Source organism: Brachionichthys hirsutus, chromosome 15 (genome assembly GCF_040956055.1).
Source record: "Brachionichthys hirsutus isolate HB-005 chromosome 15, CSIRO-AGI_Bhir_v1, whole genome shotgun sequence".
Classification (NCBI taxonomy): domain Eukaryota; kingdom Metazoa; phylum Chordata; class Actinopteri; order Lophiiformes; family Brachionichthyidae; genus Brachionichthys; species Brachionichthys hirsutus.
The window spans coordinates 3,959,305-4,074,584 of record NC_090911.1 but is presented as its reverse complement, the minus strand read 5'-3'; the positions used below and the strand labels follow the sequence as shown (position 1 = coordinate 4,074,584).

The 115,280-nt window shown below is 43.2% G+C and overlaps 6 protein-coding genes and 1 long non-coding RNA gene across 7 annotated transcripts; 3 read left to right on the top strand and 4 right to left on the bottom strand.

Moving 5' to 3' along the window:
• The first annotated feature begins 5,915 nt into the window (after positions 1–5,915).
• On the top strand, positions 5,916–12,025 carry LOC137904851 (uncharacterized). The gene is made up of 3 exons (XR_011105817.1): positions 5,916–5,960; positions 9,337–9,895; positions 9,970–12,025. It is a non-coding gene; the product is annotated as an uncharacterized lncRNA (long non-coding RNA).
• A 531-nt stretch (positions 12,026–12,556) lies between these two features.
• Positions 12,557–15,197, bottom strand: LOC137904314 (transcription factor JunD-like). Its single transcript, XM_068748478.1, has one exon. The coding sequence runs from the start codon at positions 15,195–15,197 to the stop codon at positions 14,289–14,291; it is 909 nt and encodes a 302-aa protein (XP_068604579.1). The 3' UTR covers positions 12,557–14,288.
• Positions 15,198–18,476: 3,279 nt separating this feature from the next.
• On the top strand, positions 18,477–26,246 carry LOC137904818 (homer protein homolog 3-like). Its single transcript, XM_068749023.1, has 10 exons — positions 18,477–18,499; positions 20,403–20,559; positions 21,470–21,601; positions 21,684–21,788; positions 22,752–22,760; positions 23,378–23,511; positions 23,830–23,986; positions 25,666–25,773; positions 25,870–25,950; positions 26,061–26,246. Exons 1-10 carry the CDS (start codon positions 18,477–18,479, stop codon positions 26,244–26,246), a joined length of 1,092 nt encoding a protein of 363 aa, XP_068605124.1.
• Positions 26,247–30,772: 4,526 nt separating this feature from the next.
• LOC137904640 (keratin, type I cytoskeletal 9-like) lies at positions 30,773–35,371 on the bottom strand. The gene is made up of 6 exons (XM_068748843.1): positions 34,973–35,371; positions 34,624–34,655; positions 33,766–34,519; positions 31,958–33,101; positions 31,393–31,450; positions 30,773–31,065 (listed from the first exon to the last, which is right to left on the bottom strand). Exons 1-6 carry the CDS (start codon positions 35,369–35,371, stop codon positions 31,032–31,034), a joined length of 2,421 nt encoding a protein of 806 aa, XP_068604944.1. The 3' UTR covers positions 30,773–31,031.
• A 7,663-nt stretch (positions 35,372–43,034) lies between these two features.
• On the top strand, positions 43,035–47,723 carry nr2f6a (nuclear receptor subfamily 2, group F, member 6a). Its single transcript, XM_068748544.1, has 5 exons — positions 43,035–43,303; positions 44,688–44,782; positions 46,158–46,489; positions 46,601–46,847; positions 47,400–47,723. The coding sequence occupies exons 1-5, from the start codon at positions 43,035–43,037 to the stop codon at positions 47,672–47,674; spliced, it is 1,218 nt and encodes a 405-aa protein (XP_068604645.1). The 3' UTR covers positions 47,675–47,723.
• Positions 47,724–50,721: 2,998 nt separating this feature from the next.
• On the bottom strand, positions 50,722–62,762 carry zgc:154006 (uncharacterized protein LOC563016 homolog). Its single transcript, XM_068748842.1, is given in 13 exon segments — positions 50,722–50,820; positions 52,210–52,251; positions 52,380–52,551; positions 52,977–53,209; positions 53,394–53,582; positions 55,577–55,738; positions 55,824–56,027; positions 56,253–56,800; positions 59,682–59,787; positions 60,008–60,058; positions 60,165–60,336; positions 60,457–60,632; positions 61,635–62,762. Coding segments are annotated over 13 exon segments (3,282 nt in total).
• A 10,936-nt stretch (positions 62,763–73,698) lies between these two features.
• On the bottom strand, positions 73,699–114,543 carry LOC137904475 (small conductance calcium-activated potassium channel protein 2-like). The gene is made up of 11 exons (XM_068748659.1): positions 113,485–114,543; positions 95,184–95,666; positions 92,208–92,303; positions 91,059–91,477; positions 89,222–89,230; positions 81,185–81,326; positions 80,723–80,833; positions 79,209–79,336; positions 78,705–78,713; positions 75,218–75,287; positions 73,699–74,004 (listed from the first exon to the last, which is right to left on the bottom strand). Exons 1-11 carry the CDS (start codon positions 114,541–114,543, stop codon positions 73,699–73,701), a joined length of 2,832 nt encoding a protein of 943 aa, XP_068604760.1.
• Between the last annotated feature and the right edge of the window lie 737 nt (positions 114,544–115,280).

Below are 115,280 nucleotides of genomic sequence, written 5' to 3'. Positions count from 1 at the left end.
TAGATGATTACTCTACCACTGAGCCACCGCTGCCCTCGCGTTGCAACAATCCACGACACAGTCCAAGCGTACGACGGGCGGCCGTAGCAACAGAAGACCTACTATAGCCAGGTGCAATTAAATGATCGTTCTTTATTGTTTAGACTGCTCAAGGCTACGTTGATGCACACTTTGGGATTTTTAATAGCGATTTCCGTCACGCGGCTTGAGGTTGACGTGCAAAATTAGACAGGAAACAAATACACAAGGGAGCATGAATCAGTTTCAGGTACTCTAACAAGTCCTGCAAGAAGAATTTCCCCTTTGTATGTTATCCCCCCGGTCAGTGGAAAACATGAAGAAACTCATTTATTAAGAGCCAATGGCATAAAGTCTTTAATTCCAGTCTCCAAATGGTGACGAGTTCCTTCGTTCCTCTACTGTAGTATATCAGCCCATAATAAAGCATTGTTGGTTTCAGGGCTGTTTGAAGGCGTCACCTTAAGTTCTGGGAACAATAAAAAATAAATAAATAAAAACAGGAAACAAAAGAAATAATCTCATCAATTATGGGTTACTTAATCAAATGGGACAAAAAAAGTAATCCCATAAAAATAAAATGCACTAAAGGAATCCGAAATGTTTTCAGACCTTCACTATTCCTGAATAATTCGAAATTACTGGCAGCTATTTTTTCAAGCACATTCCTGTTGCTCAGCCGAGGCCAGCGAGAGGTCCGCCGTTAGTCAGCAGATGTCAGGCCTGCAGCAGCAGCTGAAAGAGGGAATTAAACCGCCCACAGTGAACACGTCGGTGTAAACGGGGACCTGGATGGAGAGGACTGCAGCAGCGTGGACAGCCTGGGACCAGATCAGAAAACAAACGCCGGAGGGTGTGGCTAATCACAGCGGCATTTGAACTCTTTTCCAGTTTGGCATTGGGAGTCGCTGGATTTCACGAACAGCTCTGAGCTGCATAAACCTCTGCAAGCTGTGCCATTAACCTCGGGCCGTTTCAAGTCCCGATCAAATGATGCCCCCCCCCCCCCCCCCTCCACGGTTTACAAAGACTAAAACTGAGATTAGCTTGACGCTGGATCATGTGCAGTGACCGTTAAACAGGACGGTGATCTCAGAAGCTCAGAGTGGCATCTTTACTCAACGTTTATATGTTAAACCATTTAACAGCTAATTAATAAACATATATATTAAATGTCAAACAATAGTGGAAAAAAAAAAATTCAGTCTCTGTTTCCACACCTCACGTCTTGCCTCAGTGACTAGCAGAAGCCCGCTATGGTAATAACTGAAAGACTAGGTTATTGCGTGGTTATAACACAGGTTACAATGACATTGAAACAGACAAGCAGCTGAGATTTCTGCTGTTTTGAAAGGAAATTTAGAGAATGGCTGACGGTGTCAAAGCAACGATAAACATACTTATTAACTGAGCCCTTAGCTCCAGCGCTAAAGCGTACAATCCTTCTGTCCACGTCACCGAAATCATGTAATAAGCTCAATTCTTCATGTAGCCGTAATATTGCATGACCAAGACAGAGTTGCAATTACAGTCAGCCATTTCTGCTTTTCAGTGTGAATTAGAGACACGAGACGGTGTCTAAGTAATTCCCCTGAAACCTGGATGTGACAAGCCACATGCGAACGAAATATGTTCTGCCCATCAACTTCCGCTGGCTGAAAGAAGTTAGCGAAATTCCATGTTTAGTGTGCTGGAAGAGGCGAAGACGTGGCTGCGCTTATTTATAACCAGGTGCTCCTGCTCTTTAGCTCGCTGCTTCCGACAACAACGACAACCATTTCCCTGCAGTGCTTGGAGCATGCTGGCCCCCACACCATGAGAGCAGTTTGGGGGTTTGAGGCGTGCAGTTGGAGCAGATTAAGAGCACACTCAGTATGGAAACCAGATCTCCAGGCAGACAGGGAGGAAAGAGGCTAAGAATAACACCGAGGCCGACACAGAGTACGTAGCAGCTACCAGTGCAGTGGTCGACGCAACATTATTCCACACCAGCCTTCAGAGCACGGACCCCCCCCCCCCCCCACACACACACACACACATACATACATACAACATGTGGAATATGCATGTGCTTTTCCCATTTCTTAAGTGGCTGCAAGTGTGATGCTACGCAAAAAGGATCTGAACGTCCCACCATGCTTTATTATGCATTGACAGAAATGAAACCATGCTCGCTGCGACAGTAAACAGCCGATGGCGTGATAGTGGGCATGAACGCCACCAGGCTAAATGATGGGAGGGGGGGGGGGGGGGGGGGGCTACCAGCTGCACATCCACTCCCAGACTTTGTCTCCTCCTCCTCCGACTCCCTAATGAGAAGCAGCACAAAGCCAGGCACAAAGCGAAGGCCCGAGACCACAGGAAAGGGACAGGAAGGGCAACGATACCCAGCGTTTCCTTGTTAATACCAATAGTGTTGATACTTGTACATGCTAATGTACAAGCTATCTGAGACCGGCCGTGATGAAAAATTAAATCAACTCAAATTGGGCATAGACCGATAACCAGCCAGGCCATTTAGACAGCCGATAAGAGATCAATGTAAAACTGGCTTATTTTGGCTCCGATGCAGCGACGCCTCTCTGAAATATAACCATTTCAGTTACCGGCATATAGAAATTTGGGAAAACGTTGTTTACTGCTGAAAACATTTGGGAGCTGTTTATTTTTTCATTTAACTTAATTAGACACGCTGCTGGGCCTAAGAGCTCCCTGCACTTTGTTACAATTCTCAAACAAAGTCGTATTGATTATTGTCTAAGATTTAGAAAAACCTGTTCAATAAACATATGCTTAAAAACAAAGCTTCACGATGACAGCGAATGACGCAGCAACGCCTGCAGCTCTCGTGTCTTTTCTCCGGCAGCTGGATAAGGACAAGTTTACAGACAATTTTAAGCTTGTTTGGCTTCACGTAGACGTGCGAGCCAACCTCAACAACCGTTTGGAACAAAGACTTAGTGATTTTACGTCTGCATACCACTGCTCTCAAAGCAGACCCGCCATACGTACCGAGATCTCAGTTTCACTCTTCACACAAGTGCCAGTGGCGTATCCTTCGTCTTATTATCAGAGCGTCATGTCTGTTATCACACAAAGTTGTATTTTTGTTGTTAGATCTTCTATGTTTCTGCGGGATTTTCCAATAACTTGTGTGTCCTGATGGGTTCAGCTCCTAAATGCTTACATTTGGTAACTTCTTTTTTTTTGTTGCCTACAAATGAAAGTATTAAATAACAGAATATTTCTGAGCATCTTTGGATTGTTTTAATATCATCATCGGGGACTGTTGGCCCTCGGACACATTCACAAATCTGACCGTACACACATAACGTTTGGACACCCTTCAGTCAGTGCTTCTCAATTATTTTCTGTTACGACCCCCCCCCCCCCCCCAAAAGAAAACCACTCTTGTATCCTTATTAACATAAAAAGAAATATGAAAAAGAAAGAAATATCGACAAACTTACAACAAAGAATAACTTTATTACCATTTTTGTGTGTCTGCAACAGAAAATATTCCTTTGTTTTATCATCTCCGTCTCTCCTTTACTCCCTGTTAAATATTTATCCGCGCTCTCTTGAGGGTTTGTTTACAACTGCTCTTCTTCTACCAATACCCCCTGCGCGCACTCTGACAATCGGGGCGCCACTGCCAACTACTGGAGTGGATGTACAATTCCACTTTAATCGAGTACGGCAAAAAAAAAGCATGTTCTCCGCGGTAACAGGCGCCCCCCGTGACATCTCACCTTGACCCCCCACCATTTGAATCAGAGCCAAACAATCGGAACTTAAAAATAAAAAACATTTGATTCCTTCCCTAAAATATCAATGCATTCTTTATTTTCCCCACCATTCATTCATAAAAAAGGGAAGCTTCGAGGCTTATTAATAATTAAAACCCCTACAGCATTGGAATAATACAGCCCAGGCTGTATTATTCCAATGCTTCCTTTCTGCCCTGTCATTCTGAATGGGTTAACTTATCACAGCAACATCAGCCATCGTGCGCAGTACTACACAACACACAAAAGAAAAACAACTCAGTTGTTGGCAGAAGTTAATACTAGGGTTGCAAAATTCCTGGAATTTTAACATTGAAAATTGATATAAATATAGATGACCAACTAGACGAAGAACAAAGACTGATTCCACCACCCATCTGCCATACAACACTAAATGTAATCACAAATTACAAACATTTTTTTTGGCTAGATGACTAGACATTTTCTTTAAGATTGTTTGCAATCAAAGAGCCTGTCGCTGAAAATGTCTTCAGTGACCATTTAAATGTTGACTCAAAATAAAATCTAAAAGTAAATAGCGTTGGTTTAGAGCTGATATTTTAGATGTGTACATTATTATTACTGTTATTATTTGTACACATGGCATGCTTCAGCTCAAGATCCCAGCGATAAAGTAATCATTCAGTCGTCAGAGCTTTTAGCTTTTCCTATGTATTGTTGATATGCACATTTTATTCTCGGGTGCGGTTGCTTTGAGATCACAGGTGGCGCACAACAACGGAAAGGCAAACTACAACAACCACAAAGGGAAAATACCTTTCCATGTCGAGATCACAAAATAATTATTTAAATAAACAAGATAGTAATTGAATTATAGAGTCCAGGGCACCTATTCAGACTTTAGATTAGATTAATATCCATTAGCTATTAGGAATAGATGATAGATGAAAACAAATCAGATAAATATCATCTAAAATGTTGGCACTTTTAGGTTATATTTATTTCGCTGTTTCTACTGCATGTGACGTATGAAGATTTGTCTCAGCTCCAATGACGTGAATATAAGACCCAGATCTTTGACTATTTTAAATCTATCGTTGATGTTTTGATGGTTCAGAGCAATCGTTGCACGGACAGCCATCTAAAACAGGCAGCTTTTGTATCAGACCCCCCCCCCCCCCCCCCCAAAGATGTCACAGTCATTTGATAAAGGCGCTGGTTATCCATGCTACGCAAATTCCTTGTCTGAATGAGCGCATGAAAAGCTATTCTGTAGGAGAGCGTGAATCCGTCCCGTCTGCAGCTGAGCTCCGTGACAATAAACGGTGGCATCGGCGAGATGGCTGCAGACACGCCGGATACTAAAAAAACGCCGCAGCCAAGATGGAGAATAGTCAAGTTCACGTTTTTAATGACAATATTCAATACGTAAGCGCAGCCACAGCCAGACAAAAGCCCGCCGCAGCCTCTTCGCTGCCCTCACAACGCCCCCCTCCCTCCGCAGCGCTGTAGCTAGCTAGCAGGCTCGTCTTCGGTCCGTAGCAGGCTAGCAGCCTAGCTGGATGGCTGGCTGAGGCTTAGCAGGCTCGTTTCGTTTCGCACCGACATTTTCCTATCAAAGGCAGCTTGTTATAAACGGGGGGGGGGGGGGGGGGGGGGGGGTCAACAAACAAAGATAAAGTACTCAACGCGTGTCACGCACGTGGCACGCGAAGCCAACATTCCGTTTTCGCACTCGGTTCACTTCTCATTAGCTTCACCTTAGCTTGCTAATTAGCGCTGCTTGCTAGTAACTTAGCCCGTTAGCTACATCAAGAGGTTCTTAATCCTTTTGATCCATCCGAGGCAATTCAATAGCAAACCTTGTGTCAGCGCTTACCTTCACACCGGCTCTCGCGTTCCCACCAGCTCATTGGCGTTTAGCTAGATGAGAATATTACGTAACAATAAACCTGTTATACGCTAAACACCCACCGCGGACTCCGGCTACGTGACGTTCATCGCTGCTTTTGAAAACATCCCAGTCGGTCCGTCCCCTTTTGAGAAAGGCCGAGCAAAACATGCAAGGCGCCGTTCTCATTGGTCGAGAAGTGTCACGTGCTTTCACGTGCGCCACTTATAAGGCGCCCGTCTCTGCTGGAGAGGCTGAGGTGGGAATGTGTGAAAAAGGTTGAACCGATTTGTATCGCTGCTGTAAGTATATTTGAACCATTGTTTAAAAACGAAGGTGTGTATGCGTTCACTTATGTTGGCGAGTATGACGTCAGCCGATGGTTATTGGTGCTTGAATTTGGACAGAAAAGAATGGATAGTAATGGCCACCTGACGTCATCTTTTCCGCTGATGTGTTGCGGTCAGTGGGAACTTTCTTGAAGATCAAGGCTGAGAGAATTAATGGAAAGGCTGCTCTCTTTAATTCTTTGTAAAAATGTGTTTTGGTCATGTTTCGTAAGAAATGCGTTGGGGCTGATTTTCCCCCTTCAGCCCGCAAAACTCATTAACATCCGGCAGCATGGCATCGGTGGCGCAGTGACATTTGCATCGTGGTGCTTTTGCGCATGCGCTATTATGACGCACAACGTCACATGTTGCAGAGCAGGCCTTACGAGTCTGAACAGGAGCCCAAAGTGGGCATTGCAGATTGGCAGCTTAATGAGAAGTCTACACACTTTTGTCTTTTCCTGTGATCTTTGGCCAGGAGTGTGACTTGTCTCTGAAGGCCTTAGCAGTTACAAAGTAACCATCTAAGGCTCCTTTAAAAGAGCCAGAATATCTTTCCTGCTGTGGGAATGTTCTTTCTCTCTATTAAAGTCTGAAAATATGCGTTCCAGTTCTTAAATTTAAGTGGACCCCCACTAAATACTGAGGGTTCTGGTATATGTAGTCTATTGGCTGATATAGCTTCTGCCAAAACCTTTACAAGCTCACCTGCGCTCTCTTGAGTGAAGCTTGGTTCTCTCGGTAGCGGTGAAGACTGAAAACCAGTATTCTTGACCTCTGTTACATCTGCAGGCTTTACACTGATATTCTCATGATTTACTGAAAAGTAATCTCCATCATAAACTTGTAGTTTTGCCTTTGCTGCATTGAGCCTTTTCACATTCTCCATTCTTTTCCTTGCAGCACTTTCCTTTTGTTCTCTCTTTATCATAGTTGCTTTCTCTTGTTCTCTTCGTAACTTGCGCTCAGCTTCCTCCTTTTCCTCTAGTAGGTGTTGTGACATAGCTGCAGCTTCTTGTTCTGCAGTTATGTGTTTGTCTTCTCGGAGCATCTGAACCCTTTCTCTGCGTCTCTCTTGTTCAGTCATTATCTGCAGCACAGCCATTGTAGCTTCATACTCTGCAGCGGCTTCTCGTCTTATGGCAGAGGAAACATTTGTACTGACTTTAGATGGGCTGTAGACTGAGACACTCACAGAGCTTGAGGAGGTAAATATTGAACTAGCATCAGGCCAAACCATAACCTCTTGATCCGCTCCTTTAATGTGAGGTTTAGCATTTTCCAAAACTACATTAGTTGCTGATGTGCGCTTGTCCAACTTGGAACGCATGGCATGAGGCGGTCCATCAACTGCTCTGTACTCATCATAAATATCGTTGAGCTCATAAGCTCTTGAAACATTACTTGATGCTAATCTCTTAATTTGACTTGTGAACTTGGTTGCATTAATTCCCTTCCTACCTTGTTGTGCTGCTGTTTTCAGGCTTCACACGGTTTCTTATCGTTCTTCCCTCCTTCCTTTTCCTTTCCAAACATGAACTTTAATGTCTGGCTTCTGGACGTCTTTGTGAGGAAGCAACTGGTGAACGTGTGTGTCCACCAGGGGGCCGGGAATCATGTAGTTTCAGAGTTCGACGATCACTTCCACCTTCTACTTCTTCTCCGTTCGAAAGTCAATCAAGTTCTTCTTTACTGGTGGCAATAGCGGGTTTTAATGTGGGCTGTAGGGCTTGGCTTGCTTTACAACCACACGACGTCACCATCAAGGCCACCGTCGAACTAAAAGCAACATAAAATATAATAAAGTACAAGCAATTGCATATAAATTAATATATAAATGCAAATAACATACCTCGCTGGCTGACCCTTACTTGGAGGCAGAAATGAGAACTTTAAACTGACCGTAAGTATAGTAGCCAGCCCAATTCTGGGCTACTGTAGTGTTGCCGGTAGTTCTCGGTTAGACGCGCTCCGCGGCTACGTCGTGTTTTGCCTCTCCGTGTCCGAAAAGGGAGAGTCCAGGAGAGGTTTAAGAAGGTAAAAATGCTCCTCATTTATTACAAAATACAACAAAATTACAATCAATGAAGCACAAGCATCTGGGTACAACAATCCCGCCAAAGCGGTCAACACCTGTGCACTGCCTGATTGGCCCTGCCTTATATACATCTTCTGGCCACAGCGCCACACAGTGTACAACATTGGAAACACATTCCATCACGCATTTGGCTCCTACAGTAACATTTATTGCTTACTTTGCTGTAACTTCTTAACTAGCATGCATCGCTAATTAATGCAGGTGCGGAAAACATTTCCTGAACAATAGTTCCGATATCAAATAACTATAAATATGCATAAGGCAAACTAAAATAAACAAATTATGGCAGTAAAAACATCTGAAAAAAACAAACTAAATAAATACCCAAGTGAGCATGATCATTAGTTAGACGTTATCCCAATGAATCCTTGTTTGAATGTTAATTTAGAATTTCAGATTATGGATTTGACCAAACGTTTCTACCTGCAGTACTGTTTACTATCATGAACTCATCTGTTTGCCTTTTAATGGTGAAAATTAAGTAGGGAACTGAGAGTATTTAATGGAGGACCGACAGTAATTGCGTTCTCTTTATGCGTCAATCCCTCTCACCCTTGGGAGCTCGGTCAGTTGCGTAATCAGCTCTTAGCCAATCAGCGCGTTGTTTTTCTGCGCTTTCACGCTTCTGTCACCATTCAATCAATCACGTATTTAAAAATGAGAGGTGCATAGCATTCATTCCGTGCATTTAGTTGTCGTTTCAGAAATACATGGGCACAGAAAGAAATGCATCCTTCTGCCTTAAACTGAAGTGAGTGAGTTTTCACAAGCAATTGCGTCTTGGTGGAAATTGATTTTCCACTGGAGAGGTGAACCTGAAGCTGAACAGCTTCCCTGGATTAGTTAACAATTAATTAATGATTATTAATTTATCGTAGATATGTAAAGATTTTAAACTTTTTCTTCTGCGTCGAGGTAATGTCATTCAGTTGGTTTCAGTACTGTACTGTGCTCTCATTTCAGCGACTTTTTAACTATATAAATGCTATTTTAGCCCAAGTACTGTGTATATTTGCCATAAACGGAAATCGCGTGTGTATATTTCATTAGTTAGATTCACAAGCATAGAGTTCTGAGGTAAAACGACTCCAAAGACCAACTGGAGACAGCGGGAAGCGTTGCAGCAGCAGCAACACGAGAGCAGAGGAGTCGGGCTCCGTTTCAGTGTTTATGCTGCGTCGCCGTTTCACGTGGCGATGAGATGCGGGCTGCATTGCAAAGTTGTCGCCCTTCTTTATCTTTCTTTTCCAGTTTGAACTAATCCGCACGACATGGATCAGAAGAACGAACAAACTGAACGTGTCAGACTCTCAAGCAGGTCAATGAGGGACGTCAGGCCGAGAACACGCAAATGTATGGACGGTCTCCATGAACAGAACCGTGAGGACTTGGGACGCCGAAGTGGCGATAGAGCATTCTTCGTTCAATGTGCAGAAAGTTTACCAACAGAAGAACAAAAAGGCTAAAGAAAAGGAGCCACTTACCGGACCAGCCGTGGAGCGGCAGGATGTCATCGCCATCTGCAGGTCGTTCCACACCTCCGTCAAAGAGCTCTCAGACAGGCGGGATCTTTGCTGAGTGATATTTGAAACGTTTAGAGCAGAGGATGTTTCTGACGTCTTCCTGACACTGTCGGTTGTGCTGCAGAGCTCTCGTTGAACTCGGCCGCCATAATAATGTGACGCCCACATCCTACCTGGATCTGATTGAAACGTTCTGCCAGTTACTCTCTCAGAGAAGAGAGACTATCACCGATGCTCGGCAGAGATATATCGATGGCCTGGAAAAGATCGCCTCCACTGAAGCACAGGTAGATTTTGTGCTTTTAAAGTTGTTTTTTTATTAGTGTCAGAATGTTCAGTATGTGTTTCTGTTTCTATACAGGTTAGAGGGATTGAGAAAACACTTCAGACCAAGAAGCTCGAGCTGGAAGCTTTAAGAAAAGAAAACAGCGAAATAGCAGAGGTGGAAAAAAAAAGTCCATCTTCATCCTGCATCATCAAACCTTGAGGATACCTCTTATCCACAGAAGTGCAGACCCACTGAGCTGGTGGGAGTCCAAGTGTCTACCCACGTCTTATTTATTTATTTGAGTATTTATTTATTTAATTATTTGAAAAAGGATCCCCATTAGTTGATACCGTGGCATCAGCTAGTCTTCCTGGGGGCCGGGATTGCGTGTATCATAACATGAAAGCACTATACCGTACATATACACGATACATATACACACTACACGCGTACATATACACATATACACAGAACATCATATCAGTCTACCTCAACGAACATTACATTCGTGCATTAAGGGGCTCCGTAGTATCTGATATCAAGGGTAAACGGAAAAAAACCAGTGGCTTGAATGCCCGTGGGATTGTATCTGTGATGTGTCCTAACATGACCTCTTGAAACGCTGAACAAAGCCAGAGCGTCTCTCTGCCTCTGTCACCCCTTCTGGTAGGTTTTGAGTACTTTGAAGTAAGCGCGAAATATAACATTAATGTGAAGCAGAGCTTCGAGCGGCTGGTGGACATTATCTGTGAGAGGATGGTAGATAGTCTGGACAACAACGACCGGGCCGTCACAGGGGCCACAACTCACTGAGCAGCCTCAGAGGTCCCGTCAGGATTGTGCTTGTTAAGCATGTCTCACCACAATCAGCCCCGGTCTCACATTATAATACCCACGCGTATCATACACAGAGGATTCCATACAGAGACACACAACCTTACATTCTCTGCCCACATGAGCCGGCTGCCCCAAGAGTCCTGCCGATTCTGCAATATTGCTGTTTAGAGGGTTAAAGAACATTTAGCAGGAGAACAACCACACACACCCAGACCATGTTGTATGTTGGACCGGCCAGTCAAAGCTAAGGATCCAGTTGGGTTTTATTCTGAAAGACTGAGGGAGGGTCATTGTGATCCTCGAGCCTTTGCCTCAGTACTAATTCATTTAACCTCATGGACACAAGTTAGTTATTTTACTTTGTATCCCAATTGAAATATGCTTGTTACCATGGATACAGTTTCTGTTTTTAATATTTTGAGTTGGTGGTGTGTGTGTTTATGTTATGTGAAATTGCAGGTCCTTCCCAATGTTGTTGAACTTTCAACAAATATGGACCAAATAAACATTTAAAATATGAATTGTTTTGGTTTTTTTGTGATAAAGAATATCAGAAGTCATGCACATCAGATTTTTGGCATTATGTTTGTGTCTTTAAGTGGATTCCACTTAGACAATTGATAAATGCCTGTCGGTACATCGATATAGTGGAAGATCAAATTTAGACTCAGAGTCACTTTGTTGTTGTTCATTTCTTTTCTTTTTACTTGTTTCTTACTAATTTATATTTATGCAAACCACAAGCCTGATAAAGGATGTCTTTCACCACCTAGCATAATAATCTTTAAACAATGTTAAAATATATATGAATAAAGAAAATGAATAAATGATTTGGACTATTGAACCAGTGCTTTAGTGGGAAATCCATGTTTGTAATTGATTTGGTTGATTTGTTTCTGCGTTCCGTATGAAGTGCTGATATTTAAACCCATCTGTCCTGCAGTTCACTCACATGTGGCTCCTTCTCGCTGTATTGTCTTTAATTCACTGCATACAACGTGTTACATATACAGTCATTCGGCGTGAGGACATGCACGACCGGTCACAGGTTTGGGGTCACCCAGGTCAGTTTCATAGCTTATCTAACCAGCTGAGCTGTTTTCAGCTGTGCCAACATTAGCATGTTAGCAGGGTTTTCTACTCATTCATTAACCTTCTGACGCAATGAGCAAACACTGGAGAGACGTTTGCTGGAAATGGGCCTCGATGCACCGGCGTAGATGTTGCACCAAAAACAGACAGCTAGAATACCGTTTAGCACATTATCAATGCATAGACATAGAGGGTATTCCTGATTAGTTTAAAGTTATCATTTGAAAAAACTGGTTTTCTTTCAAAAAGGAAAATGGTTTTACTTGGCTAAAATATTGGATGTGATCGTGTTGTTCATTTTTTTAATTGGCTGATCTTTATTACATTCTTTGTTTTGCTGAAGCTATAAACTTTGTTGCACAGGAACATGCATCTGTCCTGTTCACCTCATCCTCCCACCGTGTCATTAACATTTGTAAATGTGATTTTTCTGTTAATCAGGTATTAGTTGTGTTCAATTTGCTGTACTGTACTTTTTTAATGCAAGATTTGCAAACATCACAAATCAATAAACGATAAATAATCTATTATGTCTCAATTATTTCCCAAAATCAGCCTTCTGTGATAAGTGTGCTTGTGTTTATTTGCCCATCAGAGGGAATAATACTGCAATAATGTCTTATTTTCTGTCTTCGGGAGTTTGACCATCTGACGTTTGGTGCAGCTTCTCCAGGGAACTGAGTGCTGCTAATGTTTCTATCATGTTTAGCCAAGAAAGCCGAGCCCAGTAACACACAACACATGAGCAGTTAGTGTATTTAATAAATGGCAGGTACAGACTATAAAATCTGTTACACGCAGATACAATTGAATTTGTAGGCACTTACACAAACAGTCATGGAAGTGGTGTCAGAAGAACTTGACAGCGGTCACCTCAATGAAAGATACACAGAAACAAGAAAAGTGTTGATTTTATAGCAAAAAAACCCAACATTATTATATATATATAAATATAAAGACAATTCAATGTGTAAAATAAGAAATGGTAAATGGAAAATATATCTGTCTTTAAGTGCTTGTAAACAAGTAAGGATTGGATGACGGCACTCGTGACACCCTGAACCGGTTGTTCAAAGGTAACCCGAATGGATTGGGTCAAATCCTAAAAATGGGTTGTTCAAAAGGGAAAGAAGGATTCTGAAATTGGACTGGATCATGTAATCCCAATTCTAGTTTTAATCTGGATCAAACCTTCAGTTTGTGTTGTTCAGAACATTTCAGTAGGATCTGGATAACGTTGATCCAAAAAACAGGATTATCCTGATCCCAACAGGATTTCAGGAAGAAAATGTAGCAAAACTTTGAAATTGGTCAAATAATCAATTTGTGTATATACTTTTATTTTGCACTTGATTTGTTCAAGAGTGAGAGCCATAAAGTAGACATATAAGCTACCAATTAAGCCTTTCAGTAAAAGTAAAAATAACAATCCCCATGAAATAAACCCCCAAACAGAGTTGAGTTGAATAACAAACAAAAAATGATATACAGTATTCAATATTTCTGTCCTTCATCAATGTATTTTTTTTAAAGTAATCATCAGAGATGAACCTGCCAATAATAATTTCTAACAATTGCATCATTTACTACACGTCCAGTCCGTCCCTCATCCTGACAGAACGCCAGAGGTGGGTCTGGTTGTCCAACAGGCTCAGGGACGTCCTAAACATCATCACAGAGAGGGACATTGTAGCGACGCTGTGCAGGACAAAAAATATTATGTGGTTCCAAACTGGTCTCTCCTACTCAGACAAAGAACCCTGAACATTCTTTATTTTCTTAAGTACCGGTATTGGACATTCAGCCTTTTTTTTTTTCTAAAACTTTTTCAAAATATCCACAATGTATTTGTTTATGTATATTTGTTATTTGTATGGCTCAGATGAGTGATCTTTAAAAACAATCATAAATAGAAGTGGATGTTTATGTTATTTTTGTGTTTTATCTAAAAAATTTAACGCACACTTTAAGTGACCCCCCCATGTAGGCTCTTCTACCTGCTGGTAGCCCACATTGTGATGTGTTGTCCAATTTAGAGTCACTCCGGATTTGTTCATCTTGGAAACTGCAGGAATCTGGATCAGGGTGATCCAATCCAATGTTGCTTTGAAAAAAAAGACATAAAAGTAAGACCTGATCCTGGATAGCAAAAATGGGATTTCCAAATCCAGATCATGCATTTTGATCCAGATTACATTCTTTGAACAACTCGCCCCTGGTGTCAGATTGTCCTGACCCACACGGGTAAATGCTACCCTTCACACATGTTCAACAAGGAGAGGCTTGTCCAGTCTGCCCAGCTCTTTCTCGGCCTCCCCATCCCGACGGAGGGCAGGCCAGATATCAGTTTGGTTCCTCGGGGACCGGTTTCACTGAAAGGTGCATTGATTGACGATGGCGTCATATCAAGTCTGGGATAAGATATTTAGGTGACCAAACGTTTTCCATCATCGAGCCCTGGATCCTCTCACCATCACTGGCCTTCAGTAAGCCTGGACCTGATTAGGCAGAAGCTGGCACCCACTGCTGACGTGGTTCATCACCTTCTGCTTCAGCTGGGCCACTTGCTCCCTGAGGCCACTGGCCGTGGACGCCAGCTCCGTGTTCTGCGTCTTCAGACCTTTGACCTTGTCCTCCAGCCGGGAGATCCTCTCCAGCTTCCTCTTGCGGCATTTGGAGGCGGCTATCCTGTTGCGCAGCTTCTTCCGCTCCGCCTTGATGCGCTCCTGGTTGTCCATGTCGATCGGGGACAGAGGCGGGCTGTCCCCGAAGCTCTGCATGTCCGGGACAGTCTGCGGCTCGTCCTTCACCAGCCCGGCTGCGTGGAGCCGAGACAGCGCCTGGTGCTGCGCGCTGACCGGGTGAGACGGAGGCTGCGGGAAAGGGATCGCGTCCGTGGAGTAGTTGATGGCGGCGCCCCCGAACCCGTTCAAAGTGGTGTAAACAGGGAGGTCCGGCGCGTGGAGCGCGGCGTGGCCGCCCCCGTGGGATGATCCGAGCAGCTCCAGCCTGTCCACGGACACGCAGCCCGCCTCGCTCAGCTGGTTCTGCTTGTGAAGGTCTTCCAGCGCCTTGACGAACCCTTCCGCGAACTCCTGCTCGTCACTGGCGGACTTCGGGTAGAGGAACTGGGAGGTCGGGTTGGCGGCGGCGGCGGCGGCCAAACCGTTTGACTGGATGATGAGACGCTCCAAGTCCGGAGAGGTGAGTTTCATGAGTCCCAGATCCGGGGAGCCCAGAAGTCCGTCCGCGTCCCGCAGCGCGTCCCGCAGCGCGTTGGGCTTGAGCTCGGAGTTCTGGTGGACTTCCTTCTTCATCATCGCGCTCTGTGAATAGATGCTGCGGACTTTCGGAGGGTTCGCGGCGGCACCGGAGTAAAGGCTTGCTGCCATTCTACACCCTCACACGAGGGAGGGGGGGGACGGGGTCCATTAACGAGGAAATGTCCTGATCCGTGATGTCTATTCTACTCCTCTCCTCCATTCACGCCTCTGCGCCTGTTCCCGATGGCGCGCCTGCGACGCGCAGCTCCAGACCTCGCTCGCTTTCCAGCCCTAAAAATTCCATTATGTCACTCCAGAGCGCGGAGATTGGCCCAAAATGACGTTGATATCCGGTTAATTTTGAATAAGGGGCCGAGCCTGTCTTTGTCGCCATGGAGACTCAAAGTAAACTACAAACAGTGCAATGCATTGTGGTCTGATGTCAGAGCATAAAAAAGCTCCGGTGGCCAGAAGAGAGCCGAGCCTGGGCGGGGAAGGAGCAGAAAAGCTTCCCTGACGCAAGCTGCTCGAAAAGAAGTCAATAACAGCCTCTGGAGCATCCATGATCTGATTCTGATGAGTATTACAGTAACATACAAGTTATACTGGAGTACGCAGGCATTACTGCAGTTCTTAAGCAGAAGAGAAGAGAATGGAATGGAATAGAATACAATACAGTACAATATACTAGAATAGAGTATAATATACTAGAATAGAGTAGAATACAATACAATACAGTATAATATACTAGAATAGAGTAGAATAGAATACAATACAGTATAATATACTAGAATAGAGTATAATAGAATACATTACAGTATAATATACTAGAATAGAGTAAAATACAATACAATACAGTATAATATACTAGAATCGAGTAGAATAGAATACAATAAAGTACAATATACTAGAATAGAGTAGAGTAGAATAGAATACAACACAATACAATACGATACAATGGAATATACTAGAATAGAATAGAATGGAATAAAATGGACTATAAAACAATATAATATAATGGAATGGAATTGAATTGAATCGAATACAATACAATACAATACAATATAATACAATATAATAGAAGATAATAGAATGGAATGGAATAGAATAGAATAGAATAGAATAGAATAGAATAGAATAGAATACAATGACATTGAATGAAATGAAATACAATAGAATGGAATATACTAGAATAAAATAGAATTCCGTGAGCAAACTAAAGATAATAACTCTTTCCACATTGATCAAGAATTAGTGGCCACATTCACAGAATGGGGTATTTGTGGAACACAAATATATATAACAGGACAGTTATTTAGTATAAGACTAATGTGGAGTAAAATAGAAAGGAACTTCAAAGAATGGAGAAATAGAGGAATTGTAGGGGAAATTATTAAGTAGAACAGAACAAAACACAGCATTCTGGAATCTGGATCTATATTTATATGTATGTGTTTGTGTCTCTATACACAAACAAGTACACAACACACGGGAATACAATTGTATTCCAGTGTGTATTGACTGTAGCAGAAACTAAGGCAGGATTTTATTATTTATCCCAAACACTGTGAGGACGCCAGAGGACTCTTCATCTGAACCATAGAGTGGAGATGGCATCATATGTTTCCATGGCAACGCTGATATAACCAGTGACAAAGGCGAGTCAGAAAGAGACGAATAGGTTGCAGGAGATGCAGGTCAGAGATGGTGAATGTTTGTGAGCGTGCTGTGTTGATGCTGTAACCATAGAGGTGCTAGCATGAATGGGAAAAAGAAAAAGAACCTCTCCACCCTACAGAGAGCATATTATCTTCACTATGCCAGCTTGGAGCCACATAAGGTGCAGTGTTCAGAATGTGTGAGTCATTTCGCAACACATGGGTGTGGACTGCACCGTTGCACCAGGAATGAACAAAAAGAGCTGTTCTTCTGGCTTCAAGACAACAAACAAACAAAAAAAACCCTCTAATCTCAGGTAATGGAGTATGTCAGAGATTGTGTACGGTTCTAATGTCTCCTCCCTCTGTCTGAGAAGCGTACTTTGACATCAGCTTTCCATGGAAAAGCAACACCATGTGTCACGCTAATGTGGTTCCAGTGTCTGCATTCACACCTGGGAGCTGCATCAGAGAAGCCAAATGAAGAGGGCAGCGATTCTCAAAGGCTCAGCCTGGAAGGTCATGTAGAGCAAAAACATGCATACAATGGGGTGACGTACAAGTTAAGCACGAGACGTTGCCTTTATGAGAGGATCCGTGCTCGAGTTTGACGACTCACCCAAAGGGTAATGAAAACCTCTTTAGATTTAATCGTTGTAGATTAGACTGTGTCGATATTTAAATATTTGAAAGCCCACTGATAAATTAAGAGTTCATGTGTTGAGAAATGTGGCCTTAAGTCATTCTTACACAGCGCATGAAGTGTCTATGAAGTTTCTGGAATTTGATTCTATGTTTTACGAGTCTTCATGAAGGCTTTCATTTTCAGGTCTCCAAAATCCACGGTGATATATTTGTTCCTGCCAGTGGAATACGTGTCAAAAAGGCAGTCTGTGTGTATAGGAACTATTTCCATCATAATGATTTACTCCAGAACCCAAATGAGAACCCAAATGTGTCCCTTTTTGCAAATAAATATTTTGTTTGAATGTATTTTATGAACTCTATTTAATATCAGTTCTTGTAACTATAGATGCACCGATTCACGGACATGCTTTAGAGCCCAGTCCTGTTAACCCTTAACAATACTAATCCAGTAGTTTCTGCATGTCTTTTGACTATAATAGCTTTGTGTTGCATTTGGTCCTCTTCTATGCTCCTGCCATGATGATCCTTGGTTGCTTATTGCTGTTTGAAACGCATCCACCTCCACAGATTGTTATTGACGGGTTTATAAATATGACCCCAAAAAGTCTCCTGTTGATCATTTTGATAATAAAGGTCGCTTTCGTTTTGGTCCTTAAACTTGATTTCACTGTTTTATTTCGTTATAATTTTTTATCTTTATGTATAAGGCTTTCAGGATCACACACGTCTGATTTGCATCATTAATATTAGTCCTATTTGGCCAGTAGAATTACTATTAGTACTATTATTAGTACTCGGAAGCCGATTTAGGTCATGACTTGTCCTCCGGGACAATATTTCAGAGAGTGTCTGTATAACAGGCACATGCCGGCTCCTTGGCTGCGAGCAGGGCGACAGAGAATCCCGGATTCAGACGCAGCTGCAGCGGAGCCAGCAGGCGGTTCCATACCGGGAGGCAGCCGGTCTGTGATGGACACACACCGATCCAGGTCTGCTACCCGGGTCAGCGGGCTATGACTGTGAGTTTCCTCCTCACTGTGCGTTAATTTATGAAAACACTGCTTCAATTCTTTTTATAGAAAAGAAGCCTCCATCGGTTGAGATGTTTCCTCACCACAGAGAAAGGTAAGAGCAGCTTTCCTGCATGACATTTAATGCCCTGACTTTATTTATTGCCTAAATCTTCCACGTAGACCGGATTAATGTGGCTGATTCACATCATCTGTTTATTGAATTGCCATTTCACTTGATCACATTAAAAACCTCTTTGGTGATATGAAAGTTATAGCATGAGTTTTCGACCTGTTGTAATGAGACATTTTCATGAGATGATGTCAAACTACTGTATCTTGTTATAACTGAAAAATATCAGATACAATGAATATTTAAAAAACCCGTTCTGGTGCTCTTCTATTAAAGGTCCCATATGATGAAAACCTCACTTTTCCCATGTTTCTACACTATTATGGTGATTTTGGGTCCTTATCAACCCCAAACAGCAAAATAAACCACCAAGTCAATCCTTCGTAGTTTGCGTAGGTCTGGTCCTCCTGAAACACGTCTGGAAGAAATCGCTCCCCTTCTGACGTCAGGAGGGTAAAACGTGCGCATTATACGTTCGTGCGTCCCCGTGTCTGCGTTCTGCCCGTCCACGCTCTATGGGCATTTTCCTTCCATAAAGTTTATTTTTGGTGGTAATGTTCCGGCGAAAATTGGCAAAACTGTTTTAGTGTGTTGTAAACACTTTGAACGAGATGCTTTATGGAGCGGGAGACAGACAGAGATAGACGGCGATAGACGGCGATAGACATCGGCTCTGCGTCCGCGTTACTACCGACGCTAAGCCGATCCGTCGCGGCGAAGAGGGAGCTGAGCTGAAAGGCGAAGCTCTCCATTTACCGGTTCGATCTCCGTTCCTGCCCTCACCTGTGGTGACGAGCTTTGGGTAGCAACCTAAAGAACAAGGTCGCCGGTACAACCGGCTGAAATGAGCTTCCTCTGTAGGGTGACAGTGGGAGACTCCGGAGACGGTGCGAGACGCTCCCTCAGAGTTTCTCCGCTCCTCTTAGGCTGTGGATAACGTTTATTTTTTGTGCTAATATTCCGGCAAAAATTGTCCCCCAAAGATTTGTGTGTGCTAAAAACATCCCTCAAGTCTCTGTACCATGGTAGCGTGCACGTGTGCGTGCTCACTATGAACGTACTTTTGCTTCTGGGTTTAGAGCGTTTCTGACAGGGCAGATTGGGACGCTGTCCTGCAGCATCTGTTTGCTATTTTGACCCAAGACTGTCACAGATATTTCATATACGTTTTTGGGAACTGCATTAAAGGGTAGACTATGTGACCTTTAATATAATGAATGTAAAACCAATCTCTTTATCCAGTTTGGCAGTTTGCCTTAGTTTTGCGCCCAGTTTCTTTTAAGTCTGTCAAGCACTGTATACGTAATTGAGAAAAACGGTAAATAAAAGCTGTATTTTACCAGTGGAAAAGATTCCTGAATCAACCGATACACATCTCGTTAGCTACAGGACCATGGCCCTCTCAGTTATCAACACTGACAGTCTCTAAATACCATTCCTGTATTTGTGTCACTAATGGGGTCAGATATAAATGTATGATGACTGTCCAGAATACAGCCCTACTGGGAGAAGCCGCTGCAGAGAAGTGGCCTGTTTCTTACCTCCGTTTAAATCCTGATTAAACCACAACTCCATAATATATTCCCAATTTAATCTCACTACCTGAACGCTCTTGTACCATTTAGTTTGAAATGTTCAATCTCAGGCTGATGTTGGCAAACATTTTAAACTGACTGGATTTTAAAATAAACAAAGCTAAGGTGTAAGGTGTAACAGTTAAAAAGGTTTTTCCATTTCAAAAAAGCTGATTTTTGATTTTCACATTTTAAAGGTCCAGAGAATACTCCTCCTCAAAGTTTACCTTTCAGTTGATTTTCAACCGTTGTTAGTAGGAAGGGCTGCACAGACACTCATCTTCTCGTGACCTCTGTCCTTCCTCCTCCAGAGAGCAGCCGGTCTTCAGCACCCGTGCCCATGTTTTCCAGATTGATCCCACCACCAAGAGGAACTGGATCCCCGCCAGCAAACATGCTGTCACTGTGTCCTCCTTCTATGATTCCAATCGTAACGTCTACCGCATCATCAGTGTGGGCGGGACCAAGGTGAGGGGGAGGAAAAAGGTAATAATGTAGAGAAAATGCAAAAAGAAAATAGTAAAAAATAATTTAGATAATGAAACAGAATATAAGTCTTGCAGATTTGCTTTCCAGAAGTTAAAAATGAATGATGTTCTTCTCATAATCCAAAATAATTCTTGAGGGAAGTTCTCTTAGGAGTGTGTGGCCTTGACCTCAGGAGAAGAGGAATTAGCTTTCCTTGTCACCAAATGTCCTCTTACCATGACATCTGTAAGGAATTATGAAGAGAACCAAATCACACTGGGCTTCCACAACTCCAGAGCAGGCCTGCTTGTAGGCAGTGGCGGCGTTAGGCCTATTTTAGGGGGGCTTCCTTGAACTGCTTTTACCCAGGAATATACTTGTTCCCAATCACAGTTGTAAGAGCATCTGCGTTTTTTTCCCGTGCCAATGTTGTGAAAAATGTCGAACTGCATGCAGTGAATGGTGACAGGCGGCTGTCAATCATACCGAAAGGACAGAAACGAAACGACTTGGCCCGTCCATTTGCAGCGCGACTGTCTCGGTTGGGTGAAGGAGAGAAAGAGGCCGAGAGTTAAAGGAGAGGAACAGCGAACCCCGCGATTGTGTCGAGCGATGTCTCTATGATTTTAAGTATTAAAATTAAATTTGTGGCGGTAAGATTAAAATGCGCGACACAGCCTCAATTTGCGTGAGGCGAGGTTTGAGATAAAATGCTGTGCAGTCCTGCACAATGCGGGACATCTGATCACCCTGGTGGAATAAGCCTGGTTCATTTCAATTCATGTCATGGCTCATTGCTCTGTTTGTCTTTTGATTTGTCCTCTGCTCTGAATGAACCTTGATCTGCTGCTCAACTCTTTATTAATGAGTATAATCCCACCTGAGCCATCTCGTATTACTGCATTTGTAGGCCATCATCAACTGCACCATTACACCCAGCATGACGTTCACCAAGACGTCCCAGAAGTTTGGCCAGTGGGCAGACAGCCGGGCCAACACTGTGTATGGTCTCGGTTTTGCTACGGAGCAACAACTCCATCAGGTAAAACTAAACGGATCTTAAAGCTCTGCTTACATCACATGCTCAATGCTAAATCAGTTGATCTCTTGCCGTCTTTAAAAAGTTCTCTGAGAACTTTAAGGAAGTCAAAGATGCAGCTCGTTTGGCACGAGAGAAGTCACAAGATAAAGAACTGGCCAACACAGCGCTCACTATTGCTGCTCCTCAGGTGAGCTACCCTGCATTAAAGAACCGTTCAGTGACTGCTTTTCCCTCACTGATCATATTTGTACGATTTATAACTTAATGTACGCTAAACATCTGAGTAATAACTTAACAGAAGCTCTGAATAGCAAAGGTCACCACTTAAGTCTTAAGTGTTCAGTCAGGAGAAACCCTGCTTATGTTTCAGACCCTGTCGGCATGTTTTTTTCAAAATCCCTTCCCAAGGGATTTCTCAAAAAAGGAAAAAGAGTTTTTTGACATATGCTCCGGATCAAACTAAGTTTGATTCCATAAATTGAATTCTAAGTATTCTAAATTGTAATGAGATGTGGGCTAACAGTTTTGGCATTATACCTCCTGCTTTACGTGCTGGGACGAAAAGGAAAGGTGAATGCGAATGTAGAGCGAACCTCCGCAGATATCAGACAACCCTAACTTTGTCGTGATCAGAGAAATGGGCCTGGAGACAAAATAATGATTAATTCTTGATATGTTACACTTAGAGAGACACTGTGATCTAAGGTGTGAGCTAAGGCCAAGGTTAGATGAATGCATCTCTGATACTCTGCAGCTCTTACAGAGGGCTACTGTGATTAGACCAAATGAAGAATGGGGGGGGGGTCTGGGTCACTTGTCTCCGAGGGAAGACAAAGTCAGCTCTGGGCCTGCTTTACGCATCAGTCACATCTGCTTTGTTGTGTAGAATATGCTACTTCTACGGCTAATTCTACGGCTGAGCAGATTCCATCTGATGTGTGTCTCACTTATTGATTTATCGAAATCCAAAGTACCAAGAAGTAACATCAATTTGTGCCTGTTTCATTTGGCGCTTTGCGACATGACTGATCACATGGATAAGCTTGCTTGTGCTTGTGATGTTTTTGAATAGGTCGTTATCTACAAGAAGATATGGTGACGTGTTTGTTTGTTTTTTGTCTATTTTACCCACCTGATGGATTTCCCCTAGTTCTCACAGGTCAGTCTCTTATTTTGACCCGATGCAAGACAGAAAATGTTTCCAGTCCTTGACATCGAAAAGAATATAAGCAAATTCATTTGAAAATCTTTTCTTCCTGTCTGCACCTACATTTTGTAATTTATGTATAACTACTATAACGGTTTGCAATGCTTTAATTCATCAAACCAAAAAAAGACACAGTAATTGCGTCTATAATGCATCTTATCAGTGGAGGAGGACATATCTACATCCTTAGATTAAGTAAAAGTAATTCCATCCTCTCTATGGAATTGAATTATTCTGATTATTTTTTTCCTAAATATTTAGAAAAGATAAGCGACCCCTTCACAATATACATATATATTGCTTAACTGATTGTCCATACCTCAAAAGTATTTAAAAAATATGATAAAAATAAAATATTTTCCAACCATTCTCATCCTTTGAGCTTATATTATGTAGTATAACATATTTTAGAACATTTTCTAAGTGTATATATTATTTTCAAAATACAATATTTGATTAAATATAAAATGTGACTTGTAGCTAAATATGTCAGCCATTGCCAGAGTAATCCTTGTGCTGTGGCGATGATTGTGTGTCATCGTTCGAGTGCATTTACTTGTGTTTCTCAGGACATCTCGGAGGAACTCCAGTCTCCACCCGCGGCGTGTGTGAACGGACCAGAGGACAAACAGTTCCGCAGCCAGAGTGCAGACATCACGCTATCCTCCGAGAAGGAGCGCATTAAAAAGATGCTCTCTGAAGGGTACTTACACACGATAAGCAAAATAAGTCAACTCACTTTAAAGAATTAAAACTGAAAATGACATGGCTAGCAGCCAGGCTTGTTCCAAACATTCAACTAAATGTAAAACGTTCAGCAATTAACATGCTAATATCTGTTATTTGAACGGGAGTGCGCTCTTCATCAACTCGTCATCCACGGCATTCCAAAAACAATCGGCCCTTACGCCTAGTTAGGCGCTTGGGTCTAATAAAGAAAAAACAGATTAGAGTGTGTGTGTGTGTGTTGTAGTTTGAAATCATGGGTTTACAACTTGACTCTTTTTCTTGTGTTCTTCAGGTCCGTTTGCGATATGAACCTGGACGCTGAACTTTTCATCCTGCAGGACAGCAACTCTAAATTGGTGGCAGCCTTGCATGGGGCTAATGCTAATGTGGAGCAGTGGAAGAAACAGCTGGCAGCGTATCAGGAGGAGACAGAGAGACTCAGAGACCAGGTGAGAATCCAGAGTATAGAGCCTGACACGAGATTCTCTGCTTCAATTAGCTTCACCTGAAATATCAACGCACCCACGAAGACCACAAAACTACTCGGAGCTGAATTAACAGGCTCGCTGGCCAAATCTCAGGTTGCAGTTTTGAACATCTTCCACACCCTCATCATACAATTCCATTTCTAAATTAAAATATAATTCAAGCTCCAAGCAGGGTTAATGTCACAGCTTAAAGAGCCTTTTTTTTTTTTTAATGAATTTTGACATTATACATCGGTACATGAAATATTATACTTTGGGTCCTCTTGAAGGAGGGTTCTTTGAACTATACAGGGGTTTGTGGAGCCACACTCACTTTTGAAAACCATATCCGATTGTAATTTCCTACACTTTGATTTTGCCAATCCCAAAAGCATTTTCAGGATTTTCCTGCATGGCAGCACTGATGGTTGAGGTCGCACCTAACCATCAGTGCTGATCTGATCATTGGGGAGCCTGTCCAATCAAGAGCGAGGTGACAATGACTAGACTCAAAAAACTTCTCTGTGTTTGGCTGCAAATAAACTTCAGCGACAGAATCCAGGGTGCCGTCCGGGCTGAACCCTTGCGTTCAGTGAATGTCGCATTTCACCGCCTGTGATTTTGGTGCATCAAGTCTGGATGCAGGTACGGCTGCCCTCCCTCTCCTCGCTCATTAACGAAATATATTTCCATCTTTGCTGGGAGCTTATTCCTCTGGGAACCACCTGGCCCGAGGCTCTCGATTAACACCTCTCAATTATTCATGCTTTAATACCTCCATCCTCTCCTATTATGACCAGTGTTCACGGTATCGATCATCCTGTTTTAATTCTCCTCCTCGTCTGCTGTTTGGTAACAGTCTGAGCCGTTTGGTCCACAGAAAACAAATGCATTCACGCCAGAGAGAACCCATCTTTGTCTCCTTTAGACCAAACTCGTTCCCTCTATCTGAGGAACGGGACCAGGTGGCTGAAAATGGTCCACGTCTCTGGGGAGGTGTGAGACGGAGAGGGGTTTGTAGGACAGCGATATCCTACTTTCAATGCCCCAGTTAGGAAAAAATGCAAAATCACCAGAGGGAGCTGGCATCCTCTTTGCTCAATTTTATTCTTTCCAATGCTCCTCCTCTTCTCAGCCACACAGAATTTAAAATAAACCAAACTGCCACTGTCAGATGTGAGGACAGCTCCGGAGGTGCCCTTCTCTTTCCTTGGATTCAGGCTCCTTCGACAGAGCAGCAGGTTTCGCTCCTCTTTCCCTGATGATGCTAACATGAATAGCTCATTCACCTCTCCATTGAAGTTATTTCATGTTTTACCATCATTCTCACTGTGAATATGAATAAAGTGAAGCTTCTGAACTATTGACCACTGACCGCAGATGTGTAAATATCAAACAGGTAGCATCATTAAAAAATGAGTGATGAAAAACATAGAAAAGTGGTAAATTGCCAGGGGAAAGAAAAATGGAGTGAGACGTTCTGAAAAATGAACAGCAAGAAGTAAATAATTTTAAACTTTACAGGCTACACAAGCGCTCGATCTCCCTTTGTGTCACACACAGCGCTGGAAACATCCAGCAGTTTCTCCACTTTAAAGCTTTTGTGTGAAATCATGCAGAACATAGTTGAATTGTGCTGGTATATGTGTGTGTGTTGCAAGGTGGCTGAATTGGAGGCCCGCGAGGGCCACGGCCCCAGTGACATGCTGAAGGATGAACTGTCCAAGTCCCTGGAGGAGCTGGAGGCCCTACTGAAGGCCAAAGATGAGGTTGGTCCTTTCTTTTCCTGAAAATGATTCATCATTGGGCGCTGATGAAATGTTCATCTACTCAGAACTGGAAGCACACCTTTCATCTCTTTCCAGGAGATTGACATTTTACAAAGCAAGAAGGCAGAGTATCATGAGATGGAACGTGAAAGGGATCAGGCCATCCACAGATTACGGGTAGACATAAGATTATTAAGGCTACGAGATGATGGTAATAACAATAGAAGTACATTTACAGCAGGTTCATCGTTTTTTAATTCCTTCTCCTCTTCTCTTGATCATCCTAGGAGACCGAGATGCATAATTCAGAGTTGGAGCGTCGCATCCAGAACTCAGAGCAGAACCTGAATAACTCTCTGGAGGAACGGGATTGCATGGACTCTGAAATCCAGAGGGCCATTGAAATTCTGGACATCAAGATCTTTGACCTTAATGACCTTCGTCAGAGCCTGGTTAAACTCATCAACAAATAAAAGTGGGTGGAAACAACGCAACGAAAGTGAGGTGAAGATGAAAGGGTTAATTGCCAATGCACCAGGGGAGCTGGTCGCAGGTCCTTCTCAAGCGGACTGAATGTGCTAACCGACGCAGCAGCGACATAAACATGGCTTTGCTTGTCCAATCTTAATGCTTCATGTTGCGTTCAAGAGTAACAGTCATTACGACAAGGTAAGTGCTTTAAAATGGTGCTTCTAGTTTCTCATTAGTCTGAATTTTTGTACAAATAATAGTGATACAGTGTCAACATAAATGAGAGGCCTACGACTGGCCGATGCCTATCATGAATGTTTGTACTGTGCGCCTGGCAGCGACGCACAGCAGAGGAAGCAGCAATCAATATGGCAGCGCAGCATCCCAGCGTTACCGCTGTCATTGCACCAGCAACTCTTCTTTAAATTTACTGTACCTGCACCACTAAGAAAGCCCGAAATATTCAAAGTGATCTCAGCATGTTTATAAAGAGAACAGTTGCTCCAAGTGTGGAAAGATCACACGTTAAGAGTAGGATAATAGATAATTGCCTTTCATCACGTCATCTATAGGCTTGCTTTAAAAAAAACTTTAAATTTAAGATCAAAATTACATTTTAGTAGGTAAGATTAATGCAGTAACTACAGTCAGGGTAATTGTTTTCCTGCTGGTATACGTCAATAATGCTACAGATATTAGCCATCCCAACCAGGATTATCAAAGAAATTAATCGTACAAATCTCAATTTCATATGGAGAAATAAACATCACTACATCAGAAATAGTGACATGATAAAGAACTATGAGGACGGTGGTATAAAAGCAATTGACTTTGAAATAATGAATGGGATTTTAAAGATCAATTGGTATGCCAAATCACCCCCATCATGGCCTGCTCTTAAGAATGAGCTCTCCCTGTTACAGAAGATACTAAAACAAATAAATAATCCCCAGGCAAAGAAAATGAACACATTTATATCAGAATTTAACCTTTCCCATACCCCTTGCTTGTAATTTTATGTTGTATTTTCCTGTATATTTTATTTTTATTTTTATTCTTGTGTTTATTTGTGTGGTTATTTATTTTCCTGCTAATTCTTTCCTTCCTTTTGAACATATTGGTGATTACTGGTGAGTTTTGTTAATAAAGTTTTTTTCTTTAAATGACTGTCCAGGCGCTTTTTGCTTATTTGCTGACTTAAGGTAAGGGACGTACAGATAAACCGGAGACAATTTCTCGTGTTTTGTTATTATTCTTCCGGTTCATCTGTCCGTCCCTTAAAGAGCTCCGGGTTTGGCGGAGCACTTCAACAGGAAGCGCAACTCGGTGTGCGCGCTATTTTTAGCACATAGCACACAGATCTTTTTATTCTATGAAATGTCTTAAAAATGAATGATCTTGTGAAATACTCTACTTTGTTAATTTTATTGAAAGGGTTTAAAAAAATCACTACCAAATATACGATGTTTTTTTGTTTTTGTTTTTTGTTTACAATAAGAGAGTGTTCATGGCAAAAGAGGCTGTGGACATTTTACAGTACCCAAGGTTCGAACCACCAGGAAGAGTTTTTATCTGTCAGTATGAAATTGTGGAAGAGTTTGGATGTTTATCACAAGCAATACCAAAATATTTACAAGTTTAAATTATTTTACAAACGCATGGTCTTGTCTCAGTAAAGCGAGGCCAGGGCTTAATGTGACCATTGTTGGTATGTAATTATTGAAATATGTTCAATATATAATGTTGATTATTAATTAGCTAGTAATGTGTATGATATATCAATGTCCTAATCTGTTTAGTTTTTGTTTGTCACATTATTAGAAGTCTTGTGACTTCTTCACACTCCTTTTCAAGCAATGTATAATGAATTATTTGTGATTACTTGTGTACATGGTACATTAGTGTTTTGTTTTGGACATATTTATATTTATATTTTGTCATATTATGGTTTCTTGTACACATAAAGGTATTTTTATTTCTTCTGCGCGAAAACAAACAATAAACCAACCAACAGATAAACAGATTATTTGCCCAAACAAACTGCAGAGGAGCTGAAACTGTGAGTTCTTGTGCTTTTTATATGACTGCATTGCAGTCATATAAAAAGTTGCTTCTGCAGCATTTTGATACGTTGGTGCCAGATGCAAAACTTCTGGACAACTAACTGCACAACTTACACAGAGACAGACCCCATCCTCTCTCAGCAAACCTGTTTTACCTGCTAATACTCCTGAAAGGGGGTGGCTCGGTGGCGCAGTGGTAAGCGCTGTTGCCTCACAGCGAGATGGTCGCAGGTTCGTCTCCGGCTTGTGGCCATTCTGTGAGGAGTTTGCATGTTCTCCCCGTGTCTGCGTGGGTTCTCACCGGGTTCTCCGGCTTCCTCCCGCCACCAAAAACACGCAGCCTAGGCTGGTTGGTGACACTAAATTGTCCGTAGGTGTGAGTGTGTGTGTGGCTGGTTGTATGTCTCTGTGTTGCCCTGCGATGAACTGGCGGCTTGTCCAGGGTGTCCCCTGCCTCTCGCCCATTGACTGCTGGGATTGGCTCCAGCTTGGCCCGCGACCCGATAACGGAATAAGCGGTTAGAAAATGAAATGAAATGAAATACTCCTGAAAGAAATGTCAAGGTGAATGTCATGAATGCACTGAAGGATGTTATTTCTGGGGTGCATCTTTCCTCCTGTTGTCAGGGTAGCCATGGAGCCAGGAAGGCCAAGTCAGATCGGAAATGCAATAAAAAAAAACCACATTAAATTGAAGCCTTGCACAAAAGGGTCAAAGTCCTTCAACCCCAGGTGGGGAAGGAGGTCGTAATTATGAGCACCCATTCCATTTCCTGCAGCAGGAGGGGTAGGGAAGTGGGGGGGGGCTGCAACACAATGGATGAAACTATGCATCAGAGGTCTTAGAGGCGATGAGTATCCAGATCCCCAAACAGCAGCCAGAGGTCAATAAATAGTCCTGAACCCAAGGGCACAGAGGGCATGGATGAACGAGCAAATGATTAGTCAAACATCATCCAAAGCTCTTTTGAGTGTCGTCTTCATTAAATTACTTTCGAAATAGTGATATAACACAGGTTTAGTTATCTTTAAATCTACAGTAACAAACTTACTCCCCAACATATCTGGGGACATGTTGTCAGTGATAAAATTAACAACAGTGGTAAAACAGACACTTAACCTGCTGCATGGGATTACAAGGTCATATAGTACACCAGATCCTGTTTTTTTTTTTGGGGGGGGGGGGGGTACAATGTGTATAGCTTTATAATAATAATAATAATAGGCTTTATTTATATAGCACTTTTTTAGAAATGAAATTCCCAAAGTGCTTTTACAGATAATAACAAATCAACATGAATCATACAAACAAAAATACATAATAAACAAACATTCATCAATGTAAAACGGGTGTTTAAAAGCAACAGTGGCGTCAGGGCACAAGTGATGAGACGAGTTACCCAGCAATAATCATAAAATAATAAAACAATGTTCAATAAATATAAAAAAAATAATTAATTTTAAAATTTAAATTAAAATAAATGAAAAGTAATTAAAACAGAGGACTCCATCAATTAAAAGCCAGTCTATATAAATACGTTTTTAGAAGTGTTTTAAAAGAAGTTACCGAATCTGCAAGCCGTATATTTTCAGGCAGGTCGTTCCAAAGCCATCGAACCAGTTCGTATCGGCTCTGCAGCTGCACAGCCCACATGCAGAAAAACACTTGATGTTAGAGGATATCCTTTTGATCAGGATGGGGCTGCTTTGGCTCAAGTTCTTAATTGGTGCCAATGTGCTCCTGGTTTGGCAGGATGTTTCTCTGTTCTCAGGACAGTTTGCTTCCTCACTCTATTTAGGCTCCATTTTATGTTGGAAGGAAAATAAATTTGCACTGAAATAAATCCATCATCAGCAACAGTAACATCCTTTTAAACCTGAGTTAGTTCTGTTTTAACACAAAGACGTGTGCCTATATGAAAGGAACCCCAGGAAGAGCAAAGAGGAAGGATACACCTCCTAATATGGGCAGACAAGATAATGCACAAATAGAATAATTTCTGCCTTTTCTTTTTTTGCGTGTGAACCACAGATTGAATAGTGTGTGAATTTGTGTTTGTTTGCTGGGAAAGGCCAGAGTAATCACTGTATACAGTACACAGGAAAAAGTTTAGCTTGTCACCGCTAATGTGTTTTTAATAAGCAATATATTAGGATCTATTTAGCTTATGGACAACACATTGCTTTAACAGCGTGCACATGTTTCCAGGGGTTCCTCCCATCTGCCTCCATTGGCTTCCTGACAGATTGGCAGGTAAACATAAATACACTGGAGGGGTTGCATTGCGCCACCAATAAATCTTGCCTGAAACAGCAAAGGAGGGGCCGAGCGGTAATTTACAGACAATTAAGAACACAATAGGTGACGCACACAGGGACAAACAGTCATTTCCAGGTCTGCTTATGGTATTATCTTAAATGGCTTTGTTTATATGGACGAGACAAGTACAGATGATGCATTAATATTAAAACAATGCCTTTATTCTTTGTATTTACATTATAAGAGTACAACATGTGCTTATTCATGCGTGCTGCTTACACACTGAGTACATTACGTCATTAAAACACAGTTTTCACACTGTACATTTAAAAGTGCAAAATTATTCAAATTACTTTGGTGAATTATAGAAAAAGTACTGTATATACTGTCATATATATATATATATAATGTCATTATTTTGCTGTGCATCAACCCTAATGTTTGGTTTTTCTCACCAAGATGAACTAACCCAATATTCTGGACAGATCTTGTCTTTCCCTAGAGAGAGAGAGAGAGACATAGACATTATGCATTACTCGGACATGCCTGTATGATTGGTTTCATTCTATATTTACATTATTATCCATAATTCCCTTCAATGAAGCAAAAGCCAAAAACAGACAAATCAGACGAACATTATATTGTGTTTTATTTAAGTCAAGCCAGACTGCATACCTGCTGTGCTGAATACTGACAAGAGTACCTGTATTTACTGTGTATCACTCCACGGCTGAAAATAGTCCCCAACAGATTTACATCTGTTTGTGTACTATTCTAAATACTGAAGTACCCTGCTCTTTTAGGCCTAGCTGCCTCCATGCTTACTCTGGGCGCACGGGATTGATGAGGCGTTGCAGATCCTGAAGGTGCTGAGCGACACTGACTGTTGATTAAACATAGGAAAAGAGCGTCTTGTTATTATTTAGACATACCATAATCAATCATGTTTTGCTGTGTTTTTGTGTTGTATGTTTTTACTATTGGGTCTAGAGCCTGTAATAAAGTTTACCTATATAATCAAGCTGCTCCTCAGCTTCAGAGCATCTATAAAATGTGCTTATGAGTGATCATATTGGGGTTTGGAAGTTGAAGTATATGAAATGCTTAATAGTGTGATTTACAGCATCAAATATTTGTTATGTACACATGTAGTGTAGTCATGTCACACGCTAACTGTGGAAGTTGTGATATGCGCTTCTGTGTTTTTCGGGTTGCCAGTCGGGCCTCACTTGCATGTTAGTGATTTATTTCACCTTCACCATGCCTTTGATACCAACAAATGGTTGTGTGTGATGTGCGCTCTCCTGGTTTATGCATGTATCCTGTATTGCACTCCAGTACGTGAGAAATAAACAAAGACATAACAAATAAGAGACAATGAAGTACTTACCTGAGCCTCCTCCCAGCCCACTTGTCCGTCCCCCACCTAATACCGATCCCGTTCCAGTGCTCCCGCCTGACGTTTCTTTTCCTGTCCCACTTCCTGTCTTGCTTTGTCCTGAGCTCCTGCTCCCGAACCCAAGCCAAGAAAATCCAGAGCTACTTTTACTGGTCGATCCAGATGATGATGATGAAGAGGATGAGGAGCTTTTCGTATTTGCTGCAGTCTTACTTGAGCCTGTCTCGCTTGAACTTGACCCAGTTGACCCGATGCTTGATGAGCCTCTCGAGCTAGTTGCTGGCTTATTGTAGCCTGTTCCACTTGGGCTAAGACTTGGTTTTGATCCTGTTGATCCAATGCCTGAGAAAATCCCCCCAGTTGATCCCGGCTTATTATATCCTGAACCTGTGGCGCTACCTGACCCAGATGAAGAAAGGGATGTGCTTGAGGAGCCTGTTCCAGTTGAGAGTGGCTTGTTTAATCCAAATCCAGTACTACTACTTGATCCGGATGAAGAGAGGGATGTGCTCGAAGACCCTGTCCCAGCCGATCCTGGCTTCTTGTATCCGAATCCAGCTGCGCTGCTCGCCCCGGATGAAGAGAGGGATGTGCTCGAAGACCCTGTCCCACCCGATCCTGGCTTCTTGAATCCGAATCCAGTCGCGCTGCTCGCCCCGGATGAAGAGAGGGATGTGCTCGAAGAGCCTGTTCCAGTAGAGAGTGGCTTGTTTAATCCATATCCAGTAGCACTACTTGATCCGGATGAAGAGAGGAATGTGCTCGAAGAGCCTGTTCCAGTAGAGAGTGGCTTGTGTAATCCATATCCAGTAGCACTACTTGATCCGGATGAAGAGAGGGATGTGCTCGAAGAGCCTGTTCCAGTAGAGAGTGGCTTGTTTAATCCATATCCAGTAGCACTACTTGATCCGGATGAAGAGAGGGATGTGCTTGAGGCGCCTGTTCCGGTTGATCCTACCTTATTGAATGTTGACCCGGATGAGCCATAGCTCAAACCTGACCCTATCCTTCCGAACTGACCCAATCCAGAGGAGCCAGATGAGGCACTGGACCCACCAGTGCCGGTCATGGTCCATCCATTCTGGTTGGCGACGGTCCGAGAAGCTGAGCCTCCTGGTAATCCCATGAACCCTGTCTGGGGGGGGGCGGGCAACATTAAAAAGAGCAGCATTAAAAAGGGCAGCATTACCGATCAGACTTCCCTTTTGGATCTCTGATCGGTAAAGACAGATTTCATTTACATTGTATGATGGAACCAAACGATTTAAATGTTTTGCATTTAATTCTAAGTTTAGTTTTCAGATTATTTCCTGTCGTACTGCTGTCCTCTCGTTTATTCTATGTCTGCCTGAAGATTTACAAGCGCTGGAAGAAGAGCTGTGTTTGTAGTTTATGTATTTATATTTATAAAATAAACAAAAACGATGTTACAGGTGAGATTGGTATTGACAAAAAGGCAATCGTATAATAGCTAAAAATTCATTCCTATAATTATTTCATTGTTAAAGACAAAAGTTGTGTAATGTATAGACAACTTTGAAAGTCATATTACGTAACATATCTGCTCCAGATTCTTTTCTCCTACCAACTACCATCAACACTTATAATAAAGATTGCTTATTTTATTTTTGATACTTCAAATTTAAATACATTCAAATTTCAGTTTTAAGTCTTCCAGGTGTAAAAATGAAAATGTAAATATATATAAAATCTATATAAATCCAGTTTGTGGCCCCTGGGGTCCCTGTTAACACCCCTCATGGCTTTATTCCTGGCGTGTGATCGGTCATCCGCCTTACCTTGGACATGCATGTCAGGTTTAGCTGCCTGAGTTGCTGCCTCAGGTGTTCAACCTCTTTATTCTTATATTTGACATTGTTGTCCAGGACTTCTATCTCTCCATTGAGCTTCATCTTGTCAGTCAGGAGGTTCTCTTTGTCCTCATCGTGTTTCAACTGGAGCTTGTCTAAATGTTGTTTGTGCTGCTGGATCATGGCCGTGCGATTCTGGCTGCACCGGCGGTAGTCGTCAGACAGCCGCCAGTTCTCTGCCTTCAAGCGGCTGCTCTCGGCCTGGATGCTCGACACCTGCTCGCCCACGTTGTCCAGGTAACGCTGGAACCTGTCCTCCACCTCTCTGGACAGACTGCTGCAGTTGGTGCGGATCTGCTCGAGATGCTCCCTCTGCTTTGGACAGGTGAGCTGGAAGGCCATGCATGCAGGAACGAGGGAATCGACCTTCTGCAGGAACGCCTTGGTGACATTGGAGATGCCGCTCATGGACTGGGTAAAATCGTCTTTGCATTTCTGCCTGAAGAATTCCAGCTCCTTTTCTTTGGTGAATTTTTCCCTCCTCAGGCTGATAGCCTGCAAATTCAGGTTATCCCGCTCTCTGGCCATCTGGTCCATTTCCCTGCTCATCCTCTGTCTTGTCTGTGTCAAGTTGGATTCCACAAATATGAGCTTGGCATTCAGCTGTTCCAGCAACAGCCCACAGTTGCACGTACCCGGGCCCACTGGAGGGAGATGAAGAAGAACAGAAATGCTGATTTGTCTAAAGAATGAAAGAATGATTAGGGGTGTGTGTGGCCCTTATTTATTTTGGTATAAATGTTGTACTTACTCTGTGGGCATGAGCCAGAAAATACTTCTCTCGACTTGCAGCTGAACAACTCCTCACTGCATTGTTTCTGTTCATATTTAAAGGAAAGAAAAAGCACGGCAAAGTGTTCTAGACCAGTAAGACAATTGATGATTTAAATGTGGGTCAAAGATACAGTGTTTCATAACTATTTGCATAAAACAGTAAAGTACGTGTTTTAATAAAATGACGGATGTATTGTTAAGTAATTTTAATTACACTGAGAGAATAATACTGATACAAACATGCTGTAATTTGTGACATCTGAAGGATTAGCCGCAGAATTCCAGGTAAGACGTAACAATTAAATCACACACGAAACGCCAAACACAAATAAAATGAAAAGGTTCAACTGAAGCTTCTCACCAGTCTGCTGCGGAAATCATCGATGATGAGCATTGAGCGGTTGGAGAGATAGCGCAGCATGGCCAGGTCCCAGTCGTTGCGGGCCTTTTCGATCAGCGTGCCGTTGAGTAAGGAGGTGAGGTTTTTCCTCTGGCGCTTCAGATCGACGTTCTCTATGGAGAGCCGGCTGAAGCTCTCCTCCAGGTCCTGGATGCGTGCCACCGATGCCGAATCCTGCTTTTTACCGTAAATCAGAAAGAGCACCAGGCTGACTATAATCAGGGACTGGATGAGCGACGAGAAGAAGAAGACGATCCGCATGTAGTAGCCGCAGCTCTTGCCCCTTGAACGGTGCTGCTGCATCTTCTTTTGGGGTTGCATAGTGCGCATCGAGACCTGGGAGTAGCCGCTGCTGTACATAAGTAGCAATGACCAAAGAACAGAGTGAGAGAAGCTGTTCAGTCCGAGGCTGGAACGTCTGAATGAGTGACCAGACAAGGTCAAACACGACTCGCTCCTCCTCGCTGTTTCAGAGCAGTCAGCAGGTTTCAGTCTATTTCTTATAAAGCCTTTGTCTAACTAACAAAAGGCCGACACACTACAGACACACACACCAGACGTTTCCTCTACGTGTTGTTGAGAAGATGAGATTTGATGAAAATATATGGGAGGTGTACAAGTGGGGAGGGAATTTATAAACCCCTCTGGGCACACGCGTCCCATGACAGGAAGTTGCACTCAGTCCCCTCCCTGCTTTGACCACTTTCCTGCTCCATTGGCTACATCCTTCCATGTCGCCGTCGACGACACACAGAGCTGTACGTGTGCGTTTACAATATGTGCCACAGGTAAACACAACTGCACATGTGTTAAACACATTAAGCCTAGTTTTCAACGGAAACAAGACCGCAAGGGCTTTTTTGAAATGCTCCTCTTAGACAAGATGTTTGACTGTATTTGTACTGTAATACATGCTACTGTGTGACTGTACTTGTACTCTTAACATTCTATCTAATAAATATATTCATCATCATCAACAACATTGTTCAAACCACTGGGAAAACAAGAATTCCCTTCCTCTGATGTCAGGAGGGTTTTTAGTGTTGCCGGTCACGTCTGTAATGACACCTTCTGTAAAACTAAAGGATATGAAGACCTTACTGGACTGGACAACATCTCCAAAAATGCAGGTTAAATGTTTTTATGGGATCATGAAATGTATTTTAGGTGCAAACTGGACAGGAAGACAAAGGTGTGTGTGTCATCGTCTGACACTCTCTTTCAGCGATTCCTTTATTCTGCAAGTCTCCGTCCAACATGATGACGTGGGTAAGATCCCCTCCGTGCCAAAGGGAAAACAGACACACACGTCAAATACAACAACCTGCCAGTAAAAGCCACAACGACTTCCTGCCAGGCATTGTTGTCATGCCATGCCTCATCTCGACAGGAAGCAGTAATTCATACAGGAACAAACGCAAATAAACTTTTCAGCACGAGATTCCAGATAAAAGGCGCCAACAAATGCAGGATATCAGACACAAATCCAAGATATAAACAGTTTCGATGTTGATTTTATTTTGGTTGAAGGAGGTTTATGTGCACCTCTGAAGACAGGGTATGGATGCTTTTTCTGTGGTTCGGTTCTGAACCCATTCTTGGGAGGTTTTTCGTGTATGGTTTGACTGTTGTACTGACGATCACAATGCCATTCAGTTCAGACTTTTATCGCCATTGCCAATGAGGGTTCGCAGACTAGGAATTTGTTTCGACGCAATCGTACAACATGTAACAGTAACGACAATAATAAAATGCAAACTATGCAATGTCATAGTCAATGTTACAAGCCCACACTCAGTTGGTCCTGAGTGGGATATGGAAAGTGATCAAATACAGTGTTAACCTACTGTAGCCAACAAAAATGATACTCGACCGTGATTTGTTCAGTATCCAGAAAAACATTTCCCGGGAAAGGAATCAGTGAAGATAAGTAGGGATGTTGAACTATTGCGTTAATTGCGATTAATTAATTATAGTCATATTTAACGTCATGTCATGTTTTTTAATTGCGTTAATCACATTTTTAATCTCTAACTGTACTACTTCTGTACAATGAGTTGGGCTTTTTGTATTTGAGTTGTTGCTGGATGGAATGGTCAGTGAAGTGGACACTGATTGGCCGTCATTGCATTTGGGGCATTTAGGCTCCCATTGTAGGTGGGCGGGGCTAGGTGAGTAGCGGCGAGCAGCGTAAATGCAGTAAATTCTGCCCTCGTTTGTGCTCTTTCCCTCCTGTCATCGATGTTGCTCTGCTATTCTGAGGTTGAGCCTCTTTCTCAACACCACTCTTAGTTCTTATAGTGCCTCCCCCCCCCCCCTTTCTACCTGGCTGCCTGTTCTGTGATGCGTTTTAAGAACTTTCAATTCCTTCCCGAATCTTTTTGGGATTTTCGTGGCTCTACTATTTTTATGGATGTTTGATCTGCTTTTCTTCTGTTCCAAATCCTTCTGCTGCGAAAGCCAGAATCCCGTCTGTTGTTGTCTGCAGCCTCTTCTCCACATCACCATTGATTCCAACACCAGGGACCTCATGTACAAAACGCACAGAAACCTGGCGTACGTACATTCTCACGTCGAAGTTCAGAAGCATCAAGAGTGAAATGACCTTGGAAATGTGCGATGCCTCACCCCAAACTCCGTGGTTGGCGTACGCACGTTTCTACAGCTGTTGGCCCTTTGGCGACACAGAAAGGTGATGCTGGGAATCATTCATTCATTCCTTCATTCATTTTCCAACTGCTTTTTTGCACCTACAGGCAATTTAGTGTCACCAATCCACCTAAACTGCATGTTTTTGGTGTTGGGAGGAAGCCGGAGAACCCGGAGAGAACCCACGCAGACACGGGGAGAACATGCAAGCTCCTCACAGAAAGGCCACAAGTCGGATTCGAACCCGTGACCTCCTCGCAACAGCGCTTACCACTGCACCACCGGGCCGCCTTGCTGGGAATCTGTTACATTAAATATAGGTCACATATACAGCAGGGACACATGAACAATTAACGCACCCAGCGGTCTGCAATTACAGGAGTGGAAAGAAAATACTGCTTAAATGAACTTGTGTTCACTTTTGGAGCATCTCCCCATGGCCGTAACGTATGTCGTTTAGAACCTTTATTGATATTAGAAAGCTAATTTTGATTAGCTTTTGATTAGCCAAACAAGATGTATTTAGTGTCCTCTGAATGTAGCAACAGTGATATCATATAAATTCCTGACAACACATTTAATTGTACAGTAGTTAACTAAATTTAAAATGTTATTTTTTAGACATCAATCACAGGACAACAGTTTTAATCCAAACCGTTCATATGTGGGTGTAGCACTGGTCCCTGGAGCCGAGGGGGGGGGGGGGGGGGGGGGGGGCTTGTTGATGTCACAGTTTACAGTCCACAGTGGGTCAGGCAGAAAGGGGAAAAGAGCTCTATTGTGTTAGTAACATCTCGGATATGAAATATTCTTTTCGATTCAAAGCACACTGACGTGTTTCCTGCCAGCTGGAGGAGCTTGTTGACAATGTCCTGGTTTAAGTGCTCTTTGTTTACGACTTTGAAGATATTCCTGTCGGTACCAACAGACTTCTAACATGTGTCTTCATCACAAATCCAGGAATATGATGAAGCCCCATTGAAGGATATAGTCCAGTGTTTTCATTTAATTCCTAAGCCTAACAGGAACATTCTAATAATTATATGTTTGAGAAACACATTCATGATTTTTTAAATTTTATTTATTACAAAACTCAGAAGATGTTATTAACATCTCAGACAATATAAAAAGATGTGGCTGAGAACACGTTTTGAAGAATTCTCAAACTGTCGAGGAACACTGCCACATAGCGGAGAATTAGCGGAACTGCAGGCGAAGAACGCCTCTTCATTTATCGTTGAATGCGAAGCATAAAACCTTTTTGCAGTAGATGGAGGGAGCTGCACCATATTAAAATGTGTTTCTATCTATTTATTATTTTCTACAGATTTGGATTTTGTGCTGCTTCTGAAATCAAAGGCTGTGAGACCATCCGTGCACGTCTGTCACGCACAGCCACAGCTTTGGCTCTATGTCTGGGAGCTTTTTCAGCTGCAATGTTTTTTTTATTTTATTTCTTTATTTAACCAGGCCAGTCAGCCCCTTTACCTTTAAGGGATTTGTAAATGAGCGATAACCATTGTGTCTGTCTATGAGGGCCATTTAAGCAAAGAGTAGACTACAGTGGGGAGTATTGTGTACTTTAAAATACTGAGGAAACAGAGAGCCTGTTCTGGCAGAGCACTGTCCAGAGAGGCAGGAGCTGATTAGATGAGATGTGCAACAGGTGCGTCTGATGATGAATGATGATGAATATATTTATTAGATAGAATGTTAGAGCAGTACAAGTACAGTCAAACAGTAGCATGTATTACAGTACAAGTACAGTCAAGCATCCTGTCTAAGAGGAGAATTTCAAAAAAGCCCTTGCGGTCTTGTTTCCGTTGAAAGTCCTTGGTACATAAATCATCGACATTTAACAATACCAATAAAATAATAATAAATTACTCAAATGATGCAAAATAACAATAAAATAAAAATAAATTACACCACAGATGCAAAATATGTATTAAATGTCGTTCAGTTCAACAAGCTGTGCAGGGGCAGAAATCAACCTGCAGCAAAGGTCACCATAGCAACCCTCACAAACGGGGTTTTCAATGTTAAAATTGAATATTTTATCCTGACCTCATTCTGGATCAGACCCAGAAGACTGTTTGGAATGATCGTATCGGACCCCTTTATGACTGTGATTTTTGGTGAGTGAATTGAATGCATATTTTACAAGATATATATTTTAAAACCTCCATTATAAGTTAATGGGAATATCCAGATAGCAACCATCCGCATTTCGGATCCGATCATGACTGTGTCAAATTCTATAAACATCCGTTGACTGCAATGTTACTGAAAATGTCAAAGTGATCCAGAATCCAGGATCTCTTGTGGATCGTCACCAAAACGTAATCCTGGTAACATTTCCAACATTTCCTAAAACGTTTGTCGAGCTCCGTCCGGAACTTTTGGAGCTATCTTGCTGACAGTCAGACAGGGGGTATCACAATGCCCCGGCGTGTAATACCGTGACACCCCGTGGTTTTCTGCATGTTCCCACCTGACACCTGACACCTCCCCTCCAGAGGTGGCTGACAAGCCCAAGTGAGGAATCCCAGATAATTAATCTCCTCCTGTCTTTAGGCCAGCAGATGTTTTCCCTTTGACCCACACAAAAGGCCTCTGCCCCCCCCCCCAAGTATAGAATTTGACTCGTAAGATGCTTTTAACGTACGTGCGTCAGTGTCGACTGTCTCTGCCCGTCTAATGCGGCATAAATGTCGAGTCAGCAGACCGGCAGATATCTTTTGCAGTCTTGCATTTTCTGAATTCCTCCCTGGTGGCAGCCACATTCCCGACCGCGGGTTCAAAGGTCACATCAATCCTGCTCCTTTCACCAAAGCAGATGCACAAGCTGAAGTGGAAATGATGCAGCGTCTCTTTTTAGCTGGAGTTTAATCCACGTTTTATCCCCCTGTTGAAACGCTGAAATCTAAACTCTGACTGAATGAAGATATTCTTACTCATCATAAAGAATAAATCTGCTTCACTAGCATGAAGGCATCAGTGAAAATGCCCCAAAACATGACTGCAGTTAGAATGAAATAAAATCCGGTCATAAAAAAGTAAATGCATTAATATAATATAATATAATTGATAATAAAGAGAACCACAATCAGCTGAGAACTGACGCAGAGAGGTGAAACGTCTTCGATCAAACTTATACAAGTCCAGCTGAGTCTTTTTTTTTTTTGCTCTTCGTGATTTACGTCGACCCGGGTGACAGAGAAGCTCCACAGACGGGCCAGAAAAATGCTTCACTTGCCACATGCAGGCATTCTGAGCCCCCGGGGAGTAAAGCCGGGCTTAGCTTTAGGAATGCCATGAAAGTGTCCGAGGGAGAGCGAATGCCTTTAAAAGCTCTCCCAAAGAAAACACAACAAGCAATAAATTGCCGTATCTGTTTCTGCAAATCTGCACATTTACAAGCAGATTCATCACTTATCTCTTAAAGCTCTTATCCGGGCTCCTCCTCTCCTTTATCTGCATTTGACCCCGGTTCTTTCAAAGTCTGGTGGGCACAGGAAAGTCAGTTTGACCTCTTGGGCTAACCTCTAACACAAATCACCCCCAGAATAAGGGGGGGGGGGGGGGGGGGGGGCTTGAGCAAAAGAGCAACGACCACGAAGAAATGGTAATTGTTGCCTCCGGAGCAAGAACCTTCTCTTGAGCTCGCTACCCGCTTTGTGTGCAGGATCAAAGTGTGCTGGCTGAAAGGAGGAGATGCACCCCCTCCTTTGAGGAGATGCGCCCCCTCCTTTGAGAAATAGAGCTCACCTTCTGCTGCATTGGGGGGGGGGACAGAAACATTCGGCTTGATTTCTTTATGAGACAAAGAGAGAGCAGCAGACTCAGATTTGTTGTGGCCTCGGGGTCATTCGGGGTCATGCATCTCTGAGGAGAGAGATCCACATCCTTCCTGTGTGCGTGCGTGTGTGTGTGTGTGTGTGTGTGTGTGTGTGCGTGCGCTGCCCCACGCAGCCCACACTCTTTGCTCTTTGACTCCATTGGCCATATAAGGCGGCCGGCACCATGGTAACCGCAGGGCTTGAATAGCAGTGTCAAATCCCTGGAAGCGTGCGCGCACACACAAACATAGACTGCCCCCTCCCCCTCTGCACACACACACTCTCGTTCCCTCCCTCCCTCCCTCTCTCGCTCTCTCTCTCTCTCTCTCTCTCTCTCTCTCTCTCTCTCTCTCTCTCTCTCTCTCTCTCTCTCTCTCCAATCCAAATAGGTTGGAGGCAAACAGACGCGAGGAGAAACGGCTCGAACGCAGAGAAGTCCATCCCGCCTCTGCGCGTAAACACGATCTGATTCGTGGAATCTGGAGCCTGACAGAGAAAGGAGGGGGCAGAGGAGGACCAGTCTCTTCTTCACCCCCCCCCCCCCCCCTCGACCTCTTCTTCTTCGTCTGAGCCACAGCAAAACGGAAAGCAGCACACAGGACTAGGCCGCAAGTCTTGGTGGGAAAGCGCCGACAGAAGACTGGGGGGACGGGAGCTGCGGGGGGGCCGAGCAGACGGACAGACGGACAGACTCCTGCTTGTCTTGATTTTGTTTTGTGGGGGGGGGGCAGGAAGCGGAACACGGTGTATAATCACAACCGGGCACTCGTGCTCCAGCCCACAGGGAAGCCACTGCTGGCGCGTCGCGGCGCGTCGGAGGAAGCCCCCGTCCACGCCGGAGTGCCGCTGAGCAGGGATCCACTCACCAGTGGGTCGGGAATATTCGTTTATTCTTACTGTGGGTCACGATGCTGCCCCCGATGGGCCGAGCAGGGAGGCTTTTATCTGCAGCCCCGCCGGAGGGAAGCAAGATCTAGAGCCGGACCCGGAGGTAAGCGGGGGGGGGGGGGGCTAATGAGAAATAAATGAACCGATCGGGTGGAAGGGTGCTTTAAGAGGGGCGGCCAGAGCCCCCCCCCCCCCCCAGGCATGAGCTTCGCTCCAGCCATTACGCGAACCCACGGAGCTGCGCGCTAGAGCGGTCACGTCACGCGTTCTGCGTGGCTCTGCGTTAAATAGAGATGCAACGCTCGACTCATTGTTTCCTCTCAAAGGCTGAAGCGTGACCGACCGAGCAGGCTCCCGGTTAACCGACTCAGGAGCCGGACCGAAGCATCACGGAGCCTCACGAAGCTTCACGGAGCATCACGAAGCTTCACCCTGCAGGAGGAACGGAAACCCACGCAGGGCGAGACGGAAAGTTGCCACGCTTGAGACTGTTTCCAGGTCAGAGTGGGAGGAGACGGAGCCGCTCATCGACCCCCCCCTGTTTTCCCCTTCTTACCCCAAAATAATCCCGAATTTCTAATCCTAATCTTGATGGTCTCGGCTGCCTGTCGCACTTTGTCCTGCACTGGTTTGGCGACCAAGCGATGGCCATGGTGAGCGGGGGCTGGGGAGATCCCAATGGGGGCACGAACGGGTTGGGGGACAAGGGCTACCTGAGGGGGGAGGAGGACGACGGCTCCCCTCAGGCGGGGGGCAGCGACATGGAGGCCGGAGATGACGACAAGGTCTGCGTGGTGGACTGCGTGGTTTGCGGGGACAAGTCCAGCGGCAAACACTACGGCGTGTTCACGTGCGAGGGCTGCAAGAGCTTCTTCAAGAGGAGCGTGAGACGCAACCTGAGCTACACGTGCAGGTGAGGCGCGCGTCCTGCAGGGTCTTTAATCCGATCAGAGTTCCGAGTAAAACTGTGATCGGACGCACTGTGTTCGTGGACCCTGAAAATATTGATCCGATTAGGACTTGCGTGTTTATGCATCACACTTTCAATCGGAAAAAAAAATTTTTTTTTGGCGTGCGCAATTTCTACCAAATATAGCGGAAATAGTAGAAGAAGAAGCCCGAGCGACTTCCGGTGTAAACAAAACATGGCCCCGCCCTTTTCTGCTTGAAACGTCAGCGGTATTTCGCTCGTTTTCCCCGTTTGCGCTGTTCCTTTCCTCCTTTAATATCTCCGGCAACATGTTTGTCTCAGACATTGACCAGTTCTGTCTTTCGCTCGCTCTACTTCAACGAGCTTCCGGGAATAGCAGAAGCGCGTAAAGATGACGTCACAGACATGCGCAGTAAGGACGGGACGGCTTGTACCGAAACATCACAATTTAAGTGTTTTCACGCGCCCTGATCGGATCATCAATCGGTATAAACCACCCCTCTCGATCGGAATAGACTATTGATCGGATTGAGTTTGATTGGGTCAGACTAATCCGATGTGGGTGTGTACATGAAGCATTTTTATTCCGATCAGGATTTTAATCCAGTTAAATGTCCATGTAAATGTGTGTTGATGAAGTCTCGAACCAACCGTCAGATAATTACCCTGGGAAATATACACATCCTATTATTATTTCATTGATAGTTAAATCTATTCAGTTATTAAAAAACAAAAAAAACAAACCAAGAATCCACTGAGATGAGGTTTGTTTTTTCTGGCATCAGTGTGGCGTCTTGCATCATCAGGCACACAGCTCAAAACAGCATGCCAGGCAGGCTGCCATTGTCTATGTGTGTGATCAAATCGACACGTTAAAGCATAAACATGATATTTTATTTAATATTCTTTTGTAGTTTAAAGTAATCGGTTAAACGGCTCTGTATTCTGTGGGTTTTTAATTATCCTGCCTCATCAAGCTCAACAGATTTCAGAATACTAACAAAGGTACACAAAACCGAGGGTAAGAATAAGAAGCTTGACGTACCTTATGATATTTGGGAATTATATTTTTTATACAAGAAATATTTCAATATAAAAAATAAAAAAAGCAGACATTCTACACGTAGTGTTGGTCATTTGAGCTGAGGAGAATTTGTTTTAAACAGCTTTATGTCTAAGCAGCTTTTTATACAAAATACTTTGAAAGCTAAACATGCGTACAATATAGAAACGACAATTTGCCGTTTCGGTGTACTTGGTTACATTTTACTCATGCAGGTTTGGAGCGTTAGAAACCACTTGTTGAGCCCGCAGCTCTCTTTGTTGTGGTGCGACTCTAACTGCAGCCTCCTGTTTATGCTCGCAGGTCAAACAGAGAGTGTCAGATCGACCAGCACCACAGGAACCAGTGCCAGTACTGTCGGCTGAAGAAGTGTTTCCGTGTTGGCATGCGCAAAGAAGGTATCTGTCTGATCCCAATCCAGAAATGCAACATCTGTCTTGCTCCTTTTCTGTTAGATCTTGATCTTGTTTGTGGCATTTGAATATATTTCATATAATGCAGTTGAATTATATAAAAAAAATGCAAATAAATCCAGAGAAAAGGGATTCCTTTGATTCAGCCGGCTGGTTCTGAAATGGGTTAAATCAAATCCCATTCACATTTCTGAGCTCCACGGTGCAGAGAAAATGCTGCACGCGGCTTTCTCCCTGTGCCCTATCATGGCTAAGCTAGCCACGCGTGTCGGCTCAATGCCACACGCTAAGTGCTTTAATCTAGTGCCTGTGTAAGAGTGACTGAGGGATGCAGTGCTAAGACACCGGCATCCCAGAGCCTTAAGCCCTTCAGGAACCCCCCCCCCCCGGCCCCGTTTGGCTCGGCCGGCACAAGTCAATATGAGGATTCCACCTGAGGCCAAGAGACGTCATGTCAATAGATCTGCAACCGGTAATCAATGCAGCGGACATAGTACACAGGTTTGCGGATGTGAAACCATTCTGAGGAACCCCCCCCCCAAAAAAAAGGAATTACTTCTGCTTGACCGCCTCCACAAAGGGGTCAGAGGTCAGCCCCAGTTACAGATCAGCGTTCTTCAGGCAGGAGAGGATTCGGCGTCGCGTTCAGGGACGCCTGAGGACATGAATTCATGAAGGAGCCCCTGCTCAGTTGTCTGGCCTGTCTGTCCCGGCTTTCTCTCCACTAAGTGATGCTCTCAGTCTCGCAGGATGGGGCTTTGGGGTTTACTGCAATAATGTGTTGTAATTCTGCTCCGTTAATATTGGAGCAGTTTACATTTTTCACGAAGAGTCAGTTTTCTCTAGAAGTTTTATTTCCACAGACGGTCGTCGTTTCTCCTGAGGTGCACAAGACAACCTTCATGATGATGACGATGAATATATTTATTAGATGGAATGTTATAGAAGTACAAGTACTGTAATACATGCTATTGTTTGACTGTACAAGTACAGTCAAACATCCTGTCTAAGAGGAGCGTTTCAGAAAAGCCCTTGCAGTCTTGTTTCCGTTGAAAGTCCTTCGCACATAAATCATCGACATGCAACAATACAAATAAAAAATAAATTACTCCATTAATGCAAAATAACAATGAATAAACAATCACTTTCTTCTTGTCATGCTTGTGACAGTCGGGGTTGTGCTTCATTTCTCATTGTCTTCTTGAATCATTTCCTAATGGGGTCAAGCTGCTGCTACACTTAGGTCAGCTCTCTTTGTCTCCTCTCTATTCTACTTGCTGTCATTTAATCTCTCTTTCATCTCCTCCCCTTCCCCTCCCCTCCCCCCCGCCCTCCCCTTTGTCCCCCAACCAAACTACAGCAGTTCAACGCGGTCGCATCCCACGGCAGCCAAGCCTCAGTCCGTCCATCACAGCCATCGGTGGCTCCGCCGGCCACGGCGGCGACTTCTACAACAGCAACAACGGAGGCGGCGGCGGCGGCGGGCAGCCGGTGTCGGAGCTCATCTCCCAGCTGCTGCGAGCTGAGCCGTACCCCAGCAGTCGATACGGACACCAGTACAACCAGCAGGCCGGGCCCGACAATGCCATGGGGATCGACAACATCTGCGAACTGGCTGCCCGGCTCCTGTTCAGCACCGTGGAGTGGGCCAGAAACATCCCCTACTTCCCTGAACTGCCCGTGTCCGACCAGGTCAGTATATGAGAAACAAAAGAAGAGGTTTAGTGTCTCAGATGAGACACAATGTGAACATTGAGAATAGCAGCGCGGGCTAGCCTGATTAGCTCACTCACTAATCCACAGGTAGCCTTGCTGAGGCTGAGCTGGAGCGAGCTGTTCATCCTCAACGCGGCCCAGTCGGCGCTGCCGCTCCACATGGCTCCGTTACTGGCGGCGGCCGGCTTTCACTCCTCTCCCATGTCTGCGGAGCGCGTGGTGTCCTTCATGGACCAGGTGAGGGTGTTCCAGGATCAGGTGGACAAGCTGACCCGGCTGCAGGTGGACTCGGCTGAGTATAGCTGTCTGAAGGCCATCGCGCTGTTTTCACCAGGTGATTGCTGCCGCCCTTCATCGCCGTCTTCTAATGCAGACGGTTTCACGCATTCAGCCGCACGGCGACTGAACACATTGTAGTTAGCGGCCTCCGAGCGTGAACCGTGAACGGCATCCCCAGGGCTGACTTGACGAAGCTCCTCGGAGCCGCAGAATGCATTCAGATAGCCACAAATAAGAACTGAAGAGGCTCAAACGAAAGGCCCGTTAATGCTATCTCTCGTGTGGCGCCACCTCCTGGCTCATTAAGGAAAAAGCCTTGATGCACTTTCTGCATTGTCTTTTCCAGCACATCTTTATACCCTCCTTTTCTAGGGATTTTTAATTTGACTTAAACAAAACACATTGTTGGGTGAAGACTTCTGGATTTAGGGGCTTAAAATGTTAAGATCTTCGTCTCTTGTAGAACGTGTGAGGTCCCGTTATTGTATGAGCTCCCCCCGGTGGGTATTTATCGCTATCTGGTGGGCTTTCGACGAGCCTCGGGCTCATCACGACTCTTTATGCAACCTGCCCACGCTATTAAGTAACCGCCTCCTCTCCCTCTCAGATGCCTGCGGCCTGACGGACCCCGTCCACGTGGAGTCTCTGCAGGAGAAAGCTCAGGTGGCTCTGACGGAGTACGAGAGGATGCAGTACCCGAGTCAACCTCAGCGTTTTGGGCGCCTGCTCCTGCGCCTCCCCGCCCTGCGTGCGGTCCCCGCCAGCCTCATCTCTCAGCTCTTTTTCATGCGCCTGGTAGGAAAGACACCCATCGAGACGCTGATCCGTGACATGCAGCTTTCCGGAAGCTCAATCAGCTGGCCCTATGTCCCGGGACAGTAGCCCCCTGTTGGACGAGGTCTCCGTGACCACAGGAAACCTCTTGACTCATGGAGATCCATCTGTGTGGTTCTGAATCTGCTGTGCCAGCTGGCTGTCATATGAACTGTACCCCCCCCCCCCCCCTCATGAAGCGAGCCGCCTGTCTCCACACGGACAGGAATCAGCGCCAGGATGGATCCGCCTTGTGGCCGGTCAAGTTGTGCTGATGCCAGGTCTCCGGCCAGAACCAGGCTCCTAATGCTGTGCTCCGATGTGGCCACCGCAGCCAGTCAAGTCGTTGCCAACATGCCATAATGGCTAAAGATTCGTGTAGGGGAGCAGCAGCCCCGCTGCACCTACATCTACATGACGGAACTGTTCTGCCACAGAATGGCGGTTCTGACACCGGCCTCGCGCGCCGCAGCTCACAAACTGTGGCGCAGACCTTTTGGATTCATGCGCCTGCGTCTCGTGATAATGCTGGATCTAATCGAACAGTCTGTAGCATCGTCTTGTACAAAGTCCCGAATTTTACCGCTACCTGAGTTTTACACTGAGCAAGAAGCCAATGAGCTGATCCAATGCAACCGAAAGGACGAATCAAACCAAGGGAGAATCACCAAAGTCGATCACGTCGTCCTCAGAGATGCTTTTTAAAATGGAATAATTCAGACAGAAAGAGACGCGTCAATTCATGCGCCTGCCTGACTGTCAGGCGAACGTTGCATTTACGTCCTTTCACAGGAGAATTACCCGAGACAGACTATAATACCTCAGTCGACGTCAGAATGCTTCAGTCTGATGGTTTCTTAAAACAAGCCGTAAATGTTGTTCACCAGAAAACGCCTTTTTGACAACTGCCTTGTATGAATTTGGGGAATACACAAAAGTCGCACGCATTTGTCTCCTATCTTTTCATTCCGCCCCCCCAAGTATTTGTGTTTTGAATGAGTGTACCAAATATGGTGAGTTCTGCTGTTAAACATTTTTTGTTGCGTCTTTTTTTTCTGGCGATCGGCAGGTTGACGTCCACACAGGTTCTTGTTGAACAATTTAAGACTATAAGAATTAGCGCAAGGACTTAATGCGAGGACTTAATTACTATCCGTGATGTTTCCGAGAGGAATACTTTCCTTGAAAATGTTCCCAATTGTTTCTGTATATATTGAGGCCAACTTTGTCTTTTTGCATGTTCAAATGTTGCTTTGGATCTTTACTAGTTTGAGACTCTTTCATTATTTTAAATACTCTAATTCAAGGTTCTTTTTAAATGTTTAAGTTTTGCCTTCACTTTTCACTCCGAAATGTTTTTGTTTTTTATTTTTATATACATGTATTGACAAAATTCCTCCATCTGTTCAGCAGCTTACCTTCAGGCCTTTGCAGCTGGCGTGACGCGGACGTTCATACTCTTGTCTCGGCTGTAGATGAGGGGAACATTGCCGATGCCAAATCATCACCGTCTGCGATGAGTTAATAGGAAGCAGGCCCTGGTTTCCAAATATCCAAATATTCTGTTAATGTTTTTCATGTGCCTGGTAGGAAAGGCACCCATTTAATTGTGTTACCGAATTTAAAGAATCTAATCCGAATGGCGATGTTAAAATAATGAGATGATGGGTCTTTTGTTTCTTTGAAAGTGTTGTAATTATATCTGTATGAAATATGAGAAATAAACACTGCGACATGTACCATAGCTGTAAGTGTATTAATGAAAGTTATGTAATTAACCGTGGACAACCCACGGGGTTAAATTTGGCTGCTGTTGATTGCTGCTATCCAAAGGGAAAAGGGTTCTCCGGTTCTCCAGGGTTAATTCAGTTTCAACTGCTGATTTACTTTGATAATAATGACAACAGCGCAGAGTGATGGAGAGAATGTGGAAAGGAAGTGAAGAATCGTGTGCAGGCAGGCTGGAAAGGGTGGAGGAAAGTATCAGCGCTGCTCTGTGATAGGAGAGTGTCAGCGAGGATGGAGGGAACGGTCTACAAGACAGTGGTGAGGACAGCCATGATGGACGGCTTAGAGACAGTGTCTCTGAGGAAAAGACGGGAGGCGGAGCTAGAAGTGGAGGAGATGAAGATGCTGAGGTTCTCCTTGGGAGAGACCAGGTTGGATAGGATTAGAAATGAGACAATAAGAGGGACAGTGAAGGTTAGACGTTTTGGAGACAAGGTCAGAGAGACCAGACTTCGATGGGTTGGACATGTCCAGAGGAGAGACAGGGACTATATCAGTAGAAGGATACTGAGGATGGAACTGCCAGGGAACAGGGCTAGAGGTCGACCCAGAAGGAGATACATGGACGTAGTGAGGGAGGACATGAGAGTGGCTGGTGTTAGGGAGGACGATGCAAAGGACAGGGTGAAGTGGAGAATGTTGAGTTGCTGTGGTGACCCCTCAGGGGACAAGAAGACAGTACAGTAGTAATATTCTCCTTTTTATCTTCTTTTAAATAGAAGTGAAAAGATCAAACTCTGGATCATCTTCAAAATTCGTTTAAAATTCAGTTTCATAAAAATCCTGTAGGCATTTAATAAAAATGCTGAAATGTAAAACAAAAAACAAACTAAGAGTACACATGTCTGATCCTGCCCCTTCATTCATACCAAACCCTAAATGTCATGTTTTTCCGTAGCGACATTCCCGAGCCTTCTCTCATGTTTCATCATTTCTGTGTGGTAGTTTGAATTCATGGATTCTTTCTCATCACACGCACAACATTCCCAACAAGTTTCATGCAAATCCACCTTGTAGTTTTTGTGTCCCCTTTTCAGTACAAATATAATATTTCCTTCTTGGTGGCTGTAACTAATTTTTAACTACCATTTTGTCAAGAAGTTTATATTGCATTGCATATTATAATTACTATTTGCATCCATGAAGACAAATCTAGTCCAAAAGTAATGCAGCAACTCGACGTTGGGCTCGGAGTTCAGGCCCAGTGACTCTAAGGCCAGTTTAAGACTCGGACAGGCGAAAATAAATCAGACAATACAACCGTAGAGAGAATGGAGGACGTCTCTTTCTCCATGTCCCACTCTGCGTCCACGCGTTGAGACATACGATCAAAGACCCTGGTCGTAGATTTTCACCAGATGCTTGATGTGGAAAAGTTTCTGCCGAAGTTCTTTGCACCGTTTCTTTTTTCCTTGATAGTCCGGCGTCTGGAAGGACGAGAGATTTGCCCACGTTATCACGATGTTGCTCAGCAGCAGTGGTGACATCAGTAAAACCCACAGATGATCTGCTTCGCTTTCCCTTCCGCTTTACTTCCACAGCAGGAACAGAAAATCTAGCTGGTGCACAGAGAAGGCTTTTGCTTCTTGACCTAGTAAAGCACTCGGAGAGCGCAGACCTCCGCCAAGCAGCCCAGTCCCCTTATATTGTGATGCACGGAAAAGATAATGGCCGTAAATTTATTTTATCTATATTTTTACATTCCTTTAGCAATTGGATTCACAACTAATAATGAATGATATCATTATTAGTTTAGAAGTTATTCACAAACAGCACACTTTCAGTAATGATGGTTTCTTGTGGATCTGGATCCAGAGTTTTAGAAGATGCAACAAATACATTTGTCCACTATTAATTCCACAGTGTCTCAGTAAAGGCCGGCAAAAAGAGAAGCTCCTTTGTGGAGGACAGACGTTATTGAAAGTGTCCAAAAACAAAATGGTTTTGATTTCTACTGGATATGCCTCCTCAGATATTAAAGATAGAACAAATCCGTTGACCTGCTCCCATGTGGAGTTGACTCGGCTACAAGACGACGCTTGTTAGAAATCTCTGTCTCTAATAGTAAATGCACAGGAGGCCGAAACGCAAGTGTACTCCCATTTTTAGAAAAATCTCAATAATATCTGCCATCAGGATCCGATCCGGATGAAATTCCGTGGCAAGATAGAAGCCCCCACCCTACACGATTGAGTCAAGTTCCATAAACATCGGTGATGGGAATATTTCCCTATCATCATGTTAGCAAATTAGCAAATGCACCGGTAATGAAATCACGCAGAGACCTTTTGCTTTTCTCTAGGGACGACACAGACACTCTTGGTCCTACTGCCATCCCGCTTCTCTTTTTTCTCTACCTCCCCCGACCTCTTGAGTCGGGAACTTTATTCAAACTTCAAGCACCGCCCCTTGACTAGTGACATCATAACATCGCTGACCACCAAATGGGGCTGTTCCTTCCAATAACAATTTGGAGCTAGATGGAAATATGTAAATTACCCTATCAATCGGTCAATAATCAACTGAGATATTAAGGAACAAATCTTGAAGCTCCATTTGCTGAAGTGTTAATGAAAATTTCAAAGCGATCCATAATCCAGGATCTCTTCTGGATCAACACCAATCAATGAACCATCTGTTCCTGGTAACATTCCCAAAACATTTACAGAACATTTGATCAAGATCCATCTGTAACATTTTGAGTTATGTTACAAACAGCCAGACAGATAAACGTCAGCAGAAACACAACCTGCTTGTGGAGGTGATAAACCGAATGGAACGGGTCTTTATGAATAGAACTGTTGCTACTCACTCACCCTTTTCAGGCCTTTGAGTCGGTGGTACTCTGCAGCCACACCCTGAAAATGGAAATACGAATGATGTCACTGAAGCCTGGTGACTCAACAGCTATAAATGACAGCCCAGCCGGCTCATACGGGGCAGGGGACTAAGTTGTACTCTTCCCTTCTGTTTGTGTTTCCTCTACCTGGGACCTGATGGAGTCCTCGTCTAACGGGTCCAGTTGTCTCCTCAGCTCACGCATCTGGTCATTGAGTTCATCCATTTCAGCACAGAGGCTCTTGTAGCGAGCCAGATCAGCGTCAAACTCCTTCTTGTACTGGCGGCGCTGCTCATCTGAAAGGATCGCTGGGTAAAACCTGCAGTGAGACATTTTATTGTGAAAATATCATTCCTTTTAAACTATTCTTCAGGCTGTGGTCTAGAAGAGATGGCTTTTTTTCTATTTTATTTCAACTTCAAAAATAAGTCATTAAGTACGTCAGTAACTAAGTAAAGAAAGAAATAAATGAAGACCGCAAAAAATTTTTAGATTAATTGCGGTGAAAATAATTATTCGTTTCTTCACTGGAGACACAGTTCTGAAATTGTCACCTCAAAGTTTTTAAATGTATTTGTATTAATATTAAATATATATTTAGATTCCTTTTCAAAACTTTAAACAGCTTCTAAACATTTTAATTTGTGTTGCAACAGTTTTGGGTATATTTTTGATTGCTTGAATCAATCAATCAATCAATCAATAAATGCTGAACTTGCACTGTGTGTATACAAATACGCTCACCTGTACAGGTAATCTGTGTGCTCCCGGTCCTGCTCATTGCCAGTCTCTCCAGTGGTGTAACCAGTTTCACACTGGGACTCCATCACCTCCAGGGCTGACGTTCCGGGTTTTGGGTCCGTCGTTGATGTTTCATCCACATGACAGGAAGGAGGTTTCCTCAGACTGTGGCTCTTATCTGAGGAGGAGCTGCTGGAGCAAACGGTCCTACGGTTCTGGTACCGGGGCTCAGCACCCTGCTGACTGCTGCAGTCAGGAGCGTGAATGTGGAACGCAAGACACCACTTCATGTCAAAAACAAGTGTATAGTATTCGTTATTGTTAAATAACAGAAGAGTGAGATTGAGTAATTTATCTGTTATTTTGGTCCTTGTCTGGGAAGCAGCCAAACATTTGGGATTATTCGGTGCCCTCGTAAACAGCAAGATTAGAGTTTTTTGAAGTTTGGGACATGTTTGTGCTGAATCCTGCTCTGGAATCATCAGCTGCCACTCACCTGTTGCTGCAGGAGACAGCTCGATGCTCCGCCCTCAGGTGAGGCGCTGCTTTCTCTGATGCAGCAGCGGTAGATGCCTGCTGGGTGCAGCGCCCCTCCCCAACATCGTTCACCTAAGATTATATCAGCAGAGCGCAATCAGCAACCATTTAATATTGTTTATTTGACTATAAAACAGTAATAACAGCATCAGTACAACACAACTATGTTAAAAATATTTATGGCTCAGAAATGGAGAAACAGACTTTATACGGCCTTAGAAAAAAACATGATCAAAAGCAAAACATTGCCAAACTAGAAAAGCACTCAGAGAGCGCAGACCTTTGCCAAGCAGCTCATTCCCCTCCTAATTGGATTTACACCATTATTACACCTGGATCACTATAACTTTCTTTAACATTGCAGTCAATGGAGCTTCAAAATTTGTTCCTCAATATCTCAATTGATTATTGATTGATGTTTATGATATTTGACACATTCATGTAGGGTGGTGACTTCTATCTCACCACTGAATTTAATCCGGATCAGAACGGAATAGCGGATACTGTCGCAATAAAAAAATGGGGGTACAAATTGTGTTTAGCAGGATGAGGAAAAAACTGCTGGACGGATCTTGATGAAAAGTAACGATGGGTCTTGGTCTAATTTAGATCCCGCTCAAATTTTGAGAGCGATCTGGATACAAAAAGATCCGGATTTTCCCCATTTACTTATAATACTGCTTTATCTGGTGAGGCCTTGGCCTAAATCCTGCCTATCACTGCAAAACCTGCAGCGCATAGCTTCATTGGGAGGCATGCCTGTTTCTGGGCTACTCTCGAGTTGCATTGAAGATGCTCAGCTTGCAGGAATGCATATATAATAAATGTCCCATGAATAATGTATAAAAAGGGTTGGGTTTCCTCAGTGCTGCTACGTGAATCTCAACAGAGTGTGGTGTCGCTAAATGATTCAGCATGCAAAGAGTCTGCTACACTCTGCTCCAGATTATGGACTCATTGCAAAGACCTGTCATTTTCTTTTGTGCCGCAATTCTACTAAACAAAACTGGTAAACAATTAAAAAGCATGGTTTAGTTTAGACACAAAATGTCTAATGTTTACAGACGTATGTGGATCGAATATACTGTCCAATGAGTGTGGATCGTCACAGACAGTTCCTCCAAAGATGATCAGAACTGAAACGAATCTTGCGATAAAACAAGTCTGCAGATAATGTCTGCAGAGTACTCCACAAATACTCCGTGAATGAATACAGTATATGAAATACGGAGAGAGAGAGAGAGAGAGCGAGACTACAAGGATGCACCTTTCCCATAATAACTACCACCTGAGGTCCAGTGATTTCATCCCTCTATTACAGGGATCTGCAACCTTTTTCATGACGGTTGCCATTTTATAATATACTCAAGCCCAGACACTACTTTAATAAAATCATTTGTAAATTATCTGTTTTTTTTTTTTTTTTACAGTATTTAAACATGTTCACTTTACTAATAAGTGCCTTAGTTGATTGTTATATGTAATAGTGCACATCCAGTGCTTTTACATGTGTCAATCTAAAAAAAAAGACAATTTTCCACATGCATGCATCGATCAATCCATTTAGTTCTTCCCTCTTGATATAGAGAGCGATGGATCGAATCCCTGCAGCAAACTATTTTTTTCCCGTTAGGTTGCAACAACAATGTTTGTTGAACTTCACCTCTCCAGCAGTTAGCAGGCCACATATACAACCAAAGATCTTTAATATTTTGTTCCAGACCAGCTGGATGGAGTCAGATAGAGCCGGCACCTGAGCTACCTTTCCACGCACGCTTTTGGGTGGACTAGCATGTTTACAGTGGGCGGATTGAACGACTCATGCGCGTTGTAGTTGTACAACTAGTTGTAGTTGGACATAAAGCCCTTCTGCATAAGTATTAAATGTGCCAATCTATGAACGAACCAAACCGACTTGGTTTTATTACATACAGCAGTGTTGCATAGAGATATTATTCTTTTTAAAAAATAATTTCAATGTGTTTTTTTGTGTAAAAATCACAGAATCTTGTTCAAATTTGAATGTAACATTTTGCTGGGAAAAAGAAGCACACTTCATTTCTCACCCAGTCTTGTACATCCTGCCCTTCTGACCGCCTGACCAGAGGCTGATCCCAGTAGATGTTGGCTTTTCCATGGCGCCAAATTTTGCTGCGGGTCTTGTAGGCGTAGTAAGCCGACAGGGACAAGGCCAGCACTACCATCAGACCCAGCACTAGTGCGACCGCCTGAGGGGAAAGATTCAACTGTGAATTTGAACTGACTGACATGGAATAGAAGAGAAGAGAACGGAATAAAAGGAATCCTTCTCACTTCCTCAGGGTCCATGTAGCAGTAGTGATGCAGGTATTGATTGTACATTGGGAGCCCCCCTGGAAACCCAGCCCCCAGGCTACCGCTGAGGCTGGGGCTGCCCTGGATGTTCTGGCACATCATCAGTATGGGGTTGTACAGCATGCTCTGTGAGCTCTGAGACATGGGGTTCACTCCAATCACATAGATGATGTCAATGATGGCCTTAAAGTCAAAGGAGAGCCACAGTCAATGACGGTATTGATTTCAATGTTTTGACTGATGCTGCTAATGTAACGCACTGTTTACGAAAAGAACAAAGACTTATATTCGATAGCCAGGAAATGTCCTTTTGATTAGCTTTTTAAATCTCTTTCTGGACATTCTTTGTCAGTGTGTGATGTGTTTTTTTTTTCCATCTTTAATGTTTTTAAAGATGTTGAGACTCACCTGAAGGACAGCCAGTATGATGTCACAAATAAACACAGTGAGGTAGAACCTGCAACCCCGCATGACCCACGACCGTGAGAAACTCCCAATCAGGAACCCCAGAGAAACCAGGAAGTTAACAGCCGCCATTGAAATCATAGCTGCCTTTGCAGACTGTGGGGTCATGTATGAGCTACTGTAGCCATAGCTGCCTCCATAATATCCCATCTCCGTCCCTGCTGGAACGCCAACGCCGTAGCCCCCGTACCCAAATCCATTCATGTCCCACACAAAAGTTGAAGCCACGCAGGCAAAGATGAGAAAACACATGAGCACCGTAGCTCCATGGAAGGTTTTGACAAATCCAGGAGGAGAAAACCAACGGTAGAAGTACTGAGGCTTCTCCTCCATGTAGTAGGAGTCTGGAGGGACATTAAATGTGTAGGGCGCACACTGGCTCTGGGGGGAGTGAATGTGCGTTGGAGGGTAGAAAGCTTGGGAGGTGGTGCTGTAAGGCGGGCTGTACACTGGGGGGCCACCATCGTAGTATCGAGGCTCATGCATGATTTAGGAGATGTCACTGGAAGAGGGAGGAAATAGAAATGAAACTTAGTCATGGTGAACGCAGCATTCTGGATTGACCCTTGACAAGTTGACCGTATAAAATACATAACTTCACTTCAAATGTTCACATTTGCGCTTTTTCCATTCAGCCCTTCTCCAGTATCGCTTACCCACAAATCATTTCTTAATCAGACCTCATCTTAACCGCTTCAATAATTTAGCAGATAGAAGCCATCTGTTTACTGGGGGGGGGGGGGACCAGCAGTGTGATCTGTGTCCCATTGTTGCTGTGGGACACGCTTAACGGTTTGGTTCATAATCAATTGCTGATTACATTTTTTTAACCTTTTCTGTCATTAAGTAAATAAAACTACCGGAAAAAAAAATAATGCTTCCCTTAATGTGCCGTTCCTTTATTTGCTCTTTTTTACATGACGGAGTAAACAAAACATGTATGTTGTTCTAAACACTTCGTTTTATTTCAGTTAAAACATTGCAAATAAATACTTTTAATTCCGAAATTAATGCCGGGAATTCCTCTTTATACCTACAGCAGGACTGATAACTGATAATATATTGCTTTATACTTTATATTATATTATATATTTCACAACTTACCCAGACACAAGAGAAGGGTTTTCTCCCGTCCAACCGTGTGAGTTTTCTAACAGCCAAATGTCCTCACCAGCGACTGGAAACACTGTCTTTCCCATCCATGCCTGCTCTGCCACGGACAGACAACCATAAAACAAACCTGTGGAATGCCTGTCCGTCTCCGTTCATCCCACGCCGCCGATGCTTCCCATCTGCTCTCTGATGGCCGGTTTACAGGCCAGAGCTGACATCGCTTTAAACATTAATGACTGCATGTCCAGCAGGCAAGTGTGCCGCTCTCCTCTTAGGTCATGTCTTCACGAAACAAACTGTCAAAGAGGATGTCCAAATATCTGTGCAAATAATGACTGGGGATTCGTTTTTGTAATTATAATGATTATGATTTTAATTCAATTAATTAATGAGAAAAGCACTCAGAGAGCGCCGACCTCCGCTCATTCCCCTCGTAATTGGATTTACACCGTCCACATGGTGATCTGAATCATCATCAAAAGGTTATAAATTGTTCAACAAGGTATTTATTGTTCAAAATGATAAACTTTCTTGTTTTTTTCTAAATATATACCATATTTTTCCGACTATAAGCCGCTACTTTTTTGCTGGTTGGACTCGTGAGCCTATTATGACAATTCTGCATATTCAGTCAGATCTGTTCTTTATCCTATTGTGTAGATGAATTACTCTTAATGTGCTAACATACTGTATACCTATCCAGCTGGTGTGTGCTGCATGTAGCGTGCACAACAAACAATCAATCAATCAGCATTTATTGTCATTGTCAAATGAATAACAAGGAAAATGTGTTGGAGCGGCACACACTACTACATAGTCAATCAAAAGTGTACACACGGTATAAACACCCCACCCCATAAACACCCAGTGTAACCATTAGCAACAGCAACATATCCAGTGCAGGCTCAAGACTATTAGCAAGAGTACACAGAACAAGCAGGGACAGCAGTACCATATGGAGATGTGTGTGTGTGCTACATGAAGCACGCACAACAAACTACGTGTGTGTGTGTGTGTGTTGCACGTTAGCATGCACAGCAGGCTGACTGGGTGTGTTGTGTTCTCGGTTGTTGTGTGTGCCACACGTAGTTGAATACTGGTGATTATTAATGTGATTCGTTTTTGATTGTGCAAAATAAATTTCCCAAAGAAGTACGACTTATAGTCCGCTGCGACTTTATTTATGCTTTTTTTCTTCTTTATGACGTATTAATTGACGTATGCAACTTGTACGACGTATAGTCCGGAAAATACGGTTAAAGTAAAAAAGAAAATCTTTCGGCGTAAATATCTTATAGATAGGTGTGGCTTGTATATGTACAGAATATTTTGTCTTTTTTAAAATCTAATGGGTGCGGCTTATAATCAGGTCAGGTGTGCTTAGTAGTAGTTCCACTCCGTATTTAATGTAAGCAACATGTTCTGTTAACAACACTCAGCATGGGTTTAACACTAATTCCAGTCATTTTGTAAGTGGACTGTTTTCCCTGTCTTGCTTGATATGTGACGTCAGTAGCTCAACATCATGAAGCCTCCATGGACCCCTTTGGCCCTCCATAATGTAGCTGGGGGACAGGTCTGGTAGTCTAATATGGCGTTACCACATGACCAAGATATTGTCAGCATAACATCACCTGTCTGGGAGGCTGAAAATGTTACAGTTCTGTAATTGTAAGAAGACGGGACAAGAAGATGGAAAATCCCCTGCAAGTTCATAAAAGGAGCAGTTGTGAACTGGTTTGTTCTGAAAATTACATTAAATGTTTCAATAATCAAAACTAAACAGTGACTAAAATACACCTTGAGTGTTTTTCTGTCGCCTAATTCCTTTCTGGGGTTTTGCAGTAACCAGCAGGAGTTTCTGATCGACACTAACTCTGAGACATCGCTGCGATTCAACACTCTCTCTGTTTAATTCCTAAACCCGTAAATTTAATCCAACTTGTTTTTCTGCAGCTATCTAAAGTTATGGCATCCGATGGTGAAAAGGTCAAACCAACACAGAACCAAGAAAGAGAAAAAAAAGCAAGCAACATTTCAGATGACAACCAGCATTACCTTCATCCATGTAAGAAAAAAAAAACTTGATTTGGCATTCAGAGATGTCATAAAAAAGTCCCTGACTGTACATGTTTTAGGTGGTGGAAGGAAGCCTGAGAACCCGGAGAGAACCCACGCAGACACGTGGAGAATTAATTCATCTCCATGAAATGCATTAGATTCTACAGATAATTCTTTCTGCTACTCTTCATTGTTGACTTTTTGACATGGTTTCCTGTTCAAACGTATGGATTCTGGTTTTGATGTGACGTAACTTAGCTGTCAGATAGTCACAGCGTTCCTTCTTCTCCAGGAGGGATGGATCCTGCAGACAAAAATATCAGTAATTGATTGATTGATGGCTTCATCACTGAGGTCAGACTGGAGTTTTCTCTTCATCTTGCTGAATCAATCTGCTGTACACGCAAATTTACATTGGCACACTTTTCATGATTTTCAGGCACTCAATTTATTTTAAGATTTTTTGTTTAATGCTTCTGGGTGTTTTCACAACAGTAGAAATTCTTACACACTCCATCACTTACGTTCTTCTTCTCCTGATACCTGTTCAAAATGCTTTGAATCCTCTGCTGATCCTAAAACATAACACAATAATCAAAACCAAATAACAGTCACAATTTAATCATATGGAATTGTGTATGGATGAAGTAGCAGAAGTATGAAAGTAAATATCCGTCCCACCTCTTGGGTTTTTCCGTCTCTGAGGAGTCGTACCATCATGGCATCCAGCTCTCTGAATTTATTGAGAGTGGCGCTGATGTCTCTGTGAAGATCTTTGTATTCCTGATACTGATCATAGAAAACAGCTTTGTATTTTTCCTTTTCCTCCATACAACTGATCTCTGGATACTTTCTAGAATGAAGGATGTTAGGGGAGACTAATAAGTTTAACATGCAGTCTAAATTAAATGTGCAGAATTCACATGTCCATATTAAGGAGCACTTTACATGCATAGTTTGAATGTTCACTCACATGATATAGTCGGCGATTATGTGTACTTTTGGGGTGTATTCAGGCGCGATGTGTCTGTTCAGACCAGGAGAGTTCCTCTGAACCTCATGATTTTCACTCGGAGGCTTTTCCATTTTATCCTTGAATGACATACGCTTTGGTTTTTGAGGGATGAGTGGGATGGTCTTCTGAAACTCCTCTTGAGGCTTGAGAAGAAGTTAGAAGAGAAAAGTTATTATTCAGGGTTCAGACCAGGGAAAATTGCAGGCTAAGGAATGCAAAGTTAGAATTAAAAGGAAAAGCTGCGGAATTCTACTGCTTGGAACAAACCGAGCCTCTGATGTTGAATTCCAGCTTTGAGATGGAATTCCATCCTTTCTTATTTGACATCAAACACATTTTCTGACCGTGCTGTTCCTTGCCCGTAGGCGGTCCCTTCGATGCTCGTTAACATGAAGTCTGTTTAGAAGTAGTAATAAGTTGTGCAGCTGAGCCACGGACATTTAGGTAACCTGCTTCTGGGGAAATGACGTACAATAGCCCGTAGCAGAGCGACGATGATATTCATGTCTCCAGCTGTTATTTGCTAATAACTTTACAAACCAAAAAAGAGCTCGCTAGTGCAAGTTCCTTGCAGTCATTGTGTGAAACAATGACAAAATGGGTTGCTCATTCGAGATGGTCTTGAATGACTTTCAGTTTTACTGGATTTGATCTGCAATTTGTGTTTTTGGAGCTGCTGGTGTTTGCCATCATTAATACATTTCTATATTGCAGTCATAAATAAATGGGGTGTCTTACCGACGCACTCATTCAACGACGCCTCGGAGTTACAAAATGTAAAACTACAGGGGGTCGTCGACTTACAGCCTAGACGTGACTCGTTACAAAGTGTTGTTACGACGTGCCGGAAAGCGAGCGAGCGACTTGAGCGTGTGTCAGTTTCTTTTTGCACGGGAGTTTTGTTGAACGACAAAATCGTTTAGCGACGGGGTCTCCGGAACGTAACTCCGTCGTTAAGCGAGGACCACCGGTAATGCTAAAAGGGTGGCGTTAAGCCTAAACCTCACCGAGACTGCCTTTTGTCTCATAATGACAATGTTCAACGGAGCGCAGGTTCAGAAAAAGAGACATTTCCAGGGCCAAAGACAAATACAAATGATTGTTTTCTTTATAGACACTCAACCGTTAAACAGTACCTTGTCCATAAAGCGCTGCCCCTCCCTGCGCGCAGCCTCATGCCTCCACATCTTCAGGCACACAAGGAAGCTTCCTAAATACATCGTCATGTTGATGAAGATGAAAGCGGTTCCCGCCATCTGGCCCCCATCTACACGGCACAGATTGGCCATGATGGGGTTAACGCCTACTGTCATATAGCACAACCCCCCCCGGTTTAAATCGTTCAGGTAGACGATGCCAGCCGCCATGTAGAGCAGGAACATTGCCACATTGAGAAAGGCCTCTGTCAGCGGCCACCAGGGCGAGTCGAGGAGGATGGTGCGATAATACATGGTCATTCCCATCACCAGGAGGATGAGGGTTAGGATCCAGGCGACGGCAGCTACCGCCAGTATAAAGGGAGTCATGGGGCCCCTGTAGCTGTACCCAGACAGGCCGAGCCCATTATTATACGCACCATTATAGAGTCCATAGCTGTTGGACCACTCACTGTCTTTCTGAATGTAGGCGATGATACAGGCAAAGACCATCCCACCAAACAGGAGCTGCAGCCCAGCGAGAAGTCTGAGAAGGCCTGGCCAGGATTTCAAATAAGAGTACTTCAGGTTATAGACCTCCAGCTTCTCAGCGTAGTACTCTGCAGGGTGGATGCTGGTGAGGAGAGACTCTTCTGCTGGACACGGATCAAACAGGTCATCGGGAGGGCTCTCCGATAAGGAGGTCTGATTGGACCCCTGGATTGTCTTGTCTGGTGGTTCGCCCCAGTTCCTGCGCTCCAACAGGGGACTTACAGGAGGGCTCACTCGTGTTCCATTCGGAAGAATCTGGATGCTGCCTTTGCAGGCATTAAAATCATTGCAACTCTCACTTTGTGGCCACCATTTATGGAGGAAGCCTCCCGGAGATTGAGGGATGAGGGATTTAAGCCCGGCCTTCATGCGTCCCCTTTTCTCCTCGCTCTCTTTCCCTGTATGAGACGGATTATTGGATATGTGGCCCGTGGAGATTGTATCACCGTCATCTGTGATATTATCTGGTGTGGGTGTGTGCGTAACCCACACAGGTCCTGGTGGATCACAAATGGAGTTCCTCTCACCAGAAGAGGACCCACCCACACCGTCACACTCTTTGCTCCAGCTTTTCATGCTCCCGGCGGATTTTAGCGATTCACGAGACATAAGCCATCGCTCTGGCCTGTGGGGGGGGGGGGGGAGAAAAGTGATTGGTGACCAAACAGAAATAAATACTCGCAAGCATATATGATTTTAAATGCGCAATTAACAGTTGAATTTGAGCATGTGATCATTTTAAAATGACAGCTTTCGCCTTGACTTCAGGATTGATGTGCATGAGTCAGATTTACGGAGTTTGAACTTTGATTCACCTTCTATAACCCGAGCAGGTTCTATAAGAATCACAGTACATCATGAAGTAATAGAATTTCTTCCTGACAAACTAATCTTGTGTGGCCACACCTTTGTGTAAGCAGGTCCTGAGCTACAAATCATGCCCACGTTACACTTCAAACACGGGGCACATTGTTTTCAGATGTGTTTTATAGTATAAAGTATAATAAGATGTCGTATAAAGTTTATACAACATCTTATTGGCTATTTTAAAGATTTAATCCCCGGTGGGGAAATTTCTTTTTACACTCGATCTATTAAACACATGCAAGGGGCCTGTAGACATGCAAATAATGTAGAGATGGTGGATTAAAGGGTTTTGGGGTTCGGTGCCTTGCTCAGGGGCACCTCGGCAGTGAACTGACACCCCTCCAGCTACCAATTCACACTCCAGACTTTGGTCCACGCTGGACTTGAACTGCCCTGTTATGATGAAGAAGTTAAAACTGGCATTCAATAATTTTTATGTCCAGTAAATAGTAAATAGCAAACAAATATTTAATTGTACAACACATCCGTAGTATTCATATACATTTATTTCTGTATCCACCTTTTTGAAAACCAATAATAAAGATATCATGTGTTGTTCACAACATGACTCAAGCAATTTGAATACTACTACTACTGTACTTTCGGCCTGTCCCCTGAGGGGTAGCCACAGCAAATCAACCTTCTCCACTTCACCCTGTCCTTTGCATTGTCCTCCCCAAAACCAGCCACTCTTATGTCCTCCCTCACTAGAAGATACACTTCCATGTATCTTCTCCTGGGTCGTCCTCTAGCCCTGTTCCCTGGCAGCTCCATCCTCAGCATCCTTCTACCGATATAGTCCCTGTCTCTCCTCTGGACATGTCCAAACCATCAAAATCTGGTCTCTCTGACCTTTTCTCCAAAGCGTCTAACCTTCACTGTCCCTCTTATTGTCTCATTTCTAATCCTGTCCAACCTGGTCACCCCCAAGGAGAACCTCAGCATCTTCATCTCCTCCACTTCTAGCTCCGCCTCCTGTCTTTTCCTCAGAGCCACTGTCGCTAAGCCGTTCATCATGGCTGTCGTCACCACTGTCTTGTAGACCTGTCCCTTCGTCCTATCACAGAGCACACCTGATTCTTTCCTCCGCCCGTTCCAGCCTGCCTGCACACAATTCTTCACCTCCTTTCCACATTCTCTCCATCACTCTGCACTGTTGACCCGAGGTACCTGAAGTCCTCTCCCTTCTTTATCTCTATTCCTTGTAACTTCGCTGTTCCTCCTGGGACCTTCTCAGTTACACACAAACTCTGTTTTACTCCTGCTCACCTTCATTCCTCTCTTTTCTAGAGCAGACCTCCACTTCTCTAGATCCTCCTCTACCTGCTCTCACTGCAGATCACAGTCACCTGCAAACATCATATTCCAAGGAGCTTCCAGTCTCACCTCATCTGATAGTTAACCATCACCATGGCAAACAAAAAGGGGCTCAGAGATGATCCCTGGTGCATCCCACCTCTACACTAAACTCCCGTTACTCCTACTGCACACTTCACTGCTGTCATACAAGTCCTGAAGTCAAGCAATTTGACAAGCTTGCAAATAAATAGTTTAAAGTTGAACAGAAATGAACGAGTCGTCTGTCATTGTAGGAAAAACAAAGATTTATAAAACATACCGGCTTTGTTTGAAAATGGATGAGCAGCCAAGTGAAGTGTGTGAGTTGTGGCACAAAGCAATGCCTTTAAACACACACAGCATCAGAAATATTCCCGACACGGTGCTACATTAGAACATCTCAGGTTTGACTAACAGTGGGCTTTAAAATGAGCTGTGACTCACAGCGAGCTGCTACACAGTAATATTCATTTAACTGTCACAACGCGTCCAAGTGGGAGCACATAAATAACAGAGCATATGTTCTAAGGCTGATTTTCAAAAATATCAAACCCACGATAGTGCCTCCTTACCAGTTTAAGCCCACGTTAGTCTCAGAGTGGATACCGTGGAAACTGACACCTTCTGTAATGGCCAACGTGCTCACCAGGCCTGTTCGGCTCAACCTCCTCGGTCTCTCAGTTTATTTTCTCCTGTCGTTGGATGATCAGTTCCGCATACGCAGGGTGATTAGCCAACGTGTGGAAAACTGAAGGGGGGGGGAGTAAAAGCTTAAACATTAACCTGAAGCAGCCTTTGCTTGTGCTGCCTGGCACCACTAGGTCAGGCTAATATGTGTGTGTGTGTGGGGGGGGGGGGGGGGGGGGGGGGGGAGGCTGACTTTAGGCATTAATAAAAGAGCTGCTGGTGAATAATCTGAATTTTGGATGTAGCCCTCAGCAGGTTCTTGGATTTCAGATCTGTAAGGACAATCTTGATGAGTGAGAAATGATGAATCCATTCAATATTAATACTCATCGGTGGATATATATATATACTTTATACTGTATATATAAGCTTTACACAAGTTATACCTTTATATTTTCGGTATTTTACTTCATCAAATCTTTATGAACAAGATGACACTTATTTTCTGAGATAAGCATGTTTTTGTGATGAACTGCAATTACATTTAATATCTATGATATGTGGAATAACTTCTTATTGTCTCATAATTTATGAATAATTAATTCACTGTGACATATTGCCCTGTTATCATAGAGGGGGCTGGAGTGTTTTTCACTAGAGGGCAGCAACATCCTATGATTTCTCCCTAATTTCCCTCCTTCCTTTTCTCACTCTACTGCCTCTCTCTCTCCGCTTTTTACACGTTCTCCATTTAATTCAGTGTTTCTACTTTGGTGTTTCCATGTTTCCATCCCTGTGCACAACAGCATATTTAACATTTTGCTTTACTATATTTCTTCAGCAAATAACTAATGAAAAGCAGCTAAATTAATTCAGGAAAAGAACTCCCATCTTGAGATATTATCATATTTATAAATAGTAATTTACAGATTCAAGCCTGCAGGGATCGGTCCTGCTAGTCACGTCACTCTGTGCCAGCAACTCTTCCACAGCAGCGTTGATTTTTATGTAGAGAAAGCTCAAGGCAAGGGCATCTGTAGTGCCCCCCCCACCCGCTGCCTTCCCACCCTCACCCACACACACTGCAGTATTCACAGCCAACACAACACAGTAAACACACAATGCAAGCCCTTTTCTCTAGTGAGTCTCTGCAGTGGCCTTGGCCTGAGGCTGTTGGGGCCTGTGTGTCCTCTATTAGGTCTCACCTGCTGAGTAATGTAGAACAATGCAAGGATGGATGGTGTCTAGATTGTTCAACACGGCAAAGGAGCGTGCATACAGTCTCAATGTCCAGTTTAAGATACATAGAATTTGATGAAATGAAGAAAGGTAAGATTTAAGATAAAAATGTGAGATGTAATAATACATTAAATAAATTACATGAGGGCAGAGGAGGTCCTGCTGGCTCCATCTGAATAACTGTCACTAAGAAAAAGAAGAATTCAATGCTTTAAAAAAATTGTTGAAATTATCATATCCTAAAATATCAGAATTAGAAAAACAACATCAGTTTGTTTAAGGAAAACCTAAAACCATGTGTCTTTAGCTTAGCTTAGAAAGAAAATACTGGAAGCAGGGGGAAACAACCGTAGCTCTGATCAAAAGGGGAAATAAAGCTACAGGTGGCTCTGTTTCTGTTTTGAGTACTGTATTGTAGTTTAGTGTGTAGCACTAAACTACAATGACGTTGTTTTTCCCACACGTCTATAACATGTATTCACTAACTTCTCCTCAGTCCTTACTTTTAATTTTATTTGTTTCTATTCCTGATACTGATTTTATTATTTGATTTGATTTGCAATTCATGGTTGTAGCTCTTTTATACTTTTTTTTTGTAATTCTGCAATGCTTTTCAAGCAAAACAGTAAAGCTACCTGTTAAGTTCATTGGTTTCCAGTGCAACATGTTCATCAAACCCCACACTACTGTTTTACCGACCTCTCTCTAACAGAGAAGGGTCAACATATGGTTGATACTGATATGATTGAATCAACTTAAATACAGCTCATAGAATTGAAGTACTAGATTTACAGAGGACTCTGAGTCCAGTCATCAGTCCTAAGAACAAGAATTGAAAGCTGTATATAGAATGTACATCCATTAGAATTGATGTGTAGCCTTGGTCGAAATGACTCTATCAAGTGGAGGACAGTATCAACATGCGTACATAATGAGTGTGTACCTGCGTTACCATAGAAACTGTAGATGCATCCATGTAGACTTTGAGGATTTAAGTCTTGGCACATGGCTTGAGGGCATTGGAAGGAGCTTCCTCCTGTCACAGCTAAATGAAGCAGGGAAGATAAGTCAGCCTTTTACAGACAACCTCATTTTTGTCAACTCAGTTTGCCTCAGAGCTTTCAGAGACACAAATGTGAAACTCAGGAAAGATACAGAAAGAGAAACACAACTGATGCTGAAATAAGTGAAACTCAGAGATCCATGACTGTTATGACAAAACACAAGACTACACCTCTACGACGTAAATACATAGGCAAAAATATATATAAGATATAACATCCATTTTGTTTACGTCGCAAGGCATTCTGGGTGTGACATGAAACGGCTGCAGCACCCAGTTCACTGCTATTGTTTAGTATGGCAGCAATTGTTTTCAGCAGCGATCAGCTCCTGCGTTCAGCCTTTGCAGTAGTAGAAGTATATTAGTGTGTATTTAGACAGATTTGTCAAAACAGCCAGGGATTGTTTTAAAAAACATTTGGTGGAATTAAAAAGCCCGTCACTCCCACTCTCCAGCAATGTACATGAAAAAAGTCAGCAAGATCAATATTCCTATTCTCTCTGATTTCCCTAAGTGTATGCTAAAGTGATAGAGAGCGCATTAAACATGATGCAGCTGCTAACTATTAGCTCATGAGGGAGACAGCGAGGAAAGTTTTGCCTGTGATAAATTCAATAAATGACTTCCCTTCCTGCACCGAGTTATCCCCCAAAGGACCTTTTCACCCTGCAAACTGATCCCCCTGATCCCTCCTTCCCCGGTCCAAGGGTCGTCACCGGTTCTCCTTTTCTCACTGTTGACTACTTTTGGGGGGGGGGGGGGGGTCTTTGGTAATTTAATACATCTTTTCTTTTTAATTTACACCTAAATAGAAGTATGTGTAGCAGCAGTTTCAAAAAAATCAGCATTGATTTGCTCTTCCATCTGTTTAACAAGTAGTTGCACCAATGATTGTTTCCATATCAAATGATAAATACAGCATTCCGTTTCATTTTGCTGTACTCTCCTGAGAGGCATGGTACATAGAGAGAAGTGCTGTGCTCTGGGTCGTCACTGCGGTGTGTGTTTGGAGTTGTGCAGCAACAACTGCCGGGGTGACTGACTGCCATTCTCGTGAAACATCAGTCTGCTGCCAAGTCCCTCTTGGTTTGGTTGTAATTAACATTGCTGAGCTCTGTTTGTGCACGTGGAAATGAATAGTAGCTTGTTATTGGAGCATTCATTTGTGTTTTGTCTTTGTGCGTCTCGCTGATTTGCATTGTGCAGCCCATAATTCACTTTGGAACAGCAGCGTGCCCTCTGGGGTGATTTTAGGCTTCTGACATCACAGCCTCATATAATATAGTAACATGTGATGTCGAACTCCGTAGTTTTCTCTATCTGACTATGTCGTCATGTCAACTGCTGGCTGTCCAGGCGGTGTCCAAAAAACAACGTGGGCTTCATAGATAATTGGTGGGAATTCTGGGAACCTGGACCTTATTAGGAGAGACGGTATCCATCCTACGTTTGATGGTGCAGCTCTCATCTCTAGCGATATGGCCCAGTTTGTTAGTAGACAACCAAAACTCTGACAATCCAGAGTCATCTGTTCAAGGTTTCTGCATGTAGGGAATGTTTTTTCTTGCCTCTGTAGCCAAAGTGCTTGCTCTTGTGGGACAAGTTGGGTTCTGTCTTTCATTGCTACACATGTAATGTGCCTTGAGAATGACTTTCTGATACGATCTGATGCTATAGAAATAAAAATGAATCGAATTGCATCTGTCGACACGTGTGACAAGCCCACCGGTCCGTGTCACAGCTGACCTCGGGCTCGTCTCCTGAGGTTAATATTAGAAGACACGCTGTCAAACGTTTACATCATCGTTTTGTTTATTTAATGGAAAATAAACCAGAATAAACTGTTTTAAAGGTTCATCTACAGTTGTCAATAAAGAAGAGGAGAGTTCTGAGCATAGCTGAAGATAGTCTTTAATGATTTGACCTTGGTGTTGCTCCTTGCTCGGACAGAAAGTCACCTGAAAAATGAAGAAAGAGTGAACTCCATACAGAGAACATGTTAATTGCCAGCCATTAAAAGTTGATTTATTCCAGTGCTACTACGTACATTATGCATCATGTGGCAGTGTACACAGAACAATGATTGGGTTACAATTCTTCACTTTTGTTTTTGTTCAGCAGACGTTTTTTCTGATTCCTGCTCTTTGAGGAGATCCTGCTTCTCAGGATGTGTTTGTCACTTTGACTAATCTACCAGCAGAATAACATCATGAACATCCCTCACTTTACTACAAAATGTGTGGAGTTTTTTTATTTTCTGGTGGAGAAAATAGGGTTACTATTAAATATTGCAATGGAGTTTTGGCAGGACTTCATTGGAGAACATAAATCTACACAACAAGGTGAAAATAAATAAATAAATAACAGAATCGAATCATTCCTCCATGTATTTAATAAAGTGTGTCTTTAAACACCTTATGTCCTTATTTGTCTTTTCATTTTGAATGCTTGCTGTGCATTGAATCCTCTACCTTTTCCCCCTGTGGTTCGCCAATTGTCATTTTCTCAGAACGCCCACTGAGTCAGTCAGACAAGACCTTATACTATTCACTTGTCCCTTATTTCAGTTTATTCTGTCCATCCATCATGTTCAACCCTGATGTCCCTATTGATAGCATTAGCATCTATAGTTTTAAATAGCAGCTCTTTAGTCAGTATGTTACATTTTGTTTTTGTCCGCTCCTGCTCTCTGTCTCTCTATCACTCTCTCTCCATCTTTTTGTTTTTGATTCTCTTCCTACCTGTCCTTGTCTCTGTCTCGCCCTCTCTGTCATTGTCTTTCTACAGCTGTGTCTCTCCCTCTCTCTCCTTCTCAACCCAGCCGGTCCAGACAGATGGCCGCCCACTACAAACACTTGGTTCTGTCCAATGTTTCTGCCTGTTAAAGGAAAGTTTTTCCTGGCCTCCGTTGCCAAAGTTCTTGCTCTTGTGGGTCAAATTGGATGAATGATCAATTGAATTGAATGTTCCCTGATGAAAGATGAAATCCTTAGCATCAGTGACCTTTGCTGGTGTAACTGAACAGGACACATTGTGGAACATGACCTGGGCGTTCCCTGCTTTCTCCTTCATAATTTTCTCGTTTTTCTATTCGGACACTCAAAGGCCTTAGCAACAGGCATCTCTCTCTGTATGTGTGTGTGTGTGTGTGTGTGTGTGCGTGTGTGTGTGTGTGTGGGGGGGGGGGGGCTGATATTCTTAATGATGACTGATGACAAAGGCAAAGCAAAATTTGCAAAGTGATGATGAGTAGGAAATATATCCTACGCAAGCAGGAATTCCTCAGTTATTCGTCCTTACTCATTGAATGACACTGATTGAAACAGATTCAGTAATGACAGGATGAACCTCGATGACTTAGCGGCTCGGCCAGTAAAGAGTCAGGCTTCATCAACTCAAGCTGAAAACAAAAAGGATGGTATTCATGCTTGATTAAGTTCCACTCAGAGCAAACTGAATACGATCCTAAATGCAGTCCTCTCTGTCCACTGAGGGGTGGACCCACTCGCTGTCTCACGGGGTCGGACTTGGACTCATGACAGAGAAAAGCAGAAATAATTACAGCCTAAAGCCACATTAGCAATGCTACTTGTCTGTTCATTTATGACTTTTAACTCTCACGTTATTTTGGAACTCAAATTATCTGTGCAATTTTATGATCTTTTTATTAATGATCTCTTCTTGGACGGCACGCTCCGCTGTTAACCATCTGACCTCCTGCTATTCCTTTATGATGAACTTTGATTTATGAATTTTTTTATGAATCTATAATTCATCACAACTCTGGGATACATCATATGCCATGCTAGCATTTCAAATATGTTCCCTCAGTTTAAATGTTTCAGTGTTGATTAAAAGCACAAACTCCTTGAGGCCAAAATATGGAAAATCATTTTTGGTCACCTTAGTTTTCCTACATGTGTCTGCATTTTTGCCATTCGAAATGTTTTCTTCTTCTTCTTCTTCTTCTTCTTCTTCTTCTGTAGTTTACCATAAAGACTGAAATAAAGGGAAGCAGCCAGCCCTCCTCTCTAAGAAGGTAATATGAGCCATTTACAAGAGGCAAAGCTCAATAATTAACAAGTTTCATTTATTTATTTAGGGGCTGCTAACAGTTTTACCCTAAAACAACTTTTGTTTTCGAGCTGTTCTTTCAAATGACAATGAAAAAGGCCCCTGAAAAAGTGAATGTTTGAAACCCAGCCCCCGATTCTAAATGTTTGAAAATGCCACCGTACTGTTGCTTTTTAAGACTCCACCTATTCTGCTGTGAAACAGTCCTGACACTGATCTAAGCTCTCTGGCTTCCAGTAGGAGCTTTATGTTCTCCATACAAGCATTAGGGTAGCATCAGTCTTCTTATCCAACACTCAACCAGAGTTTATTTTCAAAAATGTCACACTCCTCCGTTAAACTTGCAGAGGGACCAACTCATCAAAGTTTCTTCAGCAGTTTTATTGGTATCCTTTCAAGATTCTTGCTTAATAGATACTTTTCTTCAGCGCATCTTTTAAACAGGGAATGAATTACAGACTCACATTAATGCAACTCTCTAGTCTCTGCACCTCTAAAAACCCATGTATCCCAGCAAAAAAAAGATTTCGATTCAAATAAGAGAAAGAAAGAAAGCAGCAAACAAAATTAAACCAAAATCAAAATCACATAAATAACTTAAAATAATTAAGCCATTAGTGGAAGATTGTGTTCCATCATCATTTTTGCACAATACCTTACAAAGTAGTTGGGTGAGTTTCTCCATTAGCATTTATAGTTTTATACTTCCCTATCCATCTCCTTGTCTTTGACTCTCCTCCTACCTGTCATTCTCTCCCTCTCTCTCTCTCTCTCTCTCTCTCTCTCTCTCAACCCAGTCGGTCAGACAGATGGCTGCCCACTATGAGTCTTAGGTTCTGTCAAAGGTTTCTGCCTGTTAAACTGAAGTTTCTCCTTGCCTCTGTTGCCAAAGTGCTTGCCCTTGTGGGTCAAGTTGGGTTCTGTCTTTCCCTGCTAATCCTGTAAAGTGCCTTGAGATAACTTTTTGTTATGATCCGGTGCTATAAAAAAACTTGAATTGAATTGAATTTGTGTGTGTGTGTGTGTGCGTGCAGTGGTGATAAAGGTAGACTACCGGTACTACAGATTTCATTGTTGTGTGTAACTGTGCAGCATTGAGCTACAAGTGAAATTGATCACAAATACTCCCTCAGTCTGTATAACCTTTTCTTCCTCCCTGAACTTTTTCATTTCTCATGGCGTTAGTAGAAATCAAAGTAAAAAAAAAAACTGTTTCCAAAATATTTGGAGTTGCTGTGTAATGGAGGCAATGCTATGCATTACAGAAATACATTTTCTTTAATATAGTTTGGACAGGAATGTATCTGAAAAAGGAATGCAATGCTGTATTCAGACTGTTAACTTTGTAAAAAAGCTCTGAAATTATTCATTAAACAACCCTCTCCTATTTATACAATCAGGCACTGAAAAATCACATGTCAATATGTAACTAAAAAAGTTAGTCACCCTCATTTCCCTTGGTAAGAACAAGGAAGCTAAAACCTTGAAGTTGGCAACTGTGTAAATTTGTCCTGCCCAGTAGTAATGCCTACGCCTTCCCTTTGCTCTTTTCTGTGACACTTTCCCCTCCCCCTTAAGCACATTTTTCAACGATGACCTAAAGTCATAGCTTTCATGGCCTCTTCTAAAGCTTTCACCCCGTCCTGTGGGGAAACATCCATGACCCTCGTCTTCTGAAAGGGAGATCCAAAGTTTTGTGTCACTCTCCTCACCATCCAAAAACCTAGACGCATGGACGGTTGGGTGTGTGCGTGTGCGTGTGTGAGTGGGGGGGTCCTCCATGGGCTCAGAGGGCCAGCAGGTGAGCCGAGGCCCTCAGCTCCACAGATCAACATCCCCCTTGTGGTTAAGGACTCTCCGGTGTGATCGCCAGCTCTCACGCCAGCGACCCTAATCCCAGTCATTTTTTTTTAACTATACAAGGGCTTTTATAAGAAAGCTAACTTGGACAGCCACACAATGGCTAAAACATAAACCATATCTCTACTTTATCTCGGTTTTTCAGTCATTTAAAAAAAAAATTATCTTTCTTTTTTTTTTGGATGCATTTATGTTTTTTTGGAGTTAAAGTCTGTTTTCTTTTCTTGGTTCTGTTGGAGTATCTCTGATCCAGTTCTGTGCTGAGAACCTCAGTCGCAGAGCAGATGGTTTTTGGGTGTTGTGTGGGGTAGGGAGGCAGGGGAGAGGTGGGAGACACTGATTAATGGACTCTCTAGCGGTTACAGCTTTGGATGAGAGTAATGAGACGATTGGTTGATTTGAGAAAGGCGGGGCTAGAAGGTGATTGCAGAAGGTTTGTCAAGGCTATCCACTATCAGAGGAGGTGTGTGGTGCTGTGGAGGGGGATCGCCGCCTACGTGTGGTGGAAGTCCAAGATCTCTCAGAGCGCTCAGAGCGTTCTGAGGCTAGTGAGGCGGGCCGAAAGCGGTGAACAAAGCCATCCAGGAAGTCCTGCTGCTGCTGGGTTATGGCTTGGGAGATGAGGCAGGGCAGCGCCTGCAGGCTGCCCGTCACCGAGTCCAGCTTGTCCTCCAATGTGCCGATGCGCTTGTCCAGCTCCTCACTCCGCTCCTGCAGTTCTGACACCAGGTCATACATCACGTTCTGGGTCTAATGAAGGAGAGAAAGTAAATGTGTTTATGGAGGTGCAAAAACAGGAGGACAGAGAATGAAGAGAGGGCATGAGGAGGGAGACGAGAGAGCAATTTAAAATCAGTTTTTCTGTGCATCTACATTTATTCATGGAGGCTGCACACTAAATTTAAAGAACATTCTATATTTTTTAATACATGCATATATGCAATTTTTAAAAAAGCAAGTTTTTCACACTGCTTGAACAGAGACAGCAGCCTTATCTTTAATAAAGTATCGCCCTGGAGAAGGGGCAAAACATTATTATGTTCACTTGTCAAAATGTCAAAAATAAATAAATACTGAATGTACTATTTGTACAAAATGTACAAAAGACAGTCGTTGGTTGGTGACCAATTTGAGAAGATGTATACACAAAGCATTGCCAAGGAATGTGATAGTTTATTACATGTGACCAGAGTAGACAGTTTGAACCGGAAGAGAAGTCAATAATGACAGGAAGCAGTGTTAGGAGGGGCCACAGTTTCAGCAAATCAGCATTGATTTGATCTTCCATGTGTTTAACAAGGAGCTGCACCGATCCATTCACAGCCTGAGCAGGTGTTTAAAGCGTTATGCGTATCCCTGACACAACATTCATATCATGAAAAGTGTCTCTAGATAATATATTGTTCCCAAGTGCATGCAGAAGTGCTGACGTCAAAGAGCGTAATATCTGCACGGGATGTTTGTATTCAGATTATAATATTTTGATGAGAATATGACAAAAATTATTTTTCTGACTTTGCATTCGTACAACATTTCTGTTTCATGCCTGAGCGAAGTATTGTCTTTGGGACTGAACCTCGTGAACTATTGTAGGCTGTACATAGATGGATCCGGTCTTTGACCCTTCTTCTTCTTCTCTGCTCTGCTTTGGTGGGCTACATCTCGATAGGTGTGTCTCACCCTCATACAGGCACACAGTGTTTGGGCTCTTACAGAACCATGAGGATTTTATTCCATTTTAATTGTTACAAATATATAGACCCAAAAGGAGACAGAAGTCTTCATATATTGTTTCTGTTTTGGTCTCCTGTGATTTCACCATCTTGTCACAAAGGATAATAGTAAAGTCACAAGCAATAAAAAAACAATATATACAAGTTGAAAGGTGATAGCATTTCTTTAAGAAGTGATGGTAAAATATTTATTACAGCAACTTGAAGGTTACATTACATCGGACACTTACCTTTGCCAAGTCCACCAACGTGTTGGCCTGATCATTGAGTTTCCTCTGCTCCATCTTCACACTGCGCAGTCTGGTGGAGGTACGGGGAGGAAGGAACAGGAAGAGGAGAGAAGGAGGTGGACAAAGGAAAGAGTGGATGAAGCCAAAAAAGTGGTGGAGGAAGGAGAAAGGGAATAAAGTGAAGGAGAGCAGTTTGCAGGAGGGGAGCACAGACAGACAGGTTGGGTTTAAGGTGGAGCAGAAGGAAGGAGGAACAACTTATTAACAGGCGTGTTCTCCCTGATGAGACAGAGAGAACAGCCTGCATTGTAGATATAAATGCATAAAATACTTTTCTGAATATCGATACATACACACACACACGCCTTATATATATATATATATATATATATATACACATAGTAATACCTCTACATACGAGTGCTCTGAGATACGAGCCAGCCTGCAAGCCTATTTTGCTTCCAGATGCTGGTGCTCGATCGGCGAGCGTTTCGAGTGCCGCTTCACTCGTTCAGTGATTTTCGCTGTATTTCTTAATTTTCAGCTCTGGGCTGGTTCTTCTGCGTGTAGCTCAGGTAGGGGCCCCGGGGGTTGTTTTCGGGTTGCTGTGGCGGCTTGGGGTGATCTGGGGGGCTCATGTTGCCATTGTTGGGCCCGGGATGACTGCCCCTTTCTTAGGTGGAGGTTTCATGCATGCCAGGTCCACCACTACAGCACCTATCAAAACTCGATTTGAGAATTAACTCCGCCCACAGATCTCTGAGTCAGTGGAGGTTGCTGGGTTAGCTGGTCTCACTATGCTCTCCCTCCTTTTCCTCAGATCTCCCGAGAACTTGATGATCCAGACTTTCCTCTCGAGACTGATGTGAACCTGGTGTATTGGGACAACTCTTGGTTATGGTTGGATGAAAGGGATAGAATCAAGGAGCACAAATAAAGCAATTGCACTCTTTTCAGAACACTGTATTTGTCACTTTTTGTTTGTCCATGTTGTATGTTCACGGCGGTGTGCACAGCCCTCTATGGCGGTAAGCAGGTAATAAAACTAATAAAATATGAATAGGCTAGTCCACCAAGAGGGCAGGTGACGGTCACAATCACTGTAAAAATAAAATTGCATAGAACTCTAACAGTGACTGACGTTATGTACGTTGTCACTGTGGAGCACGAATGCAGACAAGGTTAAAAAAAAAACGATACTGGGGGATTTGTGAGAATGCATTATCTATCCAATATTATTACAGGCTCAATTAATAATCATTAAGTGTACCGTTGATTCCCAGTGAGTTCTGTCTGTGACCGCTAATGTCATCATTGAAAAGAGAAATATAATCTAAGATATAATAATATAATTAAATGTTAATAAGTAACCTTCATTCATAGTAACCTTCATTCGTGGTAGCATTCTCTAGGTGGAAGCATTGCATTGCAAGTGGACTGACGGCTGCAGCATAAATCTGACACTTGGCGCTCCTGAACCAGAGACTGTCCTGTGTGAGGTTTGCTGCTATAAAATAAAACCACCTTCAAATTATATATTAAAAAAAAAAAAGGAAGGTGGTGAACACCTGAACTGAACGAGTGAAACGTGCTCACAGCGCTCGCCCGTCTAGCGCCACCATCTGGAAGTTCCTCGCATCTCAAATTTACGCTCGTCTCTCAATGCAAAGTGTTGCTTGCAGGTTTGCTCGTGTCTCGGAACACTCGTACGTCGAGGTATGACTGTACATATATCTTTATGTGTGTGTGTGTGTCTATATATATATATATATATATATATATAGACACACACACACATATATATTTATATACATATATAAGTAACATACAGTATATGCAGATATAGATATATGTATACATCTACACACACACACACGCATTCATGGTCTGCATCAATACAGTAACAACTAAAACATGCAAAATTGCGGAAGCATACTACGATTCATTTGAAAAAACAAAAAGTGTTTTTATCAGCTTAAATTGTGGTTGTCCCTCAATAATAAAGTTTTAAAATAAGCAATGCTGATCAGTTTCAATGTTGCGAGATGAAGCAACTTGAAGCCAATAATATATTCTTTTTGCAAAAGAAGGTGGAAAATTTGAATGCAACCCTCAAATACATTATTATTATTATATTTAAAAATACGTTGTCCCCCAGCAAAAACATAATATGCTTCCATACCAGAAACCCCCCAAAATCAGTTTCAAATCAAACAGTGCGATTTGTTTCCATCCAGAAAGGAAAGCATTACACAAAAGATGACATGCCCTTTGTCAGTGCTGCACACAGCTCAGTAGGGCTTCATAGATACACACCGGTCATTCAGTAAGCGTGCAGTGACTGAGTGAATTTGTGCACGATGAAATGTGAGAGCTGGGTTGGGTGCGCGCACACGGGTTGATGGCGGTCTGTGCATGTGTGGATGCCACAGATAAAAGATGAAGCGTGCCAGAAATTAATTCCAATGACACTCCTGAACATTCGGCAACATGGACGCTTCAAATAACTGCCAATGACATGTGGTGCATGTTTTGTGATGCCTTCAAAGTTGTGTCTCTTTATCTCTAATCAAATGCATTATGGCATAAGAAATGCTAAAGCCGATGTGAATAATGTGCCATCGTTAGCAGAGGCATCACGCAGGCATCATCTGGATGTGTGAGAAAAAGAATGTCCCTGTCCTGCAAATGATGAGACAGGAAGACAGTCAAGGGCATTTATTCATGTGAAAATCAGTTTATGAGAGCGTCACTGTGAGGAAGCTTCTGTCTTGTGTCTGTTTGCTTGTCTTTGTCTTCAAGGCAGTCGAAGAATCAGGGCTAAAAGCTAAAGGCGCTGCTTATTAGTATAGTGCATCACAGATACAGATTAATTCTCCAACCTAAGTTGTCGGTGTTATTGGTGTTTGATTGTATATACGGCAAGAAAAAACTAAAGCAGAAGTGAAGATTAAACCAGTAGCAAAATGCTAAATCTCATTAGAGCTACTTGACATTACTCTTGTCATGTGCGTTCATGTCATCACAAAAGCATCAGGAGTGTAGGATGATGTTCTATTGATGCAGGTTAATATAGCCTCCAGAGCAGCTATATTAATGATGGGCAACAGTATACAGTACATCTTAGATGATTATGAACCGCTGGTCAAGCCAAGAAAGCTCCAAGCTCATTCTGCGCAAGATGCTTTTCTTTCACACGTTCAACCCTCCGCTAGTTGCACCAGAGGTAAATGTTGATGCTTGGTTTCAATATTTTTTTTTTGTTTCTCTCCATTCAAAGGGGGGATGGGAGGGATAGGGAGGATAATGGAACATGGACGTAAACCAAAAACCAAAAAGGATCAGCATCCAGTAAATTCATTGGTTTGTTTTTCTGTAAAAGAATTTTTTCATGCATGTCAAATGCAGACATGAAGAGGAGGAGTAGGAGGAGGAGGAGGATGTTGAGGAAACAGTAGGAGGAGGATACATAGAAGACTCAACTTACTTCTGAGCTCTGCAGTGATAGAGCAAAACAAAGACAGAACACAGTACAGAGTTTTAACCCCACAACATTCACGAAACAAGTGGAACCGTTACACTTCTCGATGTAAGCACGGGGTAAAAGGGGGCTGGAGGGAGAAGGGGAGGGGGCGGGGAAAGGGAAGGACCATTACACTCGACTGCAGTTTGTGTTCTTCTGTGTGTGTGTGTGTGTGTGTGCGTAGAACAAATTACGCTACCAGAAATCTCCATTTCATCAATTGATTAGCAATGCAGTCATTAATAATAGAGCCTCAGTATTTTGTATTTAAAAAAACAGCAATCAAGGAAATGACATCAAACATTTCAGGGTTGACATTTTGGTAACATTCTGTGGGCTTTTATTGGGGGGGGGGGGCGCATGCTGAGTGATTCTCCTCGCTGGCTGGTGGCGACCATCTCTGCCCATATTTCGGTCAAACATCTCGTTACAAGGCTCATCAAACGACGCGTGCAGCGTGCAACTTACTGGTGAATGGCTTGGAGGAACTTGCGCTGGTGTTTCCGCACCTTGGCGTGATCGATCTTCTTGACCAGCTTAGTGTGTTTGTAGATGAGCCATGTTTCCCTGAGTACATTGGCAGCTGTGTTCTTTACCTGTGAAGCAAAATGAAGTCTCACGGTTTTTATCAGACGTTCACGATTAATACGGCCAAATTATCACCATCTGCAAAACATCAACAACAGAGAAAACAAATCTGAATATTCAATGTCATTTTTTAGATGACACTTTATGTCTTTGTTACAAGAATACCAGAGTAGCATCGTGCAGCAGACTTCAAATCTCCCAAGTGGAGGAAAATGAAGAAAGGGTCAAAGAGAAAGCAAAAACAGAACCCAAAGGAGCAAAATTAAAGCACAACGAGAGTAAGTCACGCAAGTTAAGAAATATCCAAGAACGAAATTTGAAAATGTAAAGAAAAAAGGAGTGTGTTTTAAATTTAAACTACGTATGTTATTAATATTAGTACAGTAATACCTGCTTTTCCCCGCATGAACTTCTCATGTCTTCCAGATCCTCTGCCAGCAATCAGCTCATTCCGGTCACCTGTGCTCCCATGCACACCTGCAGCTAATCTGTCATCAGCCCGAACACTGCATATACTCAGCTCAGACACCACACCCTTGCCCATTGGATTCGTCTGCCCGATTGATCTGAATTGGCTGGTTTCTGAACACTGCCTGTTTTTTTGGACCTTCGCTTGCCTGCCCCTTCGGTTCTGTCCGCTGGTTTGGACTGACTGCCCGGTGTGATTAAAAAGAACAGTTTCTGGATTCCCCCTGTCTGTGCCCTGACAAACGTACAATTACAATACGCCATGGTATAAAGTGTATCTGTCCCTCCCACCTACAATGGGAGCCTATCAGCTTGTGCTAAACAAGCCCAAAGGCAATGACTCCCAATCAATGTCCACTTCAGGGTGTCACTAACTATTCCATCACCCAACAACTCGGGCACAAAAATCCCAACACATTAAAGGATTTTATAAAAAGGCAATACGGAAACAGTAAAGTTAGAGATTAGAAATTATATTAACGCAATTTAAAAACATGACGTGCTAAATAGGACTGTAACTAATTAATTGCAATTAACGCAATGATCTGACATCCCTATAAGGAAGGACAATAATCAGGCTGTCCATACATTCCCGAGATTATTTTTGGATTGAGAAACAAGAAAATTTCATTTAAAAATAATCTTAATTTTTACAACTTTTCAATTTTTTTATTTTCATTTTATCGCATCGTTTCACTTTAGGCCTCCATGTTGTCACCAACAGGTTTCGGAACACTCGTACATCAAAGCACTCGTATGTCGAGGTATTACTGTACTTCACTGGCAGCAATACTGTGTAAATAGACACTATTTGTACCATGCTGTATTACAGTTTACAGCATGTAATACAGCACAAGAGTTTTCTGGTGTCACGTGAACTTACATATATTTTTACAGTGTAAATGCAGTGGTCTACTGTGACTCACTCGTTTGCAGAGTTGTGTGTCCATCATGAAGTTGTGGACATGTTTCTCCGCCTTGGTCAGCTCCAGCTTCCTGGCGACCACTGCAACCACCAAAGCAGTGCAACCAGCTCCCTGTTGCACAAAGACATGGTCAACCAAACATAGCAGCTGCTTCGAAAAAACTTTAAAATACCTTGATTAAAAAAGAAAAAAAAACAGTATTGCATGATTTCAATAATCAATAACATGTAGGGGATTATTTTAGCTGACTGTGTTCAAGAATCACAGATTTCTTTTTCCATCACTTTTATCTTTGATAACATAAATAAATATGGTAACATAAAATAAAATTTGAGTTTGTCACAGACTTGTATTTGTCATGAACCACTAAATCACATATAAAGTCAGCTCTATGTTGTGTTTCTAGTTTGTAGTGAGAGCTGAGCTGTGTTTCTAAGAGCGAAGAAGAAGAAAGGAACCAACCATAATCCCTGTAAGTAGACACACGCCTTTCCCACAGTATGTGTGTGGCACCATGTCCCCGTAGCCAATCGAAAGGAAGGTAATCGAGATGAGCCACATGGCTCCCAGGAAGTTACTGGTCACTTCCTGTTTGTCATGATACCTGAAGTGATGAAGATAAGCAGAGGTGGAGTATACACAGTCAGTCAACCAGCACAAAGGGTGCTTGAATGTGAGCGTACTGTAAACGGCCGTGGTGCTGTGGTGGGTGGAGGACATGGAGGTGGTGTGGAGGGGGGAGGTAAGAATCCCGATGCAAAGTATTTACCGGTACACTGGATTTGTTAAGACAGTTTGACAAAGAAGCAAAAACAACCCCCAAATAAATCTGTGTTCTAATTTAATAAAAATAAACACATGTTTGTATTCTAGCGGTACTATCATTAATTTCTGCTTTTCAGGAATCTATATCTGAGAAACTCATTAGATGAAAAGCTGTAACAGAAAATTAAAATAGGCGTGGAGGCAGAAAAAAAAAGCAGATAGTGTCAGTGTTTTAAAATTAAGCTGATGGCATGATTCAGACTAAACTTGTGTCTCTGCCTATTTGGTGAGAGGAATGATATGAAGCAACGTTTACAAAATGTGTCTGAAGTTGAATCACTTACTCGAATATTAGCATATCAATGCAAATTTTAGATGGCAGGTTTCAAAAAAGCAGAGAGGGAGGCCGCGTCACGGTAAGCGAATGGATAAAGCACGCCGCGGGGTCAAACATGGTTTGGAGATGGAGATGAGAAGTAAACAAACAAATGTCATTCAGAGGCGCGGCTGCATTTAGTCAAATGGACAATTGGTCAGAGTTTGCTGCAAATATTTCCTCCATAGAGTTTCCGCCGCACCCAGAAAGATTTGGCAACGCAAGTCATCACTTCCAAGAACTCGTTTGTTGAAAATAGCTGCAATAGCAATGCTTATGTTGTCAGTCCACAGGCCTACAGTTCATATGCAAAAAAAAAAAGAAAAGCTAATTAAAGACAATACAAATCTGAATTGACGATGACATTCCCAAGCAAGACAAAAATCCTTCACAGAGGCAGCCCCGCCTTACCCCCCCCACCCAAGTTCACCCACCCACCCTCATTCACCCGACTTCATTATTCTCAATGGGCTGTCTAGGAGGAGATTAGATCATCAGAGTTTGGTTCAAATAAAATATCCTTTAAACTCTTTGAGACAGCATCTCGCTAACATTCCTCTGACAAGACACAGAACAGGGATTCCCATTTCTCATGCTTTTTAGAGGTTGCTCTCTGGGGTGTTTCTGACCAATCATGAATTGCTAATGGCTTTGAATAATCCCGAGGTGACCCAGTGAGTGCACTTAAAATGTCCGGAATGATCACCTCGACCATTTCTTTCTAAATGAAGGGAAATAAACCCAACAACAATAAAACAAAACAAAACAAACAGTTGGTTTTGCATAAATGCCTGCTCATTCTCCTCCTCCAAGACAGTTCATTGTTGTCGGATACAAAAACACATCAATTGTTCATGCCTTCTGCAGTTCTGGAAAAACTCCTACTCTGTCGATTCATGCTCAAAGTCAGAGGAGAGAGCGACCAGGAGCACTTTCTCCCTCAGAGTTGCAAATAAAAGGTGCGCAAGTCTGTAGAACTCAAACTTCTTAAGTGACATGCAGAGAAGCAGTCTGTGAAATACCATGCAGGAAAAAAGAAAGGTGTCTGCATCCTGCATGCGTCAAAGCCAGTATATTGAGAGCAGGAGAGCGATGGCATAACCTTGAGTCCATTTGGAGATAGAAACCACCTCTGACACACACTGCAGTATCATCAGGTGGGGGTCGGGGTGGGGGGGTGTTGTTCATTTTCTCAGATGGGCTTTCATTTATGTACAGTGTGGGGGAAGATTGGACGAGTAACAGAGGGAATTTGCCACCCCAGTCTCTTTTACCTGCATCTCAGCGCTTTAGCGGCTGCCCTTTGATTGATGCCAGGGGGCTCAACTTGATCAGCTGGCTAAACATCTTAATTAGAAATGACTGCTGTGTTAATTTCATTCATCTTGTCATCAAGGCCAGCAGAGAGTGAGTCATGTCTTCAAGGCAGGTAGAAAAGCTACAATTCACTCTGTTACACTCCATGAATACGCTTACCAAAAAAAAAAAAAGATGTTTTAGTGTTTGTTAGCAGCAACAAATTTTGGGGAATGTTTAATTATCTGTCTTAGTGAAAGGTGGATATATTTTCATGGCATATATTTCAATCAGAGCAGAAGACAGCAATATGGGAACAGAGACAGAGGCTGAATGGGGAGCTAATTAATAGCATTTTAAGGCTCTCAATATACTGTGTCATGTTTTAGCATGGAGAAGAGCTGGCACCACTTTCCAGGATAAGAGCTATAGCATCTGAGTAGACAGTTTTATCCCCCACTGGTAAATCCTCCCTAACAGAAAGTCTGCAGCAGAAGCAGTATCGAGAAATCGCGTAATATATGAACATTATTCATCCAATACTGGCTGTAAAATAATACTATAATTCACATTAGCTATGTAACTTTGCTTCCGTGGTTGCTGAGAAGACGGAGTACAGTATAGCATGATTCACCAACGCAAGACAAACTCCAATGGCATTCAGAAGAGCTCAAAGAGCGGGTCGTCCAATGACCGATAGGTCAGTGGTTCAAATCTTGGCTCGAACTATCCACATGTTAAAGTGTCCATGGGCAACTGAACCACAAATTGCTCCCAGTGGTACTCGCAGCAGTCGCCTACTGGAGTGTGAATTTATGGGTGAATGTGAGGCCAAATGTAAAGCAATTTGGGCACCGCAAAGGTGTAAAAAACGCGATTTAAGTGCAGTCCATTTACCATTTAAGGCACTCAAACTTGATTCAAAATCAGTCTCCTTGCTCTGTAACCATATTTATTTCCACAATTGTGTTTTTATCCCCATCCAGTTGCTGGTTAGCTGGCTAGGTGTCGGGCCAAAATATGAAATTCATTTAATCGTATTTTCTGGTGTGGATAAAGGAGTTGAGCCTTCTAATTCACAATCACTGGATTGGTAACGGCCAAACCTTTAAATTTATATTTGATTTGAACCAAACTAAACATACTAGATACCAACCCGCTAAATATGTCAGGTTAGCGAGGGAAGGGAAAGGTCTACAAGACAGTGGTGAGGACAGCCATGATGGACGGCTTAGAGGCAGTGTCTCTGAGGAAAAGACAGGAGGCGGAGCTAGAAGTGGAGGAGATGAAGATGCTGAGGTTCTCCTTGGGAGTGACCAGGTTGGGCAGGATTAGAAATGAGACAATAAGAGGGACAGTGAAGGTTAGACATTTTGGAGATGAGGACAGACTTTGCTGGTTTGGACATGTCCAGAGGAGAGACAGGGACTAAATCAGTAGAAGGATTCTGAGGATGGAGCTGCCAGGGAACAGGGCCAGAGGACGACCCAGGAGGAGAGACATGGACGTAGTGAGGGAGGACATGAGAGTGGCTGCTGTTGGGGAGGACGATGGAAAGTGAAGAACTTTTCTCATACCTTTATTAAAATTTAGCATCAACATGAGCCTGTTTTCTTTTTATATGCGCTAATGAATGATTCCCAGTGATTTTAACTGCCTCTGTGTGCAAATGAATAAAAACATAGTAAACACATTTGTCAATCCACCCTCTCTCTCTCTCACACACACACACACACACACTCACACACAAAATCCAATGCTTAAAAAGTTAGTTGTGTTTTTTTTAACACTGAAGAGGATATTTGAAGTGCCATTATCTTGATTTTGGTTAGAATCACTTCTCATTCGTGAAATATCTGAACATCATGTTGCTGCACTAAAAGGATAATAATGAATATTCTGCTTCCAGAGATGTTTGAGATATAGACACATAAATGTTACATCTGTTTTCTCGTGCTTCTAAAACATGTATCTGTTGGGAACTTGTTTAAAATGGATTAATATATGAGGGACCTGATTCTGCATGTGATATCAGACTTCCTCTGGGAGGAACATAACATCGTGTCTGTCTTGCTCCTCTGGCCCTGCAATCACACTCAAAAACAGCAGTACCGGTACTTCCCCTTTCCTTCCTGCATGTTGGCTTCACATCAACAGAAACACATTCAACATCTTTTCAACAAGTGCAGGTCTTGTTGATTAAAATGAACTTGAACGCTGGCTGCGATTGGGGAAAAATATGTTAAAATGCTCCTCAGGGACTGTGTTAGTTGCAGAATACATGAGCAGATTAAATTCAAAGTGATGATGACCCAATTAAAAAAACTGCAAGCCGAACAGTGTTCATACAGCACAACTAATATTCAAAGCAAGCAAGCAGCAACGGAGCATTTGTCATGATATGTGCATTATACAGAAAATGTTTCCAAGTTCTATGAAATTGTAAATAAATGTCAAAAAGCATTTCTGTTGGAAATCTATCAATCTGGACCAAGTGGAAAGACCTACAGGCATTCCTAAATCTACCAGCATGTAGATTGTATACTTTATGTATGTGTATTTGCTCCATGGTTTCCGTGGAATGTGTCGATGTACGCTAAACAATAAACTTTCCTTGTAAGAAAAGGTTAAAACTCATGCTTATGGTCTTGTTGTGTTTTTGTCATCCATTTACTTTGATCCAAATGTGTCCGAGGAGTCCAGAAAGTTGTGACTCTGTACGATCTCCATCTCTTGGCTTCTCGCCTGGGTGATTAATTCTTAAACATACTTGGCCAGTTGAGGGACTCGATGTCACACTGACCCCTCATCTGATGATCAAACATGGAGCCGGTGCAGTCGAAAAAAAGATATATTGTAACTGTACCTTTGCCAATTGACATAAAATACAATATAAACTTTTGATTAAATGAGACTTAATGTGATCTCATAACACCGACATACATATCTTGCAGGGAATGAGATTATGTTATTGTACCAGCGGCACAATGATTGTGACTATCGCCCATATAATGGCTTGCTGTCAACCAACCAAGATTTACATCCAAAAGGAAAGTGCTGCTTGGGTGTGCTGACTTGCAGATTTTGCAGACGGATCGGTGCAGCGGCTGTAGCGATGCCAGACGGCCTCCACAAACATTTGAATGATCAAATGTTTGTTTTGGATGAATTTCATCCATTTTAAAGCTGCTGCGTGAAAAACGTCCCAAGAATTATCCAAATCTGATTTAAATCAGCCTCTTGCAAAGACAGAAGTAGAAGATGTCCGTCCAAACCCTTGACACAATTTCATGGCACTACTCTCGTAAAACGTTCATATTTAATGTGAGAAAAGCCTCTTCTGTTCTTCTTAATCTCCAATGGAGCCAGGCAGGAAGCTCTGTCCTCTGTCCTTAATCTTAATGTTTCAGTGTGAGTGTGAGTATGTCTCTGGGGTTATCAGATAGTGAGTATGTTATTACAGATGTTTCATTGAATTAGGTTAAGGGCACCTCCACAAAACTCCAGCAGTGTGTGCCAGGATCAGTCCCCCTCTCAATCCTGTTACCGAATCTCAAGCTAGGAAGATCACAACAGTCCCTGTGTATTTCAAAAACGTGCTTCGCTCCCAGACATAATTAGGAAAAAGGAATTCATGATAAACCCATTAGTGTTTGACTTTAGTTTGCTGCTAATTCCAGATATTCAACCTGCGGGGGGGGCATGATGAGCTTGGAAACACCGCCAGTCCACCTCCACTGCGTACAGCTACAGTAAGCATTTTCTCCCAAATGCTATCGAGGCCTAATCTGCTATACCTCTGCCCACAAAACCACAGTAGCACTCAATGGTAACACAAGAACTGTGCTATTACCTTCTGTGATCATCGCCGTTTGTTTGTTTCTGTCTGTCTGACTATTAGCAACATAACTCAAAAATGTTACGGGCGGATCTTGATGAAATTTTCAGGAAAAGTGACCAGGATCAGATGATTATTTTTTGGTGATATCCAGAAGAGATCCTGGATTCTGGATCACTTTGAAATGTCTGTTAACATTGCAGTCAATGGAGCTTCAAAATGTGTTCCTCAATATCTCGGTTGATTATTGACCAATGTTTATGGAATTTGACGCAGTCATGTCGGGTGGGGGCCTCTATCTCACCACTGAATTTCATCTGGATCAGATCCAGAATAAGGTTAGAGGTGAGCTGTCGGCTGGTAACTGTCTGTGAATGTCTTGATATATTTGAGCCAGTTTTCTTTAGTTTCTACACAATTGAAATAGTTGGGATGCTATATAAAACATAAAAACCTCTATTAATTCTAATCAGCACAAAGAGAACATTTCATTTTTTCTTTTAAATAAAATGGCATTTTTTTAATGCCAATAACACCTGGCAACAAATGACAAATTGGCTTTCACACCACAAATATCTACAATAATAACAATGGGCCAAACATATCTGAAGAAATAGGCACCTGAAAGTTGATCAGAAAGAGCTACTTTAAGCTGCTGCTGTCTTATGATGATGAATTAGAGGTGACTCCACATTCTCTGTTACGTAAACATGTACTGCTGATTTTGTATATAACATCGTCATTGGCTACAATAGAAACTACACCTCAACAATAAAATACTATGATTTGATCTTGTAATCATGTGAATACGGCGGCTGCTGGAACAGAGTTTACTTTCTGGTTATATGTCTAGATGTTGTGACTAACCGATGAGACAATCTGGATGTCGGAGCCTAGGTCTCGGTGTCCCAGACTAGAAACTCAGGCCTGATAATCCAGAGCAAATCTGAGAGACAGTCATCTGAACTTCCTGCAAACTTGATTTCACACAGCCTACGGGTCCTCACCAGAGGAAGAGAGGTGAGAAACAGTGCTCGCACATTTGAAATAGAGAGTTTTGTTTCAGATGGCAGAGTTAGAGGAGGAGGGGGAGAGAATAAAGATAACAGTTAAAGGGAAGGCAAGGCATGCATGTAAGTGTGTAACAAAGATTAGAGCTGCTTGGTATGGATAAGGGAAGACACTACTGAATCAGTAGTGAACAGAGATGAGGAAGAACTGCAAAGCATGGCACTTTTGATGGGGGGGGGGGGTTATGTTAGTGACGGAGAAGCCAAAGAGCTTATTGAAGGAGTTTAGTTGAGCTTTGGGAAACAAGCGCCTCTTTATTTTCAACATTTTAGAATTGACTTAAAATTAATGGATTGATAAGCAAACACGAACACTGGCATGCTGTTTGAGTGTTTTCCAGAAGAGGGGGCAAAGGTGATGAAGACGGGGCAGCACAGCTGCCTCCTTCCAGGCAGTCTCAGGGTAAGAACAATGTGCTGAGCAACAACGGGAAGCAATGCATGCTTTCACCTGCCAGCCTGCGTAATTCTGCTCGTATGGAGATGTCGATCCAATCATGCAGTGCTAGACATTAAGACACGACACGGAACAAAAGGACAATACCCAGTACACAAGCTGACTTGGCAATTTCCCTTTAATTGTGTACTGTGACTGTCTTTGGTCACTTCCAGAGGACAATCTTTAGAGTAGAAGTAAGAAACGTCTGCGGAAAACCATTATAACACTGAGACACCCAATGTGTGAACACAACGGAGAGAGAGGCTTTTGCTTCTCGACAAATCTTTGGAGTTGCTGTTAAATAGACTTTTTACGTAATATGGATCCCTAAAAATTGCACAAGGAGAGGCATAGCAAAAAATGAGAAAGGACTAATTGCCCTCTGGCATATTCACAAAGTTAACGGGAAGGAGCTGCTCCACTGTAGCTCCCATTTCCTCCTCCAACACGCCATTGTTAGCAAAGAAACGCTTGCTTCATAGTGCTGCTCATGCTGTTGGTCTCAGCTGTGCTCCTATAGCTACTGAAAACCTGTTTTCCCAGCAGAAGGATGGCCCATGCCAAATGGAGTTTACGAAGGATCACTGTTCATTAAATTGTGCCCCTTCTACCCCGCTACTATCCCACCCTCAATCCCCATTTAGGGCAGCAGTGGCGCCAGCTCGGTGCAGAATGGAAAGATGTGTTTTCCCACGGCTAGAGAACAAGGACTCACATGGTATCCCTACAGAGCAGCATAGTGGGGAAATAGAAAGTACAATAAAATATTACACACACATGCATACACCCACACGTGCATACTTGCACCCATCTGTAGAAACACACACGTACATACAATCATCCACCCACCTGAACACGGCATTATTCTGAAGTGGGAACCAAATGACTATCAGGATGCACTGCTCATGAGAAGTGTGTGTGTGTGTGTGTGTGTGTGTGCATTGTCCCAAAATATTATGGATAGGATAATGAGATCCTAGATAATCATAATCATAATAATAATCTCAATGTGTAGCCGAGACTTTAGTTTAAATGAACAGTGCTCTCTCCAAATGTAAAACAAAATCCTCTAAAGCTGATGAATGAATATGTTGTATCTTACTTGTTTAAAATGAGAGATTTTGTCGATTTGTTTACTTTTATTCCATGAGATGATAGCCGTATCGCAGTTTGAGTGGTCTCATCCTCCGAAGCTTGTTGGACCACTGAGGCTGTCGCATGAGATGCTACGGGTTGGTTGATTAGTTGATAAGAAGTGATACAATAAAAGCTGTTTGGTAGGAGAAGTATTAGCAGACGCTGTGGTGTAGTCACAGCAATAATCAAAGCTGTAGCAGCAGCAATTCCAATAATAGTAGTAAAATCTTCCATAGATACAACTACAGTTTCACACTAGCTTTAGCACAAGCAGAAATGAGGTTGATACCTTGTTTATATAAACTAATATATAGCCTTATATTAAAAGCATGATTGTTTTTCTTTCCCACTGGACCACAGTGAATCGTGGCCCATGAATGATTCATGGGGGGGGGGGGGGGGGATTTATGAAGGAATTATTTAGTGTACAACACAGTCTTGAAAGGATGCAGGCCATAAACTGAGACACAATTTATTCCTGACCTACAACACATTTGTATTTGTTCCTGCCGTCCAACGATTGTACAGCTGCTGGCTTCTCCTTTATTTCGTGCTGAGCTAAGGTAGCAGGCCGGTGGTTCTAGCTACATATCAACCACACTGACATGAGAATGGTATTGATCCTCCAGTGTGAGAAAGGAAGTGAATATCTATGCTATTATCTCTAAGGCTGGTGATAAAAAGAGGAATGAGGGAGCTGTTTAAACCATTTAGAAGCATTGCTGATAGTAGTCAAACGGGACAGTGTGTTGTTTTAAGCATATGCCAACATGGGAGGGTTAGTGGCAAATGTGGGGGGGGGGGGGGTTGGTAAAGAGGAGGTGGGTGGTACTTGGTAACAGTAGGCAAGGTGAGCTGCAGGAGGACCTGGAGCCTACTTGAGAGCTGACGTTAGACCGTCAGTGAATGGTATCATATTGGATCTGACAAGAACTGCTGATGCAGAGCCTCCACTCTCCTCCCCACCAAACGCGGGCTCCCCTTCCACTACGCCGCCGCCGCCGCAAAATTGACTTTGAAACATCAAAGCCGGCATTAATGTCTAAGTTCCCTCTGCAAATGCAAAACGTGAACGGGAAAAAAAGCTTTTCATTTCTCCCTGCCTCTTTCATTTGCAGTGAGAATTGCTGCTGCCCCCCTTGAGACTGAGCCTGATGTGCAGTTTTGGGCAGAACATGGGTTGGGGGGGGGGGGGGGGGTATCCTTGGGGCTGCTCTGCATTACTAAAACAAACCATTCAGCACACAAGCAATTAAACACTCATGAATTATGGACAAGCCATCTGAAACAGCGATGAAAACAGTCGTGGAGTGATTGTTGCGCCAATGAAAGGTGTATCGGCTTGTTTCTAAACGCAGTAATATGTGGTGGGTGTGTCAGTGTATGCCGTACACTAGTCACAACCCTGTGTTTACCTCTCGCAGACACGCACAGTCCATGCAGCAATGATCCAGGAGGATATACTGAAAACCAGCAGAACAGTTCCGGGACAGATGGTCATGAGGGTCTTCATGACAAAGCGTGTGTTGAAGTTGATCTTGTTGAGCGCGCCGATGCTGCGAGACGAAGCGTCGGTGAACAGCTTGCTGTGGAGCAACATGACCCTGCCGATCAGGTAGAGCCTCAGGAACATGGGGATGGAGAGGATGATGTCCACATCAGCATGGGCCACTGACGGCGTGTAGGTGAAGGCCAGCCGCGCCGTCCAGGTGAAGACGTACTGGCCTGGAATGGGATGAATGGCACACACCAGCAGCTCCAGCACGATGAAGAAGATGCGCTCATACGTCATGGCTATCCTCCAATCGTCTGCACCGTTGTCAACCATAAACAGCTGAAGGAAGACAAACATACAACAAGGACTTGTTTCAGAGGTTTCTCCCACAAGGCATGAAAACTGTGTATATCGCCAAAGAGAGGCTCAATAGATATTTTGATACGTCTATAATATTTCAGCTATAGAAAGACTTGTAAACTGTGTAATTTAATGGCAGCAAATTTCTGTTGTGTTTTTTAGACTCTATGAATTAATGACTTCTGAATGAACATACACACAAATGTGAATTCTTGAATTGAAATCCTGTCATCGCAATTAATCAGATAAATATGTGTGCATATTGTATGTTCATAACTACGTGCAGTCATACTTTACAGTGTAATACATGCATATTGTATGTTCATAACTACGTGCAGTCATACTTTACAGTGTAATACATGCATATTGTATGTTCATAACTATGTGCAGTCATACTTTACAGTGTAATACATGCATATTGTATGTTCATAACTACGTGCAGTCATACTTTGCAGTGTAATACATGCATATTGTATGTTCATAACTATGTGCAGTCATACTTTACAGTGTAATACATGCATATTGTAGATTCAAATATTCATGTTAGTATTCATTGATTTTTCATATTCATTTCTCAGCACGACAAAATACATTTTCCAGTCTCTTTTTCAGTTTTCTTAGTGAAGTCCATTTGCCGAATCAGAAACTGTTATCATTGCTATCATCAACATGCATGTCATCGTTATTTTTGTCACTGTGGTGGACTTACCTGGATTTCCCGGGCATGGTACATTATTATAAGACCAAGCAATATAACAGTGGAAAGGCTGATAAGGCATTTCAGTGCAAATGAATATGAAGATTCCTATGGTGAGAGAAAAAGACAAGAGAAAAATATTAAAATAGCCACTCAAATATTTTTTTGCAATATGCATATCATTATCAGAATAACAAAATAAGCTGTCATGCATTTTACAATTTTCAGTGTCTACATTTACATTCAGTAGATGTCAATAGTGATATATCACATTTACAAATAACTATTTCTGAGTCGAGTGCTTGAGGCAGTTAATTCAAATAGAATACAAGTGAAAGCTTTGAGCATTTTCTCTTACACATTGCTGTAATCATATCAATGTGACCAACCCTATATGCACATGGACAAGCCCACCAGACACACAGTTATTAGCTAATGGGGTTTTAAACACAATCAGCGCAGTCAGGATGCTGCTCAACAATGCAGCTGCAGGTGTAGCTGCAGCCTGATATCTGTGGACGATGTTCCCAACAGCTAAACTACCCATTAATCAAAGCCCAGTGCTAATGCAGGGACTTTCCTTTTAATGTTAGGTGCAGGAAAGGCAAGGCTAGCATTAGCTGGGGGGGCCGCCACCACGGTGAGTGTCACTTGCAATAAATAGGCCCACTGGATCCTCAATGTGTGTGTGTGTGTGACATTGTGTGTGTGACAACACAGGCACCTCGACGTTGGAAAAATGGCATTGAATAAATCAACTTAGCAGCCGTGGTGTAAAAATGCCCTTCTGCAGCAGACTAATGATCCCAGGGTTGCTACTATAATAACAATGACTCCTACAACAAATGAAAACAACAGTGGAAATATTCATTTAGAATCGTCAGTGTGGCGACAGCGAGAGCTCCGTATTATTTTGCCCTTCGGTGGTTCATATAATATGGACCATATCAGAGCGTATTTTTAGTTATCACCTAGATTGCTTTGCCCCGAACGTCGGCAATGTGTTCTCAAGGCATTCTAATGTTTCAAATTGTTTTGAAGAGTCTCTGGTGAAATAACATTAAATAAAACAATTAATCCACCTGCCAGAGGTTTAAAGATTTTTCATTTCCAATGCTCGCTGCCTCCGACCGTGGCTTCCCTCCTTTAGGAAAACCATGGATCTCCCGATGAGATCTCCTGTGACGTTGGGTGCAAAGTTGCCAACCAGAAATTATGGTTTATTTCCATTTTGGCATCACAGTTTTGAAAATACAGTAATACCTTGACATATGAGCGCTTTGACATACAAGTCTTCCGAGATACGAGTCAGCCTGCGAGTAATATTTTGAGACGCGACCATGAATTTGAGATGCACGCACGCATCCAGATGCTGATGTATCGATGTATCTCTGAATATTTGTTAGAATAAACTGATGGGTCCAAAGAAAGCGAGCGGTAAGGATGGCAGTGAGAAGAAAAGACGCACGATGACGATGGAAATGAAGCATGAAATTATCGATCAACGTGACCGTGGCTTCCCTGTAATTGATTTGGCACACCACAGAGGAGTATATCGATTATTTGTACACGTTATCCCCCTAGCAGACAGTAAGTGCGTTTACATGGACACATTTAATCAGATTAAAAGCCTATTTTGAATAACAATGCTTCATGTACACACCCAAATCGGATTAGTCTTACCCAATCAAGCTCAATCCGATCAAGATTCTATCCAGATTGGTAGGGGTGGTTTATACTGATTGATGATCCAATCAGGGTGCATGAAAACACTTATTCCATGAAAACACTTATTCCAAAGAAATTTTGTCCATGTAAACGCAGCCACTGTGGCAAATTAACATCCGCAAAATCCCAGTCCCAATGTGTGCCTCGGATTGACAGTGTTCTCAGTGCCGGTGATGTTGAGCCCCGAATGCAGTCGTCCCCCTCTATTGCTAATGTTGATGCAGACTGCTTGAGAAGTCTGGTTAGTGTGTTAGACCGTCTAATGACACAACAAGAGTTTGTTAATGTGTACACTACGTCTATTATATCCGAAAACGACTCAGATAGTAGTTCAATGTACTCAGAGAGACCAGGCATTTGGTGAGCTGTTTTATACACCTGTCCAGATTAATGACAGTGGTACTCTGTGGTATGATGGACTCTCCTCAAAAGCCATTCCGCGTAGTGTTTTAGTCGGTCGCGAAGTTACACCAGTATGGGGCGATAGATGGCTACCTATGGCGATTGTTAATCCCACTGATAGGCCTATCGTGCTGAAAAGAAACAGCAAACTAGGTGATATTTCGCCGGGAGCAGAACCGTGACTGTGAGCAAGACAATGATGCCTCCCACACCCCTTGTGCCCGGGGCAATGTAGCCAAATGCCTGTCTAATCTAGGTCTTGGAGACGTTGATTTTGACTGATGCCAAGTAAAAGACACCTGTAAAATAAATCTCGCTAAGCTGTTGATTGAGTATAAAACTCCTCTGTTACCATGTTTTATTACTAACATTTTATTCCCAACTGCTCCTCCGTCGCAAAGCCCCTGTTTGCACTAACAGCTGGTCAAAAGAGAAAGGTCTTTGTTTCTCTTTCTGTATTCATCTCATTTCCTTCTCGAGTATCTCTTTCCATCTCTTTTCTGCTATGAGGTCATAGCATCATCTCCTGCTGGATGCTGTATTCAGAGACAATGGGATCAGAAGTGTGACCAGTCCTTTTGCTTAACACTGATCTTATGCCAATTTTAGCAGAAGAGCTAAATAAGCAGGACTGTCGTCATTAAAATTAGATTTAGCATCTACTGAACTTTCACGTGAAATTCTTTCTCAATTTGCATCCGTGCAATATTCCGGACTCCTTTTTTGGATAACTTTTGCTAATAACAACTCCTCATAAATCTGACAGTTGCCAGCATCGTACAAATAACGAAAAAAAAACAATATGATACGATAACAACACGCAAAGCTCCCACTCATACATCACACACACACACACACGCAGCCTACCTTAGTGTAAACCCCCCATGACAATTCTGTCTCTGTCACCATGACAACAATCCCAAACATCCCAAAGATAAGTGCGTAGTCGCTGAGCCGCTTCCTCTTCTCAAACAGTGCTCTCCGGTGGCCTAACCTGTACCCAATGTCTCTGTTCTTCTTCTGTGGTGCCCTTCCTCTGCCCCGCCCACTGCCCTCCCTGACTAAACTCTCATTGGATGCCTTGCTGGGGTCTTCACCACTGTTGCCTTTGGATACCACCACCTCCAGGCCAGAGCTGTGCAATGTCTGCAAGGGCTGCGTCTCCGAGTCGAGCTCTGCGAGGTTTCGGCGGGACGAGGATGCCAGGCTGCCCACTAGTGGTCTCACCACTCCGCCATTGTACTTGCAAGTGTTCATGGCTATCTGAGGGAGTCGGCCGCTGCTCTCGGAGAGGGAGGGCTTGGATCCAGCATGGCTCAGCTTCTTCTGCGCAGTAGTAGCCTGCAAACAGGAAGAGTGATAAAAATAAGACTTTCACAACAAGAAGGTGAAAAACTGGTTGGTTGGTACAGAGCATTGGTGTTGGAGCTGCTACTCTATGGTTTAAAGGTCCCATATTATGAAAAACTCACTTTTCCCATGTTTCTACACTGTTATGGTGATTTTGGGTCCTTATCAACCCAAAACAGTGAAGTAAACCATCAGGTCAATCCTTCGTAGTTTGCGTAGGTCTGTAATCACCTCCTGAAACACGTCTGGAAGAAATCCCTCCCCTTCTGATGTCAGGCGGGGCAAACGTGCGCAAGATGTGCGTGAACATGCGTGCGTGCGTCCCCGTGTCTGCGTTCTGCCCGTCCATGCTCTATGGCAGTTTCCCTCCATAAAGTTTATTTTTAGTGGTAATGTTCCGGCGAAAATGGGCAAAAATGTTTTAGTGAACGAGATGCTTTATGGAGCGGGAGGCAGACAGAGATAGACGGCGATGGACGCTAAGCCGATCCGTCATGGTGAAGAGGAAGCTGAGCTGAAAGGCGAAGCTCTCCATTTACCGGTCGATCTCCGTTCCTGCCCTCACCTGTGGTCACGAGATTTGGGTAGCAACCTAAAGAACAAGGTCGCGGGTACAACCGGCTGAAATGAGCTTTGTCCGTAGGGTGGCTGGGCTCTCCCTTAGAGATCAGGTGAGATGCTGGGTGATCCGGGGGAAGGGCGGAGTAGAGCCGCTGCTTGAGTTGAGAGCAGCCAGGTGGGGCGGATCATCGCCGCGTGTGTGCGTGGGTGGGTTTATTGCCAGCTCGACACATCAAGCTGAAACCACACACGCTAGTAGTTCAGATCTGATCTGTAAGATATTCGTCTTGGTGTGACAAGTAGATGAGGGAGAAGTGTAAAATAAAGCCTTCATGATTCAAAATATTTTTTATTAAACCCTGAGATTATTGTTGTCATTGCGGCGTGTGTGTGTGTGTGTGTGTGTGTGTAGAGACACTCTCCCCCTGATTGCGCTCCGCACGTCAACGCTCTCCCTCGGTCTCCTGCATGAGTCGAAGAAGAGCAGAGTGGATAAAGTTTACTTTTCGTGTTAATGTTCCGGCGAAAATTGGCACAAATAAATTTGCTTCCAGGTTTCTGGCATAGCGGTTTGAGACAGAAATGACGGACGCTGTCCTGCAGCATCTGTTTGCTATTTTGACCAAAGACTGTCACAGATATTTCATACAAGTGTTTTGGAACTGCATTAACTTGTGGAAAAAGGGTAGACTATGGGACCTTTAAAGAGCATGGAGTGTAAAGAGAGGGAAACATCTGGCAAAACAATTTCGTGCTCAGAAGGAGAAACGTACAGTAAGAACAAAAATATAAAAAAAACATAACGATGACAGTTACAGTTAAGATATAATTGTCAAAGATTTTGAGAGTTGATTCCTTTGCACAAGCCTTTCCTTCAAGAAAATAGCAACACTTTTTGATGGTTCAAAAACAAATCAATAATAAATAAACTTTGATGTATAAATAAAACTGTATAACCAATGGTGGAACCTACAAAGTGCAGAAAATTGAATCTTTGCACTGCACAAATGTAGATATAAATGATTGATGCACAGCCTGACTGTGTTTCCTATCTGCTATTGGCACTCTTTCAAGCCGGCAGCCTAAATGGGCGCATTGTGAAAATATAAAAGTTTAAAAACAGGCAACAATAAGGATTGGATGACGCTTGTGAAAATCAAAGGATAACTTGTAACGTACAGTGTCAGTTGAGGATAAGGGCAGTTTAGGAGCAAGTTCAAAATCACAGAATGATGTATAAATATTTAACCCATACTTTGTACACTGTTGTATGTACATAGATATATATGAAAACAAATACATGAGAGAATCTATTAAACTTGTTCTGAACTCGTTTTATTTATTGATCATCCAGACAAAATGCTCCTATTTTTCTTCTCTGACCAAGCAGATAGATACCCAAACACATCTGCCTGTCTTCTTCCCTGCCCTTCAGAGAGTCAGGCAAATTATCAAAATGGGTTATGAGAACTTCACATGGAACAGTGCTTTTTTCAGAAACAAGTCAGGGGTGTGTGATATCACTGTTGGCCCTTTTTATTCGGTTTGACAAAGCATGTCTAATGCCTTTAAATGTGCTGGTGGGAATAAAGGATGGCCCTAATGGAAATTTACTAACTCCAGTCCTGTGATGCTATCGTCTTGTGCATATTGTGGCTCCAGAGAACATAACTAAAGGTTAAGGATTAGTGCAGCCCATATTTGTTCTAATCCCCTTTTCTGTATTAAATAGCTTTTTAATCTATCCCATTAGGAGCTGTCGTGCTTTTCAAGACTCTACAGTGGAATTAACATTTGATTTGAATGACAGGAAATGCTGTTCAAATGGATGCTGATATGGTGGCCGTGATCATGATCTTGCTGTGATAAAGAAATTAGAGCAGGGTAAAATCAGAATACAAACAAGATTGGTATTTTACAATCAAACAAAAAAGAAAAAAACATTTACATATGCAGTATATCCCAGTCGGCAAAAAAGTGAATTGTTCCAATTTTAAAATAATTAAACATAAAGGCTTCTTATATTTTATTTGCAACATGGTTGGCTTGCAAATTGATCCACTCAATAGCAGTGAAGTGGGAAAATGCAATTTTCTAGAGTTCAAGATGAATAAAAAATAAAAAACAAGACCAAAAAAATGGCTTCTGTGATTTTCATTAAATGAGCTAAAAGAAAAAAGCCTTTTTGGAGAAAGGCGAAAACCACGGCCATCTTGCCACAAGTGATGAAGAGCAAAGAGGTCAGCATGGTTTTATTAACCTTGTGTTACCTGATTGGGACATGGAGCCCATAGTGTGGGGTAAAACACGGTGATCATGCTAAGGTTTCATGATAAAAGCGTTCAGCTGCAAAGTCAGTTAATAAATGATTCCGTATAGTAAGACATTTAAGAAAATAGCGGTAATATCCACCCATTCATCTTCCACCGCTTATCCGAGGCCCGGTCGTTTAGGCAACAGTCTCAGCAGGGACTTTCAGACTTCCCTCTCCCCAGCCACCTCCTCCGGCTCTTCCAGGGGGATCCCGGGGCGTTCCCCGGCCAGCCGAGAGACATAGTCTCTTCAGCATGTCCTGGGTCTTCCTCAAAGCCGTCTCCCAGTGGGACATGCACGGAACAGCTCCCCAGGTAGGCGTTCAGGGGGCATCCGAAATAAATGCCCCGGCCACCTCAGCTGACGTCTCTCGATGCGGAGGAGCAGTCGCTCTACTCCGAGTTCCTCCCTGGTGACTGAGCTCCTCACCCTGTCGCTAAGGGTACGCCCAGCCACCCTGCAGAAGAAGCTCATTTTGATAGCTTGTATCCGGGATCTTCTCCTTTCGGTCATGACCCAAAGCTCATGACCATATGTGAGAGTAGGAACGTAGATTGTCCGGTAAATCGAGAGTTTTGCCTTTCGGCTCAGCTCCTTCTTCACCATGACGGGCCGATACAACGACCGCATCACTGCAGCAGCATCGATCCTTCTGTCAATCTCACGCTCCTTCCTTCCCTCACTTGTGAACAAGACCCCGAGATAAACAAACTCCTCCACTTGAGGCAAAGACTCCCCACCAACCCGGAAAAGGGCAAACCATCTTTTTCCAGTCAAGAATCATGGCTTCGGATTTGGTGGTGCTGATCCTCATCCCAGTCGCTTCACACTCGTCTGCAAACCGCCTCAGTTCATGCTGGAGGTCTAGGCCTAAAGAAGCCAACAGGACAGCATCGTCCGCAAAAAGCAGAGATAAAATCCCGTGGTCTGCAAACCAGACCCCCTCCGGCCCCTGCATGTATAAATTCTGTCCATAAAGATTATGAACAGGATCGGTGATAAAGGGCAGCGCTGCCGGAGTCCAACATGCACCTGGAACAGGTTTGACTTACTGCCGGCAATGCGGATCAACCTCTGACTTCGATCATACAGGGACTGGACAGCCCTCAACAAAGGGCCCCGGACCCAGGCGCTCGCACACAATCCCCGACCCAAGGCCTGGCTCCAGGGTGGGACCCCAGTTGTGCCATACCGGTCGACAGTCATAGGGGTTTTCAAACTGTCTCAGTCTGACCCATCACCCAGAACCTGTTTGCCATGGGAGACCCTACCGGTAGCATAAACATATCCCCTGGGATCATTCGGGCACCCAAACTCCACGATAAGGTGGCAGTTCAAGGGGGAGATAGCGGTAATACCGATCACTAAATGTGGTTAAAGCTTGAAATAGAAATCAGTACTAGAAATGTCACTGAAACAATGATTGTACAGACAGAAGATGAATTTATTTTTAATGGATTTAAGAACATGATTGAAACTAATCCATCGGCTACTGACAAAGCAGAATAAAAGAGTGTGAAAATATTTCTGGATCAAACTAATTTTGACTCTTGCAATAAACTTGCATTTGTAGTAGGCTCTAAAAATATATTCAGTCTTTACTAATGTTCCACAGTACATCAGCCTCCAGACATCTGCAGGTACAAGCAGCTACAAAACATCATTCTTCCTTTGGTTTCTAATGTCACAACATGATGTCACTCATTTCCAAAAGAGACATTCCTGCTTTTGAGGGGGAAGTAAAAACCTCCTCCTCTGAGCTCAGAGTATTTTTAGATGCTTGATGTGTAAATATGGGTCCTGGACTATCATATCTGAGAAAGACACCGAAGACAAAAAAAAGATACATTTCAACAACAAGGCACTTCAAAATGCCTCAAATTAAATATAAAGCATGAAGAGAATATTTAATGGGTTGTGATTGGAGCAGACCTCAATGGGAATGTTGGAGAAGGAAATAGAGGAGATGAAGAAGTGATGGGCAAGTTTGGTATTCAGGACAGGAACCTAGAAGGACAGGTGGTGGAGGACTTTGCTGAAAAGATGGGAATGGCAGTAGTTAAGACTTATTTCCAGAAGAGACTAGAACATAGGGTGACCTACAAGAGTGGCGCGAGGAGCACACAGGTGGACGACATCTTGTGTAGATTGAGCAGTTTAAAGGAGGTTGGTGACTGTAAGGTCGTGGTAGAAGAGAGTGTAGCCAGCCAACATAGGCTGGTGATGTGTAAGATGACTCTTGTGGTGAAGATGAATAATAATAATATAATAATGCATTTTCTTTATATAGCGCTTTTCTGGAAACTCAAAGACGCTTGAAGAGGACTAAGGCAGAGCAGAGGACAAAGTGGTGGAGGCTGAACAACAAAGAATCAGGGGAAAAGTGAGACAGGCTCTGGGTGAGCAAGAGAGGCTTCCAGAAGACTGGAATACAACAGCTAAGGTGATCGGGGAGACAGGTAGGAGAGGACTGGGCGTGTCTTCTGGAAGGAAAGGAGAAAAGGAGACCTGGTGATGGAACCAGGAAGTGCAGAAGTGTATACATAAGTTTTTACAGAGGTCATGACACACTGCAAACTTCGATACTATGTTCAGTGTGTGATCAATAAGCAGGCTGAACTGCTTGGCTGTACAATAAGTACTACTCTCCGTCAGGAATCCTTCCTGTTCCAGAGTGCAGAATCCCATCGTTGGGTTCCCATTTCAAACTAAAGAAAACTGTGATCGTGAATTAGACAAAAATGACCTCTAATTTGGTCTCTAATGACCAATTACATGACAATAGATCAGCGTAAAATGTCATGTTGTAACAGTCGCACGACGACAGGAGAGCCTGAGACTTAAAGGAGAACATCCCAGGAAGTGCTGCTCCCGAAACGTAAATGAACACGATTGATGACGGACACCAAGAGAGCAGGGCTGCAGCTTTAGCTACCTGTCTCTCGTGAACATCAGCCACAGAACCAGGCCAGGCCTTTCCCAAATACAAGCAGCCATCCCATCGATCACTGTGCATGAACACTGACGTTTCTGTGGGATGATTTAGTGCTGCAGATAGAGGGACAATTAATAGAATATCTGTGCAGACAGATTTTGCAGCAGGATTCCTCACATCGCATCACCAAACCGCAAAGCAATTGATCATTTCCATATGCTCAACCACTTAACCAGCTATCCAAGCTCGGGCTGGCTTTGCCTTAGCGCCCCCCCCCCCCCCCCCAATGCCCCCAAAGAGCAGACATGGGGGAGGTGGCTGGTGGCCCAGCTGACCACTGGCTCAATTGCATTCTGAATGGCATGCAGCATCCAGGCTCTATGAAATGGAGACTTATAATCAAATTGAAATGCCTCAGTGCGGAACAGTTGAAATGAAGGCAACTTTCTGCCTTTCTCCTTTCTCTCTCACTCCAGCCAGCTCAAATCTAATAGAAAACCTTCATCCCTTTATGCAGTCTGGGGCTACTGTGTTGCAGCATTGAAGGCTTATATGCTTTAACAATGAAATGTGCCTTCTATAATGTTCAACTTTGTGTGTATTTGCCAGTGCCACGTTGTTTAATTGCAGGTCTGGATAGGTGGGCGGATGCGTGCACGTGCTCGCTGAACAAGCTGAGCATCAGCCAGGCGCTGGATTAGGTCGGACATTGATGTAGAACGTGCAGCAGCAAATTAAGCGCAAGGGGATCCAAAGTCTGCTGTGTGAGTGTGAAATCTACGAACAGCGGACAGATGCTGGCATGGCTGGCATGAAGAAAGGAACATGAAGGTGAAAAGATAAGAGGTGACAAAACGAGTCAGACATCTAGGCGTTGAGGAAAGATAGAGAGCATGAAAAAGAAGTACATAAAAGAAAGAAAAGGAAGACAGCTCCCTGTGTGTATCTGCCAGCCCCTAGACTGATGGAGCACTGCAGGCTACATCCTCTGGTTTGTTCCTGCACACTAGACGCTGTCATATTTCTCTGACAGGCCAGCAGGCATCAGGACTCGGGTGTCCATCCCTGACCAGATTGTGGACCATTAATCAGCGCTGGTAAAGACAGAGAAACCGCAGCCTTACATTCATAGAATCCTCCATCACTGTGATTGCACTGATGGAAATATACAATATATGAATGATCTTATCTTGTAAGAGCTCCTAATGCGTATAGGTATAAGCAATATATAGGTACAATAGCAATATAAATTACAATATGTCATCTTTTACAGTGTATATGTATAAATGCTAGAAAGAGAGCTGAGTGTTATCGCTCCCTATCCTTGTATCTCTGCAGGAATGTCTGCCGGTAAATAATGGCTGCCTCCGGCCTGGGGTGGGATAAGTTGAACTAAGGTAAGTGTTGGGCAAAGATGCAGCTGTCCTGAGCAGTGAAGAGGCGGCCGACGTTCAGAAGTCTGACAGCGATTTCACATCTGATACAATCAGCAAGTTGCTTGATCTGCTTCCATGTGATAAGAACATGAAGGCACGTTGCACTCAATATTTTAATCTCATGGATTTGAACATCAATTTATGGTGTGTAATTGGCCACAGTGTTTAGTATATCTAAAATATCTCTCTAAAAGATTTATGTTGTTCTTGTAAGTTCATGCTAATATAAAGTATTTATTGATGCATTAATGTTTAACTCTTTAGCCGCCACAGTAATTACGATAAAAAATTCAGTTTTGATATAACTTTTTAAAAAGGTTGTAACTTAAAGATTGTTAGCGATAAAGCCATACTGCAAATCAGAAAAGTCGTAAGTATGAGCCAAAGTTTGTGATGGGAATAAATTAACACATCTAATAATGTGGAAAAGTTCCATTCAAATGCAATCATCACGCAGGAACAAAGATAATCGATACAAAATCAAAGCAAAACCAAAAAGCCACCACCTTGTCTTGTCATGGACATGCGCAAACCAAAAAAAACAACCAAAGTGGGCAAGATAAAGAACATTCCCCGAATCAATGCTGCGGAAAAGACGTCACTTTCAGGATCAGCACTAGACAGCTACATATATATACGACCACTCCAAAATGTATCAGCTAGAATGTGCATCAGCAGTCCTGATGTAATCCCCAAGGGAACTGTTGTGTCATGGTGATGAGGAACAGACCTTGATGCTCTGAAGGAATTGATATATACATAAATTGTCATAAGTGTGAGGCTTCTTATAGTTTAATTAAAGCCCAGGACGATACCTAATCTCCCGTTCTATCAAAGGTAGGTTGCCTGGAGTATAAAGAAAGGGTTAAGAACAGGGGTCAGACAGAATGTTGTCGGACACAGAGCTGCCCCAGCCCCCCAGCCATGAGTTGTGTAACAGGGCCTACCCCCAGTGGCCCCTCTCTCCTACAGAACGACCCAATGCTGCAACTCAGCAAGCCAAGAAAAAGCAATAATAAAATCTACATCCAACAAATTGCTACAATGCTAGAAAAAAAAGCCCAAGCTCAGCAACACAGAAGTTTGCCTCTGGGCTGCTGTAACCTTTACTGAAGCAAGGAACCATTTAAAATATGGGACAGTAGCATTAACTCACAGCGGAAGAGTCTTTAGCTGGCATCACGTTCACTCCAACTATGAATCATCTGAAAGATGACGTGGCCGTAGCGAGAGTGTAGCCAGACAGAAGCTAGATATTACTACTAGGAGCACATTGCTGTACAGTAATGAAATATTTCCTTCCACCAGTATTGAGCACAATACATGCAGTGCAGAGCCTGGTTTCATATACGTGTCCTATCAAAGGGAATATGTTGGGTTTAATACTGCATTGGAATCACTGACCAGCTCTTCCTCTTGTTCCTCTGTTTGTGCTGCGCAAAGATTCGGAAATAAAAGTAGACAAAAAACATGACAAAACCTCCATGGACAAATAGGACACGTTCCCACAGCCTGCGGGAATGTGTCCTATTCTAATTAGGACCAAGCAAGGTTATTCCACGAATACTCCCTTGTGTGTGTGCCTCATAAATTAGGTCCTGGGTAGAAAAGGGTTGGAACTGTTGGGCGGGGGGGGGGGGGGGTAACCTTTCCACTGGGACATGCAGGGCTTCATTAAGAACAATTTCAATATCCTGCAAATTAAAGGAGGCCGTTATTAGAAACTTGATTTGTGGATCAGACCAGTAATAGATGGGCTGATCCCGATAAATGGATAATGGTTGGAAATGTGAGGAAAGGAATCATCAGAACCGTCAACTCTTGAAGCCTTTTAATGTGTTAGAACCTAACCATAAGTCTAACCCTATAGGTCATATTCATATTTACACTGTTTACAGTTCACTATTGGTGCTTCTAGTTTTACAACTTTTGCTCTTCTTTGCAGCAAGTCCTGCCAATGACGTTTGCGGTCAGAGAGCGAAGACACAAACCACAAACTAGAGTTTAGTCTGTGTGTGTCTTCATTCGGTGGCAGCCCCCCCCCCCGCAGCGGCGATCTGACCTTCCAACGGGACCGTAGTGGTCGTATATTCCCCCACTGTGGTTATTACCCTTAAACACCTTATTACCCACACCATTACCCCACTATGCTTATCTCTGTATCAAACTGTACTCACGATTGTGGGACCCAACAGCAACATGGCTCAATGACCGCTACCTTTATTGTGAGGAGATTGTAAATTTAAAAAGGAAGCCCTCTGTAAATTCAAGCCGAGGCAGTTTCTTTCTTTTCTTAAGGCAGAAACGTCAATAGAGGGGAGAGCGAAGTCAGGACAACCTATAGAGCAGGACAGATCGATAGCGCAGCAAACCCAGTCGAGATTGACTGGAGACTTGCCGGTAAATGTCCTGCCTCAGATTTATAACAGGAGGACACGGGCCGACGGGAAAAATAGGAGGGCAAGACAGAGTGACGCGGAATTGGAGATACTGTCGTTTTTAGCATTTCAACAACTCAGTTTCAGTTATATTTTTCTCATCTGTTGATTTTGTTTCTAATTTGTTTCTTATTTAATTTATAAAACAGGAAAAGCAGAATGTACATTTTGACATTCCAATAGTTATTAGTTTCACCTCTAACATGCATCACCTGGCTCAAGCTTGCTCCACCTGCACGCTGGCCTTACATAGACTAAAACGAATGGAGAACTCTTATCTGGCTCTGGAGCCTTGTCTCCTCTGGTAAGTTGGAGGCCAGCTGAAAAGCATTCACATTCATTATCAGTCCCAACACAGCGCACCATGCTGCTCATCCCAGAGTCTCCTCCCAGTCAAGAGTAGCTGTCTTCCACGCTGCTCTATCAGGCCTACCTACGTGTCACATGATTAAAGCTCTGGGAATTGTGTTAATAGCCTACAGTGCGTCTTCTTTTTTTTGGTTATGAAATTAAGTGCAGCGGTTTTCTAATGGCCCCTGGGCCCTTAAGAGTGAATTGATTCTATTTTAAAAGCCTTTTTTTTTTTTTCTCTTCTTCAATCTGACAGAGAAGATGTGGCTTGGGGAGCAGAAACTACGCATTGAAAATGGACTCTCTCAAAAGAAGAGGTGCACAAGAGATGGAAGGCAGCGTTGTCAAAGGGTTAAAGATAATACGCAGTGACAAAGGGAAAGAGCAGAGACTGCATGGCACCCAGTAAGGGGTTAACAGTCAGAAGGATGGCCGATAATAGATGCTGGAGCAGCTGTATAGGAACTACAGCACAAAGAGAAGGACACAGCAACAGCTGAAGCACAGAAAAGCGGAGGCTGTGTGTGGGGGGGAGGGGGGAGGGGGGGGGGGGGGGGTGAGACATCTTTCAGTTCTGCAGTCAGCACCGTGTGAACAAATGAAAAACATTCAATAACAGTAGTGTATTTTATGGCTTTTTCGACAGTACTGCAAACAAACATGCATATTTGGTGCATTCACGCTTCGATAAGGATGACTGAAGTCACGCTTTCAGTAAAAGACAGTAAAGGATACCAGAAAGACATGATGAAGACATGCCATCCTCCCCCTCGTTCACTCCAACACTTCAGCACTGTCTCAAACACGACAAATACGCAAACCTGCACTTGGAGATAATTCTATAGAGCCGATGTTGTTCTGAAGCTTACATCTCCGGATGCCAACCTCAGCAGGTTCTAAACGCACCACGCTGTTGCTGCACATTGGAGCTGTTTCTATTCTCCTGCTAGGTGATGTGAGGGAATGACGGGGGAAGGGAAGAAGCTTCATTCAGCTCGTCCTCTGGCTCAGTTTGTAAAGCTGTGGGTTTGAGCTGAGCCACTTTGGCTGGAAAAAGCACACATAGGCTCACTGAGTCACTGCAACAGTAATTTGTGTATGTTAGACACCCATATATAAGAGTAATTTGTGTATGTTAGACACCCATATATAAGAGTAATTTGTGTATGTTAGACACCCATATATAAGAGTAATTTGTGTATGTTAGACACCCATATATAAGAGTGATTTGTGTATGTTAGACACCCATATATAAGAGTGATTTGTGTATGTTAGACACCCATATATAAGAGTAATTTGTGTATGTTAGACACCCATATATAAGAGTAATTTGTGTATGTTAGACACCCATATATAAGAGTAACTTGTGTATGTTAGACACCCATATATAAGAGTGATTTGTGTATGTTAGACACCCATATATAAGAGTAATTTGTGTATGTTAGACACCCATATATAAGAGTAATTTGTGTATGTTAGACACCCATATATAAGAGTGATTTGTGTATGTTAGACACCCATATATAAGAGTAATTTGTGTATGTTAGACACCCATATATTACAAATTCAAATTCCCACAGAATCAGCTTTTGAACAAATGGTTCTCTATAAACAGTGAAAGGAATTTTCACTGAATATTTATCTGTGGCTAGAGGAGGTTATGATTTCGTTTTACAGAGGAACAGTTATGTATCACATGCTGCAAATTAAGTAGGATGGTAATTCAGGGGATTAGCAGTCAAGCTCTGACCTGCAGCAGCTTCTCCAACGAGCAGGGAACTCATGTATTTCCCAACACGCATGTATTCACATGGACACTGCCAGCTTGCGTGCACACACACACACACACTGCTGTACAAATCTCACGCTCCTCTTATTGAATTTCACTATGGCAGGAGAAGCTTTCCAAACTTTCAAGGGCAGGCTGAGAGCCTTGTGTCGGTGGACAGTACGATGAAATCACACATCGCTCACATCTCATTACTGCACTCTGCACTACGATCAAACACTGTGATTAGCAAACATTTGAAAACAGACACCAGGCAATATTTCAATGGCTCAATGAAGTGCACATCTGCAACATCATAAGATGTTGCAGATGTGCACACACGCACACGCACACGCACACACACACAGCCCATCAGTGTAATGAATTACAAATATCTACTTACAGCTGTATTACTCGCACTCTCATACTCTTTTGTGTCGTGATCGTGCCCTAACGGAGGGACAGCCCCAGATCAATAACCTAATTAGCCATAAAGCATATGCATTGTGGTGACACATTATATGCCTGGCATCCCTCGGCCAGCATCTCACAGGAATTACCATATAAATAAGCTGCGGTCATTCACTAAACAAAGAGGTATGGTTGGGACTTGGCATGCTGCGGCATAAAAAGAGAGCGAGAAGAAATCAGAAGTTACAACATATTAGAAAGCAGAAACATCCAGACAGCTGGAGCAGCCAAGTTATGAATTGTAGCAACGGCTGGCAGCGTGAGAACATCGGCCGTGCAGGAGAGTCAGCAAACAGCAGCAGAGGAAAGCCCCGACGCGCTTTCTGTCCTGTCTTTGGATTCAAATGGGCTGCAAGTAATTGAATACACTCCTCGTGCAGGTTCAGTCAAATGAAACTCAAAGCCGATCGTTCGGAAAGCCAGCATTCAATGTTACTTCACAATTATTGGAAGGCCAGTGTAAACGCACGACTGATGAGATATACTGCTTTAAAAAGGAGCCAGCCGCACAATTAACTCAGCATTGTCCTTCATTTATACAGGAAGAAAGCTGTAAAACGATCACTAAACTCACTAAATTCACTCGCAATAAGTCATCCTCAATATAAGTGAGTTTAAAACAAAACAAAAAGGAGGCAAAAAGTGCAAAGTAAGCACTTTAAATGAGTGAAAGCAGCCAACACTGGAAATATTCCAAATCACTTTGAGAAGGAAGAGTAAGTCTTGTTGTCACAATTGGAGAACTTTAGCTGATGATTAACTGTCAAAGACGATTAATGGTTAAATTGTCTTCTGTTCATTTTGCACCACCATTTAAGGGAAGGTGTCTAATGATAGAATGCACCTTATGAAGAGGAGCCATTTATTAGCACTGTCGCACTGTGCCGTATTTAGAGTCCTGACTGGAAGCTGCACGAAGGCGTCGCCTGGATGAACCTCTGGCTGCAGGCATCTGTCCGGTGACGACGACGGAAACATGGATGTCGTCCTAGATTTGTCGTGTCAGCGGGTTTTTTCTTCTGTTTTTTTGCTACAAATTTGACTAATTGTCGCCCCCCAACTTATCACATCAGCACTAGTGATGTGGTGTGTGTGTGTGTGTGTTTTTTTTGCCAATAAATGATCCATGATGTTCCCGTTCACTTCGGCACATCTAAAGATAAACAGTTGGTCAAACTAAAGGCCAATTCTCCATTTCAATAATTCACTTTCTAGTTTGCGCAGCTCCACGAAGAAACACAGCACTAAATGCTGACCCCACTACAGCCTGCAGAGTGCAGACAGCGTCCAAGAGACACTAAGTTGGTTGAAAGTACCACTTTTTGAGATATACTGTGTTGACATTTCTCAGATCATATAGGATGATTATACGCAGTTAGGCAGGACATACACAAAAGGCTTCACTGTAGTAGCTTTTCTAACCATTCATTCTGCAATAACCTTATGTGCAATAGCGGTGGCCTGTCTATTCTTCACTTTTTGTCTGTCCGTCTTGTCGGCTCCATGTTTCACCGTGCAGCAGCACAGCCCACGATGGCGGAAAGTAGGAAATAGAACTTAGTAAAGCACGATAGACTCGTCTGCCGAGAGGGCAGGTGAAGGCCGCGATCACATCAAAAATAAATTGCATGAAACTCGAACAATGACTGACACCATCGATGTTGTCAATTTTCGAGCTCATATGCAGTAACAAAAAAAAAAGAAACAACACAAAATAAAAGAAAGGTGAACCGACAATCACCTGACACACACACACACACACACACAAGGACGAGTTGACACGAGAAGAGAAGCCTTCTTTTTTTATCGAGGTTATGTAATCGCCTGTGTCTGTCTGTCCGTCCGTCCGTCTGTCTGTAAGCAAAATCCAGAATGACGTTAGAAAAGAAGATGACATTTTCACATTGAAAACCAAATTTACGGATAAAAAATCTGTAAAAAAATAACATCAACTCCGATTTAACTTTTCATGGTTAGCGTATAAAGATATCAAGAACAATTTAGAACCTTTTTGGTGATGATCCAGATCACCATGTGGGCGGTGTAAATCTAATTAGGAGGGGAATGAGCTGCTTGGTGGAGGTCTGCGCTCTCTGTGTGCTTTTCTAATGAATACAATCAAAAGTGAAAACATACTGTATCACGTAATTATATTGAATTTTCCCGTCAAACAGTAACTTAGTGTTCATTATTGCTGGTCTCGAGGAGCCTGAGAATAGCACGTACATGCACTAATCTCCACTATAGTGCATGCACATGGATGGATCAGCTTGATTTCACCTTTATGGAACAGCTTTAGCCAAACTGATCTGAGACTAGCTAGAGTCAGTTGCTGGACTCTTATCCAAACTTTTCTTTAGCGTTTTATGGAACGGGTCCTTGAAGTCAAGTTTAGATTAACATTACTATAAAAACAAAATATTTGTCATGAAGAATATTTGTTATTAACGCCGCCGAGACGGAGATTATGTAATCCGTCTGTCCATCCGTCCGTTAGCAAGATAACTCTAAAAGTTCTGGACGAATCTTGATTAAATTTTCAGGAAATGTTGTTGTTGCAGGTGGGAGGAAGCCGGAGAAAACGGCAAACATGCAAACGCCGCACAGGACAAATTGAAGCAAGGTATTCAAACATTCTCACTGTGACGCAATAGTGCCACGTAACCTGATTGCCTCCGCCCGGCGGGGGTCGCGTCATCGCCGGCATTGGTTTGTTTCTTTCTCTGTCTGTTTTTTACCAAGATAATTCAAAAGGTTACAGACAGATCTCAAGGAAATGTTCATGAATTTTGGGAATGTTTCCAGGAACAAATGACAAACTTTTCCGTTAAGATTGCAGTTAATGGAGCTTCAAAATTCCTGTTTCTCAATATCTCGGTTAATTTTTGACAAATGTTTATGCGATTTGACACCGAATTTAATCTGGATCGGATTCAAAAAGGAGTCAGCAAAAAATATACAATTTTAACACTGAAAACTCAATTTGCGGATTCAAAAATCAGTAAAAAAAATACTTGCTAGCTGCACCACTAAAGTATTTATTTTTAATAAATACTTATTCTTTAAATCCCTGTTAACCTCTGGAGAAGTTAGATAAAAACTGCACAGAAATTAATCACAGCTAAAAAAAAAAAAAAGAAAACCAGCCCTGAAAAGAACCAGTCCACAAGTGGTTGTTCTGCAGCCCTACAGGGCAGATCTCCATAGCAGTGAGTGGCAGGCATCAGAGTACTTACACAGCCTATCCTAAAAGAAGCAGCAATACACCTTTCAAAGCACTCTGTTGCTGAGGCAAGTCAAAATATGGTGCTACCTGCAATCAGCTATGTGGGCTGGCTATTAGGTTGCTCGGTGCACTGTGGGATTGTGTAATCGCGCAAACTTTATCAGGCTTGTTTGGTCACAAGTGTTCCAGGGATTTCAAACGGCTGCTGGGGTCGAGGCCTGCCTCACCGAGAGTGAGTCTAAGAGTTGTAACCATGAGCCCATTGATACCCGGGAGCTGATGAGAGAGTCCAGCCGTAGTAAAACACTTTGCATGTTAAGATCTGAGTGAGTGGAAAAGGTTTGATACTCTAGAGTACTTCTCAGATGGTTTTTTTCCTGTCAGATTTTCCTGACTCAAACTGGATTATGTAATAGAAATGCACGACACCCACAATCTGTTTATGGTTGAAATTGCACTCTGGAAAGCCACAGATCAATTTAACCCTTTATAGCCAAATGTATCATATTTGATACACTTGGCCTTTCAGGATTTTAAGACTTCTACTGCAGAAGTTTGACACAAGCTGATGGATACAACCAAACAAGTGCATCTGCATATTCCATGGGAAAAAAAATCTGGATTTAGCAAAAATTATATAATTTATTTTACAAATTTGTCAGACATTATTCTCCAAAAAATAGAGTTTTCTGGCAGTTACTTCATGAATCGGGCTTTAAAGGGTTAAAATTAAATATATATATATATATATATATATATATTGCAATTATTAGCCGTACGGTTTTCGCTGAGATATCCGTTGTCAGTGACTTCCTCAACTTGCTGTCAAGCATCTATAGGCCTCGTAAACGTCTCTGCTTCTTTAAACCAAATCTTAACTGATTATTTTTCGCACCAAATAGGTTTAGTGATGTTTCAGATCATTTGTAGAACATTAGCTTTCATTCTATAATAATATTACAACATCTAAAGAAAAGTTTACTCGGTCGTTTTGTGGTTCTGCTGATGCTCAGAAACTGAGCCAAGTTCAGAAAAGTCATGCCAAGGTGGTTCAATGTTCCACCTTTTGATACCCGTGCCAGCTTGGCCCTGGAAAACAGCTGCAGCATTTTAAACAGGAGTGTGATGCCCTTATTTAGATGCAGCACCTTCATCAGCGGCTCATTGTCTTTTGTCTTTCCTGTCCAGTGATCAATATTTCACATTTTCTTGGAGCAAATACTTACGGAGGGCTTATGGTTAGTGTTACATTTAAGCCAAAAAAGAAAATGGAGTTATTTTGCTCATTTGAGGAACAATGAGGTTCAGTTTGTTGTGTTTTTATTTCTCTGTAGTAGCAAAGAGAAATAGTTTTTAACATGTCAAACTAATCACTATTGCTCAAAAACATTTTCTATTTGTCATTTACATTTATTACTTTTGACGTTTACATTAGATCTTAAGAAATAAAACTAGGTTTTCATGACTTGAAACGACGAATGGCAACTTTATCTCCTTTGTGGCTGCATAACGAATCCTATATATTCACGATGCGCCCACACACACAAGCGTTGCTTTGTTATTTCCTCGGTTGTGTTTCAGTGATTTTAAACATGTTACATTTTCAGTCATCATGCTCATCTGCTCGGTCAGCAGTAATAAGAGGCCGATATTTGCGGGCCTTCTCCTGTTGTTTGTTTTTTGGGAGGGGGGGGGGGGGTATATTATAGGCCTATAGATATTACATTACACTGTGAACCACGCACAGCCCGCTGGTGTCTGAAGTGAGTTTGGGGTCTGTTGACTCACACCGACAGGTGCAGGCCTGGTGGCATGAAGCTCGCCATTGTGTGTGTGTGTGTGTGTGTGTGTGTGTGTGTGTGCGCGCGCGCGCGCGTGTGCGTGTGTGTGTCCCGCAGGTACCTCTCTGTTCTATGGAGGCAACAATCATGCTGATGTTGCCTTTTTCTAATTCAGCTGGGGGGGGGGCGGGCGCCATTTGAATATTTGCGCCATGCGACCCAAAACAACACCGTGACATGGAACAGGTGTGTGCGCGTGTGTGCAATCGAGTTTCCGTGTGCACGCGCGTCGCTTGTGTCGCCAAATGAATCGAACAGCGGGTTCGATCAGCAATACTACGCAGCGGGCGTGATGTGCGGCGGAGGCATTTGGTAAAGATGACATGTATCGATCACTGAAACGCCACCTGCATACACACACACGCGCGCACACACACACACATACGTCAATATATTCAGTACAAATCATACGGTCATTGAGGCCGATGTGTTTTATCTCTGCAGATATCGCGGGGGGGGGTCTGTCTACCTTGGGGGGGTCGATGCGGATCCTCTCCTCCCCTTTGTGCGGGCTCTCCGGCCACAGGTGATAGCTGGAGCCGTAGTTGGGGCTGTCTTTGCTGCTGTTGCTGACAGTCGCAGACGAGTTCCCCGCGTATGCCTGCTGTGTTGCCGGGGGGGTTACGCGGGGGTCGCGGCCGTGTGCCTGGTCGCCCTGCGCGGAGCTTGTCCCAGCCTTGCGGTCTTGCTCACAGTGCTGCGGACGCTGGGCAGTGGCACGGAGCTCCAGTGCGCCTGGATGCAGCAGTGGAGTGTGGCGCGTCCTACAGAGCCCCCCCGAGCCGCTGGCGCAGTGGCTGACAGGCAAGCTGCTCCCAACCAGCGGCTGTTGCTGCGCGCGTAATTGTGGGATCTGTTGCTGCTGCGGCTCCTGAGCTGAGTCACATGCATTTAAACAGCGCCCTTTCTGTAAGTTTGCGCGGATTCCGTCCGGGGAGGGGTCTCTCTTTTGGAGCTTCTGCTGCTGCAACAACTGTCTGTGGTCTCGGTGCGCTCCCGCTCCTCCTCTTCCCCTGCAGCATTCCACGATGGTTGCCTGTTGGTAATTATTTTCACTCGTTTGGAGCCGATCCTCTCTTTTAGATGCCCCAGAAAACAGCAGAGAGGGGGAGGACGACGTTGGTGGCGGCGGGAGAGATGGGGAGGGCTGCGGTGGGAGAGGAACGAAAGGATGGTGCTGATTTTGAGAGAGGCTCCCCTCTTGCTCGGAAAAGCTGCAGTGGCAGCTTGGAAAAACAGGCTGCTGAGCGCCGGCCGGGGCCCAGGGATCCTGCCGCAGGTGCGCCGGCTGCCCGCCGGTGGGTCCGCCGCCGTGAACAGGTCTCCTGGACGGCTGGCTCAGACACGGGAGCTCCTGCAGGCTCTGGCGGTGCGCGCCGGTGGTCAAAGTGCGGTCCCGGTGGTGAGAAGAGGGCGGGGGCGGCAGGCTGAAGACAGGAGTGACAGTGCCGTGGCTCTGTTCGCGGATCCCGTGCTGCTCGTCGGGGTTTTGGGGCTGATGGGCAGCCCCCGCGCACCGATGCCGCATCCCCCTGATCGCGTCGTCGCGCTGTGGTTGCTCCTTTGCCGTGCCGCGCTCCGACGCGCGTTCATTGCGATCAGTCCCCGCGGAATAGGACTGACTTGTATCATTGGTATAAAGACCTGCCGTACAACGTCACTCTACAGCCGAAACGCCGCCTTCGACCGAATATGTGGGTCCATTGTCTGCTGCGCGCACAGGTTGCAGCCGATCGATCGATCCTTGCGGCTGTTGCGTTATTACAAGAGCGTAGAAAGGCGTTTAAATCTGCTCGCGTGGCCGCGCTTCTTGTTCCACTGTGGACCCAATCGACTTTGTCAATGTTGCCATAACGACCGTGCATAATCAGAAATCACTTTTCCTGCTGCTTCACCGAACAGATCCGCAGGCAGGCCCTCAAAGAGACGCGCTGAGCGTCACTGTGGTTTATGATCGACGTGAATTCATCAACTTTACTCTGAGTTGGTTTCAGATTCACGAACAATAAGACTTATCTTAAAATACATTTCCACTTGTTGGATCACAGAACAGCCATCAAACAAACCAGGCAGTAAAGATTACCTCATGCCACACAGCCTGCGCCCTGCAGTCACGGTATTTAATAATTTATGCCTGGTTTTGTATTACCAGGCAGAAATATTTAGAAAGAGCGCAGCATGCACACTCCCAGAAACGGTGTGTGTGTGTGTGTGTGTGTGTGTGTGTGTGTGTGTGTGTGTTGCAGCAGCATGCTCTCACCAGTC

What these genes read in the sequence shown, in the direction of transcription:
- LOC137904314 (XM_068748478.1), bottom strand. Translation starts at nt 15,197, where the DNA reads ATGGCAGCAAGCCTTTACTCCGGTGCCGCCGCGAACCCTCCGAAAGTC.
- LOC137904818 (XM_068749023.1), top strand. Translation starts at nt 18,477, where the DNA reads ATGTTTCCTCACCACAGAGAAAG. An exon ending in AAAAAGATGCTCTCTGAAGG is followed by an intron (nt 23,512 to 23,829) that starts GTACTTACACAC and finishes TGTGTTCTTCAG; the next exon opens with GTCCGTTTGCGATATGAACC. An exon ending in CAGAGAGACTCAGAGACCAG is followed by an intron (nt 23,987 to 25,665) that starts GTGAGAATCCAG and finishes GTGTGTTGCAAG; the next exon opens with GTGGCTGAATTGGAGGCCCG.
- LOC137904640 (XM_068748843.1), bottom strand. Translation starts at nt 35,371, where the DNA reads ATGTACAGCAGCGGCTACTCCCAGGTCTCGATGCGCACTATGCAACCC. An exon ending in ATGATTTCCGCAGCAGACTG is followed by an intron (nt 34,656 to 34,972) that starts GTGAGAAGCTTC and finishes AAATATGAACAG; the next exon opens with AAACAATGCAGTGAGGAGTT. An exon ending in GAGGAGTTGTTCAGCTGCAA is followed by an intron (nt 34,520 to 34,623) that starts GTCGAGAGAAGT and finishes TTCATTCTTTAG; the next exon opens with ACAAATCAGCATTTCTGTTC.
- nr2f6a (XM_068748544.1), top strand. Translation starts at nt 43,035, where the DNA reads ATGGCCATGGTGAGCGGGGGCTGGGGAGATCCCAATGGGGGCACGAAC. An exon ending in TGTTGGCATGCGCAAAGAAG is followed by an intron (nt 44,783 to 46,157) that starts GTATCTGTCTGA and finishes ACCAAACTACAG; the next exon opens with CAGTTCAACGCGGTCGCATC. An exon ending in AACTGCCCGTGTCCGACCAG is followed by an intron (nt 46,490 to 46,600) that starts GTCAGTATATGA and finishes ACTAATCCACAG; the next exon opens with GTAGCCTTGCTGAGGCTGAG.
- LOC137904475 (XM_068748659.1), bottom strand. Translation starts at nt 114,543, where the DNA reads ATGCGGCATCGGTGCGCGGGGGCTGCCCATCAGCCCCAAAACCCCGAC. An exon ending in TCCGCATCGACCCCCCCAAG is followed by an intron (nt 95,667 to 113,484) that starts GTAGACAGACCC and finishes TCCTGTTTGCAG; the next exon opens with GCTACTACTGCGCAGAAGAA. An exon ending in ACCATGCCCGGGAAATCCAG is followed by an intron (nt 91,478 to 92,207) that starts GTAAGTCCACCA and finishes GTCTTCCTTCAG; the next exon opens with CTGTTTATGGTTGACAACGG.